Genomic DNA, 141,908 nt, shown 5'->3' with positions numbered 1-141,908 from the left:
TCATGATAGGTAGTAAATAAAGTTTTGGCGGCGCTCACTGTCGCGTAGTGATAAAAGCTAATTATTTTTCGAATATAATAAACGACGCTGGCGTCGCGCGCACTCTCCGGCTGCCATCATAACCTGCGCCTCCCGGCTCTTATGTAACCATTTCTATCGCACTTTTATGTGTGTGTGTTTTCTGCTTTAACACACCCAGTTCATGCAGACGGAACATATAGAGTTACCTTTTAGCTGCGAACACACAAACACACACACATACAGGTCCTGCAGCTAATTATAGCCCTGACTTAGCCGGTAATGGCGGGGTATTGTTTCATTGCTGACCCTGAAGTGTCTCCCGCTCAACTGACAAACAGGTATCATGCCGACCCGAAAAAAATCCCTTTGAAAATCACGAAAAGTGAATATGAAGTTATGCGCTATTAATGTTTTATTACGCTGTGATGACATAAAAAAAATCCGCAATCATGGTGGTAAATACGAAGTTGATCTTTTTAACTTATCACACTGAACCGAGCCTTACGTGCGTTCATGTGACCAATCGTCGCTAGGCTAACAACCCCAAGGGCCTCTTAATTAACATTAGCATCTTTTATTATTACTATTTATTATTTAAGCTTGCTGTTGCGATGCTAACAATCACGAGGGCTGTTTATTAACATTAACATCCTTCGTTGGCAAACTTGCTGTTGCGATTCTAAAAATTGCAAGGGGTGTTTATTAACATAAACATCTTTCGTTAGCAAACTTGCTGTCACGATGCTAACAATTGCGGGGCCGTTTATTAGCATTAACATCTTTTGTAAGCAAACTTGTTGTCGCAATGCTAACAATTGTTGCGACTGTTGTTTTTAAGTAGACAACTTGAGGTTGGTCAAGGCTTGTAAAGTTACCGATTTGCAAATTTTCATAAGGTTGTTTTATTTTTCGCATAATTGCTTTTATAAGCACAATTCAAACAATCTTCTGCTTATGGCTAACATCACTTGCTGGCTGATCTGACTTATTTCTTATTTGCTCCCCTCTCTGTCAACAACTTTGATGCCCCGCAGCCATGCTAGTTACGCTAACCCTTCTACCCAGCAGGAGGCGCTAGGTCAGGATCACAACCAAGGGATTGCAATTGCCGTAGGTTCCCCTCCGGCCTCAGCGATAATAATATTACATCTCATTTTTACCTCCCACAGGTGAGGATGTCGCCCAGTGGCGGATCGTTGGGGGGTACGCGCCGGTCCCATACTCCATCAAATACATCGTGTCCATACAGACGCTGCAGCATCAGCACTTCTGCGGGGGCACCCTGATCAACAAGTTCTGGGTGATAACGGCGGCACATTGCGACGTCGGGTGAGACGCCGCCGCTGTCGCCGCCATTCTTGTTTTTTCCGTGGGCTGTGAATGTCACGGGGTCATGCGGCCACATATGTGTGGTTCAATCCCGATAAGAAATCAGGCGGAAGTTATTTGCCTGCTGGGGTTTGAACTGATCACCTAACTTGAACTTCTATTTATTTATTAAGTTATTTTACAAATTTAGTTTGCTTTAGTTTACAAAAAACTTAATTTAATGAATGAAAACTTCTAACTGTTTGACTGAAATCCTGACTAGAAAAACAATAACATCTAACATTTTTGATGTGTTAATTACAAAATTTAAAAACAAAAATCAAGTTCCATTCGTGTGATTTTATTGTAGCAGAATTTCACGGGTCTCTTCCACATGGATTGTTGTGGTCATCGAAATGCAGCCAAGAGCAAACCCGAAGGGCCGTTTTACAGTAATGTTTTTTTTATAATTTCGATAATCTCCTGTTGGAACTAATACCAAGCCAACAACATCCCGTCATCTTGGTCTTCCTTTGACTCGTTGTTTTGACGTTCCTGTGATAAAAATGGCAGACCGTAGTATCGGTCTGGTCTTTGAATACTCCCAGAAACCTAAACCCCGTGTTGATAACGTAATTTTTCAGATCGATGAGCAAAGCCTGGTATGTATTAATGAGCTTTGAAAGGATGGACTCCGCTGAAGCGTCGCACTTCCTATCGCGTTTGGCGTGTTGGCATGACTCGCGATGGGAGACGCCCGACGGGCCCAAAGCATCATAACTAATGGATGTGACAGCTGCGTCTTTATGCATATGACACGTTTTTTTTTCCTATATATAATTTCCCCCACAAAAATGTGATTGTCAATGTCTTTTCAGTATTCAACAATACACGTATTTTTAAAATAATGTTTTTTTTTGTCGTGTTCCAAATGCACATGCAGCTTTTAGTAATAAAAGCGTGCAGTTTGTTTCCATAAGCCTCCAATATTTGTCTCGATGCCACTTTGCAACACCAAACACAATTGCCCTGATGTCACTCTTAATTTATTTAAATGCCTGTTACACGTTGTCTGTTTAACACTATTAACCAAAGCAAATTCCTTGTAGTTGTAAAATTACTCGCCGATTAAAGCAATTCTGAATTCTGAAACGTGTGTTCGAGCAGATCGTTCTAACCTGTGGGGTTCAACACGAGCTAACATGAGTGTATGATACTTAAGCGTTTTGTTCAGCAAGATAATCTTCACGTATGGACACCTTTTGAAGCTTTAAGTCAGAAGTGAAAATGTTAAGCTCTAATGGACCACAACACCGTCACATGACTTTTGACGTCAACACCCCTAAGCTTTCAACTGACTGTCTGATTTCGGCTGTTTCATTTTAAAAACATTGTATAATGGGGAAATTGGACTGTTTTACCCATTCATCCATCCTGCCACTTATCCTGCACTCAAGGTCGCGAGGGATGCTGGAGCCTATCCCAGCTGTCATCGGGCGAGACGCGGGGTATACCCTGGGCTGCTCGCCAGTCAATGGCAGGGCCGCATACAAAGACATTCAGTCACTTATTCACAATTTCCCATAGTATTTTGCAATAGTACCCCTGACACTCTCCACTGCTCTAGACTGTTGAAACCAAGTGCCTGAAATCCTCCAACTTCTATATCTCCACTCCCTGAAGCCTCACCGCTCCACCCAGGTTCCTCTGTCTTGCTGCAACTAACCTCCATTTCCTTAACCTGTTCTCTGCTCTCACTACAGACCACAATGTCATCTGGATCGACATCATTCCTAACTGATTCCTGTCTAACCTCATCTGTCAGCCTGTCCATCACTACTGCAAACAAGAAGGGGCTCAGAGCTAATCCCTGATGGAGTCCACCTCCACCTTGAACTTCTCTGTTACCCCTACAGCACACCGCACCACTGTCTCACAGCTAGCATACATGTCCTGCACCAGTCTAGCATACATGTCCTGCACCAGTGTAACATACTTCTCTGCCAGACTTCCTCATACAACACTCTCTTGGCATCCTGTCATATGCTTTTTCTAGGTCTACAAAAACACAATGCAGCACATCGGGCCTTCTCTGTACTTATCTATGAGCATTCTCAAAGCAAATATTGCATCTCTAGTGCTCGTCCTTGGCATAAAGCCATACTGATGTTCACAGATGTTGACTTCTGCTCCTCGTCTAGTTTCCACTACTCTTTCCCATAACTTCACTGTATGGCTCATCAACTTTATCCCTCTATAGTTGCTGCAATTCTGCACATCCCCTTTATTCTTAAAAATGGGCACCATCACACATTGTCTCCATTCTTCAGGCATCTTCTCACTCTCTAAGATCCTGTTGAATAATCAAGTCAGAAACTCCACCACTGCCTCTCCTAGACACTTCCACACCTCCACATGTATATTTCCACTCTTCATCCCCTCACTTCAATTCGTCTGATCTCTGCTACTTTGTGGTCTACAATAGTCACCTCATCTACCCTTGCCTCACTTTTATTATCATCATCAATCAGCTCTTCAGAGTACTCTTTCCATCTTCCCATTACCCTCTCTTTTCTTAATCACCTGGGCCTGCTGTACATCCTTTCCATCTTTATCTCTCTGTTTTGCCAACCAGTATAGATCATTCTCTCCCTCCGTACTATCCAACTGAGCATATAGGTCATCGTACGCCCTTTGTTTTGCCTTCGCTACCTCTATCGTTACCTTATGCTGTATCTTCCTGTACTCCTGTCTGTTCTCTTCAGTCCTCTCAGTGTCCCACTTCTTTGCTAACTGCTTTCTCTGTATATACTCCTGCACTTCCTCATTCCACCACCAAGTCTCCTTATCTACCTTCCTTCCAGATGATACACCAACTACTCTCCTACCTGTCTCCCTGATAACATTAGCTGTGGTTGTCCAATCGTCTGGAAGCTCTCCCTGACCACCCAGAGCCTTTCTCAACTCCTTCCTGAAAACCATATAACACTCTTCAGCTTCCAACACTTTGTCCTCTGCTCTGCCTTTGTCATCATATAAACCACCATCCTATGCTGTCTGGCTACACTCTCACCTACAAATACTTTGCAGTCACTGATCTCTTTCAGGTTACCTCGTCTATACAAGATGTGGTCTACCTGTGTGCTCCTACCGCCGCTCTTGTAAGTTACCCTATGTCTTTTCTGGAGTGTTCACTACAGCAATTTCCATCCTTTTTGCAAAATATACCACCATCTGTCCCTCTGTGTTCCTATCCTGCATACCAAATCTGCCCATCACTTCTTCATCCCCTCTATTGCCTGCAACAACATGCCCATTGAAGTCTGGACCAATTACCACTCTCTCATCTCTGGGAATATTTTGCATCACTTCATCTAACTCATTCCAGAACTTCTCCTTCTCTTCAGATTCACATCCCACCTGCGGGGCATAGCCACTAACAGCATTGAGCATCACACCTTCAATTTCCCGTTTCAGAGTCATAAATCTATCTGACATTCTTTTCACCTCCAGAACTTTCCTAACAAACTCCTCCTTCAAGATAACTCCTACTCCATTTCTCTTGTCAGTACCATAATAGTACAACTTAAACCTTGCTCCTAAGCTTCTAGCCTTACTACCTTTCCACCTGGTCTCCTGGACACACAGTATATCCACCTTCCTTCTCTGCATCATGTCAACCAACTCTACCTTTTCCTGTCATAGTCTTGATATTCAAAGTCCCTACTCTCATTCCCAGACTCTTGCCTTTCCTCTTCTCTGTCTGCTTCTGAACATGCCTTCTTCCTGTCCTGCTTTGACCCGCAGTAGCCTAATTTCCACTGGTACCTTGTAAGTCATGGATACCAATGGCGGGTGTTGTTAACCTGGACCCTTCCTGACGCAACCCTCTGCATTTGTCTGGGCTGTGGACCGACTCAGGGAGACAGTGCCTTTGCCCCCTTGAGGCTGGCTCAGGGAGACACTGGCTGTGACGCCCTGGGGTTGCATTTAGCAACTGCCTTTTTCTACAACATGAAAAAGCGACAAAATTCACAAGTAGGTTGTTTACTGGAGTGTTTAAGGTCATAGAACAAAACCTGTCAGGACACCAAAAGTGCTAAAAAGGACGTTCGGGGTTTATATGAGGCAGAAAACGTCATGTTACCTTATTTTTCACTTATTTAATGCCTGTTACATGTTATCTGTTTAGCACCGTCAACCAAAGCAAATTCCTTGTGGTTGTAAAATTACTTGGCAAATGAAGCAAATCGCCCCAGTGCTCTGCAGGGCATCCAGTCCAGACACTGACAGTGGAAATGTGTTGCCGAGAGATCTGGTTGGTCCAGGGCCCACTCATGTTTTTTTAGTTGGGAAAATCTTGGAAATTTTATCCCGCTGATAATTTCCCCAATTCACGCCTCATTTTTTTTGCCCCTCATCCCCGCAGGATAGAGAAGATGATCGTGGTGGCAGGCGACTACTCCCTCACCATCTACGAGGGCACGGAGCAGGAGATCCAACCCCAGCTTCTGCTGCCCCACCCAGACTACAACAGCTCCACCAACAACAACGACATCATGCTGATGAAGGTGCGGCATTCTGAGGGGGCCCGATCGGAAAATAACAATTTTTACGTGTATTCGTGTCCTTACTCATGCCCTCCCTCCCCCAGATTGTTACAAAACACTAAGAAATTACGTAAAAGAAAAAATGTGATGCGTTCACTGACTGTAGCTGTTCGCCCTCCAGATGAAGGCCCCGTTCCGCCTGAACAGCTACGTCTCCATCGCCCTGCTGCCCCGTTACGGAGCCTCTGTGGCAGAGGGCAAGGAGTGCAGGGTTTCCGGGTGGGGGTACACCGACCCCACAGGGGGGGAGATCCCCGCCACCCTCCGCACCGTGAAGCTCCCCATCGTCTCGGCCGAGCGGTGCAACGCCAGCGACTCCTTTAACGGGAAAATCACAGACAACATGCTCTGCGCTGGTTACACCATTGGCGGGAAAGATGCCTGTCAGGTACACACACACACACACGACTCAAATACCTCAGAATATATGCATAAACCTGGAAAAATAATTGTGAAAATTTACTTATAATTTTAAAAAGGTGATGATGTATATAATTACATTAGTAAATGGATTTTTTTTAATACGTAAAAATTTTTGTCGTAAAGTCGCAGCAATTTGGAATGATAGGAGAGGGTAAAAACGTTTAAAACCTCTTGAAATAACAATGATAATAATAATAATAATAATAATAATAATGGAAATTATAAGAATTGTGGGAATGATAAGAATGGAAATTATGATGATAATAACAGTAATAATAATAATAGGGGTTCCTTCTTTTCCCTCAGTCAGACTTTAGCAGCTTCTTCCGAATTCTCTCCCCCTTTTTCCCCCACTTTGCTTAAGAATTATTTCAGCCGAGTAATGAAATGCAGGCAAGTGCACTGAGAGGTTCCTGGTTCAATTCCCGGGATCCACCTGGTTATTCTATCGGCACTTTTTCCACGACACGTTACTTCATAGGTCCTCCTCAATGTGGGTAACTGACAGGGGAGTCTGTGATTGACAGGTTAAACCCTGCCTCCCACTCCCCTGAACTGTGCAGGATAAACAGTATTGTTATGGATGATTGAATAATTATGCAAACTCTGATATATTAGTTATTTTGGCTGCAGTTTTACCACCCACCAACTTGTGCGTTTGTGTGTGTGTGTGTGTGTGTGTGTGTATGTTCCAGGGGGACTCCGGGGGTCCGCTGGTGTGCGACGGCAGGGTCTTCGGCCTGGTGTCGTGGGGGGAAGGCTGCGCCAAACCCCAGTTCCCCGGGGTTTACACCGCCGTCTCCAAATACCGCAGGTGGATCGACGACACCATCCTCAACTTCTACAGCAGGTGTCGGAAGAACTAGGACGCTCCTGGGTCTCATGTTGTTATTCGCCTGTTATAACAATAGCATGATATTTTGGAAAAAAAAAAGGAAATGGGAATCACTTTTTATTATATTATCCATTATATTATATATATTTTTTGATATGGCAAAAAAGGCTACGGATCGGACTGTTTTCAGAACATCCGATTCTTCATTCCAGAGCCTTGACGGTTCGAACCATTAGGAAATAATGGATTAGCCCAAGAGACGGCGCCAGGACCGGCGTGCCATATCGTCTCACAGCAAGGATCCGTCCCTGTCCGAGCGTTTGGGGGATTTCAGAACGGCGAAGAACCAAAGCCCCTTCGGTCAGTCAGTGGCTGGTCAATTAAATTATGGGTTGAAGGATCAAAACCCATTCAAAGATAAAACATGCGGACGGGAATGGATGTCAGGGAACGGCGAGGTGGCAACTCCTTTTATACGCTCTGATTAAATGCTGGTCATCTATCCTTTGTTTCATCCGCTCTCTGATTGACAGGTATGGTTTTTCAGCCACGTCATCCAAACCCCCACGGAGATGATTGTTACTAGTTACGTAATGATTGTCAGTGTTTCCTATATAGATTACCTATATATTTTAGGCATTACTCAAATGTTGTTGTGATTACTAGTATTAAAATGACTAAATATTATTGTTATATTGTTACAATGCTATTACTATTGGTATCAGCGTAGAACTCAAGCAGCAATAGAAGTAGTTGTATTTCTTGAGCCTTTTTTTTGGTACTTGTTTCAAGTTTTACTCTCATTTCTTAATTTTTTTTTTTTTCAAAGTTTTCATTTTTGGACTTTCTAAATACTTTCCTGAACATGATCATGCTGATTTTTTTTATTTTTTTTATTGGTTATTCGTAAATCTTCATTGTTGCTTACAGTACATTCCCATGATTTGGGGGGAAAAAACATGCCAGGATGACACCAGGATTTTTTGTTCATGTTTGTCACCCCAAACAACAAATAAAAGAAAACAAGCTAAAAAATGACAAAATTAGCTAAAATTAAATTAAATTAAATTAAATTAAATTAAATTAAATTAAATTAAATTAAATTAAATTAAATTAAATTAAATTAAGTCTCCACACATTAAATAAAAAATAAATATGAGCTAGAAATAATCTAATTTAAGCTATAATTGAGATGATACATTGACTAAAAACCCGGATCACTTTTCTGGCCCTTTTCAACTCAGACTGAATGTAAAAGCCACTAACCAAGCTGACGTGTCTCGAGCTGCCCTCTTCCTCCTCCACGGCAGTGATTCAGGCGGGGATGAGTGGAGGCTAAACGGGGTGAAATCGCCACGACACACCTGATAGGTGCTGCGGCGTCACAGCAGAGGGAACAGTCGCTGGCCTACTTCAGCCAGATTGGGTTTCCCACGCCGCGGGATGTGGGCGTGTCCGCCGCCACGATGATTGACGGCTCTCGAGCTCTTTTCTCGGCCTCTGATTTCAAAGGATGAGTTACATAAAGGACACAGATTTTGTTCCAGGCCTGAGAAGAAGCCTCCTTCTCCGAGGGTGGAGGGGGCTACGCTGTATATCGGCTGACATACTTGATCCGGTGCTGCCTATACGCTGGGCTGGGTTCCCTCAGTTTCTCCCAGAAGCTTTGTGACGCACCAGAGGAAAATGCACGCTCTGCAGGGACAACAACAACAACAACAACAACGAAAAAGAGGCCAAACGTTTCCATTATAATCAAATGTGTGTTATCGGTTTTCTTTAATGTGAAACTCACAGTAAATAAGTAAATATCCCCCTCGTCCTTCCCCGCGCACTCATAGCCGGCCTTATAACTCGCTCCTCTATTTTCGGACGACTCAGCTCATTTTTAACCTCCTCAGTTTACTTTATTGGCTCTTATATCAAGTCCTTTTGGCTGCCCCTCACTCAGATCAGCCCCCCCTTCCACACACACACACACACACACACAATCACACACACACACTTGTTTTATCAATCTCACCATCCCATGCCAGCCACCCCCACCACCACCCTCTTCCTCTCATTAAAAAAACAACAATAACAAACAATGTGGTTTTAGTTACCGTGCACTTTCAGACAATGGTCTCGTGAAAACAGCTTTAGAGTCAAATGAAATAAAATTAGAAAATATATCTGTATGAATTGCCAAAATACAGAAGAGAAATAATTAAAAATCTTTAATACATATTCATACAAATAAGACTACATAAACACACGCGTTTCTGTCAAGATTACAAAATAGCAGTCTTGTAAGGCCATCACTTTTATTAAATAGAAAAAATATGCCTTCTACTTGTTTTTTAATCTATTTATTTTTAATCCTGCTGTTCATCCACAAACATTTACGCACGGACATGCTTATTTTCGGGGTATGACCATGTTCTAACACCCGGTGTTTAAATGGTGAACGTCCAATTTGTCATGTGAAAAGTCATGTGACTCACAGTCCAAAGCTCTGTCGCGAATCTGTTTTCATCATCTGCTCCTCGTGGGTTTAAAATTATTAATACTTCTCTCATTCATTCATTATCTCTACAGCTTGTTGGGGGGATGGGGGGGCTATCCCACATGTTTTTTTTTTTTTCCACGCTTCAAAAAATTACAAATAAATCCCCCCAAAATCTGACATACAATATTTATTGCATCAGTGTGAGCTTCTTTTTTTTTTCCTTTTTAAGAGTTAAAAGTAATGAGTAGTTTTAATAGAACTACACTGAAGGTGAATTTTTTAGCGATTTTGTGGCGCCCCCTTGAGGCCACGGCGACGTTAGCGTTGCCGGCCCTGCACACAGACATACAAACATTCACGCTCTTATTTACACATCCAATCATCCTCCCGCATGATTTTGGTTTGTGGGAGGAACCAGGAGAACCTGATGATCTAACTGCATTTCATGCAAAAAGCTAAAACATGAAACAAGCTATATAGAGGAACCTTGACTGTGCATCAATGTGCGAGTTTGCGCTCACCGCTGGGTAGTCCAATAAAAATCTTGGGAAAACATGCACGTTGTTGACTTGTCCACACAGGTACCACACATTTACAGGGATTTGGTGCAGCAGATGGCGGAAACGTCAACGGATGAAGCATCGGAAGAGTCACTCAAAGCCGGTCCAGGATGGTTTTATCATTTTAAAAAGATGCCTGGAATTCAGTGATAAAGTGTAGCATAGTGTGCTAGTTACATTTAGCAATACATTGTAGCATTAATTGTGTGGCGAATAACTGAAGTTACGCGATAGAGCACCAAATGAAAATCTCCCCCACCCTCTTCCACCGCCGCCGGCATTGGAGCCCAATCATCTGGGTAAATACACTTTATCAAACCAGTTTATTTCTTTACATTCTCTTTCATTTTGTATTATTATTTTTTGTAAATTATTTGTTATTTATAAAGTACATTAAAATTAATAATTGGAGGTATAACTGCATGTGATATATTCTTAAATTCGAAATTTAGCTATCCGGGACTTGGATGCAGTTATTTGTATTATTGTAGCTGCCCCCTTTTTAATTACAACTCCCTAAATCAATGGTTACAAGTTAAATAAATTAAAGATGAGAAATACAATAGGAACTGACTTCAGGCCTCCGCTCCGAAACGTGCGCGCAACCCCTCCGAGCCACCAGGGGGCGGTTGTTGTTGTTGTTGTCGGGTCTGCTTTCCTGCCCGAGGTGCCGGGTCTTGGAGGCCGGACAGCAGCTCCGGGAGCGGTGGCAGCGGATGGAAACGTGACAGGGTTGTTTGTTGCATGCCTTCCCTTGAAATAAAAAAAAAAAAAAACTGCAAATAGTCTCTTCCCTCTTCTCTGTAATTTTCTTTCCTGAACGTCCTCCACTCCCCGCCTCCCCCTTCTCTCCACCACCACCACCCCAGACCCGGCGGCAAGACGTGCACTTTGTTATTAATTTTGCTCCTTAATTCTTTGACTTGGAGGCCTTTTTTCTTTTTTCTTTTTTTTTTTTTTTCTTATGAAACTGGGACAGCAGGGCTGGAATGGGAGGGAGATGAAATGGCTTCGCTCTGGCCGTCGGTGTTCGAAGGGAGGATGAGGGAAAAAAGAAAAAAGAGAAATAAGACAAAGGAGCAAAAAGGAGAATCAAATGTAGGCTATGAAACCTGACTCAGCCCACGGGATAATGAGCCACGAATTTCGGGAGCATTTAAACAAAACACTTCATTGTAGATTCTTCGATCAGACACGGCTTCTATTATTGATATACACCTTCCTCTGCCCCCATCGACAAAAAAAATTAATGAGAAATAATGTTTTGTCTCCAAAACAGCAGCTGCTTTACTTATTCACTTTAGCGTCTGCATCAAAAAATGTTGATGCAATTAACGATTAAATTTAAAAAAAAGAAAAAGTGGGCTGTATGATTAAAAAGATCAGACGGGATGACTGAATCTATTTGAATTAATTTATTTATTTTATCTGATGATACGTTTGACGGCCTCGGCTTGGCAAATATTAAATTCGTTGTTGGCTAACTGATAAGAATTGCTGTGTTAGCCTGTTAGCTCGGCATGCTACATGGAGAGACGGCCAGTGTGGTTCTTGAACGCAACGCCACTGCTTTCAATGACAGAGCGAAGAGTGAAGACAAGGGCTGGGGATGCTAGCAGTGCTAGCCTCACCGCTAATCTTTGCTAACCTAGTCAGAATCCGAGGTCTCAGCAACCCCTGGCTTTATTTATCTTCAAGCTTGATCCAACCCTCGTTTATAACAGCTCAGATAAAAATAGAGAACAAATCCAATCGCTCCTTCCACGTGAGGAAGGCCATCCATTTTTCCTAGAAGGCTTTCTACCATGAAATTGTTTCCAAAAAAAAAAAATAACTATCAGCCCTGATCTCAGCTGTCAAATACAATCAGGATCTGGGATCACGTCTCCATTCACAGCAGTGCAGAGGCAGAAAGCCATTACTGGGTGGCGAAAATGGAGGCCGGGGGCTGTCCGAATCGAGATTCCTCCCATCGGGAAGACGCCGAGGGCGGCGAGTGATGAGGCTAAGTTTGCAAGCTGTGCGAACACAGCAGCGGTCAGCCGTTTAGGAAAGGAGGAAGAAAAATATCTTTGCAAATCGAGATCTGCTGCGTGGACGACCTGATCATCATCTGCACATGCAGCTGGAAGTTTACGCTGCCCAGTATTTTGTCGGATAAGGTCATCGCATCAACTGTTTGACTTACGATCCGGATGATGGCCGACGCTGATGTTATCTTTGTTTTTATTTTCTACGCCATGAATATCTGATGCTATACCTGATCTTACGCAAGACTGACAGCTGATACTGAGAGCTTATCGGCGCAGAAACCCGACCCGACTCGACCTCAGTCGCTGTCAATCAACCATGTTTGATCGGGTAGCGCATGCGACTGCAAATACGTCGCCGACAGCCGATGAAAAACAGGAGGCGGGACTCAGGAAGTAGAGTCAGTAGACAAAGAGACTATCAAAACAACGATGGCTAGCAGCGCAGGAGGGAGAGGGGCTGATAAAGCCAGAATGGACTACAATAATGGCGGAAAGAAAAGATAGCTGCGCTAGCGACGCCAGCCATTTGTCCTCCATGTTTGTTTACCATCTGAACTGCGGCTCTCATAGACATGCTGGCTTTGCCCAGATCGTGGTGCCTTCAGGCATCTCTTACCAATCATGTCGTCTGTTACCCCTCACGACGCGCTACGTGTCCAGTTAGTGAGAACTGGGCTGCTCAGCATCTGTAACCACGGTGACAGTCAACAAAAAAAAAAAACATTGGTCCCTGCTAAACGGTACATAAAGCTATTGTGAAGCCGTTGGTAATTCACCGGTCTTTAAATCCACTTGGCCATCTTGTCCGCAGATGACGTGCAGTCGTCAGGCGTTGCCGGGTGATGAAGACAACTCGACTGTATCACCCGTCGTAAGCGGATGCGGTGCAACGCATCTGACCTTAAGCTCGAGTGTATTTAAATCAATGAGACGCTTCATATCTACGTCCGCTGCCGCCGTCAGCTCCCGAAAGGAGGCAGAAACCGCGCGAAGGTGCAGAGCGGGACCCGACAACCTCACAAAATAAGAAGCAGCTCGTCGGTTTCCCAGTTTTCTTTGGGAAGGAAGAAAGAGCGCCTTGAAATGCGTGCATCGTCTCTCTTCGGAGACGAAGGAGTAAACTGAAAAAAACAACAAAAACCCTTCACCAAGTGCGTACCGAAAGCCAGGAAGGGATACAGGAACGTTTTGAGAACATTAGAAAGCTTTTCCCTTTAAATGTTTTTTTTTTTTTTTTTTTTTAATATATATTTTTTTAATCGCTCTGCTCTGGCAGATGTATGGAGTTAGCCTTTGGAGAATTAGCGGAAAGTGGAGCACTTTAATCATGTTTCCTCACATCCAGCTGCCATCAAAGGGAGGAGACGTGTTGTTCTGGTTAGGAGATATCGCTGATAAGACCCAACTTTATTCATCCGCTCCCCGGCCTCTCTGATGTTTATCTCGAAAGCTCGTCCGAGCTGGAGCCGGCCCAAGGTCATCGTGCCTCATCATACGGTGCTGACCGCAATTTTGAATTCTAACAAATATAAAACCGACATTCTGATCGGATATGAACTACGATATTCGGCTTCTTTGCTAATTACTGCGAGTGTCACCGCATGAGCTTCGCTACATTTCTACAGTAGGTATCCGATTGTGTTCATCCTATAAAATGAAAAACATGAAACTATTATTTATCTACAAGGTTGAATGCACACTTGAACACGCACACACGCAATTAAACACATAGCCCGAATGGATTAAAAGCCATGAAAGCACTGTTAGTTTTCGGAGTCGTCTTTTAAGCGTCTGCTTTTCGGACACAAACAAGCGAAGGCGAAGACATACGACTCTAGCGCCGTGCTAAGCTAGCCCCGAGGAACTTTTCCGACTACAACTGACTTAGCGAGTCTAATTAACACCCGCTGCTTCTGGTCTTCATGCAGATTACTGTAGTGTTTTTTTTTTTCAGCGCCAGGACCGAGCATCAGTGCTCGCAGATGGAGAAAATTATACTCAGGGCAGAAATCTAGATGCTAATTTATGCATTTCAGGGTTTAACAAACAGCGGAGACTGCGCCGGCTGCTTCGGTTCATCTCGAAGCCCGCTGGACGGCAGACGGCGGGGTGGCAAATGATCTGTGATCGTCCGAAATGCTGATCGGGTGAGGTCACGGCGCGAAGGTCGGGTCGAAACAGAAATGAGGAAATGGTGTGAGCGTTATAGAACACGAGCGTGCAACCTTTGGAAAAGATTATATTCATTTAGAAGGGCGTAATCAGGAAAGTCGGTGATTGAAAGACTGTGTGAGAGAGCGCCTCCTCTGGTGAGACATGGTCCTTGCAGGTTAGCAGAGATGGTTTCTTGTACCCTCCCACCCCTCCATACCCCCCTCAATTGTTTTTTTCTACCCCTCTCTGAAGCCTGACAGCAACATCTACACTGGAGTGTTGATTTTCATTCAAATTAAGCCGGGGATTTTCACACTGAATATGCTGCAGCCCTCGGAGGCATTTGAGATGTTTGTGTGTATGTGTGTGTGTGTGTGTGTGTGTGTGTTGTCTGTACACGATCCAGCCAAAAGAGTGTTTCTCTGTCATCATTAGAAAAAAATGTAAGAAATTTGATAAAAAGTGACTCCAGAAAGGCAGATGAGTTTTTGGCTAATGAGAATTTGAGGGTTTTGTTGTTGTAATACCCATTCTGTACTCAGGGAAGCACTAGTTCCACTTTCCTCTTCTTCTTTCAGCATTTCCTATTCTCTTTATCCTCCTCTCTCACACCAACTACCTTCATATCCTCTCTCACAACGTCCATAAATCTTCTCTTTGGTCTTCCTCAAGACCTCTTGCCTGGCAGCTCCAATTCCAGCATTCGTTTACCAATATATTCTCTATCCCGCCTCTGTACATGACCGAATCATCTCAGTCTGGCTTCTCTGACCTTCTCTCCAAAGCATCTAACATGTGCTGTTCCTCTGATAGACTCCCTCCTGATCCTATCCATCCAGGTCACTTTCAAAGAGAAGCTTAGCATCTTCATCTCTGCGACTTCTAGCTGTTCGTCATTGTTACAGTTTCTAGTTTCTTCATTGTTGCTGTCTTGTACACCTTTCCTTTCATTCTGGCCGATAGTCTTCTATCACATAGTACCCCTGACACTTTTCTCCATCCATTCCAACCTGCTTGAACCCGTCTCTTCACCACTTTTCCACACTCTCTGTTGCTCTGGACTGTTGACCCAAAGTACCTGAAATCCTCCAGCTTCTTGATCTCCACTCCCTGTAGCCTCACCGTTCCACCCAAGTTCCTCTCATTCACACACATATGTTCTGTCTTGCTGTGACTAACTTTCATTCCTCTCCTTTCCAGAGCATACCTCCACCTCTCTAGATTTTCCTCTACCTGTTTTCTGCTCTCACTACAGATCACAATGTCATCTGCAAACATCATGGTCCATTGAGATTCCCGTCTAACCTCATCTGTCAGCCTGTCCATCACCACTGAAGGGGCTCAGAGTTGATCCCTGATGGAGTCCCACCTCCACCTTGAACTTCTCTGTTACCCCGACAGCACACCACAGCGAGCATACATGTCCTGCACCGGTCTAACATAGTTCTCTGCCAGACTTCCTAATACATTACCAGAGCTCCTCTCTTGATACCCTGTCATATGCTTCTAGGTCTACACAAACCCAACGCAGCTCCCTCTGGCCTTCTCTATACTTCTCTATCAGCATTCCTAAAGCAAATACTGAATTTTTAGTACTCTTTCTAGGCATGAAGCCATACTGCTGTTCACAAACGCTTACTTCTGCTCTCAGCCTAGTTTCCACTCCTCTTTCCCATAATTTCATTGTATGACACATCAACTTTATCCCTCTATAGTTGCAACAATTCTGCACATCCCCATCATTCTCAAAAATGGGCACCATCACACTTTGTCTTCAGGCATCTTCTCACTCTCTAAGATCCTGTTGAATAATCAAATCAGAAACTCTACCGCTGCCTCTCCTAGACACTTCCACAACTTCACGAATCAAACCAGTTCCACCAATCAGCCTTAAAAACCATCCATTCCTCCATTTAATCTCTCTGTTAAATTAAATGTAACCAAAAAGGCAACTGATTCCTTTTTTTTAAGTTACATACAATTTTCATTATTTCTCTATTTTTAGAGGCGTTTTGCACGGTGGAATTTTTTGTTAGCATTAGCCACACATTTTTTTTCTTTTTTTTCACAACAGACAAAATAGTTTCTCCAACCTGCCATGGTGTTCCCTCTCAGGAGAAGTCGAACAAATTTGTCTCAAATAGCTCTCAAACTTATCATAGAAACCATAACCGGGCATGAAAATGATTTGACATTAACCTCGCTGGAAAACTAGTGTGAGAAAAATGAACCAGCGTGTCGTTTCCGGGCCGGATGGCTCCGGACACTCGGGGGGTGTTAATAACATTTTCCCACTAGTATTGACAAGATGTTTGTGTTTGGATGTGAGTTACAAAAATACGCCTGCCGTCTCCATGGAGACACGCTTCCGGTTTAGAAAGATAACAAAGCGTATTTCAGGAGTGGAGACGAAGGTGACAGCCAGGTTGTGCGACAAGAGTAGTTGAATAACACGCCATGGCTAAATGCCAAGAGAGCTTACATGTTCTAATCACGCGGCGGCAGTGCTCCGGGGGAGCGTTGAGGAAAAGTGACACGTTAACGCCGCTGGACGGCGGGCGCTCCGACGGGCCGTGAAGCCCGGCAGGGTTGAAACCAAGCCAGCTGAGAGGTAACGGGAGGTCAGGACGCGGTTATTAATCAAAAAATCCACTCCCGCCGCCAATCACAAGAGCTAATAATCACACTTCCATCAGAATCCGGGCGGCGGGCAGCGAGGAGATCTCCGGAGCTGTCAGGCGTGGAGGACTCTTGACAATGACGGGTGGCGGAGAGCCGCACTTTCACTTCGCACCCCTCAAACCCTTTTCTTTTCTTTTTTTTTTTTTTTTTTTTGAAGTCCAGGACCTCAGACAGAATCCGAGATGCGTCGGGGCAAAAACAGTCTGAATCTTCAATTCGGTCCCGGCGTGGCGAAGCCGAATTAATAAGCCGAACCAAGCCACGACCGTGAGGGAGGGATAGACGCCCAAATACACCCGAGAGCCGAAAACACATGGATGAGTATGAAGAAAAAACAATCGGGTGAAATATAGTGTTGGTTTCCCCTGAGGGCAGCTAACCGCTAACAGCTAAATGCTAATTCTTGCTGCAGTCAGCTCCCTCTCGGGGCTTTGTTATTTTCACTGTTCGGGGACGACGCAGCAAAATAGTACTCGTTTCACCGATATTTAGAATTAAATGATTTATTTTCAGTATCTAAAACATGTATTTCAAGCTGGGGATAATGCAGAATGCAATCCAAAGCAGAAAAAAGCAGAAAAAGGGCAAAAACAATTAAACCCCAGACTCGGACCGATCTTCTCTCCTAACCGTTTATTGACAAACCGATAATCGGTCAAATGTTAATTGGTGATCGTCGCAGTGGGGAATCATGCAACGTTCCCGCTTGGTAGAGGTTAATCTCCCGACCCGGCTAGACAGGGTCGCAGTGGGAATGGACGCTCGGCCCCCCGACGGACGCCAAGAGGTCAGCTGCCTTCAATCTCTTTCCTGACAATCATCCTCCAAATGTGTGTGTGTGTGTGTGTGTGTGTGCAGCGGAGTCTCACAACTCTTCATTCTATCCCGAGGAGAACAGTGATTGAACACAACAGAGTTATTTCCGCTCCTTTGCCTCCCGGCTGCCGGATAGCACTTCCAGCTGGAGACGGCAGACGGATTACATCTTATCTGTATGCAGAACCCCGAGAACCGCTGTCAACCCCTCGCCCCCCGCCGCCGCCGCCGCCGCCGCCACTGCCACCCGCTGATTAGTCGCGGTGAAGAAGAGAGGGCTGCGATCGATACGGGGAAAAAGCTCAGGGCGCAAAGTGCCTGGTCTAAGGAGACCCCGGTCGCCGCCTGGAGGATTCTAGAAGTGTCGGGGGGAACCAGGGGGTAGATACCAAAATTGCCGAATTCCGCCCCTTGGGAGCTGAGAATCCCGAGATGCGATGGGATTCGAGGGCGTGAGTGAACGAGCAGCTGGTCCCCGCGGGCCGGACTTTCACGGCCGTCTGAGGAAAGCGTGTGCAGAAAGATGACGAAAGGAAACGGAAAAAAAGAAGACACAGCTGGAAATCCTGACGGCACAAACGCGGGCGAACACGCTGTCGCCAGGCGACTTCTGAGTCAGCATTAGCATTCGGAGCTATTTTTCACGTTTCAGTCGACACCCTGGTTTTTTTGTGAAGGCTCAGTCAAACAGAGGTTTTTAAAATTGGGGTTTGGACCCCCAGGTGGATCAAAATGTCACTGATGCCAATATTGGATACTTGGAACAGAGTTCTGGGATTTTCTTTTTTTTTTTTTTTTTTTTTTTACAATTTTCTCATTATCCATCATGTATATAATGTATTTTGTGTATATACAGATATATATATATATATATACACATGCATACATATAGATACATAAATGTATGTATGTATTTATATAAGAATAAGAACAACTTTATCTATCCCGAAGGAAATTGTTGTGCCAGAGTTTCAAGTAAAACATAACAATAATAAATAATAGTAGGAAATTGTATAAACAGTAAAAAAAAAAAAAAGGCATGGGATAGGCTGTAGCTCCAACCACCCAGGGTTCTGGATAAGAGGTATAGATAATGAATATATATCTATATATATTATCTATATTACATTTCTATCTCTATCTATCAATATTATATTTGATATATATATATATATATATATATATATATACACACAGTGGGGCAAAAAAGTATTTAGTCAGCCACCAGTTGAGAGGCCTGTAATTTTCATCATAGGAAACTTCAACTATGACAGACAGAATTGAGGGAAAGAATCCAGGAAATCACATCGTAGGATTTATACTGAATTAATTGGGAAATTCCTCTGTAAAACAAGTACTTGGTCACCTACAAACGAGCAAGATTTACAGCGTTCACAGACCTGTAACCTCTTCTTTAAGAGGCTCCTCTGTCTTCCACACGTTACTTGTATTAATGGAACCTGCTTAAACTGGTTATCAGTATTAAAGACTTCAAACAGTCACAAAACTCCACTATGGCCAAGACCAACAAGCTGTCAAAGGACACCACAATTAAAACTGCAGACCTGCATCAGGCTGGGAATCTTCAATAGCAGCTTGGTGCGAAGAAATCAAATATGGGAGCAAATATTAGAAAAAGGAAGATATACAAGACCGCTGATAATCTCCTTCGATCTGGGGCTCCATGCAAGATCTCGACCCGTGGGGTCAAAATGATCACAAGAACGGTGGGTCAAAATCCCCCTGCTTAAGCCAGTATACGTCCAGGCCCGTCTGAAGCTTGCTAGAGAGCATTTGGATGATCCAGAAGAGGACTGGGAGAATGTCCTATGGTCAGATGAAACTGAAACAGAAGTTTTTGGTAAAAAACTCAACTTGTCTTGTTGGGAGGAGAAAGAATGCCGAGTTGCAGCCGAAGAACGCCATACTTACTGTGAAGCACGGGGGGGGAAATATCATGCTTTGGGGCTGTTTTTCTGCAAAGGGACCAGGAGGACTGATCCGTGCAAAGGAAAGAATGAACGGGGCCATGTATCGTGAGATTTTGAGTGAAAACCTCCTTCCATCAGCAAGGGCACTGAAGATGAAATGTGTCTGGGTCTTTCAGCATGACAATGATCCCAAACACAGCGCCCAAGGAGTGGCTCCGTAAGAAGCATTTCAAGGTCCTGGAGTGGCCGAGCCAGTCTCCAGATCTCAACCCCGTAGAAAATCTTTGGAGGGGGTCGAAAGTCTGTGTTGCCCCAAAACATCACTGCTCTAGAGGATATCTGCATGGAGGAACGGGCCAAAATACCAGCAACAGTATGTGAAAACCTTGTGACGACTTACAGAAAACATTTGACCTCTGTCATTGCCAACAAAGAGTATATAACAAAGTGTTGTAAGTAACCAGTGACCAAATACTTATTTTCTACCATAATTTGCAAATAAATTCTTTAAATATCAGACAACGTGATTTTTCTGGATTTTTTTTTCTCATACTTGAAGTGTACCTATGATGCATATTACAGGCCTCACTCATCTTAAGTGAGAGAACTTGCACAACTGATGGCTGACTAAATGCTTTTTTTGCCCCACTATATGTATATTTACAAACATGTCAGCGTAAAACCAGGATATAAACCCTTCATGTATGTAAAGAATTTGTCAGACGTTGATGTTGAGGTTAAAATCCCCCTCTAGACTGGAGGCTGAAGGCCACTGAGTTGGGGTTTGTTATTTTGTGAGCTTCGTTGTATCAGTTGACCACAGAACATACACACACACACACACACACACACAATGTCCAGATTTACACACCACAACCCACGGTCAACCAAAATTAAACATCTGAACAACGTACGTCCGCACCAGCTGAGCTACTTTCTGTTTCAGGACAAATATGGTCAGCATCTGATCACCAGTGGTAAACAAATGGCTGTAAATACACAAAGGAATGACCTCCAATGGGGGAAAGTTAGCCGACGGACCATCTGAATAAAATGTTATTTTCAAATGCTTCACAAAAATCTCTCGGGAGGTGAAAGTGGGAAAGCAGGGAGACGCGAGAGAACCCCGAGACTCCAGAGCCAGTGAATGAAATTAAACATTTAAAAAGGAAGCGGTGTGACCTCTGCTTTGCTTTTAGAGACAGTTTGAGGGACAGAGGTGAATAATTGAACAGATGACCCAGAGATCCGCCCGGGCACGGGAGAAAGACGGGACGAGGTCAGCGAAATAATGGGGCCATGAAAAGCCCTGGGAGGGAGCGCGACACAGAAACTACAAAGAAAGTTTCGGACAAAATAATCTTCTGACTCGATCTTAGTTAGCTTAATCCCACGAGGCGGGTAAAGTGATTTCCAACGGGTTCGGTCCTGTTTGGTTTGAGCTGCGGTAGCGATCCACACCCCAGTTGACGGAGATTGAAAGTCGGAACAGTACGGGACCCAGAATCGAACCTTGTGGGACACCGCGGCGAGGGCTTCACGTAAAAAAAGCACTGTCTTCCCACATGAATTTGTTAGCGTTACCATGTGGTTTTAATTCTCCTTGAGCACTTTCCTAAAATGCTGTTATGTAGGTGCACTTTTTCTTCTCCAGAATGCGAGAACGGAGTCGTCGATGTCTTTCTTTGAAGTGCAGATGGGCTGAAAGTGGATGAGTCATAAACATAAGCGCGCTTCTTTTATGGTTCAAAGTCTGGAGCTCATGGAAAACCTCAAAATGAAACTCATTTGAGTACTCGTGAAACACAAATAAGTGCGACCGTGGAACGTACATTACGCAGTCGGTTATATAAACAGACTTTGGTCACCGGCGGCCCGGTTGTTTTTCCTCTGTTGCTCCCTCTTTGCAACGACTTTTTTGTGCGTTAAAACACTATTTTGGTTTGTAGTCACATAACGTCAACTAAATGTAGACTCGACAAATTTCAGTGCTTTGGAATTCGGATATAAAAATCATCCGGACTAGCAAGACTTATATCGCCACTCCAAATGACTTTTGCTTAGAAACGGCAGATAAAAGCATGGAGTTGTACATTTGTCAAGAACACATTAGCATCTGAAATCCACTGTTGCAAAATTGATTTGAAAGACTTGAGACTCGCGAAGCGATGAATTAATCCGGCCTCTGGTTCATGCCGTCACAAATATTGGTTTTTAATTCGACAAATGACAGGACTTGAATAAAGTCACTCACTTTACTTCAACAGAGAGGAACAAGCTTTTGTGTCGTTGTTTTACAGAGAATTTATTTGTTTCAACAAAATTGAGTACTTTACCATTTTTAGAGTGCAGTTGCTGAAGTTCCCGTTTTATTACGCTCTCTAGTATCTAATACTGTCAGTGTGAGACCATTAAATAATTATTATGTGTACTGTAATAAGACAAGTACTGATAGATTATTTACCCCAGTGGTGCCGCTGGCCATAATGATCCTTGAATGCTGAGAGATTCACAATAAATCCTCCAACGGGGTTTCAGGCCACACACAGACCAGGCAACGCCGGGATATTAAAATTGAATTTCCAAACCGAGAAATAAGTATTTACCTACAGGCCAACTGAGCAAACAAATTTTATTGTTCAGAAGTATCAACTTACAAGGGAAAAGGCTACTTTGCTAATTAAAGGATTTGCTGGTTTAGAACGTCAGACGATATCACGGCACGGCGGCGCAGAGGTTAGCTGTGCATCTCTGACTCGACCAATGACAGCTTCCACATGACCCTGTGTGCAGGATGAGTGGTACAGATGATGAATGAATAGATAAATGACAAGATAATGTTATAACATGCTCATGGACATTTTGTACTAAAGTTTTCGTTAAAAAAAGGTACGGGCTGGACTGTTGTGCCTCGCCGAGGAGCATTCTGGACCACCAGCGGTAAAGGCTGACGATTCATTTTGTTCTCAAGCAGAGAAAAATTCTAGTAATCCAAAAACCTACCGCAGTTTCTAGTTCGTTCATGTTCGTTTATATGCAGACGATGCAGTCATTTTCCACACCTGACGTCTCAGCAAACTCAACATGACTGGACCAATGACACTTTTAGAAAGTATCTAAAAGCACATGGAGGGCCGCCAGGAAGATGTCAAGTCGCACAACAAACGGGAAATATCTGCACTCAAACCAAAGTTGTAAACAATTTCTGTCACTGGGTTCAGAACTTGTATGGCTTTGACTCAGGTATCAGATCGGTTTGTGTTCCGATATTCAAGATAGCGTCTAATTGAAGTCTCTCCATAAGCTACTCATGATGCATTTAATTTTGGTCCTACTCCGTTACCGAATCATCCGAGGAGGACTTGTACTCCCGTTAACCTTTGCACGTCGAATGATTTCAGAATACCGGGACGCCCCCGACCGGACGGCCAGGTGCATTTACATCATTTTACATGTACAAATCTCCTGCCGCTGTCGGGAGCGGAGGATTGGATGATTTCCTCCGCACCTGATCCCCAGGGGCTTGGATGCAAGTTTTCCCCTTGCAGGCAGGACGTACCACCTGCCAGTTAAGCAGACCGGCACCGCTTTGAACGCAGGTCTTGTTTAATGAGTGCCCTTTTGCCCATTCGACAGATGGACCGCAGCCTCGTCCGGCCCACAGCCAAGAGGAGTCTGACCAGTTTCCCGAGGCGCTGACTGAGATGCGCTTGAACGGCGCTGGAACAAAAAAAAAAAAAAGTACACAGCTACACTGATGTAATCTCCAAACTCCAGCGCTGCTTCACCGGACGACAAAGGGGGGAATGGCTGATTTCATTTCCATCGCAATGTGATGCAAGCCGTATCGGCCGTCTTCCTCACGCGCCCGCAGATGTTAGCGTCGCGGTTCCCGGCCTCCCTCTGAACCTCGACTGCAGTTTGGGGAAGAAAAAAAGGCGCACAACAGGCTTATCTGCAACAGCACCCTGGCTCAGTGGGGCTCGGGGGGGGGGGAGGCTACGCGCCGCGGCTAACGGTTTCACTATTAAAGGGCGCTAATTAGGATTAACTAGACTCCCCAACAACAAGCCGCACTCCATCGCTGCCGTGTTTACGCCGTTCGCTCTTTGAAGTGGACTTCTGACGGCGTCTTTATCGGAAGGAGCAGAGTTTGACGGCGGATTCGCCGGTTTGAGAGCCGAGACTCTTAGACGATGACAGAACAGAGCTTGTGCAAAATTAAATCAAATTCAATCGAAAGTCTTGGCGACAACGCAAGCTTACTTGTCAAAAACTGCGAACACCAGATCAAAAAATTGTGCATTTTAATATATATCATAACATAAAAGTCAATTTAAATTCGTCCGACATTCAAACCGATTAATATCGAATGAAGCTTAAATGTCAGTTTCATTAAAATCCATAAAAAACGTGACCCATATTCCTCTCCACCATGCTTTGATACAAAATGAACTTGAAAGTCACTATCATTTCCAGCACATTGTTCTGAAAGGAAGGTAATTTCTCAGCGGGTTTACTTGCTCGCCGTAAACCCTTCAAGTACTTGGTAACCACGGCAACAGCCATGTGGCAGGGGATTACTCGGCTGCAGGACAGAGTACCACAAGGAGGGAAATGATGGAGTAAGAATGTATTACGCTGCATTTCTGTCAAATCAAGACTTTACTGTCTGAGCAGCTCAAACTATATATCCTGCATACTTACCCTTCCCGGTGTGCATTTTGTGTTGAATCGAAAATGATGCCATATTGATTGCAGAGGTTTTCGAGATTAAATCCACGATTGGGGGAAGATTACATGGTCTAAGCGGGGAATAATGTGTGGTTTGGGTCAGCAAAGCCTGAAAGAGAGTTGTCTGCGCTGCTGTTCCATTTACCATATATATATATAATAATATATATAATATATACGCTGTTTGGTCCAATGGCCGAGTCACAACAACAAACATGGGCCATGCGGAGTCACATTGTAGACAGCCACTGAAATGCTAATTTTACGTAAAACAACAACACAAATCCCCATGGTAGAAACAATACTACACGTGGAACTCAACAAAAAAAAAAAAATGAATTCATTAGATGCTGTATGATTATTAACTAATCGCAATTTTTTTTCTCATATTAACAAGAGAAAAAAATTAACTGAAGTTTGATGGATAAATGCATCGATGTACACAAGATTAAACTTGAAAAATCTTGTATTTTTCCTCATCAGCCTTCGACGAAGAGAGTATTCTACATTGCCCAATGACCCATCGGTCCATTTATTCAAACCCCGACGCCGCCTGCTCTTGTTAGCAACGCTGTTATCGTCTGCAGAAATGTAACGTTCTCGACCTGTGCGAAAGCCCCAACTTGTTTTGCACTGAGGTGCTCGTAGAGGGTGCAGTTGTTCATGGGATGCTAAAAATTCTTCACCATAAAGTCCCTGTTTCTACTTCCATCTGGAAGTTTCTTAAATTTAAATTTCCCTTCAACCACCTTCGTCCCTCTACCATCACAACATCGCACAGTGTGTCGGTGAAATCGGTCCCCATCGAGATCGAGCACTGAGAAACATTATACCGTGCAAACAAAAGTACGTTTAAAATGTGCTCTTTTTCCCCGTTTTTTTTTCCGGAATTAATTAATTGATTGAAATTGATGTGTTAAAGTCCCAGCCATGCTAATAGCACACAATAATTAATGCATTTATAATTAGGATGACGCCTACTCACTATTTCCCACCAAACTAAGACAGATGGGAAACCATTAGTCTAGCTAGCTACTCTTGTTGAAATTAATAAATCACCCATGTCTCCTGAGATGTTGTGTAACGATCAGCTTGTGCTGAAATGATGCCGCTGTTCCAAATTTTAATTTGTTCCAACTTTAATTTTACCAAACGGTGTCCATATTTATGAATAAAACATAGCATCTGCTAGGTGAGGGTGAAGAAGCTACTGGTTTTCCCCTCAAAAAAGGGGTTATTTTGGTGTTATTTGCTATATTGTGAACCAGCTCTCCCCGAGTTGAGCCAATCCTTAATCATGGACACACGAAATACAATAACCGCGTCCCATCCCTCCAGATATTAGACGCTCTCTCGCTGCTTCTCGTTTCTCCGGAGCCAACGTGAGTGGCTACCAGCTGTTGGACACCATTAGCATAATCAGATTAGCCGTTGCAGTCACACAAGATTGTTTTTCCAGATATATAAAATCTACACGCGCAAACACACAATATTCCAAAATGTGTTAACCAGAGTCGTACTGACTCACTTCAACGCGCACTTTCACACGGCGACGGTTCAACCTGTCCGTCATAGCGCCGGCGGACTGAAGCCTTCCTCCTCCCGAATTTCCGACCGGGCGATTTTTCAAAAAAACCTCCCGGCTGCAGTCTGACCCCAGCGTCCTCCGTTATGTAATCATCCGGTCTCCTTCCTCGCGCTCATTATAATTGACGGCGCCGCTGGAGGGCTTCTGTCGCCTCGCTGTAACTTTTGGCGAGGGATCCTTAATGACGGCCCTCACCGCCAAGTGTATACGCCTTCATTAAAAAAAAAAAAACCCGGCTCCGGCATATACGTTATATAATGTTTCTGTTTTATCCGGAGCTGGATACTGTAACTCACGCCAAACCTTTACCGCCTGCTGCTCTAATAACATCATTAAGAAGAAAACAGCGGCGCCCTCGGGGGGGGGGGGAGCATCCGAGCATCCATCACGCCTTTTCATCGAGCGGCCCCGCGTTTACTCCGAGGTATCCTTTTCGCACGCCCGGAGACCGCCGAGATTCCCGAGAGAGAGCAAGAGGAAGAAAGAAAGAAAGAAAGAAAGAAAGGTGGGCGTCGGCGAGGGCAGACAAACAGACGGCGATCCCGTGAATCACGCGAAGTGGCCACCGACTTTCGGGGATTATCCGGAACCGGAGCGACCGATTCGCCGGAAACAACCATCCTCACAGACGGGAGCTTCTGTTTTTAATTTAATTTTTAGAAATTGCTTGGCGCCGTGTATAAGAAAGTATATTGCTGCTTCAGCTGGAAGGGCCTTGACGCCGGCTTAATCTGCTGCAAAGTAGAAGAGAAGAAAAAGGGACGGATTGGGTGTAAATTAAATGAAACGCTCGCCGCGACAGGAAATATCTTCTTTTGTCAAGACGGACGTTGATCCCTCTTGGCAGCGAGAAACTTTTTTTTTTTTCTTCTACTTCGTCTTCAGAGCCTGCGCTCGGTATAGACGTTGATTTTTATTCATGGGAAAAAGGGGATTTTAGTGCCGAGCTCAAAATTAGTTAGCGTCTTTTGTCGGAATATAAAAAAATAAAAGAAAGGAAAGAATCCCGGGCCCGCCGTGTTCCATCAGTCAAATTGATGTTTCCTGGCAGGAGCCGAGACTCGTATCGCCGACGTCTAACGCGAACGAGGATCTGTTTTCCGCCGTGTTAACCCGCTCTTCTGCGACTTTTCCGTTTCTTATTGTCTGCTCGACCTTTCTTGCACTTCAGAGAATGAAATATGAAAAAAATAAATTGAAAAAAAGACCGCATTACCCTGGTCGAGATGAAGCCAGGAATCTCTCTTTGGCCGCGTTCCACTACGCGACTATAATTAGCCTTTAACATTTGGGGTTTAGAGACTTCGCATAATCGCATTTTACAGGAGCCGTGGCGGGAAACGTGAGGTCGCTCGACGGACCTGGGCGCCACCGCTGCTGAAAAAAATTAGAAAGTTTTGTTTCTAAAGTCTCAACACGTCTCATATTAATTGCGCTCTGGGAAATGTAGTAATAAACAGCTAATAATGTCAATTTGAGTTTTTTTTTTTTTTTTTTTTTTTCCTTCCCCGCTAGTTTAATGGTTTAACAACACAAACACCTTGATGATTCTATTGCACAGAATTACACGTGTGTGTGCATAAGTGTGTGTGTGTGCGTGCGCGTGTTCCAGGATACGTACTGTCGTAATCATAACCGAAATCAACTGAGCGATTTCACGATAGGATAAAAAAACTCCCACCGGATCCTTCCAAAAACCCATTTTCTTACAGAAAACATTGAAAACCTCCCTTCTGATCATATTTTTTATTTTCTACATTCTCACAAAAATAGAAATAAAAGCAAGCATGTGTGCAAAGCAGCTATTTTAATTTTATTTTATTTTTTACCGGGCATCCATAAACGCAATCGTGATTGTTTACGTCCCCGCGGTCCGACTCCAATAGGACGACGTGAAAGGTTTTATGGGCTTGTTTACGGATCGAGCCATGTGATTTAGACGTGTGTGTGTGTGTGTGTGCGTGCATGTGTGTGTGCACGCTGCAGGTGGGAGAGGGAAATTACAAGCCGTTTCTCTTCCTCGGTGCTAATATCCCACTCGGGCTCCCTCGCGCGCGATTGCTCATTTTCCAGTCGCTGCCTTTCGATAGGAAGTCTATCCCGCGAAAACGGACAATTGGCGGGAATCCCTCAGAGGGCCATCGAGAGGCCGGCTCGCCGCTCTATTCGCGTTCGTACATCCTGAAAGTGAAAGGCAAGTGCAGGTATTTCATCTGCTTCTACGTTCCTCTGAATCCCTCTGTTGGACGTTCATCGTCACATGCAACATGGCGTACGGGTGGTGCGGATGAGAGGTTCACGTTAAAAGCACGGGGCCTTTTTATTTTCACGATTTTGCCGCCTGATGAGCTGTGCCGGATCTCTGCTAACGGACAGCAACGTAGAACCCGTGTGGAACCGTCTCTCAAGTAGGGAACGCCGTCGGGGTTTTCAAACAAGGCGATGCAACACCTTGCTAACATTAGCGACTGTGAGAAACCTGCAAATAAAACAATATTTCCACAGCGCCTGCGATATCTAGCAGGAAGTGGTGTTGAACTCTCCCCCAATCTCTCACTCCCTCTGCTCTTCCCACAAAACACTGGGCTCTGACAACATATCACACTATTTTGCACTTTGCACTTTTGCCATTTTTGCACGGTTACAGTAAAATCCATCATGCTGCTACTGTAATTATACACTATACCCTATACTAGGGGGTCAGGAGCTTACGAGCCGTATATGGCTCTTCTGGTGATGCCATATGGCTCCCAGACAATTTTGAGTTAAAAAAGAAAAAATCAGTTTGGAACTGATTTTAAAATACTCGTGATATTTCATCATAATAATTTTAGGGTTAGATGGAGAAAGTTGATTCGCTGTGGCGACCCCTGAAGGGAAAAGCCAAAAGAAGAAGATTTCTTCATAATACTGTGTCATTTTAAAGTAAACAGAAATTAGTTTTGAAGATAAATTTCATGGGTCACCTGTCGGTCGGGTTGGGAACCGTTGGCTTTCTAGCACGTCTGGGTCATTGTAAAGGTATAGAAATTAATTTTATCAAATAGCCCACTACTTTATCCGCATCAAGCCTCGTAACGGAAAAGATGGCGACAAAGAAAAAAAAGACGATGATTACCGTGCATTCCAGACTGCGTGGACAGAGGAATTTGCATTTGGATCTGCGGCATGTCTAATATGCTATGATAAAATTGCATGGATGAAACGGTCAAATATAAAGCAGCACTTCGAGCAAATCCATGCAGCACCAGCGGTCGCATTAAAAGCGAGACGTATTTCATTTTTTGTGCGTACTACATGGCTCTCGATTAAATATATCAAGAAATATTTGGCTGTTGTGGCTCTCCCAGTCAAAAAGGTTCCCGACCCCTGCACTATTCACTGACTCTTCTCTATGCCTTCAAATCCACTTGAATTTCTCATCTTCTATACAGGACTGTCTCAGAAAATTAGAATATTGTGATAAAGTTCTTTATCTTCTGTAATGCAATTAAAAAAACTAAAATTACTCTTTCATGATATTCTAATATTTTGAGATAGGATTTTTGAGTTTTCTTAAGATGTAAGCCATAATCAGCAATATTAAGATAATAAAAGGCTTGCAATATTTCAGTTGATTTGTGATGAATCCAGAATGTATGACATTTTTGTTTTTGGAATTGTATTACAGAAGATAAAGAACTTTATCACAATATTCTAATTTTCTGAGACTTTTCTGGTGTTACTGACTGACTGGTTTTTGTACTAGACTGTATGGATAACTCTGCTGCTGCGCTCTATATTCAAATTCAAATGACACATTTTTATAAATTTCAGGTTGTTATGCTTTTAAATCTCTGTCATCCAGTACCGGTAGATTGTATCTGCGTGCACCTATTTTGCACTACTGCTACTTTGCACTGTCACAGAGAAAACCGTCATGCTGCTATTGTACCACGTACCATAATGGAATTACTAACTGACCTTTGCACAAAACTTTACGAACAAAAAAAAAACAAAACACTGCTACTCTCTCATCCCGTCTGTCTGTTTTTACCTTTCCAGCAGTTCTATCTGTGTGCACTTTATACTTCATACCTCATAGTTTAATGTTCACTGTTTCATTTAACAGTGCACTTTGCTGTTGATTTGCACCCCATAATTATTCTTATTTTGTTAATTTCATGTCACCGTGGGATTGTGAGAAACATCTTATTGATTCATCTATATGTCCAGTTCATGCGGAGAAATTTACAATAAAGCTGACTTATACGCTATAGTTTAGTGTTTGTTTTGTATGCACTTTACTGTTAATGTGTTATTATTTTCTGAATTTCATGTCACTGTGGGAAAATGACAAATGTCTTCTCAATTCTTCTGTAAAGTTAGCTATGAAGCTCTAAAGTTTTTTTTTTTTTTGGCTTTCATGCCATGTATAAACTAAATACATGTTTTTTTTTGCATCAATGAACAACTGAGAAAACAAAATTGCATTTCTGTATGCAACAACACATTTTGAACAAAAAAAAAAGACGTTGGGTTGAAGGTTACTTTTAAGCAAAATACTCAATGTCTATTTGAGTCCTTATATTTATCAAAAAAAAAAAAAATCTAAATTAATTATCCACCTGCAGCAAATCAAAAATGCCGTCCTCTCTCTGTGTGCTGTCATCCAAATATTTTAACACATTTTATTTAGATGTTACAAAATGGCCATAATCTTCACATTTAAAATCACATTTTAAAAATGAATGAACTAAAATAAAATACAAAATACACACTCCCTTTTCTAGCGCCATGGCAAAAGCAAACCCAGATATATTCTTTAATTTACCGCACCGGGAGATGAAACCAAGGATTTATCCATTCGTTCGCTCATTCTGTCAGATAAATACAACCATTCGCCTTCTCCTTCACATTTCAGAAACCCACCGTGCTTTTTTCGGATGAAACCGGAGAACATGCAAACCTCTGCCGATATTGGAATCAAACCAGGAATCAAACCTTCTAGCTGTGAGGCGGAAACACTCGCCATCCTGGATTTAAAATGCTTTTTATTTGGTCTTTTCTATACTCTGTTTTGCACGCTTGCTCACCTCCAATGACTGGGAAAATACACATCGAACATACGCATTTCAAAGGTGTACGTCACCTGTAAACCTTAATGGACCGAATTAGGCAAGAAATCAGTTTAAATAAAAAAAAACTCAACCCAGATCTAAAACTTTTGCATTTTTGGATTGTCTCCTGGTTGCATCAGCCTCTCCGGGAAACATCGGAGATGTCGCAATCAAGCTGGTTTTTCGCCCGAGTTGGGACGGGATCCTCCTCCAGGAGTGTCTGGAGATCTGAAACCCTCCCAACCCTCCTCCACCCCCTGGCCTGGCAGGTGTCAGCTGAGATACAAGATGGTAAATCTATCATCCCATCTGATTTTGTGCTTTTTTTTTTTTTTTTCCCTTCCCCCACAATCCATTTCCTGTGTGTGTCTGACAATGCTGATGTTGCTAGGTTGAAAAATGGAAACACACAATAAGGGCGGCAGACAACGACGAGGTGGCGTTGTTTTTGTGCTGCGTTCAGGCGGCTTGGGAAAACAAAACAAAAAAAAAACATTAATATTTAAACGCGCCACTTTGATTCATCAAAAGATCCACAAGGTGCATGAATATATCATTTTGCTCTCTGTCTTGATATTTTTATAGCCAACTCCAGATTACCTGACCCAGTTTCTTCTTAAATAACATAAGACGCTCCCCCTTTTTTTTTTACCCCCCTCTCAAAATCAGCTCTTGCATTTTTGTTTTTCGCTTGTCTCCCTCCTGTCCTTCTGAAGATCGGTTAAATTTAGAGGCCAATGAGAGGAAGAGGAGGGAGGCTTCTCCCCAGGCTCTCTCATCAGTCGCCCTTCGCTAACTTGCGTAAATATACGCCCCGTTGGGTTTTAATAAAAAGGAAGAGTCAGCGGGGGTTTTAGATTAAAAAAAAATGGGGGGTTGGGAGGCATCTGAAGTCTGAAGGGTTCACTTATTGGTGTCGTTTTCAGAGAGGCCTTTATCGGGCGCTGGATTTGCTGCTGCACGCCAAAATCAATCCCCTTTCATCAACTGAGTTTTGGATCCTGTGTGTGTGTGTGTGTGTGTGTGTGTGTGTGTGTGTCCTCACGTCGACAGCCTTTTATTTTCACCAGTTAACCGCTGTTTACGACGTGCTAAAAGGAGGCGTTTAACTCTGAGGCGGCAGGTGTGATGCGGAGAAATGGCTCTTTTGGCATCAGGGCCGCGACATCCAAGCGTCCAAGCAGCAGCAGAGGTCACTGAACGCATCGTGGGAGTAGTCGGATTACTGTTCTGCCACGTAGCATCGTGCTATTTCTTAGTGTTCACACATGTGACGTTGCCACGGTGATGCACCAGCATCATGCTAAGGATTTTGAGGTAGGAATTTTAAATTGCGTTCATCTATCGTCTTCTTGGGCTGGAGCCAATCAGTGTGAGAGGCGGGGCTTAATCCAGATGTCAATCATATGGAGACAACCAACCAACCAACCAACCAACCAACCAACCAACCAACCAACCAGACACGCACGCACTCATTCAAACCAGCGGCCGTCTGGCTGTGAGGCAGAAGTGACTGAATGCATGATTTTGTTGTTTTTTTTTTTTTGCAGACCTTGAATGCATAGCTGCAATATTAAATTAAAAAATGGTTTTAACCCCAATGAAGGCGAGAGTAAGTAAATAAATTAACAAGAGTAATGACTTTCCGGGCTCTGGGATAAACTGAGTGACAGCGCCCTCCTCTCCCCTCAAACCCCCACCCTTCTTCTTTTGAAGAGGAAACACAAAAAGTAATGTAAATATGTAAAATACAGAAATTCATACATGGAGCTGGGAGCGTTGGGGGAATGCAAACGGGAAATAACCCATAAATAAATACATTTAAAACAGAATAAATTAGACGGGGATGTAGACAAAGGGGAATTCACACACTAACAAGATAGTAAATAAGCACGTCAACACGGATGCATCCATTTATGTTTTTACATAAGGACCACCAGACCCTTAGGGCCGCCCAGAGGGAGCTGCAGGGGAAACTGAGTGAGGCAAAAACCCAACTATAAGGAGAAGGTCGGGTCCAAGATGGAGCAGAGCAAAACCAAAGAAGTTTGGAAGGAGGTGAGGAAGATGACGCGCTGTGGGAAAACCACACCTGGTGCTAAAGGTGGCCTTGAATTTGTTGCGAAGCTAAAGCTTTTCTTCAGAGTTCAGAGGTCTGATCTGAGTTTTGTTGAGTGGAGCGACCAGAACCACCTCCAAGACCAAGGAGGTGGTTGTGGACTTCTGGAAGAATCAGAGAAGACGGGTACCAATCACCATCCAGGGTGAGGAGGTGAATATAGTGGACCACTACAAGTACCTCGGGGTCCACATTAACAATAAACTGGACTAGTCACAAAAGAGCAGGATGTTCTTCCTGAGGAGACTGAGGTCTTTTGAGATCTTCTACCGGTCTGTGGTAGCCAGCGTATTCTTCTTCGCTTTCGTGTGCTGGTTGGGCGCTGCCGGGACTGGTGAGGTCAACAGGCTCAACAAGGAAGTGAGGAAAGCTCGCTCGGTGGCGGGACCGAACCCGGACCATCTCCAATCGGTGGCAGCGGGGAGCTGGTCTTTCAGCCAACGGTTCATCCCATCCCAGTGCAGAACTAAACGCTTCAGACGCTCTTTTGTGCAGTTTGGACGACACACGACTCTGATCGGCTGAAGGTGCATCTGCACAACCACTACCTCACCCATCCATTCATGCGTCACACCCTGACTCTGTTGTGTTTTTTTTTATCCTTGTTGGTCTCAGCCCACTCGCTCTCTGGCTATTTTTGTTCATTTATTTGATTCTTGTCATTCCCACTGTCTCTCTGTTTATGTTTTGTTTAGTTTTGGTTGTCTATTTTCACCCCTGCTGTCTTTTTTTCCCCCATTCTGTTGTCCGTTCTTATCCTCGACGTTGTTGTTATTGATGATCTCCCTGTTTTCTTTTTATTTGTGGATGTGTTTTGGTTTTTTTTGTTGTCTCTCTATATTTATATTCATATTCATTTGACACTTATAAGAATAAGAATAAAAACAACTTTATTTATCCCAAAAGAAATTGTTGTGCCAGAGTTTCAAGTAAAACATAACAATAATAAATAACAGTAGGAAATTGAATAAACAGTGAAAAAAAAAAACAACTTATAACTGTTACGCTGCTGTGACAAAAGAATTTTCCCCGTTGGAGCCAATAAGGTTTATCTTATCTTATCTTTAACCGCATCCACACGCACATCACCTTTGTTACTGACTGATTTTTGCATTTAATTTTTTATAATTTTCTCTATTACTATTGAATTATGTACTGTATAATCACAAACTATGCTATAATAATGTACTAAATTAAATCCAAAGATTACTTGCATTTGATGCTGCGGCTGCAAAACAGCTCATCTGACAGAGAGTAAATGGTTATTAAACATTTAGAATTGTTGTTGTTACATGTTTTAGAACAGAATGCAAATACAGGGTAAATATGTCACTCACCTACGCTAACACAGTGGTAAAATCATAATTTATGACATAAAAGCAATGTAGAGTAAAAATGGAGAATAAATAACATAAGACTCGTGCCATAGACCCATAATAATGGGCGAAAAGTTTCCAAAAAACAATATAATGGAAAGAAAGCGAATGTAGCACAATCCCATATGGTGTATAACTGATGAATGTAAACAAAGCCATGATCAGATATTTTTCCGCGTTCGAATCGAAACTAGCTCTCGAAATCCTTTTTCGCACAATCGCTGTACAGCAGAACAATGGAAGAATACTTTCCAAGTAAATTTCAACGGAATGGTGATGTAACCATGAAACCCCATAGGCCGAGGACGTCGTGAACCGAAGACTGTCTGTACTCGCGTTTTAACTAGTTTTTAACTATTTTTCCACCGACGGGCATCCGACATCAACAACAACAGCCTCAAACGCTAAAATCAAAACAAACAGCACATCGAGGGAGCGTGCATCTGGTTAATGCATCCCTCAGAAACACTTCCTTCAGTTTTAGATTTGTGTTGAAGTTTTTGCAGCGTTTTCCATGGAGGTGTTGAACTTTTATCCAAGTCATGTCGCCCAATTATTCAATTTTGTTTTTTTTCCTCGCCCTTCAGTTTATTTCCTCCCTTATTGCTTCAGCGAAGCGGGATTCGGACCCCCGTCTGGGGCGCGTGTGTGGGCGCGACTGGCGAGTCTTCCGTGCGTCTGGCTCTGAACGGCGAGGCGGCGTGAACCTGCCTGGTGCGAAGCTATTTATGGATGTCGTTTGAGAGCCTGGTGATTAACTGTGTCAAGTGTGGGAGGTGATGCTTTCACACAGCGGGAGAATTTACAGCCTCCTCCCCCCCCCAGCTGATTTATCTCCGGGGGTCTAATCAGCAGCTGGCCTCCCTGGTGGCTTTCGCCGCGTGTTAATGTGACACGCAGCAACATATGCGTCGAAACACGTGAATTTTAAAGCGTGGCCCTGAACGCACCACCACCGAGAACAACAACAACAAGTGTTTCTCTGCCAGAAAGTCTTGCTTGCCTTTGTAAAACCTGATTATTGGCTGAATCTTGGGTTTCTGGATTTCTTCTTCAACAGCCACAAATATGACTGTGTCATTTTTTTTCTCAAAGAAAATAGTTTCACCCTCACTTTTTCTAAATCATACCTTACCAGAGACCCAAGGTAAAGGGAAAGTGTGTCAAATATCCGAAACTTGGAACATTTCAGTTGGATATTCATTCATTCTTGTGTATTATGCTAACACTGGGGCAGGAGGAGGGGATAAACCTTAACTGCTCACCTGTCAATCACAGGAGGTCACATATAGAGACGTACAAATGACTTGTTTTTGGACTTTGAGAGGAAGAAGGGAGAACCTGGACAGAACCCAGCAAACTTCTACGAGCACTGTTTCAAGAACTGCCCCTTCGGTTCTAGAGATTCCCCGGAGTTACCCAAACATCTGTGACGTGCACCTTTACCTCCACACCCGAAGAACAAACCGTAAGAGGGAAGAAACGGAGGATGGCATGGATGACATGGAGAGCAAAGTTGCCATAGCGTTCGTGTTCTGCACGGCAGGAAAGAAAACCAGATGGATTGAGATGTTTCTATCTTCTCCCTTCACTGTTTCACCGTGTGAGGAACCTCAACATCAGCCAACTGTGTACAGTAGAACATCAGGTTACCAACAGGATGAACCGAATCAATGTTTCCCGGCCGAATCAATGAAAACCCCATTGATCCGTTCTCCAGCCCAAAAAAAACATACTTTTGAAACCCTTTTGAAACTTTTTATGTCTTTCTGGCAAAAAAACATAATAATAATAATAATAACAATAAGATAATCTTAATTATTACTCAGTTCCTGGTCTTCTTTTTCTTGCCAGCAGTGTACTGTTTCAGTCACAAAACCAGCAAAAGTAAAGCTTTTTCACATGAGGCCCTTGCTAATGCTATCTCAAGCAAGCCGTCATTCATTAATTCAAACTAACAATCACTTTTCTACTTCCTTTAAGACTTGAGACGTTTGCTTCGTTAACCTAGTCGCCCCTTTGATCTTTGTTCTCCAGGATTATACAGACGGGTGATTTACAGATGTCACGGTGCTTGGCGAGATCTGTAACACGAACACCGCTCTCACGTTTAGCTATTATCACCTTCTTCAGATGGACTGCAATTTTCAGTTTCTTTTAACACCACTAGCACTAGCACTCCTAACTTCTTAAGGAGCCATAATGAGAGCTTGCTCACTGAAAAACAGGAGAAAAAAGCGTTATCACAGGAGGACACGACAACGAAGGAATATAAACAACGCAGAGTAGCACAGGCTACTGCCTCTACGCTACAACGGCACAACACGTAAAGCCTGTGAGTTTGGTCTGTTTGTGCGTGTGCGCAATGAGGCTCGTTCGTGGGTCGATCCGGAATTCAAAAACTCTGTTCTTAGGCCGAATAGTTTGTTTTTAGGGGGTTTCGTAAGCCAAGGTTCTACTGTACTAATTTTGGCTAAAAACCCCGGAACCTCCCTCTATGGCGAAGCAGGCCAACAAGAATTTGGACCTCCTAGTCTGTCTGTTTCTTCTGTCCATTTTTGTCCATTAGCGCAAAATATTTCAGAAAGGGCTTGGCTTACGAGTTATAGCACTCACCAACCATATAAGTCACATATGGTCTTGTGAAACCATAAAAAAAGATCTTGCCGCAGTAGAGTAGGAGCTAAAATGGTTCGAGGAACTGGGGTCCTTGGTCTATGGTTCCTCTGCGGTCCCAATGCACCCAACGCAAAATGTTCCTGCAGTGCCCACGGGGCTTTGGAGAACCTGCAGGGAACCAAGGCAGGCACGTGGAGAACACTGACACAGAAAGAACCCACTGGAATAGAACCAGAAAGGAGGGCGAACCACTGCTCCTTCGCATCTCTTACAATGTATTCCCATTTCTAAAGTACAAAAAAAAAAAAGTATGTTCTGTATAGAATATGGTAATTGGGCACATCATTGCAAGTGCATGCATAAATACAACGAAGTAACTCGTGCAGTGGCTTGGCACGCAAAAAATGACTAATTATCTGGGTTGCATCAATTATGCAAGGGTGGAGTAAAAAAAATTTAGAGTAAAGGAGATACTGATATCGAGGGCATAAACAATTCTATACTGCGCGGACACTATTATTACATTATGTCAAAGTATGGATTATTTATTAAGTCCAAATACGTTTCATATGAATGTAAATGAAGGCTTCAGAGATATGCGCAACCTATCCCTCCAACCGACGGCGGTTACATAATTGACCCTGCCATTCCATTTGAAATCATTAGCGGTGATAAATAACCATAAAGCTCCCGGTGTGTTTTCCACACGGGTGAATGTGCTGCGCGCGGATACGGCAGCTTTGCTGCGGATCAAACGCCGGCGGAAGGGCTCGGCAGGAAACCAGATAGGAAAACGAACGCCTTCTCAATGGAACAAGCCGTGTTTTCCCGCCACCTTTTCTCCGTCTTCTCAATCACCCCCCCAACAAACGACAACAACAACACCTCCTCATTCAACGCTGAATTTAGAAAACGGTACTCTGAAGCGTTTAATATACAGTATACCTTTGTTTTTAGCGGGGGTTACGTTCCAAAAAGAACCCGTGATAGGCAAAATCCATGAAGTAGAAACCTTTTTTTTTTTTTTAAATTATTATACAATTACTCTATTATACATTGCTGCTGTCATCCTTATGTTTTTTTTCTTCCTTCTTTATGGAACGAACGGAAGATTCATTGATTCCGTAATGCCGACCTACAACCACATAGCTTTTACCTTCCCTTAGCATGTCCAGAAGTTTAACTTTAGCTGCGATAGATAGCATCTTCCGCTGCCTTTTGGGCCCTGCCGCAGGCGCTTTTGTCGGTCCAGAGCGTTTTGTCAACATTATGGGTTTTAGAGAAACTCGAAATTGCAAGAGAATTTGCACGTACGTAATGTAAATTTGGCAAGCTGTTTTACGTACGTGTACATATTAAACTGCAACGTTATTGACGCACAGGTAGAGAAGAAACGGAGTGACTTTTTAGCCAATCAGAACGCAGAACACAATGCACGATGGAAATCCGTGAAGTGGCGAAACCGTGAAAAGTAAACCGCGTTATAGCGAGGGATCACTGTATTACGAAGTTACAAGCCAGGGTAATCACATTACAATTGTAGTCGACATGTTTCTTGTATAACATATGCCGATATGTTCAATGTCACAATGTGGATCTTTTGTTTTAAAACTGTTTGTTTTTCACCGCCGCGTACCGCCTCGCACCCACTGAGACAAAGCATCTCTCAGCCTCGCCCACGATAGGGAAGGAAAACACACGGCTCTCCAGTGACTCGGCATTGTCTGCAGGTCTCTTCATTGTACATTTTATCCGCCAGCGAAAACAATGGAGGACGTCTTAAAGCCGCTGTGTGATTAGATGAGATGAACAACCGGCGGGGGGAAACAACCCTGTAGTCTGATTTTATGGGCTGTCAAATTGAAAAATCTGAGCGGCACAGAGGTATTGTTGTGAAAAAGGAGGGTGGGCGAATCGAAACTCCTGCATCAAGCCATTGGTTCAGGACGAAACCGTGGTCCAAATTAAGTTTTTAGAGATTTTAGTCCCGGCCTCGTCTCAGACTTAAATTTTACAAAGACTGTGAATCTTACAGGGTCTATTTAATCGTCTTCAACTTGATTCTTTGAGCAATTTTTTTTTTCCCATCATACGTTTTCAGTGGGTATTTTCCCAAGTCTCTACTATTTCACTTCATCACCTTTCCTTCTCTGCTCAGTTGGAGAGTTGACATCGTCCAAGCCAGGCTGTTCTGCCCACAGCTCCGCCATTCACTCCTCTTTTTGGACGCTCTACACTGATCAGGACATTTTTCGACCTTCGTCCTTTGTCCTTCCCGTTTGCTCATTGTGCAAAAAAAAAAAATACCATCTCTCCCGCCAAAACCACTCTGCCGATTGTTTGTCTACCAGGTTTCCTGTTTTGTTAAGAGCTAATCTATCAATTGTTGATTGTGCGATGTCATCGTGAAGACTGAAAGACTTGTGATCATAGCAAACACATTTGATATCTTCGTTAACCAACGAATCGATCTAAAACAGCTCATCACCTTATGCTCAACCACTGAGATGACATGAGCACATTGCGATTCAAGGGAGACTCCTAAAATTTCCTTCCAACTTTAAGTTTTAAGTCTGCGACGGTGAAAATTGTTTGGTGTAACTCAAGCATAGCTTTGTAGAAATGCGAAACACAGGCGGAGCCCGACATCTTTGCATGATGACGTCAGCTAAAAGCAAACTGCTAGGCTAACAGCAACATGCTCATTGTGGCCACACTTCGCCATGTTTCTTAGTTAAGGTTGGTAACTTTATTGCTGTCTGTTTGTAAATAGAAAGTAAAGACTGTGTTTTGAACGCCAAACTCTTTGGAGGAACTCTTTGCGAACCTTTTCAGAAACCAGGCTGTTTTTTGGTGCAGTTGGACAGCATGGGAACCGGGGATCATGGAATTCAATTCCTAGAACCATTTTAGCTCCCACACAGAGACCTGTCTTTTTACAATTCCGTATGAACTCATGTGATGCAAACGTTTGGCGATTGGTAGAACTCGCAAGCCGTGCCCATTGCAAGATATCCTATTTGGTGTGCAGTTTTTTTAAAATCAATCGCTGCTCATCACCGGTCGACTGGTTTCTTGCGACGAAATGGATGTAACTCATGAGAAATGGTGTGGAACGCAAAACCAGAAGGTTCCCCCGGAGGACGGTATTTCCTGGAACAGAGTTTTAGTTCTTGGAACTTTCAGTCTGAAAGAGACGGGAGTTAACTCAAACATTTTTAGTTTTTGCCCACCGCTCATACTCGTAAATTCCTTTTCACCAACTTTGCGGTCACTTTTGGGTTAGTGTTTTATTCCAGAGCATCTTCCGCATTGCCATCTTATTAGGTTTTGAGACAATTTGGCACCAATCCTGCACAGCAATGCAAAATGTAACACAAGACTACTTAGTTTCCAAAATTAATGAATTATATGAATAAATACTTTATGTTTTGAAAGAGTAATGAGTGATTCGTGTGACCCTTACCCTACGGTGAGCTTCAATTATCCATCTGTCAGCAGACGAGTCTAGACACCATTTATAATGGAGAAGTAACCCGCGCATCGATTTTGAAAAGAGAGGAGCCGTGGATCGTCGGGGAAGACAAATCGGCTTCCATCACGTTATCATTTTTCACGTCAGTCCCGGCGTTTTAATACGGCGGAACCATTCTTGGCGCGTCCCGCTCCGAGACGGAGCACTCCGGCATTTAGCTCACCTCGGGAAAAGGGCCGCGATCGCTCACCAAAAATGTCAAATGCATTTCCAGGTGAGTGTCGCCGGGACTTCAGCCCGTCAGGCGTCATCAGACACTTCGCCGAAGGTTAAGATTTAAACACGCCGGGCATTACGTCACACGGATGCTTTGTTGGGCAAAGTCTTTGAGCGAGTCTGTTAAATGGACCGGGTTTCCATTCATTCAGCTCACACACACACACACACACAAACACACACACACATGTTCTCACATGGACTGAAATGTCCTTGTGAATGTTTTGGCAGATATCTCTTCATCGCAGCGTGACACGCCAGATCTGGAGCTGTTGACAAGAACTGGAGGGGAATACTGATGTGATTCCCAAAAGCAAAACACACACACACACACACACACACACACACACACACACACACACTGTTATGCCAATTAATATAGACAGTCATCAACCTCTCTGTCTGCATGATAAAAACAGATCACTTGAAGAAATGGTTTATATACACACAAACACACACACACATACACACACACGCTGAGCTTTATTACGTTCATCAAGCAGCTTAATCATCGTTCGCAGGTAGAGAGGCGGCCCCTGACTGCTCCCACAAACATTGGCCATCTGAGTGTCTGAAAACGTTGGTAAAACACACCAAACACACTCCTGTGTGAGTTTAGGAGAATGGGACCGCGTCGGTTTCTTTGGTTGCTTGTTCCTCCTTGGGGTTCACGCGATTAGAATCGTGTTTTTAAATTTAAAAAAAAAATGGCTGCAGCATATTCAGCCTGAAATGTGGGTCAACCAATCGGAGGGGGAATGGGCTCAAACAGGGGTCTTTGTGTCCCCTGCGATTCATTCGTTCTTTCATTGCCGAAGCCTCTCACCCTGCGCTCGGTGGTGGCCGAGCCGGGCTGCCAAGGAAAGGTCGAGATTTAACCTGGGCTGAGCACCTGTCAATCACAAGCACGGGGTTGTAGATTCCATCCCATGGAAACTTAAGGTCTGTAGCCCTAAAACCGATAAGCTAGCTACTGATGCCACGTGCTATTCGGCGGTTGTATACGGAGAACCATATGGATCTCAATTCAAGAAACAACATTTGATTCCATCAAGACCGTGTTATCCAGACTTTTGAGCGCACCTGAATATAAACCACACCGGCAAAGAATAAAAATATGTGTACATATATAGGCAAAACTTGTCTATAACCCTCATAACATGAGATATTTACACAGAAACTTTTTTTGAACTTTTAATTAAATAGATACCGGTAACATCCACAAATATGCACTGGAAATGCTTTCTACTAAACAGTCTGTAATATGCGTGGTGAAAAAGATTTATAATAAATAACACAAGGAAAAGTCCATCCATCCATCTGTTTTCTATCCCCGCTTTGTCCTACTCCAGCTGATCGCTATCTTCGTCTTCCTCCATTAATGTCGTCTTCTCCTGTGTCGGAATTGAACGGCCTCAGAATTTCACGGTAATTTCATCGGACCGCTGTGACGAGGCTAAATGTTTTGTCGGAGTGAAGCTCGTCTGGCCAAAAAAAAAAAATCAATAATTCAGACACATCGTCGTTTAAGCCGCAAAAAAGTAACGGCTTATAGTCCAGGTATTACAGTACTTGGTTGGTGATAAGGTTTTTAAATATATTGTTGAGATTGTTGTGACGCATCACACAATCTGGTGGAATATTATCATTTTCTGGGTTGATGTGCGGAATAAAAGTACGTGATTTTATACCGTCGCAGCAGCAGAAACAAATGTTTCCTTGACACTCGCTTCCAACGGAGCATTTGCGTCTTCTCGCTTCTTCGCGGTTGATATTCAGTGGGGACGTTTCCTCATATGTCGTATGTTGTGTCCTACCTGCTTCAAAAGTCAGTACTCAAAGCAAAGTCGATGGAAGTAACAATCGACGTTCACCTTAAAAATATGCATGGAAGATTAAAGATATGAAAGATATAGATAGATTAAAAAAATGAAAATCGTTGTGGCGTCCCGCAGGGTTCACTTTATAGCCCTCAATTTTTTATCATGCATGCGGTTCCAGAGTTATGCTGATGACGTGCAGATTTCCATTGGTGTTTCCCAATGCAACTGGGTTCTCATAACTATCTTTTATCAAAAGCGAATAAAAACATGAAGTCAAACTGCTCGACTGATAATCCCACGTGAAAAAACAAGTATGAATCACATTATAACAGCAATCCTAACACAATATCATCTCGTCAGATATTATTAACAGCCGTGAAATAACACGTCGTCATGAAAGTGACATTAAAATGTCCCGTCGCCGCACGTGGACGGCACTGTTTGTTCTCCCATCCGTGTTTATTCATTGGACGGCGGCCGTGGCTCGGGTCCACTCGCCGCCGCCGCCTCTTCCTCATGCGCCGCATGTGCCAACCAGCTCACATGCCGGCCGAGTCCGACCCGCCCCGCTGCCCCCTTTTCATCCCCCCGCCGCTCTTTGTAGCTCCACAAACGGAGACGAAAGCCTCGAACACTATCAACCGAAAATGAAACGCCCCCGGCCCTGCGCATGTGTGTGTGTGTCTCGTCCCAGTTTTTCTTCCATAACCGAGCGTGTCTAAGTGATTACTCCCTCGTACCTTGTTCCTCTGTTCACCAGGTAATAGCGAGGCAGACGGATGTTGTTCAGACCGACTCTCCGCTGTCCGACAAACACGCCTCGAGGTTCCCCCCTCTTTGTTTTCCTCGTCTTTGTCCGACTCCATCCAACCTCATTCCGTCCGCTCTCCTTTACTTTGCCATTAGACGTTCCGGATTACGAGCCGGTTGTTATTTACTCCCGTTTTTTTTAAGGAGAAAAATAGGTATTGAGCTGAGGAGCGCTTGTCCGGAATGATCCACAGGCCCTAAAAAGCCCTGCCGCGAGAATCGAACAGGCGCGTTGCCCGCTATCCCGTCCTCGCTCCGAGGCTCAGACGGGCTTACCGTTTTGTTTTTTTTCTTGTTTTTTTTTTTTTTTCTCCTCCTCGCAAATAATGCAAAAACAAAAAAAAAAAAAAAAAGCACAAGCAGGGTTTTGAAATCTTATTTTCCTTGCCAGCGGCTCGGGAGGGGGGGTGGAGGGAGAACTCCTGTTTTGACAGTGTTGCTGAGCTGCGGAAACACAAAAGGCATCGCAAATTGCCAGGTGTGCGGCGCCGCTCTCACAACACGGCTATAAGATATGGATGACGCGCTTGTTAGCTTTGATAGTTGTATCGCTTCTCTTGTAAGGTAGGCTCTTTCCTTCAACAGTAATAGGATGATCAAAATACCCAACTAAAGTTTAAAAAAAAAAAAAAAGTGCGTGTGTGTTTGGGCTGAGAGTGCAGCAGCCTTATCCCACGTAGTATGATATAAAGAGTGTGTGGGATAATGCTTCTGTACAGTAAGCTGCATAAACACTTTTCACAAGGTCTGATTGAATCACAGTTTTTTTCCCAACCCACCGCCCTCACACACACACACACACACACACACACACTGATGTAATGATGTGAAAATGTTGGTAATCAGTGAGGTAATTAATTTTAAATGCAATATGTGCACAATTTTCAGCTCTGACCATCAGTGCAGGATCTAGATCCTGTGAACACCCTCATAGACGTGCAGGCTAATCTGCTAGCAGCGGCGGTAATGGCTGTCTTTTTAATACGAGGGAAAACCAGACCCATATTTGTTTTCAGTGAAGGTGCAGAGCAGGGCGTTTCCTATGCCCCCACCACCACCACCGCCGCCGCCACTCAGGAAGATGGAGGGAGGAGAAAATGGAAACGGGTTGATTGAGCGCGGGAATTGTGATTTACTAAGCATGACGCTAATTAAAAGGTGATTGTGACCGACTCGCCGCTGCTCAAACAGATGACAGATTGAGGGGTCGTGCCAAAAGGCCCTGCTGCTGTCACGGCTAAAAGACCCTGAAATCCTTTTTCTTTTTTTTCCCCCCCATTCCTCAACATTTTTCATTTTGTCAGGTTTAATTATAAGGGCATTGTTCTTCGGGTTTCTGCACAGGAATACAAGAAACATCTTGTACCGGAGTGTTTTTGACTTTCTCATCGCTATGCATTTTCTTGTTTATTTGAGAGATGGGATTAGCATTAGCTTGGTGATTCTGCGGCTTCGGTTTGAACGAAAAAGAGAAAAAAAAAAACAGCTCAATGCCAAGTGGCAGCCGAGGTTTCCGGCACTCACAACCTGTCATATACAGACATAAACAACCATACAGACGTGCAACCATTCAGTCATTCATTCATATATCGTATAAAGACATTCGACTATTCGCTCTCTCATTCACACTTCTGGCCAATTTAGGGCAATTTGTCTGCAATGAGTCTTTGGACGGATTGAATCCAACCAGGGACCTTCTCGCTGTGAGTTTCTCGTACTTCTTGTACATGTAACTCCTTTGGAAAAAATCATTTTTGGCACAACATCCTTGGAATTATTCCATTTGCAAGGATGCCCGGCTCTCCGGCGTATCCAGGTTTCTTAAAAAACATCCCGCTATTTACACAATCTCTCCCAGCCGGCCGCTTGCGAAACGCACAGCCGCCCGTCACTGATCCGTTAGAATAAACACACGCCGGTCCTTTCTCCGTGTCGCGCTCATTACGTGCAAATCAGGCCATCAGTGTTTGCAATCTAACTTCTGATTACACGCAATCTGTTAGCGGCGGTTCCTGCTGCCTGACAACGCTGCTCTAACTGGAGCAAAATGGATGACCGCCCGCTGCCGCCGACTTGCTCTTTTCCTTTTCTTTACTCGCCTTGGCAGTGCCAGAGCGGAGAGGGAGGCCCCGGGGCACCGTCGCTCAGCCTTTTCAGCGTCCCCAGAACGGGGCGCTCGTCTCCGAGACGCCCCGCTGCCAAACATCCTGCAACGTCTGACAGGCACCGTCTGTGTTCTTTGAGAACCCCCCCCCCCCCCTCGCGTGGAAAAACAAAACAAAAACCCAGATCAGGAAGGCTTTGGAGCTTGGAAGACGACGACAACGTAGCCCGGCGTGAACCTTCCTGCCGCCATCTGTTCTTCTTATCTGCCTGTTTGACAAGCGTCATGTTTGCAGGGGCCTCCCACGTTAGCGCTGCGCCGCCGGCGGCGCGTCAGATGCGACACGTAGCCGAGGGCGAACGGTCGACTCCGGACCCCTCGTCCGCTTCGCGTTTCGCCTCGGAGGGGAAAGGAAATCGTTTCATCACGTGAAGCCTCAGAGGGGGCCTCGGGTTGAGGAAAGTCACTGATCTTCCAAGATTTAATAAAACTTATCTCAAAAATAAAAAAAAAAAAAATAGCGCTGTGAAATTCATCACCCATGATTTTATGAATTATTGAACACGCCGGACCCTCGGGCGGTCATCTCGTTCGGCGCGGATCATCGTCACGTTGCACGGGAACCTCCGGTCTTAGGACTCCACGCTGTCTAATAAAGGCCATGTCCTTTTCTTTAGCCTTTCAACGTCCTCGCAGGAAGTTTGTTTGAGTAATGCGCTCACGCCGGGATGCAGCCACGAGTGACGACCCGTGAGTCGTAGCCTGGCAACCGGGCAAATATGCCAATCACGGTTTTTTTACCCCTCACACCCCCCCATTTTAATATGATAGCACAACGCCTCTGGGCACGGCCGGTGTGAGCACACCAACAAGAGCCTGAACAGTTTGTCTACTGAAGACATGATGAGCTTGATTTAATACGGGATTCCAATTTCATTTGCAAAATTATCTGTTCATTTCCATTTCCTGATTTTTAACCTGATAGAGCACTTTCACAATGTTAGCTGGGGAGTGGCCTTGCTTTTCATAACCGGCACCTAGCTAGATAGTAGCTGGAGTGTTTCAAGGTGCGTATCTGATTGAAATGCAGGTTTTGTTTTTTTAAAATGATAAATTACAACTTCAACACTGAAACCACACTAGTTTTGGAATTATTGACAAATGTTTTTTTTTCTTTTTTCTTTAAATCGGGCTAAAAGTAACGCTATCGGTGGAACCATCTTAGCACGTTTGGTTTTCTTTAAATGATACATTACAACTTCAACACTGAAACCACACTAGTTTTGGAATAATTGACAAATGCATTTTTTTTTTTTTTTTTTTTTTTTAAATTGAGCTAAAAGTAACGCTACGGGTCGAACCACCACGCCAAGGGGTTTTGGGGCTCGATGAAATTCAGGTCTGGCCGGGTTGGGAGTGAGGACGCGAAATGCTGTTCATAAATCATCCCGCTTCGCTGATCCAAGTTCACCCGGGAAGAGACCTCGGCCATGGAGGAGGGTAAACAGAGAGCTTTCCTTGGCCGGCGAGCGGCTCTGCTGTATATTAGGGCTCGCTCAAAATTGGCCGAGCAACCTTGTGCAGGAGCGGAAGACAACGGAGGCCTTGATTTGTGTCTGCACGGAGTTTAGCCTGGAGGAGAGCCGTAAACACGCCGCTTTATGACCTTGACGCTCATGCTACCCCGCTCCGCCATCTGTCTGTTTTCCCGAATCCCTGAAACGACAAAAGCCCGAGCAAAAAAAAAAAAAAAAAAAAAAAAATTGCTATTTGTTCAGCAGCGTGTCTCCACCACGCTTTATCCCCTGCCGTCCCGGTAAACATCTCTCGGGGCTCCGTCATCACTAAAAACAGCTGACGGGCCCGGCTTCTTCACGCCCGGTCTTCCCTTACAGTTCAATCTGCTGATTAATGGCACCCATCAGAGCGCCAGGCCAGGAAGTCAGAGAGCAGCAGGGAAAATGACCGGGCCGCACTAACATTCAATGGAGTTCTGATTGGACACTGACGTCGCCCGTCATTTCACAAAAACGATTACGCCTTTTTCGTTTGAAGCCCGCCGCACTTTTTAATAACCGTTTTTCCCCTTTTTTTTTTTTTTTTTTTAACCTCTGAAAAACATGCAAATGTGCACCAGCGGGAATTTTTTCAGAGCGCACGGGTTCATTTGAATAATCCCCTCGGAGAGACTCAAGGAGGAAACCCAGGTGATGAGGACTTTTATTCACCAACGTTTTTTTGTTTTTTTTTTTTAAATAAATAGCTCCATGTCATGAGAAATCACAGCAGCACGGATACGATCAACCGGGGAGGAGCGGGAGGGAATTCGCTGCCACCAAACGAAGAATCGGGGGGGAGGGGGGTCCGTCTGCATTTTTTTTTTTTCGCTGATGATGGGAAAACTCTGGAAACTATGAGGGTGACTTAAGAAAAAAAAAATGTTTGAGATGGGCGGCTGTGGACTGTCGCCGGTCGCACATCGATCACAGTGTTCGTCTCCCGACGCCGGAGGATGAAAGATGACACACGGGGAAAAGAAATAATAAAAAAACGACAAGCGTGAGAGGTTACCGCTGGCACGCCATGCATAAATGATAAGGACGGTAACAAACGGCAGCAATAAACACGTCCGCCCGATGGCTTGCCTCCTAAATTGTAGCCTTGCTTGTTAGCCGGCGGTGGTCATTAGTAAACAGGATTAAAAAAAATTAAAAAAACAACAAACAAAAAAAAAAACAAAACATGTCCAACGCCGGTGAGGATTGTCGCCGTAGAAAAAGGGTTACACAATTTTTACAAAGAGCCTCGCCTTTTAAAAAGAAAAAAAAAAAAAACCGTATCACAAGTCGGTCCTAAAAATGTCCCTGCAGGCAAACACTGTACTCACAAACACACACACACACACACACACACAGAAATAGACACAAAGTGGACGCGCGTCTGTCCTTGCTCGCCGTTGTGCTATCGATAGTCTGTGCATCAGCAGCCCTCTTAGTAAACACACACCCCCTGGAAAAAAAAAAAAAAAGAAATGCTACAGCTGTCCAGCCGTTGAAAAAGGAGAAGTTTCTGGTTAAACGCTTCACATCTCTTAGACCGGAGGTGGTGGAGGAGGGAAGGGGGGGGGGGAGGAAGGACTGAGCCTGAGTGGGCGGAGAGAGGAATGTGTCGCCGGAGAAAACTAAAAGAAAAACAAAAAACAACAAAAGAAGAAGAAGAAAAAGGTCACACCAGAGAGGTGATGAAGGTAAAGGTGTTGTTGTTGGCGTCGCTGATGAAGTTGATCTGGCACTGCTCGATGTCCCCGAGGTCCAGCTCCGACAGCAGCTGAGTCGGGTCGGCGTTGGTCGTGAAAACCTTCTGTTTCTCTTGGCGCTCGTCCTTCCTCTCCTCCTCCTCCTCCTCTTCCTCCTCGGTGATGGAGCAGAGGCGCGTGGCGCTCCCGGGGTTGTCGGCGGGCGGCCGGTAGTGGCACTGCCCGTTCAGCAGCCTCCTCAGCGGCATCAGCGGCACGGCGTCCTCCCCCAGCAGCTGCTGCTGGCAGTGCCGGAAGTCGCTCTGGCGCTTGAGCCGCTTGAACTCGCTGAAGGCGGAGGTGGCGTGCTGGTAGAGGCTCAGCGCGATGGCCTGCGCCTTCTCCGACTTGCTCACCAGCACGGCGTGGCAGCGGAGCACCACCGCCATGTTCTTGACCTGGTGCCGGTAGATCCAGGCCAGGATCTTGGGGCGGCACGGGTCGGCGGCGCAGCAGGTGATCCTGTTCAGGGAGTAAAGGTGGACCGGCTTCTTCTTTCCGGATTTGTCGGCGCTCATGCGGATCCCCTGCGGCCCGACCGTCAGCCTCATCTTCACGCTCTGGTCGCCGTAGTTGCTCCGGGTCCAGATCTTGGCCACCGCCTCCTGGGTGCAGCCGTCCCCTTTGGCCGTGATGGTGACCACGCTGCCCAGGTAGCGCACGTTGTACACCGGCTGCTCCTTGTTCAGCTCCACTTTCTGCCGCTTGGTATGGAAGATGCCGCCCACCCAGTCCAGGGGGCAGTTGGGCAGCAGGTCGGGGCAGGAGCGCAACAGCGAGGAGAGGATGGAGTGGTAGGTCAGCCCCGCGCCCAGGCTCTTGGGCTTGGCCTTGGCCTCCTCCTCCACCAGGACAAACTTGTTCCTCCTCCAGGGCAGCATGGCGCGGGGGTGGGGGGGGGACGGGGCGGGGGAGGCGGGGGAGAGCGAGAGCGCCGGCTGTTCTTCTCAGCTCAGGCGGGAAGGGAGGAGGCGGAGAGAAGCTGCCTCGCCGAGCGGAGACGAGAGACTGGGAGCTGCGAGGCTAAGCCGCTCCGCTCTGCGCTCGCTCCTCCTTCCTCTCCTCCTCCTCCTCCTCTTCCTCCTCCTCCTCCTCCTGCATCATGCAGCGCTGAGCCGTGGTTTGACGTTTAGGGACCCTGAACCCCCTCCCGCCTGCTGGTTCTGTTTCCAAATGGCACCGGACCATGGAGTTATTTATCTGGGGTGGAGGATTTATCGACACCGGTACCTCACTGGGGGTTGGGGGGGAGGTGGATGTGTGTGTGTGTGTGTGTGTGTGTGTGTGTGTGTTTGTGTGTTAATTCCACCGCAGATAAAGTACTCAGCTCCTTCACCTAAGTAAACGTGCAAACCCCGATGTGCAGACATTCAACTCCACATAAAAGCCCTGATTTGTAAAATACGTAACAGCACTCTCACCTTCATTTATTTCCTTTTTTTTTTTTACTTCAACCACTTTTCTTGCTTTTATTTTCTCGCTTTTTTTAAATCTGTACTTTGTTCATGTCTGTACAGTATCGCTGACTTCTTAAATCTACTGCAAGTACTCAAAATGGAGATATTATAGGATCGTTCCAGTTTCATTTTAACGATTTGCATGCCTCATATCAGATCGTTTATACATTAATTACTTTGTCTGGTAATATTAACTTTTATATATAATATTATAATCAAAAATAATAATAATATAATATTATCTTTAATGAAAAAATAAGAAAAATCGCAAATTGTCAGAGAGGTGAAATACTTCAATCCGGAAGCTCAAATCCAGAAAAGTACGATATTTCCTCCCTGTTGAGCAGCATCGAGTGTAAATACTCAAGGAAAGTACAAGTACCCCGGTGGGGCGCATAAGTGTGTACATTTGGTTTTGTGCCACCGGTGAATGCTGTAGGAGCGCAGTATTATTGTCGGTGGTTAAATGTCTGTTTGAATATTCATTGAAAACCTGGTGCGCTGTTTAGCACGCATTTAGAAAATTCAGCCTGTTTTATTGTCCTCCCGATTTGAGACGACGCTTCTCGCGTGATTCAAACCGGACCCCCAAAATCCCCACCACCACCACCTCCAATCCTTCTCCTCATTATAGCGAAATTATTTAATAATTCAAGCTCGGCTCCAATGAGGAGTTTCTGAGGATTGGTAAATTATGCATGAGGAATAAGTCCCACTCTCATTTGGAACTGAAAATATGTACTTCTGCACTTTTTTCCCTCCCCCCCTTTTTTTTTTTTTTTGTTTTCCTGATCTAGTCCTGCGGTACGGTGCCAGAGAGCCTCCTCATCCTCCTCTGCATCCGCACACCTACGACCCGACGGAGTCCGAGCGAAGCGGGGGCCAGATAAGGGCCAGCTGGAGGGGAGCCAGGGGAAGCCGCGGTAAATCTGACACCCTGCCACCTCACCCCGATGTGGCGGAACAGGCCGTCCTGTCAGGTAGCCGGGCCGACGGATGAGCTTTTCCGCCGAGAGAAACACGGCTGCCGCCGCGGGAACGTTACCATAGCAACGGCAGAAAAGGGAAAAAAATGAAATAAACAACGCGGACAGAGACCGAGACGGAGCGGCCGTCTCTCTCGCTTCCGAACTTCCTTTACTTGGAATCCCACGTGGATCCGATCGCGCACGTATTCTCGCCTCTTCTGACGGGAAAATGTGGCATAAATCCGAAATCAGGAGATGGAGGAAAGCGGGACGCTTCCGGAGAGGGGATTTCACAATGCGTTGCAGGGAAGAATCTGCAATAATGAATCACGTAAAAGGTCAAATGGGTCGTAAAAGATGCCGAAATATCGGAGGAAATACCCGGCAAATGAGCAAAGGATAGATAAAACGGGCTTGGAGTTCGCTCTTACGCGCCGCTTTCAGGAGATTTCTTTTACGACGACTGAAAGACTCTGCGTCATTAATTTAGTGCCTGATGAGGGATCACAGACCAGATGATTGGTCGAAGCGACTGAAAACGCTTGAACGCGTCACAATCTGTCCACAAACATGGAGGACGAACAGCTAGCTGTCTCTGTTGTTAGCGCGGCTATACGCTCTTTCCTCCGCTGTTGTAGTCCAGTCTGGCTTCGTCGGGCCTTCCCGTTGTTTCACTGTCCCCGTTTGTTTTCGTCTTCAAACACCACTACCCGTTTCCCGCCTCCTTCTTTTTCATTGGCTGCCGGCGACATGCGTTTGCAGTCGGGTCAATAATCAAACTCAAATACGTGATAGAAAACGCCTGGAGTCGATTTCCCTCACACACTAACGTGTTTCTGCCCCGCCAGCTCTAAAATCCTCGACAAGACTTTAAGGTGAGCTTTAACTTGCAGAAAAAATTTTATTTTTTTACATTTTTTAACCAAAAGACACTTTAAGATTTGAAATAATTCATGAATACATTTGTGTGTGTTTGACGCCCCCCCAACCCGGGAGGTTTAACACTCACCCTGATGTGCTGAGCTGAAAAAAAAAAAAGGAAAACCCATTGTTCTTCCGCTGTTTCCAATATGGAAACGCAGGTTCAGTATTGATTCAACTGCTGTCAGGCTGATTGTCATGGAGATACCGTCCGATGTCACGGCTACCGGGGACACTATTCATAATTTAGCCTTAACAAAAATTACCATAAATGAAAAAAAAAAATTGAATTGAAATAAATCAGCTTAAAACCCAAACATAAAATATTGAAGAAAATCTATAATGTCTGCAAACTTTCTTCAAAAGACAAACAAACCTGGAGAAAATATTTAATCTTACTTTGTCTAATTAATTTCACTCGAGCAAATGAAGAAATCTAAAAATAAATAAGCCATACATTTCTGAAAACATTAAATCATTCATTTTCTGACTGTAATTTGGTAATATTAAGTTTTGAAAAGGTAGGAAATTTGGAATTCAAATCCAATTTTTTTTTAAGATATTTAAGATTAAAAGCCAAACAATCATCAACACCAGTTTCTGACTGGATCAAAATAATGAGACAAAGTTTACGACCTCCAAAAAGACGTTCACCCAAAAGCCCATTCCCACCTGATCCGACCCGGACGACATTCGCACCGAAGCTCGGAATTAACCCCCGAAACTCCGGCGGCAGGATCTCTCCCAAGAAATAATATCACCTCCGAGGTGCATCTTTTCTTTCTTTCTTTTCGCTCGGCAGAGTTGGAGACATATTTCTCTCTGGCGAAATGAAGCCTAATTGAATTGGGCTCCTTCTTCTTCCTCGCTGCCTTCCCGGGTGGGGTGTAATCAATGAGAGGGGCTCGGCACTCACACTGCTAATTTATGGCGGTGGGCAGGCAGCGAAGGCGGGAGGGGAGGGGAGGGGAAGAGAGGGCAGGGGGGTAGTGCACGTGCCGTGCGTGCGCAAATACGACGGCGGCGTTCTGTGATCTCCACATCCGACAAAAGAAAAAGTCGTAGGTCTTAAAAAAAGCAACGGAGTCCATTAGCCTTCCAAGTGGAGGTTGATCTTGTGACAAGACACAAAGAGGCCGATCGTGAACAGGACCCCCCCCTTCTCGCTAAGATGCATGGACAAATAAAAATGGCATCATGGCGGCACACGTTGAAAATGAATTGAAATGCTATTAATCCATTCCAGCCCCCCAAAAACGACAGTTTTTTTTTTTTCAACTTGCTGCGTGTTTTCGGACTGTGGGAGGAAAACGGAAGAAACCCACGCAGACACGGGAAGAACGTGGGTCGAAGCGCTAACCGCCGCGCCACCGAACCACCTATTAGTTATGTTAAAAGTACGTTACTGAATAAAAAAATAAATAAAAAAATAAATGGGAATGTAATGGAATAATCTGATTTTATTAAGTGTATTTACCTTGAAGATCTGAAAAGATGTAGGCGGAGGAGGAGGTTGCGGGGGTCTTCGTTTGGCGCTCAGTTCCTTAACTTACTCAAGAGACACTTAATGCTATTATGTGTTGCTAAATGTAACGCTCCTTTGTGCCCACGGCCATCAGACTGTGCAACAGCTGTCTGGACGGCACACAACTCCGACCGGCCAGAGGTGCATTCCACAATCTCACTACTTCACCATATTTTATTCTTGTCATTGCTATTGTCACACTATTTTTCACCCTTACTGTTCCTTTATGTTGTCCATTACTATCCCTATAATGTTGCTGTTGTTGCTGCTGTCTATTTATTCGTGGATGTCTTGGTCTATTCTGTCTTCTGTCTCTTTATTTATATTTATTTTACTTTTTATTTTTTGACATCATAACTTTTACGCTGACAAAGGAATTTCCCCTTTGGGAATCAATAAAGTTTATCTTATCTTGTCTTACTTGCACACTATGCTACATTTTATTGCTAAACTTCATATATCAACAGAGTGAATGCCATTCCTTTTTTATAAAATGATCAAACTGTCCCCGCCCGGCTTTGAATGACTCTTCCGATACTTCGATGTTCCCGAACCCCCTTAAATGTGCGATGCCTTCTCACAGATGATGCTCTCGTTGGCGATAAACAACAACAACAGCGACTTCTCCATTCCTTCATGGACGAGTCGACAACACTCACACCTCGTTCATGTTTTACCATGAATTTTGTGGCGCGTTTCACTGTTTTTAAACGTCACTTCACAGACAGCGGCGGACACATCGGTTAAAAACGCTTGTCTCCCTGGCTATTAACTCGGATCTCGGCTCATATCACAATAAAAAAGTGAGCTGAGCGGCGACTCGTATCTCAGATAACTCATAAGTAGATGCGCTCTTCAGTCAAGGTTGCACTGTACGCGGCATAAAACTACTGAAATGTAATTGTTTTTTTGAAAGAGGCGTGTGTGCGTGTCTGTCTCGTACACCCACGTCACGCCTCTGCGTCTCGTCCTCCTCCAACGAAGCCGCCGCTTCCATCTCCCCTCGCTATTTCTGTCTGCCTGAACTGCGCTTTGACGTGCGTGACAGGAAGTCATTAGGCAACGCGTACAAACGGAAGCATGAAGGTGGGCGTTTGATTCACAGCCGGCCAGGTACAAATCTGTCCCCGAAAACAAAGTGACTAATGCTTCATGGAAATGGCCCCAAGGTACGCACTTGGGTTTAAAAAAAAAAAAAAAAAAAAAGCTGGTTTGTTTTTTTTTCGCTTCCTCACTTCCTGTTAGAAGCCGTAAAATACTCCGAGGCCTATCCCTTACACGTCGGGTTGATTACATCACCGGCTTGGCCAGCGGAGACTTCTCCGACGATCATTCCCGTCGTTATTGATTTACGTCGACTGATCTCACGCGTTGCTCTCTGATTAGACGCATGGGCTTTTAGAATTTATTAACAAACTTGAAAAAAAAAAAAACATTTGAAGTAAAAACACACGGCCTTGCTTGACGCCCCTCTCTCAGCCCTTCATCTGCCTGTCAGTCTGCATTTCCGTCCATCCAGCTGTCTCCGCATGCGCATTTATTTAATAAATGAATAAAAAAGGAAATTAGCGGATGACTCAGGCGCCGGCCTCCATGAAGACGCACGTTGCTCATCTACGGATGGTTTTATTTGACGTTATTATTTGTGAGCCGACCCACAAAACTCTGCTATCCACAAATATCTCCTAAAATGCACGTCTCGACCCGTGCATTCCTGAAAATATTCGCATCACTTGCACCATGAAGCTATTATTTAATAAAAAATCAATTTCAGCTTCAGAAAGACATAAAAGCGTGAGCGAAGTGTTTCATTTTCGCCATTTCTATTTGCACATCTTTGTCGTCACTTCTCGCAGAGCTGATCAGAGCTGCAGTGCCGAGCTCTACCAGCAGGGGTCTCTATGGTTACCAAACAAATAAGAATCTGCTAAAAAAATAAAAATAATAAGTGAAAGGTTCTCCGAAGGTGGATCCTCAATAACGGGAATGAGTCATGAGGTCTTTTTACGCACTTTCACTGCCTTGGACGAGCAGCAACACTCATCCTGATTAGCTCTTAGATTTTAAGTGATTCGTGCAAATGACACATTTGGACGTCTCTAAAACGCTGCTTCTTGTTGTTGCGGGGTCAAGGTCGTTATTTTCAAAGCTTTTTAGCTACATTTTGGCTAATTTAGGGTTGATTTCTTGCTTATTTTAGGAAATTTTCTGAGTTTACACTAAAACACTACTACTTCTACTCACATCGTACGACATATATCGCAGAGAAGTGCATTTTTCACAACAAGTTTTAAAATAAATGGCTAAACCTTAAAACCCCAGGATATAAAGAAATATTATTTCTTAACAAATCCACATGGGACAAGTCAGCGCAGCTGAAAGAACAATAAATATTCCCTCCGAAAAGCGATAAAGCAGAAGCGGTACCAGATGCAAATACACACCTGATGGACCTCGAAGGCATATTTCAGTTGGCCGCGCAAGTAAATTTACTTTGCTAACCCGCGTCTCCAGAGGGAATATCAGCACTGCATCTGCGCAAGGAGACCAAAGCTAACCCAAGGTTGCGGTCAAGGTCAACGTCTGTCAATACTGTTAATGAAGAGAGGGCGGTTTGTATTCATCTGGTGGGGGTGTGGTTGGGGGGGAAAGCGAGTGAACAGACCAGGATTTTTTTACCGTACAGCTTTGTGTTCTTTCCTCTGCAGGGGAAGGAGAAGGATTTATGGTTTGTTGCGGCAGCAGAGGAATTAAAAGCTAGAGCCGGCCCATGTCCGCACCAGGCGTGATTCGACAGTGTACGATCCCGTCAACCCCATCCCCCTCAGGTCCCGTCGACTCATTTGGAAATACCAGGGAAATAAGTACAATATTTGTGGTTATTTAACTTAAAAAAAAAAAAAAAAAAAAGCTTCAGGATGAGGTTGTGATGACGTGGCCAGAGCCTCAGCTGCTCCCCGCTTAAGAAAAAAAAAAAGGGTACATATTTCAGGTAATTCCGATTCCATTCCGGTAACTTTGCTTTCGTTGACACCCCCTCCTTAAAATATGTGTTTACTTTTGTCCAGCTGCTTCTAGATCTCGGTTTATTCCGAGCACTTCAATGCCGTAAATTTAAATTCCTCACGCATGAGAGTCTGGATCCCTCTAATTTTTTTTTTCCCACAGTGTCGGCCAAAGAGCTGGATTCTAAACATGCCTGAGATTGTTATCGCTCCCCTCATCTCGATCCGGACATCAAAAAAAGCTTTGAGTCAGATATTTTTTTGAACTAGCTTAGTGACGTTGAGGGATTGAAGAGGAGTCTGGAGGTCTGAACCAGTAAAAATCTCTGTCGACATCAGGTTCTATTCAAGTTCCATAGAATATTATCATTATGTGAAAGGTGTCACACCTCTATATGAATTTGTTTGCATAAACTACACAGTAAATAAACAAAGTGCCAAAAACCCCTCATATGTATCAAGTAACCTTCATAAGTTCTTTCAGTAGCAGTTTTTTTTTAGCAGCACAGACAAACAAGCACCACAACAAACTTGATTATAAGCAATTGTTGTGAAGACGAGCGATAAGCGGCATCCGACCGGGACACAGCAAATTAGTCCCGTCCTTACATCTCATTGGGAAGCAGCCAAGTGGAACGGCAGGCGCCTGCGGTCACATGGAGACGGGGGGAACATGTGGTTCCTTGTCGCTTTGCAAACGGCAGACGGTCATGAAAAGAATTAATGATACGGTTCCCCGAAAACAGTCTCTGCAAATCTTCTCGACAAAAGTCTGTCCGGAAACTCGTCTTGAGCCTCTTGCAACAGAAGTTGCTCTGCCGCCCGCCAGTGGTAGCTAGAACGCGTGACACTCGTCTCTTTTAAAACGACGTGGAGTCTACAACAGCAGATCCGAAAACACAGCAATAAGGAACTACCTGTGTGAGGACTTTGAGAACACACACACCTACACTCACGACCCAGCAGACCAAATGTGATAACTAGACACCCTTCCAGAGAGAGGTGGGGATAAACAATAACGTCTTGGTAGTTCTTGGGAACCTTGACTTACGAGTGCGTCAACTTGTTAGTTTTCCGACGCATAAGTTAAGTTAATTTTTAGCTTTGTGATATGAGCCAAGACCTGAGTTACGAGCAAACGGGATGCCTCAGAAGAGTCATTCAAAGAGAGTCAGGAATGGTTTGATTATTTTAAAAAGAGCATTTACTGTCGATAAATTAATTCTAGTGATAAAGTGTAGCATAATGTGCAAGTTACATTTAGCATTAAGCGTGTTGTGAGTAAGTTAAGTAATTGAGGACCAAATAAACTTCCAACATCCCCCGCCAACCCTGGCATAGTCTTCTAATCTTTAAGGGGAGTATACTGAATAAAACCTGTTTATTCATTTACATGCACTTTTATTATATAATATTACTTATATACGTTATATCTTATTTGCAAAATATATATATATATATATATCTGTGTGTATGTATATATTTATGCGTATATATATATATATACACACACTTTTTTTTTAATTAATTCATTAATTGATTTCTTTTTCCGCCCTCAGCCAAATGCTACTATTCAGCCTACGCAGCAAGCTAAAGCACAAAGTAAGTGGCTTAAGTAAGCACTTAGGAGACTATGTTGCATTTTCAAGCTTCTATTTATTTGCCATTTCTAATTATCCTGAAAACTCTGATAACCAAAACAGAGTAGAGAATATTCAGGGAGAGTATAAATGTCTAACTGACACAGCCTCATGTCTAACTTTGTACAGCACTTTGACGAAAAGCAAGGTAATAGTGTGTATGATTTCATGAAAAATGCTCCTTCTTACTGTTTCTAATCAATCTTCATTTGTAAAGAGAACTGAACTGAAAATACCTGATAAAGAGGTTTATGAGATACTGAAGAATTATTGTTTACAAACAATACAAGGCGCTTATCGTGTTTACACCAGCGGCCGCTAGGTGGCGGTAGCGAGCTTTCTCCTTTTTTTTTTTAGATCGTCAACCGCGAATAAACACCACCGAAGAAGAGACATCACAGTAAACCGATGAAGTACAATAGGAAATTGAGTCAGACTGCATTTAAAATAAAAGTAGCAGTTATTTTTTGTAAAACGGATGGTATTTCTCAAATTAGGCCATTTCCGATCAAAAACAGAGCCAGCCCTGCGCAGGCATAATTGATTGTACAGCGACCCCTGCCGACACAGAAGCCAAAGCACACTTTTTTTAGCCGTATTGCTAGTCGTGAGTTGCCGCTGTTGTTGTTGACGTCCCTGCCGGCGGAGCAACGGGGAATACAGGTGAGACACACCCGCGCTGCCCCCCACTTGCCCTCCGACTTCTTGTTCACGGACAACCCCGGCTGGTATCTTTACATAAAACCCCCCTCGAATCGCGTTGCGTCCCGGTTTAGCCGGAATGTAGCTAGCGGAGGGCTAGCTTAGCCGCGTAGCACGTAAACAGAGAAGTGCTTCAGCCTGCGCGCGTGTATATGTAGGAGAAACAAAGTACACATCTCTTAGCCCGTTAGCAAACAACAATAATCAGGTTTACGTCTTTAATAACGCAGAAACGCTACTAATGAGATCACCGTGGTTAAAAAAACTACAAGCCAATATGTCGTATTTTCTTCTTCTACGGTCAATAATCTTAGACTGCTCACCTCCCGACAAGGTCGCGACCGCCGTTTTAACTTGACGCTGCTGTTTGCGAGCGAATAAACACGTCGTTCTTCTGTCCTTATATCCTTTTTTTTAAATATATGTAAAACAAACCACTGTTATATTTTACCGTCGAGCTCAAGAGTTTCCAGCTTCATCTTTGGGATGAATTCCAAGTGCACTGTCAAACGAATTAGGTAATTAAAATAAAGCTGAAGATGGGACCTAGTAGGGATGTAGAAACTTGCTTTTAAAAGATCAACAGTGAATTGAAATAAATGCTTTCCACCATAAGCGAAATATGATAAATATAGACACCTAAAGAATGACTTGAGAAAAACATCGACTCTACCAGTAGCAACAAACTGTAAAATCTAAAGAAGTTACCAAAAAGTGGACTGTGTAAAAGCAATGCTATTTACCTTTAAATTTCCCAGAAATTAATATTTGAAAAAAATGCTTTTTACTCTGTAGACCAAAAACAAACAAGTTTGAAATAATGGATCTAGATGTTATAAAAGTTTACTATGAAGTCATAAAAAAAATTCTGAAGTCATAAATCAGAGGCTGTAAAAGAAGTGGCATGGGGACTGAGGCGCGGATCCAATTCTGTGTTATTAATCACATAACCCAATGGATATTAAGATACATTTTTTGAAATAATTAAAACAAGGAAAGGATATCCAAAACAGTGTTCAGGTTTGATACTTTTAAAGATGCTTTAAAAAAATAATCAATGAATGGTAAGGAAGTATTCCACAGCTGAAAGCTGGGCTTTGGACAGTCAAAATAGCTATCATAATAATTCCCAGATCTCGCCTACGGCCCCCCCTGCCAGCTGGATGCCGCAGGCCAGAAGATGGATCCCAGCGGGAAACCCTCCACCGCGCAGATCGTGGTCCTCGCCACCAGCTCGGCCCTGACCGCCATCTTCTACTCCATCTACAGGAACAGGGCGACCACAGTGGCGAGGTTAAAGGTAAGCTGCAGCACACGGAGGGGCGACTGAACGCTTGGATGTTGTTTTCTTGCTATTAATCAGTTTGTACACCTCCCCCGCAGGAAGCCAAGAAATTATCAATTGATCAGGATCTGAAGACTATCTTGTCTGAAACTCCCGGAAGATGCGTCCCGTACGCCGTCATCGAAGGTGTGTGCGTCGTAGGGAAATTATGCAATTGAGGACTGAGGAAAACACGCAGTCCATGCCAGTTTATCAATACCAGCGAGACTTCGCAGGATCTTAAGTCTTTCAAGGATAAGATTAAAAAAAAAAAAACGAGCAAGGAATTAAGTGACTAATACCTGAGTGACAGCAGAAACAATGTACCAAGATGAATCAAGGACAGCGTTAAAAAGAAATGTCAAAAATGTATTCGATAGAAAGAAAATGCAATGAAATTGTCAGACTATTGGAGAAAAGTACATCAATCATGGTGGAAAAAAGAATCCAGAAGCCTCTTTTCCAAGTGTTAAAAGTCCAAAGTCAGAGTTCCAGCTATTAAACAATGCTTTTCAACAAATCCTGAATTCATCGGGGAACAGGAGCTTTCCGACCAATGTTTGTTTTTAAGCTATCCTGCTCCCTCGCAGGCGTGGTGAGGTCGGTGAAGGAGACCCTCAATAGCCAGTTCATCGACAACTGCAGGGGCGTCATCGAGCGGCTGACGCTGAAGGAGGAGAAGATGGTGTGGAACCGCACCACCCATCTCTGGTAAGGACGTGCCGACCGCCAGAAACATGGATTTATTGGTTGTTTTTTTATGTTTTGGTGACTTTTAATTGTTTTTTTAAAGAATTAAAATAAGTAAGTACATTGGCTCCATCAGCAAGGAGCAGGTAGAAATTCACAGCGTTCACAAGATATCGACTTCAAAACATCTGGAGTTTTTAGTGTCACTGGTAAATCCAGAAACATAGCAGCGCACACATGCACACACACACACACGAAGGGGAGAAGCTGTCATGTCCATCAACTGTCAAATCTCAAAACACCAGGGAGGAGAGGCTGCAGTGATTTCACAAAGTGGACTGTGATGGTAGAAAAGGGCGGAGGGGGGCTGTGAAAAAGAGCATAGAACATGGAGGGAGATGCCTTCATGAGGCACGCTGTGCTATTAGGTAAAAAAAAATTAAAAAATGAATTTAAAAAGTGGGGGTGTTCCTGGGATTCAAAAAAGCCTGCATCCTGAAAACCCTCTGCTCTCCGTGCTGCAGGAACAACACGGAGAAGGTGATCCACCAGAGGACCAACACGGTCCCGTTCGCCCTGGGCCCGCATGACCAGGACATCAGCGCCTCCGTCAGGGTCGTCCGGCCGCTCGACGCCGCCGAGCTCAACCTGGAGACCACCTACGAGAACTTCCACCCCTCCGTCCAGTCGCTATCAAGCGTCATCGGCCACTTCATCAGCGGCGAGCGGCCCAAGGGGATCCAGGAGACGGAGGAGATGCTGCGGGTGGGAGAGAGCGTCACCGGCGTGGGCGAGCTGGTCCTGGACAACAACCTCATCAAACTGCAACCCCCCAAGCAGGGTTTCTGCTACTTCCTTACCCGCATGGACTACGACTCCCTACTGAAGAAGCAGGCCAACAGCGTCCGCATGTGGCGCGTGCTCGCCATCGTCTTCGGCGTGGCCGCCTGCTCCACGCTTCTCCTCATCCTGTGGCGGCGCTACATGCACCACAGGCGGAGGAAGAAGGAGCGGAGCCTGCTGGAGGAGTTCAAGGAGCACCAGAAGAGGCGCCTGCGCGAGCTGAACGTGGATGAGGGCAGCGTGTCGCCCACCAGCTGCACAGTCTGCCTGAGCCAGGAGCGCTCCTGCGTCTTCCTGGAGTGCGGTCACGTGTGCGCGTGCACGCAGTGCTACGAGGCGCTGCCGCCGCCTAAGAAATGCCCCATCTGCCGGGCCACCATCGACCGCGTGGTGCTTCTTTATAACAGCTAAGCGTTCCGGGGGTTTAAAATTTAAAAAAAAAAACATCACCAAATGCCAATCACCTCTCGAGGGGACTCAATGTGTACACGCTCAGATTGGAGATCTATTACTTTCAGGATAAAACCGCGGACTTCTACAGACCGGTCGTCCTGTCGGAGACGGCTCGGATTATTGGTGGAAGCTAATCACCAGTTTCAGAGCACTTAAAAAAAAATCCATCAGTGACCAGGTATTCTCCCATGTCCTGCAGATTCTAGATTGTGGCACCATCCAGAATCCCCCCTCCCTGGCTGGCTCGGGCCCAGACAGCCCCGCCGCCTCCCTCCTCCCCCTATCAGCCGCGTAGAGAAGCTGCAAACCCTCCTTCCACCCTGGAGCAGCCATGTTTGCCCACCCTCGTCACCCCAATCATAGCGAAGCCTGATTACGTCACTGCTTGTCACACTTCTATTTTCCCAGGTATGGAAGTTTTTCAATCCCTCCTCCTCATTCCCTGCCCAGAACTGGTGAATCGAGCAATTTCAGCAGCCTCCTCTGCAAGTTTCCCCTCAAATAAGAGTTAACCCATGATGGTCACTTGAAAAGTTACAGGTCTATCAACCAATCGCGTGTCAGAATCGAGTTCTGCGAAAGAGACGTGCACGAGGACCGCTGAAACCCATCAAACCAATTTATCTGCCAAAAAAAAAAAAAACTAACTGAAATGCAGAGAAAATAGTTCCCAATTAAACTGCTGTGAATAAAGTTCAGTGAAAAGCCTTGTTATAGTTATTTATACCAAGATCTTTTTATTTTCACATCTGTGACTCAGGTTCTCGGCCAACTCACGGAAATGTCAGTATTTGTCACAGCCGCTTGCGGTTGCCAAGGTGACGCAAAGACTTATCGAGATTGCTTATTGCCACATGTTTCTATGAGTACAACATTTATCATTTGTTTGTTTTTTTTAAAAAATAGGATGAAATATGACATAAAACAAGGTAGCAGACCAAAGGTGGTGAACACAAAGAACATATTAACTGTGATATAGGAGCAGCAAGAAGTAAAAAGATGTTCCCATACCTGATGCAAATAAAAAATTACCTGAAAGGAGACGCTGAGTTGGGAGGACAGTCAGATGAAGAAGATGGAACGATGAAATCTGAAGTCGGAATGGAAAGTAAAGCACACGGCAGGAAGTCAGATGATCCACAATGACAGATCTACCAAAATCGAATCAAGGGTATACAAACATCAACATTTTTATATAAATCCTGCATTGCAGCGACTTTTGAAAAGTCGAATTAAATCAGCCAAGTCAAACTTGGGGATGAAAAAAAAGAAGAAAAAATATTAAAAACAGACAGGAAACTGGGGTAAAATCAGGGGAGACTTGAATTGATGTGAGACGTAAATGTCAGCGGCTACTCCCGCGCACAAAGCACATAATGCACATTTGTACATTAAAATACTGAAAATAAATTTCAAAAGCCATGGCAACCGGCTTGAGTGAAGTAACTAAGAATTCAAACAGAGTCTGGAAGCAAACAGGAAGTGGAACTTACCAGTGTTTTTTTCCCTTGTTTCTTCTCCAGATTATTCTTTTAAAGCATTTTCTAAACTTATCAGAAAAGACTGAAATCTCCAGATGCCGTCTAGGATTTATTTTACATTAATCACTTTCTTGTTCCTAAAAGCATTGCAGCCAAAACTTCCCACATTGTACAATGAGTGTTATCAGTCATTAAATCACACCTGGTGAGTTTGAAACAAAGGGGCGGTTTTTGCGCCGGTTCAGACGACTCAACTGGCCCACTGGCTGTGTGCAGAATTTAATCTGAAAAATCTTTATTTTAAGACTTGACAAAAAAAACTAAAACCAACATTTTCATTATTGAATATGTTAATACACAATTAACATAAGAAACTTGGGTAAAAAAAAAAAAGATTTGAATTATTTAAAGGAAAATTTACCTTTTGTTTTAAGATCTCTGGTCCTGCAAACCATATATATTTATTGACTTAATCTACTGATATGAATGATATACTAATTTTTGATTGTTTCATTGCAAATTTCTCATGTTCTGATGCTATTTCTCACAAGTTTAGTTGCTTAAAGAGGATGTGCTGCTGGTTGTGAGGTGTTGTTTTCAAAAAAGCAGAGGTTACCGTGCCCTGGATGCGGCTCTGCAGGACTGTGTACTCTGGTCTGATTAAATATCCTCCATCATAATTCTGTGGGTGTAAATGTGTGTAGCTGTGTTAACTTTTTGTTTTTAATGAGCCTCATTCACCTGGCAGCTTGACTTCCTTTTTGTCCAATTTCTTTTAGTTTATTTGTTTGTTTTTTTTCTTCTTTTTTTCGGAGCTGCAGCTTTAAAATCAAGCGAGCCCCCCGGATTATGTTCCGCCGTGTAAACATCATTTGCCGGGTCTCTTCGCGCATTGACGAACCGCCCTGCCATCATTGTGCTGCAGACATGAAAGCGGCAGTTCCGATCCGACGCCATGGAAACCCCTTCTGTCTGCTCCGATGGTGCTTTTAGCAGCGGCGGCTGTTACCGCGCCGACGGCGATTGAACCGTCCAAGACATTCCCCTCCATTATTCACCACTTAGAGAGTTTTGAATTTCAATGGGCCCTGGAGAGAGCCCAATAATAAGAGCAAAGGATGGAGGTGAGACGTTCGCCGGACAAACTCTGACTGCGACGGCGAGGAGTTTTGGGTATGACCCGATTGTGGATGCAGAGTTTATTTATCGGTTTTAATATGCAAATGACCAAAAAAGAAAACTCTTTCATCAATTTATGACATTTACCTGGAGTTCTTTGAGCGCGCCAGCGGGGGGCGACGTCAAGGGCCGGATGCATTCCTTCCTGGTGTTTTCCCGTGGATGGACGTCCCACGGGTGGGTTTTTGTCTCGGGTGGCGCCCGTGATCCGAGGGGCCGTTGTCACTTCCTGACGACATCCATCGTGCGGGCGAACAAGGTTTGACAGATCTCAGGTTTGGACCTTCAGACTTTCGGGCCCAGGCGGCCCCCCTTAACTACAAATCCGTTTACTTTCCCAATGACTTCCTTCGTCTCATTTGTTTTTCTCGATGAGGTCATTCTACATCCGTGGCATCCTGCCGGCTGTTTCCGCAACATTCGTAATCAGGCTCGCCGCTCCCGCCGTCCGCCAATCCCCATGTAGAATTAGAGGCCGGCGCGCCTTTATCAGATTGCGGGCTAATATAATTTAATTCTCAAATCTGATCCCACCTCCCCCCCATGTTGTTATATGCAAGTGGTCAGATCAGATTTGTTGTTCTCTGGACATTAGTGACCATCTGCGCTGGTAGCCGTGGCAACAGCGCAGGTGTCAGTCAAACAGCCAAAAGAGCAGGGAAAGCCCGAAAGGCACTGTCACCGTCCAAGCCGTTATCAACTTTGCGGCTCCTGTGGCGTTTGGCTAACTTAGCTTCTCGGTTGGCCCGTCGCTCATACGGCCTTCTGAATTTCCTGACGGTGACCTGTCATACCTGGATGGAGTTTTTCAGGGATTAAACAACCGAACTGAAACGCCGCGATGCTTTGTCGGTAGGGTGTCAGCTCGATGACAAACATTTATCTCGGGTCTCGAGAGAAAAATAGATCCAGTCACTTGAAACATTGATTACGGTTTCGAGGACGACGCGTCAGTAATCATTTAGTCAAACGACTCCGGGGGAACGGGGATGACAGCGGGTGTTGCGGGATGGACGGACAGCTTGTAGTTAAATACGTCTGAAAACTACGCCACCAGAAAGCGTCTGCTGTTTGTTTTTCAGCCGTGACAGCCCTTGACCTGATGGTGACGGAGTATGCGGCGCCCTCGCTTCCGCAGCGTCTTAATGGAGCTGTCCCGGAGGAAAGCATTTCCACGGAGGTTCAGTGTCGAGTGACAGCCCGGACCGACGCGTGATAAATTCGATTGCCGTCCGAGGAATGACCGAGAACCGGGAAGACGTACCCCGACATTTTCTCAGAGACCTAAAAGCTACACGCCTTCCTCAAATCAGCTGTTGCTTGAGCTCCTTTGCGACGCTAATGGCGACCGTTGGTGTTAATGAGCTATCATCTCTAGCCACACCGCAGGCCACTCTTTCCCCTCTTCCTCCCTTTGATAATCTGTCTTTCCAGCAGCACGCGTTTTACCTCCCGGTAGGACGGATGGAGTAGATTAGATCCCTGCATCCTAATTAGGAGTTTCTGAATGGCTTCAAGGGGCCGTAATGTGGCTGCTTTGCTGTTAATGAAGCATGTCTTGTGTCACGCGGCGGTAGGAGGCGCAATGATCTAGCCGGCCTTCACCTCGACCCGGCACCACCGGCGGACGCGGGCGTTGGAAAGACTTAATCACCTGCGGTCCAGTCGCGGTTTTCGTCCGCAGCAAACAATGCATCCTGGAGCAACAGTATGCATCAGCACCGTCCAAGGGACCTGTTGTCTCATTATAATCAGACGGACTAAGGTCACCACTAAATCTATTTCACACTGATACGATGTGAAAATGCAGAAAATTTCCGCCAAACAGAGCTGAGATTCATGGGGAAATTGACATCTTTGAATCAAAACTAGTCATTAGCATTTCTTTAGCTACGAACAGAGAGAGAGAGAGAGAGAGAAACATAACTGTCAAACACCGTGGTCATTTTTTTTCTTATCGCATGCCTTTTTAATACATTTAACAATCACAAAACCATTTTCCTGTCACCTGTACGCAGATGATACACTGATATTCACAGCTAATATGCAAACGTACGGCGTCGCTGCGCTGAAGAAAAAAAGCAGCTGGATGCTCTTTGTTTCTCCTTTTGTTTATGACTTCAGTACAAAAAAAAAATCCTCGAACGATAACTCTCTGTACAGTGTAAGATCCAGACCCTGTCGTCCGTGTCGACGGCATCATCTGCAATTTTTTTTTCTTTTTTTTTCTGAATAATTTTATCACATGCACCTGCAAAACTGCTCATTAGCGTCAACAGTCATAGAGACACCACAGAAGCTTCCAACAGCCTCAAACAGTCAACGATCATTTGTAAAGGCACACACAGCAAGTGGAAAGGTACCGCACTACACGTCTGACCCCCAGAAAAAACATAATACGACTTCTTACAAAACGGCTGCACGTACGACGGTAACCACAGCACGGAAAGTAATACCAGGTGTGACATCCACTGTGTTTCTCTTTTTCCGAGAGCAAAAAGTACAACGCTGCTGCCTCCGGATGCGGCGATTCATTCATTGAACATGTTAACGTAGCTACCCACGTTCATGCAGACGAATCAATACAACTCAGCCTGAGTCAAACACAAATAAAGATATATAATACCTGAGTGAAGCAACATTGTAACGGAATGAGATGGGAGGCGAGGGATGGGGCAGGGAATGAAAAGAGACGGGCATATTTTGGGTATATACAAGGAAAACGATCGGTCATTTTCCGCAGACTTTTTTCAAACCTCGGTTAGGCACTTGCGGTAAGTGAGCTGTGAGCGAATCAGGACGAGCGACGTGGAGGGAGGCACTGCTGTTCGCTTTGGATATTCCACAGGAACCAGCCACAGCAGCGGCGCAAGTCTCCTGGCCTGGTTGTAACCGTTGGCGACAGTCGGTCTACTGATCGGGGTTGCACCAAAACTACTCGTGACTACAGGACATCACCTTCCTAGCTGACATGTTTATATGTTTATTTTCTTTTCATGATTAATTCACGGGATACGTTTTTTTGACCGATCCAGGTCAGCGGAAAATGAAAGCAGTTCCGCAATGGTGCCATCGAGCATACCGAAAAAGTACATCAAACCATGAAGTCAGTTCTTGGTCTTGTAGCTGTTTCCTCTTAGCTGTTTGCTAACTACCCGGATGGATCGCCAGTTCTTTGTCAACTATCTGTTTCCTGGTAGCTGTTTGCTAGCTATCTGGATGGACCATCAGTTCTTGGTCGACTATCTGTTTCCTGTTAGCTGTTTGCTAGATACCTGGATGGATCGCCAGTTCTTGGTCAACTATCTGTTTCCTGTTAGCTGTTTGCTAGCTACCTCAATGATTCACCAATTCTTAGATGACTAGTTGTTTCCTGTTAGCTGTTTGCTAGATACCTGGATGGATCAAGCTAGAAGGTCCGGGTGGGTTCAGATTGGAAATTAAGTTCCTGTTAATTTGGCAGTACATCCAACACATTAGCCCACTCAATCTAATGTTGAAGGCAAACGCAAAAGGGAACTACCTGGCAAGGTTTGCATTTTTATCCAAAAAGGAGGGGAATCTACGTTGTGATCGTGGTCATGTTGCAGTCTCCATGGACCAGACAGGGAAGCAGCATGCAGTTAATCCACAGGCGCACCTAACAGTCCATTAAAACTGTTCTTAAGTGTTTCCGTTTTGTTTTTCTTTTCAGACCACACCTGTGTTTGGCTGAAGCAGCTTTCCACACAACAGCTGATCCAACAAAACCAGCAGGGTTTAGATCATTTACTCTGTCGCCGTGTTGATTTATCCCGCTATTTGACTGTAAAATTGATATGAAAAGGCTCTGAGTTTGAATGTCGATTTCAGTCTGAGAAGCTAATATCAAGGAACAAACTAATTAACCATTCCATTACCAGGCTGTTTTTTTTTTATCGTTCTTTTTTTCATTTTGCAATTCAGCAGTTGATGCAACCAGAAATCTCAAACTCACTTAAAAGCTCTTTTCTGTGACAGATCAATGAAAATAATAGGCTGCGTATAAATCATTCAATAAATGGGGATTTAAACACCTTTGGGGGAACAAGAAATAAAAAAAAACAACAACCATGCTTTTCTAAGGCGGGAACAAAGTGGTCCAGCATGCTACAAATTTTAAACACTGATTTTTTTTTTCTCGACAACGCAAAAACGTGGCGCGACTTCTCTGGGATCCTTGGCTGACGGGGATCCAGCTACATTATATGGCACCAGCGAGGTAATAACTTGAGCGTCATGCCTCTGATATGTCTGGAGGAGGAGGGGAAGGAGGAGCGCAGGACGATTGGAAAACACACACTGTTCACGACGGCAACAGCGAACGGACTTCCAAGGACATACTGCAGAATAGGGACAAGTACGGCCTCGGTTAGCATAGTATGATAGAAGTAGTCTGGTTGGCGTGGATCTCTGCGGGACCCCCGGGCCTCAGACGCTGTTTGGGTTGTAGCACAGCATGTTCAGTTGCAGGTTTTCATCCCAGTGCCTGAGGATGATGAAGAGCTGGTTGGCAGCGGCCTTGACCGAGGCCAAGTCCCGGCCCTCTGGGATGTCCTGCGCGCTCAGCCACATACTGGCCTTGGCGGCCACCAGCTCCCACTCGATGAAATAACTGGCAGAGCTGTGCTCCAGCCAGGCCAGGGCCACTGCCGTGGCCCACACCATGCTTTCCGGATCAAGCGTTTTTCTCGAGGCGCCGCAGGGCGACGCTGATTCCGGGCCTCCGGACCCGGAGCTCCGCCCGCTGTCCACCTGGGGGTTCGGCGAGTGCGGTAGCTCGGCGGTGCTGGACGGGCTGCCCGGGGAGGGCGAGCCGCCGTTGGCGCAGATGCTCTTGGAGAGAGGAGAGGAGCTGCGGATGCCGGCGGTTTGCTCCGCAGGGGGGTGGCCGGCTTCCACCTCGCCGGCTCTGCCGCCATCGTCGGCGCTCTCAGCCCGGCGGCCGGAGGAGTGGGACAAGTGGCCCAGGCTTGTGCGGTGGCTCGTGAAAGGGGACGTCCACTTCAGCTTGTCCATAGGCACGTTGATGGCTTCGCAAAGGGCCACGTCCAGCGGAAATGCGCCGCAAGCTAACTGTAGCACTACCTGCACGGGGAAAAAGAAAAGTCATTTTATGTGATAAACCACAAACAGGGACTGGTATGTTACTGTTGATTGAAACAAATGACTTGTCAGGCTGAGCAAACAAATGATGTGGTTCCTCGTCACCTGATGGACATTGAGGTTGTGAAAAGCCCAGGAGGAGACCAGCATGTAGGTCTTATTAAACAACCTATGACAAATAACTCGAGTCAAGACGGCCGTCCATAGTTTTTTAGTTATTTCTAGGCAGGAAACAGGAATAAACGAGTAGAGTAGCAAATTGCCGCCGCAACAGCCGGGTCGCTCCTGCCAAACAAGAGAATGGGCTAAATAAACCTTTGTGCCCAAACAGAAGCTAGTATTGTTTTAAGTATCAAGTATTTTGTTTTCAGAAAATTAACATCATTTTAAATACACAGCAGCACCTGTAACCCGTTGGGTGAATTTTGTGCATCTTCTCGCTGACATTCCACTTCCTGTCCTCACTGTTTCCGTGGCGATAGCGGGTTATGCGGCGTGAGTCTTTTTTTTAAGGGCAGTTATTAAAAGAAAAAGGCTACAATTGTCACGATGGGTTAGGTTTGTTTTGTTTGTTTTTGTAATTCGACTTGGACACTCAACTCAGTAATACCTTCGTGAGACAGATGTTTTGGGACGCCGCGGTCAAAGCCCTGCCTGGCATATTCAGGCGAGGTGCTCAGCCGGGCTCGTCCTGAATACATTTTGAAGGGGGCTGTCAAAACACCGAATCCCCGGAGAGCTGACGGATGCTCCCGCTCTGCCACAATTGTAACGCCCGGGGTAGAAAATGAATGTGATACCAGGAGGGGTGAAAAGAAATGCAGTTGAGGTCAGTAAAGGGTCTTGGGGCCATCTGAAGCAACACGATGAATAATTCATCGCTCCCGTACCTGCATCGCTACCCTCTGGTCTTTTACCATTGCACCTGTTAGCATCTACGGCGGCTAGTGTGGAATGTTACCGGGACACCAAGTGTTAAGGCCTCCCTAGAGATGCTACCCAGGCCTGGAGCTTGCAGGTTGATTGCGCGTCCACCCACGGGTGTGTTTCCGCTACGCACCAGAGGAATGTAGTCTTTGTTTTCGTTGTCGCTCTCCCCGATGGAGTCGCCGGATTTGCTGTGGGACCGGCTCATGAATCCCTTGGCGGCCCGGGTCAGGAGGCGGGTCCTGCTCAGGGCCAACCTTTGCGGAGGATGAGAGGAGACGCAAAGGTAAGCGACGACATTTGGCACAACAACCCAAAAGTTAGCAAGCACAAGCAGGCGAGGATGGACATCGGGAATAACACAGAAACAAAGATGACCCTTCACCTAGCGGAGCAACTTGGAATTAGCATGCTAACAATTGTAGCGGCATTAATCCTGAGGCTGGAGGGAAGTGACCTCTGGCTGGATCAACCCTTGATGCGTACAAGTCTCCACCCAAGAGCCAGTTCCCATTAATCGATTGTTCTTTTACAGAAGCTACATGCTAACGCCACCCCCTGCTGCGTCGTCATGTCCATCACGCAGTTTTCCTTTCATCAAATGCCCCCTCGCAATGCTCCCTGCCCCTACACACCGCACATCGCTATAGCAACGGGTACGCACGCGTCTTATTCCACCCTTGTAGCCGATCAGATAGAGGAAACAGAAACCCCACAGGCAATCGCACAATGGTCGCCATCTCCGCTTCCCCCCAGGCAGTAATTTGTGGGTACACAAGACTGGACGCGATCAATGCGTTAGCGGAGACAGTGACAGGAAACCAAGATTTAGAGAAAAGAATTACGGGTTATTTTTTCTTTTTCTGTGAGAGAAACGGCAGAGGGATGCAATTTTGCAATCTATTGAAAAATAACAATAATAATAATAATAATAATACTAACAGCCCGGCGTATGTGCAAATGGAGTGGAAGCCCGGGCTGAGCTTGACGGGAACTTTCAACAAAACCTAGCACCGCGGCATTGTCTAGAATTAGAGGGGGGCAAAGATGCCTGGACGAAAAATAAAAGTTGGAGCACAAGTGATCCAAGAGCAGTAGGTGCTGTCAGTCCTCTGGCGTGACAGCATTCACCCACCTGGCAGAGAAAAGGGACTCCACTGATTTCTGCGACTGATCCGAGGTCACCGACGGGCTCCGCTGGGTGACTTGGAGATGGACAGAGAGACAAAGAAAGCAGCTGCAATACTTTGTGTGAACTCAAATTACTTTTCTGACATCAGCTTCTCAGATAGTGAACAAACCCACACAGTGCCGGGTAACAAGGACACTGTGGAAATACTTGGAGCTCTTTGTCTTCTTGGAGTGACACGTGTCCTCATGTGTGTGTTTGTGTGTGTGTGCGCACATCTTCACATCTCATTTTTTTAAATTCTTGAAACAAAAGGCCCGAGGAAAAAAAAAAGGTTGCATTCTTGTGACGCCCGACTGATGCTTGTGCAGAAAACACACCTTCTGTGAAGCTGCACCTCTCCCAGCCGGAGGACGACGGGGTGCTGCAGGGGGAGACTCGGTCCTCGCCACCTGAGACATGGACGGAAAACGCATTTTTATTTTACCCCGACTGTGACGGCGCCATCAAACCGGTGACTCCCATGTGAATTTAAACCCAAGCGGACAGTCTCTGCTGCTGCTGCTGCCGCTGTTGCTTGGCCACCATTTCTGCCATTTTTGCAAAAGTTGTGTATTTTTTGCTGTCCAGCTCGCCTCCGCCTTTATTTTCTTAACATACATCGAAGACCTGTTTCTATTGGCTCGGTGAGATAAACATGGAATCCGCCTCACTGTTTGGCAGCATCGTGTCTTCGGCCTCCTCCGACACGCCTCCGGACTGGGAGCGCCCCAGCCCGATGGAGTAACCTCGGTTCTTCCGGCTCCCCGAGCGAGAGCTCGAGTGTGAGCCCCTTTTCAGGACGTCCCCTAAAAAAAGAAACAGGAAATTGAAGAAGGACGGATGAGTGGAAATGCACTCCAGCGGCAGACGTTCCCGTTGTCTCCTGGGGGAAATCAGCTCGGCAGCAACCCGAAGCCATCAGACCAAAAAAAAAAAATGACGTGACTGTGTCTATGCTAAGCTAACTGCTTGTTATTTAGCGTGGTGACTCACTCTGTGTCACTGCTCCCTTTTACGACCGAGGCAGTGATAAACGGTCTGAAGCACTTGTTTGATGACAGACATTTATAAAAGTCATTCATTCATCGATTTATGCCGGTGTTAACATTCACTCTCGGCCGTCCAGGTCAGGCGTAATCGTCAATTCTTATCATTCCTGCAGGCACGGGCGCCCTCAGGACACGACACCCAGACAAGAGATGGAACGTGGCGTCTGCTGTCAAGTGCAAATAAGGTTGTGAAGACCTCCGTACCGGAGATGCGAAAGAACCTCTGCACAAATAGATGGCCCCCAACATGCTGAACACCCCCCACTCCCTCCACTCTGCACTGGACTCTTAACAACATATTGCACTATTTTGCACTTTGCACTTTTGCCATTTTTTTCACAGTTACAGTAAAATCCATCATGCAGCTACTGTATTATAAACTGACTCTTTTATCTCTTTAAATCCACTTCATTTCTCACCTGCTATTCTATGGTGTTACTGACTGGTTTTTGCACAAAATTGTACAGATAATTGCCACTCTCTATATTCAAATTTACTTTTTTATCCGGCCCGCCAAACTATTTTCTTTGAATATTTTAATATTTCAATAGATATTGAATTCAGAAACTCCTTGTTTTTTTCTTTCGTTTAATTTTGCATGGATGATTACACACAAAATAATGTCGGTACATATACATGATCATTAATGATTTTAAAGTTGAAATAAAATGCTAAAAAATGTAAATATTTAAATTGCAATCTTCATTTTGTTCAATTTACATGACACCTAGTTGGTCCTCACATAAAAATGAGAACTGTGGCCCGCCAGCCAAAATAACTGCCCACCCCTGCCATACAGCTTAATGTTTACTGTTTAATGACATAGTGCTTAATTTGCACCCTTATTATTTTGTTAACCTCATGTCACCATGGGATTGTGACAGATGTCTTCTTGATTCCTCTGTATGTCAAGTATATGAGGAGAAATTGACAATAAAGCTGACTTTGACTTTGAAAGCCACCTCCTCAGGTCAGGACTCCATTGTCCACTGACACCAAAAGGACAAGGGCCACTCCCTTGAAGACAGCAATATCCCCATTCTGGCCAAAGAAGACAGATGGTTTAAGAGAGTCCAAGAAGCCATCTTTGTCATAAGAGAAAGAGCGTCACTGAATAGGAGCAAAAAGTGCTCGTTCTTGAAGTACTGAGCTCCTTGAATTGTGAAACCCTCAAGGTAAAATAGGTATACAGACAGAGTCTTCTGTCTTTTTTGGGGCCTGCGGGTGCGTAGCCAAACAGAGTAGTACCATCGGACGTCACGGCAGTATGCTCAAGTATGACTAGAGAAAGGACCAAAGAAGAAGACAATAAGGTCCATCCACATGCCGCCATGTGTTAGAGGGCCGTACATTCTGTCAACTGAATTGCAACGCGGAACATGGAAGTGAACACTCAACCATGCACGGCAACATCATGCCATCTGCCACAGCAACGTAAGGCAAGCATGGGAAGGATGTGGGTTGTGATGTTTGATATGGACTTACTGATTTATATACGTAGTGTCAGCATGAAAGAGCCCTGAGACAATCTGATGATGTGTTGAGATCCGTCCCGAAACGGGACCAGTTTTGAGCCGGTTCTGATTCAAACATTCATCTGAGTAAAATCAAGCCCCTATTAGCTAGGGGTTGCATCAATAATGACCAAGTTTATGTCTTTTTAAGCATTTCGATCCTGGAGTGGACCCCAGATGAAGATTAAGGGCGGGGGGGGGGGATCCCCGGGGACTGTAAATTGAAAATGACGGGCTTCCGGGCCATTAGGAGTAAATATAACCCGCCTCCGCTCCGACGTGTGGGACCCAACACTCTTTACATCTTTTAATGGCTCCCTGGCAAACCAGAGAGCAGAGCACACATTCAGCGGTGGATTTTATCGATTTTTTCACTGTATATCATTAACACCTCCCCTTGGCTGACGTGCTGACAGCAAGGGGAGAGAGAGCATATAAATACGCCTCCGGTTTCGACAACGTGACGAGGTAACAAGGTCATTCTCGTAGGCAACAACCCCCGAGTCACCATTTCCTGTTTTCTTTTGGCATCTCAACCACATCCACGGTTTCTTTTTTTCTAAATTCTCGGCATCACTTCCCAAACTCGCCCCTACAATACCCATCGTACTGAGCTTGCCCCTACGACCGCACAATACCCATCACACTGAGCTTGCCCCTGTGACCCCGCAATAGCCATTGTACCGAACTTGCCCCTACGACCGCACAATACCCATCATAGCAAACTTGCCCCTACTACCGCACAATAGCCATCGTTCCAAATTTGCCCCTTCGACCGGGCAATACCCATTGCACTGAGCTTGCGCCAACGACCGCACAATACCCATCGTACCAAACTGGCCCCTACAACCGCACAATACCAGTCGTACTGAACTTACCCATATGACCGCACAACATCCATCGTACCAAGCTTGCCCCTGCGACCGCGCAATACCCATTGAGCCTTACAGGATCAGAACAATCTGTCTTCTCAAAGTTGTCCCTTTGACTGTGTGTGTGTGTGTGTGTGTGTGTGTGTGTGTGTGTGTGTGTGTGTGTGTGTGTGTGTGTGTGTGTCTCTGAGAGAGAGAGATTCTTACCTTGGTTGATGTATTCAATACACGTTGGCAAATATTCATTAGTGTCCAAGTCGATGGGAACGAAGGCTGTGTATTTGCTCAGGATATTGCAAGCCTTGCTGGTGTGGATGGCGTATATCTGGTACTTTCTGCCCGAGCCTGCCAATCAAAGCGAGCACACGCACATGTGATATATCGTTCTGGTGCAGCAAGTTAAAGGGTCACCTAAAGTTAGAGGAGGATTATGTCAAAATCGATTGTCCAATGACATAAAGGGAAAGCGGCTTGAAAGGATTGGTCTGATATATTTTGGGGAAATGGGCTGATTCACTTGTGGGGGGGTATTTTAAAATGTTTTCAGTGTTCAATGCAAGCTAATGTGCCTGACGCTGTTTCGGGCGTCGGCGGTTTTATTTTCTCCCTCTAAGGACGGCGGCGTCTCTGTCTATTCCACAGATCAATTTCGCCTTTTAGCACCAAAGCTCCTTTATTGACCATGCGTCTGTCACCTTCGCCAACCCCCCTCCAAAACATTTTTGAAGTTTGAGTTACGCAAACCTTTCAGCCGTGGAGCGGGAAAATCAATCAATCAAAATCCCGCGCATCGATTAGCGAAAACGTCTCTCGCCGTTCAGTGACCCGTATGTGTGAAGATGAGGCAAACAACTGCTTAAAGCTTCTCAAAGTAGCTCTGGCAACTCTTTACGGTGGGTCGTCCTCGGCTGAGGACAGTGTGATTTCAGGCTGACAACTGTTCAGACAGAAACCCTGGTTTTAGCCTGTTAGCTTAGCATTAAATATTCAAAATTAATTGAGTTTTGCTCCTGAAGATCGCAGCAAATGCTCCATCACCAAATTTGTTAGATGGATCAAGAGGCTAGCTGCTCCTTCTCTGCTCCTCCTCTTGATGCTAAGCTAACTGCTTTCTACTTGTCCCCATCAAAGTTATTTAGAAATGTGAAAAGTTTCCAATACTAACCTTGTTTTATTTGTTTTCACAGAAACAAACATCAACATCACTTAGCTTTACACTAGCCACCCATCCATCCACTATCCACTGCTTTTCCTCCATATGAAATTAATTGTATCTTGATAATGTATTGTTAAATATTATATAAATAAAAATGTATATTTTAATATTGATAACTCAAATATTGATAAACTCATATCAAAATTAATAATTTCATTATCAATAATAGTAATGTACTATAACATGATAATAACATTGTTATCATAATATAATAGAATCAATATCATACAAGCATATATTATATTATTTTATAATATACATAAAATGTTATGTCATTGTTATTTAATAATTAATATTAGTTATGTATTATTATTCATAATAATAATAAAAATAAAATAACACAAATAATGATAATGATGATGATGATGATGATGACGATCTTTTAAAAACATGCCTATATTTTCAATTTGATTTTATTTTTAATGATAGTGTATGTTGGATCTCCAGAATCCCCTTCTAGGATAGACTCACCATGCTCAATTTCACACTCCTTCTCCGCCATGTGCTCGAAGTCATGGATGATGGAGCGGCCTGCCAGGTGGTGGAAGGTCTCGTTCCACAGCTCCTCGTGGACCTTCTCCTCACGTTCCCGCCCGTTGAGGAAGGGTTCGATGTCGAAGGCCACCTCCCACTTCACCGGTTTTCCGCGGAGCAGCCCAGACACCACCGCCTTGCAGTCCCCCCTCTGCTGGCTGGGGGCCCCGAGCTCTGGAGCCCGGCTGTCCTGCGGGGTCTCCGCCTGGCACAGCTGGTGGCCGTAACCCTCTGAAACACCAGGTCGGGTTCTGAGCGAGGCTTACCCAGAGACAAGGCATTCCTGCCTACGATTTGGGATTGTTGGCAATATCTATCGCCCATTTTTGTTAAATAATATTTTAATGTTACATTATTATTATTATTATCTTTATTATCACCATCTTCTTATTATCACTGTGTTATACTATCATTGTAATAATTCTAATAATAATTGTTGTTGTTTTTATCAGCATGTAATAATTATCGAAGTATTATATTCGTATTATTCTAATTATAATAATGATAATAATAACAATGTATTTACAGAATTACAGAGTTTTGAAACAAAACAAAAACCACTGTGAATAATCAAATTTACTTGTCAATCTCGATTTAACCCTACAACACCGCATTTAATACAAACAGACCTACTTTTTCATAACAATTGAATGCATGTAGCATGACGACATTTAATCTATAATACAATGTAATATAATATAATATAATACAATATAATATGATATGAACTCAATAGAAAATATGTGGTAACCAAGATATGATTGAGAAATCTATTTAAAGTGCAGTATAGAAATAGTGAATATATTCTGAGCGCCTTCACTGAGATCAGAAAGGTCTCACCTGTTTCTCCGATGCTGCCGACAGACGGGCTGTCGGTGGACGACCTTGACCCCTCGTCCCCGCCCATGTTGCGCCCGGGCGGCGGCGGCGGCAGCACAGAGCTGTCCTGGGGCTGGGGTGGCAGGAAATGAGACTCAGGGATGCCTTCCTGCTGAGGGAGGGGACTCTGCTGGGCCGGTGGCCGGTGGCTTCCGGCAAGCTGCCCTCTAGAAGAGGTGGCGCACAGACTCGCCAGCTGGGGCTGAAAATAAGCGGTTGCAGTTTGTTTGTTTTTTTTTTTATCTAAAATTCTCACATCGCCTCAGGCTCGATACCAAAAAAATCAAATGTTACAAAAACACACAAAGGGTTTACAACTGGCACATTAACCTTTATTTTATAAGGGGTTATTTGCTTCTTCTTCTTCTTCTTCTTTCGGCTTTTCCCGTTAGGGGTCGCCACAGCGAGTCAACTTTCTCCATCTAACCCTATTCTCTGTATCTTCCTCTCTCACACCAACTACCTTCATATCCTCTCTCACTACATCCATAAATCTTCTCTTTGGTCTTCCTCGAGACCTCTTGCCTGGCAGCTCCAATTCCAGCATCCGTCTACCAATATATTCACTATCTCTTCTCTGTACATGACCGAACCATCTCAGTCTGGCTTCTCTGACCTTCTCTCCAAAACATCGAACATGTGCCGTCCCTCTGATAGACTCATTCCTGATCCTATCCATCCTGGTCACTCCCAAAGAGAACCTCAACATCTTCATTTCTGCAACCTCTAGTTCTGCCTGCTGTCTTTTGGTCATTGTAACAGTTTCTAGTCCATACATCATCGCTGGTCTCACCACTGTCTTGTACACCTTTCCTTTTATTCTGGCTGATAGTCTTCTATCACATAGTACCCCTGACACTTTTCTCCATCCATTCTAACCTGCTTGGACCTGTCTCTTCACCTCTTTTCCGCATTCTCCGTTGCTCTGGACTGTTGACCCTAAGTACCTGAAATCCTCCAGCTTCTTGATCTCCACTCCCTGTAGCCTCACCGCTCCACCCGAGTTCCTCTCGTTCACACACATATATTCTGTCTTGCTGCGACTAACTTTCATTCCTCTCCTTTCCAGAGCATACCTCCACCTCTCTAGATTTTCCTCTACCTGTTGTCTGCTCTCACTACAGATCACAATGTCATCTGCAAACATCATGGTCCATGGGGATTCCTGTCTAACCTCATCTGTCAGCCTTTCCATCACCATTGCGAACAAGAAGGGGCTCAGAGCTGATCCCTGATGGAGTCCCACCTCCACCTTGAACTTCTCTGTTACCCCTACAGCACACCGTACCAGTGTCTCACAGCTAGCATACATGTCCTGCACCAGTCTAACATACTTCTCTGCCACTCCAGACTTCCTCATACAATACCAGAGCTCCTCTCTTGGCACCCTGTCATATGCTTTTTCTAGGTCTACAAAAACGCAATGTAACTCCCTCTGGCCTTCTCTGTACTTTTCTATTAGCATTCTCAACGCAAATACTGCATCTGTAGTACTCTTCCTAGGCATGAAGCCATACTGCTGTTCACAAATGCTGACTTCTGCTCTCAGTCTAGTTTCCACTACTCTTTCCCATAACTTCATTGTATGGCTCATCAACTTTATCCCTCTGTAGTTGCCACAATTCTGCACATCCCCTTTATTCTTAAAAATAGGCACCATCACACTTTGTCTCCATTCTTCAGGCATCTTCTCACTCTCTAAGGTCCTGTTGAATAATCTAGTCAGAAAATCTACCGCTGCCTCTCCTAGACACTTCCACACCTCCACAGGTATATCATCGGGACCAACTGCTTTTCCACTCTTCATCCTCTTCAATGCCTTCCTCACTTCACTTTTACTAATTTTTGCTACTTTGTGGTCTACGATAATCACCTCTTCTACCCTTGCCTCTCTTTCATTTTCCACATTCATCAATTCTTCAAAGTACCCTTTCCATCTTCCCATCACTCTTCTAGCATCTGTCAATACATTTCCCTCTCTGTCCTTTATCACCCGGACCTGTTGTACATCCTTTTCATCTTTATCTCTCTGTTTCGCCAACCTGTATAGATCATTCTCACCCTCCTTACTATCCAACCGAGCATACAAGTCATCATAAGCCCTTTGTTTTGCCTTTGCTACCTCTATCTTTACCTTTCACCGCACCTCCCTGAACTCCTGTCTGTTCTCTTCAGTCCTCTCAGTATCCCACTTCTTTTTCGCTAACCGCTTTCTCTGTATACACTCCTGCACTTCCTCATTCCACCACCAAGTCTCCTTATCTACTTTCCTTCCAGATGACACACCAAGTACTCTTCTACCTGTCTCCCTGATAACACTAGCTGTTGTTGTCCAATCATCTGGAAGCTCACCCTGACCACCCAGACCCTTTCTCAATTCCTCCCTGAAAACCATGCAACACTCCTCCCTTTTCAGCTTCCACCATTTTGTCCTCTGCTCTGCCTTTGTCCTCTTCATCTTCCTTGTCACCAGAGTCATCCTACAAACCACCATCCTATGCTGTCTGGCTACACTCTCACCTACAACTACTTTGCAGTCACTGATCTCTTTCAGGTTACCTCGTCTATACAAGATGTAGTCTACCTGCGTGCTCCTACCTCCGCTCTTATAAGTTACCCTATGTTCCTGTTTTTTCTGGAAAAAGGTGTTCACTACAGCCATTTCCATCCTTTTTGCAAAATCTACCACCATCTGTCCCTCGGCATTCCTATCCTGGATACCAAATCTGCCCATCACTTCTTCATCCCCTCTATTGCCTTCACCGACATGTCCATTGAAGTCTGCACCAATGACCACTCTCTCATTTCTGGGAATATTCTGCATCACTTCATCTAACTCATTCCAGAACTTCTCCTTCTCTTCAGATTTCACATCCCACCTGCGGGGCATAGCCACTAACAACATTGAGCATCACACCTTCGATTTCCAGTTTCAGATAAGGGGTTATTTGCTGATTTATTATATTTTGTTATATTATATTATATTATATTATAGTATAACAATGGTAATTATTAATATTAGCTCATACAAGCACGCACCCACATACACGCATATATGTATACTGTAGATAGATAGATAGATAGATAGATAGATAGATAGATAGATAGATAGATAGATAGATAGATAGATAGATAGATAGATAGATAGATAGATAGATAGATAGATAGATAGATAGATAGATAGATAGATAGATAGATAGATAGATAGATAGATAGATAGACTTATATTTAAGAACAAACAAAAAGAGAGAAAAACAATTTTTTTAATCCAATAAGATCAAAATGAAGGGAATAAAAAGTGGAATGCTTCGCACAAAAACAGATTTATTTTGGAATTTTGATGAGGCATCGAGCTACCAATCCTGCAAGATCACTGATGCGGGAAACCAAAGCGATGGAGTCGTGGGCCGATCAACTCGACGCAGAGCTAATAATAAAAACACAGATTAATTAATTTCCGGTTCAGGGGACCGACCGCACCGGCACCAAGTCCACGACATCTGACACTCGGAGGCTTTGGGAGAGTCGGGGTGAGGTTTGGCTTCGACTTCCAGGAGGGGGTCGAATGCCGCAGAGGAGACAGGAGATCTGCGGTGAACGCAACCTGGCGGAGCGAAGACGCTCCCGGAGCAATTTTCAAACCTAATTACCAGCCATAAATTCCGCCCCTCATTACCTCCGAGCCCCTGTTAGCCTCCTCCTGATAAAACCTCGCTGCAGACGGCGTTCGGCTCATGGTCCTGCATGCAAATGGGAGCGATGACAGTCAATAACCTTGCATTTTGATATATAAAGGTCTATACAGTAGAGCCTCGGCTTAAAAATTGAATTCCGTCTTTGTTTCTGTTTATCAAATCGTTCACAATCAATGTTTCCCGATGAAACCAATGTAAATCCCACTGATGCGTTCTACACCGTCCAAAAAACTTACTGTTCCCTCTTGAAACTTTTTTGTGGGTTTATTTGTGGCAAAAATATGAAAAGGATGAAAGATGACCTAAATTATTACATGGTTTCGGGTGTTCTTTCTCTTCTTGTACTTGTACCCGGCGTTTCTTTCATTAAATCAACAAAAGTAAAGCCTTCTCGCATATGAGACCCTCGCTAATGCCAACCCTATCTATAGAAAGTTGTCTTTCATTCATCCCAACTAACAATAACTTTTCTATTTCCTATAAGACTTGAGAGCTTTGCTTCATAAACGTAGTCGCCCATTTAGCCACATCAGCCGTTTTTAGCGCATCTTTAGCAACACCTTAGCAACACTTTAGCAACATCTGTAGCAACACCACTCTCACATTTAGCTATTATTTCCCTCTTCAGATCTACTGCGATTCTTAACTTTTTCTTAACTTTCTCGCTAGCACTCTTAGCTTTTTTGGGAGCCAAAATGAGGGCTAGCTTACTGCAAAAAAGAATTATAGCAGAAGAAACAAAACGATAAACTATGTAAACAACGTGGAGTAGCACGCATGACAACGCTCCATGGCGGAAAGCCCATGAGTTTGTTCGTTTGTGTGTTCGTGCACCCAGGCTTGTTAGCAGTTTGATTCAAAATTTGATCGAAAACTCGGTTCATAGTCTGATTTGTTCACGATTAGGGGTTTTTGTAAGCCGGGGTTCTACCGCATATTCTTTTATATATGACTCAAACAGGGCAGAGATGGAACGAGGAAGTCACGGCGTTTTAAAGGCCTGTTCGATTTTGCCTAAGAGACAGGATTCAAATACACAACGACTTGATTTCACTTTTTATTCTCCTGAAATGCTGCCTGCAAATACAAGACACTCCCATGCAGCATCACTCCTCAGACCTTTTGAACATACCATAATAATCCTGTCATGTCTTTGTCTTAATCACTTTCTTTGTCTGAGAATTGTCTTTTTGATAAAGTTCGGCGTAAGCGTTAGGCTAGTCCCTAGTTAGCCTGCTATATGCTAACTCCTTGAAGGAATATCCTACAATGTGCAACACAGGAGACGACTGTGTTGAGATTTGGCGTCGTAGAAATAAAATCTGACGCTTTGCTTGAAGTACCTGCTCATTATCAATTTATTTAATATTTTTGGGTGGAAACATCCTCAATGATATTTTAAAAACAGACTACAGGGAGTCACTGTTTGCGCAATTGTGCACCGCTCCAGCGTTCTCTGCGCACAACAAAGCTGAACTGTAAATAAATGAAACACATTTATTCTATTTGCAGTTCAGCTTGGATTTTATTTTGTACGCAGCATATATTTGCTGTGCGCGGTGAACGCTGGAGCAGTGAGCGATTACGCAAACGCGGGGCTTAGAGGGAACAGTGCGAGGAGTCAACCTATGGGGTTTCATGGTTACATCACCATAACCGGTAAGTTTATTATGAATGTCTTGTTCGATTGTTCCAATGTACAGCATTTTCTACTTTAAAACAAATATTATGCAGGAACTCACTGGCTAGCAGTGCTATACGAGGAAGACAGCTTTGTTTAGATTTGTTAGTGATAGGCCAAATTTGATTGCTGTACATTTGCTCAAGTTTTTGCACCCATGCACAAAACCTTTTCATTTATTTTTTGTTTTTACTCGACAATGTTTTTATGTCCTACATTTATGATTTGACCACTGTGTTAGCACAGGTGAGTGACATACACTTATGTGCAGTATGTGAGTTCCAACTGAGGGAGAAAATTGCATTACATCACACCGCAGGAACGGCATTCCGACGCAAATCGAGAACCAAGTGCAGAAGATTATTGTTTGAATGAAGTGCAAGAACAAACTCAAGGTGTGTGCGTGTCGTGTGTTTGTTGCGGTGTGTGTCCACACCTGGAAGTCCGTCTTCCACTGCGCCTCGTGCTCGGGGCTCATTTGGCCGATGAGCTCCTGGACCTTGGCTCTCCTCAGGGGATTTTTGGCTGCCAGAGAGCTGGGGTCGCTGGGGGTGTACGCCTTCTTCGCCGGGTTGTATTCCACGATCTGGTTGGTGCTGTAGGCCCGCCTCCTCGGCGATGTCTTTCCATCCAATTCTGAAATTGATATTTGACAGGAAAAAAAAAAGGAATCCATTTATATTGCCGTCAAAACAGAAGTCCGCAACCACCTGCCCATAGATCATTTGGTGCTGGGCCACAAAGAAAGAATAAACTTGTATTTTATCTTCATTCGTTTTCCAGGTATTTCATTTTGAAACATTCCTACTTTTGCCTGCGCTTCAATCCTGCACTCGGCACAGTCAAAGGGTTTTTCAGCAAGTAAAGCAAACCGAATGAATGGGGAATGTTTGTGTTTTCATTCATAGCATCATAGCACTGATTGAAATTGCCAGCGGTAACTGAGGGGATTTGGTCTGAATGTGATCCATCGCCCATCGCAGTTTCTGAGTGACCGGTTTGACCCACCTGTGGTGTCCTGGTCCGTGGGAACCGGGCTGCCGTCGGTTACGGAATCCGGGTTCGAGTCATGGGCGGCCTCTCTGTCCAGCGACGTCTTCAGCAGGTCCTCCTCCTGCGAGTGGTAGAAGACGGAGCTGGCCGACTCCACGGAGTGCATCATGCTGTATCGCCGCCTTTTGTCCTGCGGGGATTCGAGACACCCGAGACGTCAGCGGCCCGACTTTAGAGATGCCTCGACTCCGGTTTTGCTCCTTTGCTTTCGTATTTCTCCTTCTTTTCATCCCTTGGTCGGATCCAGATGAGACTGGATGTGACCAAGGAGCATTCATCATTCTAAAACTGAGCCTTCGCATCGAAGGGACACGACGGAAGAACCCGTAGGTCGTTTCCATAGCAACAACACACACCTATCATGACAATAAAAATGGATATTCGCGTCACAAACCCCTGGATGAAAATTACAGCCAGCGATGGGAGGTTGCTTCTGACGCTCTGCAACCTGACTTCCCCCTGCATTGAGTGTGTGTGTGTGTGTGTGTGTGTGTGTGTGTGTGCACGCTTGGACGTTGGCAACAACAAAGTGGCGTGACCAGGATTCGGGGTAAAGCCGTCTGCTCTGGTCTCATTGGTCTCAAAATGGCCATTAGAACTCAAATCAAACAGATGTGTGTGTTAACCCTTTCCAGGCCAGCGAAGTAAAGACTCATCTGGCGCCCCAAAAAATTGACTATAGTCACTAAAATCATTTTATTTGCCTGTAAGATAAAACTACGTTCACGGAACCAGAGGTTATAAATGATGTATTACCAGTGTTGAAAATTGTTATCTTTCAAACTAGCATCAAACTGGTTTCTGCACTTCTGGTTTTAAAAAACAATAACAAAACACCTGATGTGGATATTGATTAGCATCTTAGTAACCATTGAGATGAATGCCAGTAAACCCTCTCACAAGCCGTTTCCCACCCCTCCCTCCATAGTTGTTTGGACCACGTGGGTGCAGACGAAGCTAAATGTAACACGTGGCGGCGAAAGTGAACGTAGAACGCAAAGCTTTCAACTCGCTCTTACAGATTTGGGGTTGGCATGGTAACGGGTGGTGTCACAAACTACGCTGTAGCCGATGAGGCTGTCGCCGGGAAACAGGAAGGTGTTGCCGCCGGGGGAGAGCAGGACTTCCTTGGTCTCGGGAAAGAGCCACTCTATGGAGATGTCGCTGAGGACGGGAGACATGGTTTTCTTCAGGGACTTGATCATCTGCGGGACGGAGAATAAAAACAGATGACACTCGCTGGTGTGGAGAAACAGGAGATGGACGCTGGGCACCGTCATGGTCGCCCATTGGGCAATCTAGGCAGAAGGCGCTTTTCTAAAAAAACTATATCAGTATAATTGTGTTAAAACTAGATATTACTACTAAAATGGAAAAGCCCACATCCTCATCCAGGTTATGGTGAATTATTGTCAAAATCTTCAGTTCTTAACTGAAGAAGCCTCTCGGAAGTGGGGGGGTGGGGCAATTCAAGTCCAGTTGCCGCGACAAGATTTCAATTATTATCTATTCATTTATTTACAAAAATTTTATTTTGCACTATTTATGTTTTTATTTGTATTATCATATACATATATATATATATTATATATAGTATCACATAATATTAATAATATCATATTATATAATATGATATATAATATCTTTTATTTATTTGTAATTTGTTAAGCATGTAAATTGGGTGATTTCTATCATTAACAAATAATATAAGAATAAGAATAAGAATAAGAATAAGAATAAGAATAAGAATAAGAATAAGAACAACTTTATTTATCCCAAAGGAAATTGTTGTCCCAGAGTTTCAAGTAAAACATAACAATAATAAATAATAGTAGGAAATTGTATAAACAGTAAAAAAAAGGGGGGAGACTAAGAAATACAAATAAAACTATAAAGTGTCAAAAGTCCAGGCTATGAAGTGTTTTAAGGTCTTAAGAACAAAGATTTTGAGATGCCCTGCGGCTGAAGGAAGAGGAATTAAAAAGTCTGATAGCCTCAGGTGGGTATAATAAATTAAAGACAATAGTATCGAAAATAACATTCGGTTTCTTTTGTAAGCAGATGTAAATCATCGATGGAAGGGGAGGGTGCCGAAAAAATACAGCCTAGGACACCGTATTGGGTCGGACGCACAGCAGCGAGAGGTCGTACCTTGGGCTGCAACCTCTCGCCGTCCACCAGGAACTCCGCTGTTCCTTTAGAGACGGCTGCCAGTCCGTGCACCAGTCTCCTGCAGGCGTTCTGCCCGATGCCGAACGTGAAGCACCTACACGAGCACGCCAGAAACACACAGCTCCGTGGGCAGAATGGAAACCAGACCCCCTCCAACCCCCCCCTAACCACCGCCCATATTCGTCTGCACCAGCTCCCGCCACGTGACTCTTAATTGCTTTTATTCAAATGCTCGTTCGTGGATGAGGCCTCCCATTTCGTCGCGGCGGCTACATTTTCAAACGGGAGAAGGGATGAGAAAAAATAGAACGGCGGCTTTCGTCATTGTTCCGAAAAAAAAAAAAAAAAAAAAAAAGAAGGGTCTGACAGCTGCTTCCGTCCAGCGGCTCTGATTGGAAGGCGCGTCGTGGTAATGACCCTTGAAATGTCAATCAATCGGCCGAGGTCTGTTTACCTAATGCAATCGTCTCAGGCCGGTCATTCAATTAAGGGAAAGGGGAGGGCGACAAAAGTCAATTATTCGCGGGTTGACGCAGGAGACAGATCCACGGTGCGAGACCGGGACGGATGCTTGCAGCCGGATGATCTCCCCGCGTGCCGCCGAACCACGGCGTCCCACCGGGAGCTCAATCTCTCTCTCTCTCTATCGTTCACTTTTTTCCCAAAGATGAATTTGAAATCACGCCAAGCTTCACCCGCGGCGCCGCCTCCTGTTTCAGTTTGATGCGTAATCCCCGCATTCATTTTGACAGGATTAGAGCTCCATATCCAGGTGTTGCTCTTAATCCCCCGGCAATCCTTCCGTGTGATTTTATCGACCCGCTGAGCCTCTGCGGTTGCCGTTGGCGGACCAAGCGTCAACAATGGCTGTCTTAACATTAACAGACGGCGCGTCGTTCGGCACAAAAAATGCCTGTTTCTTATTGGTCGAAGTCAGCTTTTTATTCCACAAGTCTAGACCCTGACCCTTAACCTTTAACCGTCGATCTTTAACTGGTGCTAATAGGCCTAAAATTTGATGGCGATGTGACCGACGCTCTCCGTGAAGTCGGACGTGCCGCCCGCTGTAAAAGCACCGTAAAAAAGCATGAGCGAGGTGTGCATGTGGTGAGCTCGTCCATGAAGAGATGGAGAAGTTGTTGTCCGTGATGGAGAGCCTCATCTGTGACAAGGCATGAAACATTCATGGGGATTTGTTGCCGCAGACGGCAGGAACGTCAACGTACGAGGTCGAGGTCATTCAAAGCCGGTCAGGGAACATTTGATCATTTTAAAAAAAGGGGAACCTGCATTCACTCTGTTGCTAAATTAAATTTAGCGATAAGAGTTGCAAAGTGTGCACATTTACATTTAGCAGTACATTGGAGCATTAAATGTATAGTGAGTGAAAATGAAATCTCTTCACTTTGTCCAATCTACGCTTAATAAAGCCAGTTTATTTCTATACATTCTCTTTCGTTTTGTCATTTTTATACATTATTTGTTATTTAAAACATACATAACAAAACAGGGGGAGGAGGCTGCTGGAATGCATTACTAGCAATCAAATTAATTTCAGTTAGGGGAAATAAAATTTGATATATGAGCAAATTGAGTTACGATTTCTGTCACGGAACAAATACAACTCGCGCATAAAGGCATTATTGCACTTAGAAAACCAGGAAAGATCAAGATAGTGGGGCGTCTGCAGTGGCGATGGACATCAATGGTATATTTGATGAGTGAAGCTTTGTTTTTTTTTCGTCATCCATGACCGATCCATGGCGGCAGCACCTACCTGACGTAACGCGCGTGGCTGCGGACCAGCTCGATCACCCTGCCGGTGTTGCTGACGGCGCCGTCGGTGAGCAGGAAGAGCAGGCGTGGGTGCCCGCAGGACACGGGCTGCCGCAGGATCCAGTTGAGCGGCGATAGGATGTTGGTGCCGCCCATGTCGGCTCGGATCTTGCGGACGTAGTCGCAGGCCAGGGCCAGGGCGTCCTGCGGCGTGGAGGACAGGGGAAAAAAGAAAAAGCTAAAGTTCGCTTATTTGGTGTTGAAGTGCAAAAATGAACGGATTGAAACAATGCTATCCTTTGAATCAGGGGCTATTACGTGATAATTATAATAATGAATTAATAATGATAATTAAAACTGGTATCAATTAAAAGCCAAATTAAATAAACTCAGTCAAAACTGCCATTTAATAAATCTTCACCCTTGTCCCTCATAAATGCCAATATATTCCATAATGAAATGTATCATTTTGACTTTTGACCAAACCCAGCAACCATGAATTACATCATGGCACCTTCCACAATATAAGTCAATCCTCAACCATGAAAAGCTCAAAAAAAGAATAAACAAATACATGAATACGTTGCGACATTGCTCTTTTTAAATGCATAAGTTTATTCCAAGCATGTATTCGTCAGTTTCCTACCACACAGCCAGGTGTACTTTTACTGTCACGAGATGTATTGTAAAGTTTTCCCAGCTTGAAAATAAACATAACCAATGATTTAATGAGATGAGAATGAGAGAATGAGAACAACTTTATTTATCCCGAAGGAAAATGTTGTGCCAGAGTTTCAAGCAAAAACATAACAGTAATAGATAATAGTAGGAAGGAGGAAGAATAAGAAATACAATGAAATATAAATTGTCTTAACTGTTTTAAGGTCTTAACTACAAAAATTTGAAGATTCCCTGCAAAAAAAGTAAATTCAATTTATTTAAAGTCAGCGTTCGACTGTGGGGGGAATTTGTGAATTATAAAATAAAATAAAATAAAATAAAATAAAATAAAATCCCATGCAAGCTGACGGGAGTGGGGTGAAAACACTGCAAAATGAGCTAAAAGAAGAATATATGGCGGACTGGTCGTATCTTAGCAACAGAGGAGGACACGGCCTCCTTTTTATTTATAAGGCAAGTTACCCTCCTGTCTCACCGCTCCCTTCAAACTAAAAGCCATAAGTCATCAAACAAGCTCCCAGGGATTTATTTCCCTGGGATCAATACGGGGTTCTGTGAATTAGCATTTAGCATTTTCCTAGCAGGTGAGTGGAATAAATTGCCAATTGGACGAGCCGGTGACGCTTGATCCCTTCTGAGCACCCGCGAGACAATGGGGATCTCAGTCATTGGTTTTTGCCGTTTCTTTTCATGTTTTGACAAAGATGCAGATCTTTTCATTCGGACTTTTTATGATCTTTTTACGGCTTGTACGGCGGTAAATCACTCCGCCAGACGGGTCCGCCATCACGACTCCCGCGCGTTTTATTGTTGTTTCGTCTTTGTCGTTCTCATCGCGTCCTTTTTTTTAGATTCATCGTAGCTGAGTCACATTGCTAATTTTCCCAGAATAAAAATAAAGCGGATAAACAAAATATACGGCGAGATCTTAAAATGTAATATGTGGGTGTATTATTATTATTATTCAAATGCAAAGTAAACTGAAATAAAATGAGCCGGATGAACAGAAGTGTACAAAGAAGGGCAGCAAATATTAAAAACGGATTAATAGTAAATATTTTTTCACAAATTCAGAGAAAAATAAAAAGAAGTGTAATTTGCGGACTACAATTTTTCCTTTTATCATATTATTGTGCACTCCTTACCTCACTTGTTACTAAGACACTTATAGTTTTATCACTTGTTTACTAAGACACTTTACAGTTTCACTGAGACACTTTATAGTTTACTGTTTATTTTATTTCTAATTCTGCCTTTTTCTTTTTATTATTTATTACTGTTATATTTTCTGTAACTCTGGCACAACAATTTCCTTCGGGATTAATAAAGTTGTTCTTATCTTATCTTATCTTATCTATAAGCTGCTGCTTTTTTCACACACTTTAAACATTGTGGCTTAAACAATGGTTTGGCTAATTTGAGGATTTCTTTTTTGAGCACACGAGCTTCATGCCACCAAAACATTTAGCCTCATCACATCGGACCAATGGAATTATGGTGAAATTCTGATGCTGTTCAGTTCCTCGACTAAAATAGACGATTTTAATGGTTTTAGTTTGCAAGAGGAAAACCAAAATAGCGATCAGCTGGAGTAAGACAAAGTGGGGATAGAAAATGGATGGACTTTTCCTTGTGTTATTTATCATTAATCTTTTTCATCAGCTGTCTTACAGGCACTGTTTGGAAAAAAGTATTTCCAGTACGTATTTGTGGATGTTACCGGTATGTATTTAATTAAAAATTAAAAAAAATGTTTCCGTGTAACATCTGTCTGTGTAAATATCTCATCTTACAACATGGACACCTGCGGCTTATATAGACAAGTGCGGCCTGTATATGTACACATATATTTATTTAGTTATTTTTAGGCGGTGCGGGTCCAGAAATGACTGCATACAAATTATTATCAAGGGGTTGAACTTTGGTGCAACGGCAGCTTCCGCCTCACGGCAGGAAGATTAATGGTTTAATTCCAGAAACCCAGATTCCAATGACGTTGCGTAAGACATAAATAAAAACAGAATGCAACGATCTGCAAATCATTTCCAACCTATATTCAGTTGAGTACACTCCAAAGACAAGATATTCAAAGTTCAAATTGATAAACTTTAATGCAGTTCTGCAAATATTCACTCATTTTGAATTTGATGGGGGTAACACATTCCAAAAAAGCAGGGACAGAGGCATTTTTACCACTGTGTTACATCACCTTTCCTTTTTAACAACCCTCAGCCAGGCTTTTGGAACTCAGGATTGTTTAAGCTTTGGAAGTGGAATTCTTTACGCACAACTCCAGTTCTTTACGCACAACTCAAGAGTCACTGTTGTCGTATTTTGCGCTTCATAATACGCCGCACATTTTCAATAGGAGACAAGTCTGAACTGCAGGCGGGCCACTCTAGTATCGCAATCTTTCACAACGAAGCTAAAGTTCGCAACAACATCGCTATGTTGTTGCGATGGGAAAGACGGCAGCATATGTTCCTCCGAAACCTGGCTGTATCATTTAGCATTAATGGTGCTTTCAAAGATGTGCAGTTCCCCTTGCCACTGGCATTAACACAACCCCCCATACCGTCACATACGCACACTTTTGAAATTTGCTGTGATAATAATCTGGACGGTCCTTTTCCTCTTTGGCCCAGAGGACATGACGTCCATTATTTCTCAGAATAATTTGACATGTAGGCTCATGAGACTAATAACGGTTTTTAATACAGAACATTCAATAGAGTTTTTTTTGGCCGAAAGATTTCGAGAAGATTCCCATAGATGACGTAATCCCTAAATTCCTTGCAACTGCATTTTGAGAAATGTTGTTCTTAAACGGTTGGACTACAAAGTGGTGAACCTCGCGGTGAACCTCGCCCCGTCCTCGCTTGTCAACATCTATGCTTTCAGGGCTGACGCTCATCTGTTTTCCAGTTCACCAACAACTGTTTTTTGAGCATTCCTCAACTTCCCCTGCAACATAAGTCTTTTGATACAGGCATGAAACTCAAAATGAGTGAATATTTGCAAAAAAAACAAGAAAAAACACTAACTTTTATCAGTTTGAACATTAAATATATTTTCTTTGGAGTCTATTCAACTGAATATAGGTTGAAAGTGATTTGAAAATCATTATATTATTGTTTTTACCTCTTGCCCGATGACAGCAAGGATAGGCTCCAGCACCCCTGAGTGCAGGATAAGCGACACAGATAATTAAAGAATACATGAATAAATTAATGAATGAATTATTATTAGTTTCCAAACTCCATGAGACATTTATATGGAAACCAGTTCTCTTATGTTAGTGCCTCATTACAGTATGAGGCATGCAATAATTCAAAAAATATACCATAACGGGAAATTTTAAACACAGATAAAATGTATACAGAAACAGAAAACATGACAAATATTTCCTCTTGAAATTTGGGTCTGCGTTTTGCTGCAGAAGCGGGCGGCTGACCACCAGGGGCGGACCCGATCAAATCAGTTTGGCGAGGGATCGTCGGGATTGATTCGAGGACTAAATCTGGCGCGGCGGTTTCCCGGGCGATACTTCAATGGATCTGCCCGCTGACTACCTGAGCGCAGAGCCGAGGGGGTGGGGAACCAACACACAGCGAATTCCCCTATAGAAATACTTATCCTCCATAGGTGACATTGATGTCTAAATATATATTCACATATGCACACATATACAGTATATATAAATCCATATGAAATGAGATGTATTTTAATGATCCCATGACTGGGAAATTGTTCATCAGCAGCAGCAGCAGCAAGATATACAAGGAAAAGACAGTGACAAGTTAAAAGTAAAAGTAAAAAATAAATAAACTGTGAATGTATAAAGTATAATCTAAATGCCTCTCCATATTTACCAATACACTGATTTAAATAAATACATATGCAATGTAAAGTAGCGCAGTAACTGATTCCAGTGAGCTTTCGTACAGGGTTATGGCAGGAGGTAGGAAAGATATCCTGTATTTTTCCGTTTGACAGCAGGGCTGTAAGAGTCTGCTGGAGAAGCCGCTCCGCCGAGGTGGAGGAGGAGGTCTAGGTTGTGCATGATGACATTTTCTTAAGCATCCTCCTTTTCACATGCGGCGTCCGTGGCGATGCGGACTCTCAGCCAGAAGGCGAAGCTCTCAATTTACCAGTTTATCTACATTCCAACCCACGAGATGGCGGATACAGGCGGCCGCAGGGTGGCCGGACACTCCCTTAGAGATAGGCTGAGAAGGTCGGTAGTAGTATATATATATATATATATTTATATATTCTCCTTAAGGCCTCTGATAATAAGTCTTCTAAGCAGGAGTGTGTTACAAGCCTCCGCAGACAAGAAGCAGCTGTAATCATTGAAATAAGCGTCCTCATCCACCCCTTTCCCCCCCGCTAAACAGACGTCCTCATACGGGGACAATGTGTTTAGCACGTTCGCTTCAGTGTTTAAAGGTCCTGCGTTCGGTTTGGAGAGGGGGTGGGGGGTTCTGTTGCGTGTCCTCCCTTATATGGATTTCATCCTCTGTTTTATCTCCCGCAGTCCAAAAATGGACGGGAGGTTGACTGGAGACCAAAAATCACCCAGATGTGCATGTGACTTGTTCCTATATGATGTGTCAATGAAAGAGCGAATGGTTGTCTGTCTCTAGAAAACATGTGAATGAGTGAGTGTGTGTATGGACTTGGTGTGTGAATGAGCGGTAAAATGGTTTTACGCCTCGATATAACGTGCACGAAGGAGTGAATGGTTGTTTGTCTCCATTTGTGGCCCCACCACCGCCACCCTGAGTGCAGGATAAGCAGTATAGATAATGTATGAATAAATGAATGAATGAGTGGTTTATGCAATTTCCCCTCATGTGGATGTATCAACAGGCAAAGATGCAGCAGGGGAGCGGCGAGGAGCCGAGCGGAGGAGAAACTGCCACTGAGGCGGATCGGAGAGGGGAGGAGGATTTCAAAATAAAGGCAGAGGAGAGGTGGAACGCTGCCGCTCTGAAGAGAGACGAGAATCAGCGGGCGCTCACATCTTCTCCGTGTCGGCGCCGGGCGCCATCGGACACCCGCGGCAAATCCGGCGGCATTTAAATATCGGGCCCTGATCCGCTGGCACCGAGGAGCTTCTCCGGGAGAAGGGAATTTTTGTATTTGACTTTTTTTTTTCCCCATACAGGTTCAACAGCTTTGCACCGCCGGCATTAAAATAAAGAAAATTGAGGAAATCTGTTCTTTTATACTTTGAATAAAAAGAAATCCACATCCAACACCAGTGATCTTGCATCAGAGCCCACACCTCTAAGACGGTAACCTCCTGCACTAACTACCTTTAGCACGCAAAGGCAAATTTTCATTATCATCCCTCCGTCAAACAAATACAGTCATTTCAGTGGAGTGTCTGAGGAGAAACCAGTAAAGACAAGGGAGCCGCCTCACCTCTTCGTAGCTCTGGCTGGTGGCGAAAAGGGACTTGAAGGTGGAGCCGAAGCCGACGAGATTGAAGAGGCAGCCCGGCACCAGGCTCTTGAGGATGACCACCATGGCGTCCTGGAGAAGAGACGCAGGGTTACCGCAGTCGGGCAACGTGGTAAGGCGTCTCGCACTTTGGCAGCATATGGCATCATGTTGCTAATATGAACCTCTTAACTTATCTAATTTTATTTTCATTTCATTTTCATTTTATTTTATTTTACTTTATTTTGTTTTGTTTTATTTTATTTTATTTTATTTTATTTTATTTTATTTTATTTTATTTTATTTTATTTTATTTTGTTTTATTTTATTTTTCTTGTATTGAATTCAATTCAATTTGATTTTAATTCATTTTATTTCGTTTTTTCCCAAATAATAACGATTAAAAAAAGAAAATAAAAACAAATAAATTACATTGCAGTACTGTATTTTCTTTTCTTTTATTTTATTGTATTTTTCTCTTATTGAATTCAATTCAATTTGATTTTAATTTATTTTATTTTGTTTTTTTCCCAAAATAATAATAATAATAAAAAAAAAAGCGCATTCCACTTTCTCATTGCAGTGAAAATTTAATCTCTCCAATTTCCGGATTAAAGTGTCAACTCATATCTGGACATATCACTTGCTCTGGAAAAACACGCTTGTTCACATGAGCGGAACAGGAAAAACTGCTCCGAGTTGGACTGGAGACGTCGCAGACAATTTATCTAAAAGTAATTACACGGTAATACACATGGCAAGCCAATAATATGCATCTAGGAAAGAAATCATCAATCCTGTTTATTTAGGAATACACTCCTGGGGGCCACACAATCAGCAACCTCACCTCTGACATCTTCATCACGTTCAGCGTCTTCCTCAAAAAACATCACGCAAGACCTGTATTTTCTTTTTTTCTGAATTTATTTTTTTGGTGACCAAAAAAAATCTCTTTTTAAAGCTTGCTTTGATACGGGGAAACTCTGTGTGTGTATGTGTGTGTGTGTGTCTGTGTGTGTGTTTGGCACCAATGTGTAGGATTCATTTACAATTGCATTTTTATTTTATTTTACAAAGCACGTTTCAGTTCATCCGAAAGCAAAAGAGCCTTATCAGTTAAAAAAAAAAAAAAATACTGATTTAAAGTTGGATACACCGACTGGGCGTTTAAAAAATGATAGCGTGTGTGTGTTTTATATTCCACATGATATTCCGTTGATATACCTTCACGCAGTTGATGTTGGTCCCACTCATGCTGCCGCTGCGGTCGATGAGGAAGACGAACTCGCCGTGCACCTTCCTCAGGTCGGAGCTGATGGGCTTGAGGTCGGGGCAGAAGTTCAGCATCACCACCGGATTGTGCAGGACGTCCTTGTGGAGCCGCCGGTGGATTATCTCCACCTGCACGGAGGAGGAGGAAGGAGGCGTCGAAAAAAAGGGGGGTGACGGGAGGGAGGGGGGACAGGCCGCTGAAATTCCAGGCAGAGTGTGCCGAGCCTTTGGGGTGTTTCCATAGTAACCCTTTGGTCTCGCTCTGACGTTTCGGGCTGCCGGTCACTTAACAACCTCGCCGCAGCTGACACGAGGACGCACACATGACCACACCGCTCTCACCAGGCGAATAAATAGATAAATAAGTAAAGCCCTCCACCCAGGCAGGTTTGAATCACCTCGGTTAAAATTCATTATTATTTTATCATATATTCTAACTGTAAATTCCGGATTACAAGCCGCTACTTTTTTCACACGCTTTGAAAACTGCAGCTGATTTTTACAGATTTTTTTTGGAGGGGGGATGGGCTAACAAGCCACATGCAATCAATTAGACTTCTCACATCGGCCGATGAAATTACCATGAAATTCTGATTCTGTTGAATTCCGACACTGAAGAAGAAGATTTTATTGGGTTTTAGTGCACAGAAGACCAAGATAGCGATCAGATGGAGGAAAAAGCGGGGAGAGAAGATGGACTTGCATGGACTTTTAATTAATCTTTTTCATCAGCCCTGTTACAGGCGCTGTTTGGAAAAAAAAAAAGCTTTTCCAGTATGTATTTGTGGACGTTAGCGGTTTTTAATCAAAAGTTAAAAAAGGTTTCTGTGTAAATATCTCATGTAACAATGTAGACACGCAGCCTATATATGTACACATTTATTCATCTAGTTATTCTTAGCCGGTGTGGCTTATATTCGGGCGCGCTCAATCGTTCGGAAATTACGATATATTGATTCTTTGTTTGTTCATTGTTGTTTTGAACCCAAAAGACCGCCAAAAACCAGGCCGCCGAGACTCTATCGGTGTCATTTCGCAGTCGCGAGCACTCACTTTCCTCTCGTTGCTGGAGTCCTTCTTGGTAGCCTTGATGAAGCCGCTGCGGCCGTGGAGGTACTCGTCGTAGTCCTCGCGCGTCATGTCGCCGTTCTCGATGAGCACGTGCGGCAGATGTGGCTCTGGGGGAGGGAAGAGGACGTGAACGTTGCACTGATAGGGCTGAAATTCTCCCGTTTCAAGAAATCGGGCCATAATTACACGCCGAGAAGAACAAGCAGAGAGGACGCCGTAAGGTTGACGGCTGCTTTTTTATCATTTCTACTTGGTTGATTGAAAACAAACATCTACTACGCATGTGTGTTTGTTTTTTTTTGTCTGCGGCTGATTAAAATGCCCGGCGCCGCCAGCGACTGGCCTGCAGGTCTGCCTCGCTGCAGGTTGAGACGGTGACCAGGGTGCGGAGGCAGCAAAAGAGTCCACCGCTGAAAACACTCACACACACACACACACACACACTGGGGTCTTGTACAGCGATGACAACACATTTGCAATTTACACGGTGTGTCAGCCCTCAACCGGGATTGTAAAATCTACAGGATAAAAAGAGCCAAGAGGAGTTTAAATCATTCATTTGATCCCTTTTCAATATTCTTATTTATCTTGTACATTTAAATCCATTCATAGTTAGAAATCCTTTAACCTTATTCATTTTTCATTCATTTATTATCGAGCAGGGATGCCATGCAGGCTGTCATTGGGCGAGAGTCGGTTTTCAGTCCATCACAGTCCATCGCTCTGGTTTTTAAAGAAATGCAAGCGTTCGTTCGCTCGCTCATTCACACATCTGGCCGACTTCAGGGCTCCGATCAACCTCCTGCTTTTCTTTTGTGAACTCCGGAAAAAAGCAAACATGTAAGGAATTTAATGAATCCGTTTTTATATTCCGCTGCCCCTATTTGGACGCCTTCATTCAATCAGCTGATTTTATTTCGCTTTACTTCGTGTCTAAATAATGAATCATCCTACAAGATCCCGCTGTATATTCTGTTTTTTTTTCTGCGAAAATGTGACTCCGCCGCAAATTTTCAATATCTGATTCTAAATCAACGATCCCCGCAATCTCTTCTTTTCAATTGAAATTGAAATGAACTTTTTTTCAGTTCGATTCCCGGCTCGTAGCGCCCTTGAGCAAGACCCCAAAAGCACGGTAGAAGAGGATACCATTTACCGCTTCATTAAAAAAAAAGATCATTATCACCACATGTAGATTTAATTCATCCCTAGCTGATGAGCTCAAATTGAAAATAAAGAATTTAAAATAAGTTTGAGAATCACGATTACGCAGAGCGATGGTGTGAACGTACCGCTGGGGTAAATGAAGATCTGGACCGGGCAGTCGTAGGTGTACTTGTCAGCCAGTGTGATGACCACGCTGGTGGCCGAGCGGGCGAAGGGGTCGGCGTCAGCCCGGATGGCGTGGGAGGGGCTTTCCACACCTGCAACCACACACACACACACACACACACACACACACACACACACACACATACACATACACACATATACATCGCATAAGCAGCACACATTAAAGTGGCACAATTGCTAAAAACACATTCGGGGGATTCCATTGCTCGCCATAACACACACACACACACACACACACACACATGCACACACACATGCACACACACATTTCCCAATCAGTAACCACGCCTTCCAACATTTTCCATGACTGTGTAACAACACACACCTGCCATCAGATGACTGGTAATAACATATTTTTTGATGAGTAATAACACACAGATCACGTGATGGGTAATAACAAACCACTCAAATAGCAAATAATAATAACACACATACGTCGAGAACATGTTTAGTAGTAACACATACGGTTTACATAATCAGAAATAACATATTCAGTAAGTATAACATATAAATAACATATTCCATTACCAGTAATAACACACACCGCCCAAAAATCATGTGATCAGTGAGAACACACACTAGCCGATCAAGTAAAGAATAAACACGGGCCAAAATCGAGTGACCGGTAATAACACACACACGGCACTTCAGAGGACCTGAAATAATACACTGCAGCCAAACAAGTGGCCTCTAATAACACAGGAACGAGTCACAGGAAGTTATTTCTGTTCAGATCTGAAAGGCCCTGTTGTGACGATCCTTCAACACAACCAACCAATCAGAGGGCAGCTCTTATGTCCAATAGGAGGTTGGCGTTGAATAACACATGTTGAATAAACATGTTGGTATTGGATTGTGTGGCAAAAGACAAGATTCTGTAATAACTATGTAATAACTACTTAATAATAGGTAGTAACTATGTAATAATGTGTTACAATGTCATGTTTGGTCTGACTGTTGACCGTTTGGACATCAGCAAGCCTCACTGTCAACCACAAGGACTATTTGTTTGTCGATTTTTGTTTGAATTTTGGATCTACCACTGTTAGCCACAGAAAGCATCTAAATCTTGCCAATTTTGAATTTTCAGGCACAATGTGGCTATGAGCCTAAACTCTCCAAGCGAAAAGTATGAAAACGTCCGACATCGGCTTTCCAAGGGTTTCCGGTGACAAGGCTCTGCAAAAACAAAAGTAACCGCACCTTTTCTGCTTTTATTATTCCGTGAATTAAGTATTCTCTCACGCAACTTTGGGTTGGCTGATATGGGTCAAAAAAATGGGTCAAATAATGGGTCACACACCTGCCAGCAGATAAGGCGCCCGGATCTCCAGCTGGAAGTTGAACTCGTAGTCCATGGAGTTGATGACCTCCTCTTCCAGCAGCGATGACAAACACATCTGAGCCGAGCCGGGGGTTTGATCGTGAGGACTGGACGCGCAGGGCTGTCGCTCCCGCCTGGGGGTGGAGACGCAAAAAAGGGCGCTTTTCTTTTCACTATTTTTTTATATAGTGCCTAAAAAGGATCTTTGCAGACAGACACTATTGCATTCATGAAAAAAAAAAATGGAAAATAATTTTGCATGACAAGTTCCATGCATGAATGTGGCATGTCTTGTTAGCTTAGTGCTATGAATCATAGTCCCTAATCATAGGGATGCTAGCATAATGGTAAATGATCAACTCTGATTGTCCAATAAGAAAGCTGGCGATTTCGGCTATATCATAATAGTGCAAATTTAACATTAGCTTGTACATGGTGCTATGCTAACTTGGAAATAATAATCAGAATAATCCCGGGAATAATTGTAGCCTTACGCCCTCGAGAAGTTTGGGGACAGTCCCTGCTCCTCGTTGATGGTCCTCTGGACCCGCGGCGTGCACACCGGAGGGGAGGAGACCCTGATGCCCCCGCTGGGCAGCGTGGAGAGCTCAGAGGAGGTGCTGACCAGGACGTGCACCGTCTCCAACGGAGGAATGATGCCCAGGTTGACCACTAACACCGTCCTCTCCAGATCCTCGTCCATCACCACATGACCTGCGACACAATTAGCTTAGCTCAGGGACATTGGGAAAAGTCGCCGATTGAATTTTGGCAGATTTTTTTCGTCAACATAATGTCTGAAAATGACTATAAAAGAGCATTGCATTCGCATAAAAAAGGCAGGAAACATAGCATTGCATTAGGAATGTATGATAGCCTTTAAACGCGCATTTAAAAGAACATCTCCAAAGGGGTGAATAAAATTCTCGAGTGTTAACGTTAACCTTTCATCCGGTAAAGTATTTACAAAAATGTACAAAGATCAGAGTTACTGACAAACGGATCACCCAATGCATCCTGGAAAATATGAGGCACTTCAGATACAAAGTGGTGAGTAAGTGCATTTCCTTTGAACGGCTGCCGAGATCTTGGACGACCGAACGTCCCCTCCGCTCCCCTCGTTCCAGCGAGTGGGCGGCCGATTCCATCTCGCTCGCCGGCATTTGTCTTTTTTTGGGGGGCTGAATTCTATTCCAAAATATCGCCCAACAATATTTGAGCTTTTGGATAAAAAAAAAAAAAAAACATCTCTTCGCTTTGGAGTCCACGAGTCCTTCAAAATAAAAGTGCGGCTCGGTGTTTGTCACGCCGTAAACTATCCAAGCGGCACGAATGCCAGAGAGAAATCCAGACCCGTGTCCTTTGGATATATTGGATCATTAATCTGGGTCTGTCGGGATCTTCATTCCTCCATGGCTATCCTGAGACTTGAACAGACGTCCTGCCAAACTAATCTTAGTTTTATGAGAACTATTAAAGGTTTAAAGGTTATCTATAAATATTCACTACTTCATCGTTCCTAAACAAAACAATCTATGGGATCTAGATTTTCAACTGAAGCCCATAATCTTTTTTTCTTTTTTTTTTTTCGTTTTACAGAGCTACACAGCTGTCACCATGGATGCAGATATCGGAAAGACTTTGCGCTAAATCGGCAGATTTCTTTTAAAAGGGCCGGAACTTTGTGGATCATGACATGTAAGAGACAATGTGATTGGTCGAAACCTGAACGCATCGCAATATGCGGCCCTCGGAATTATATTTTGTGGCCCCCTGCCCGAAATCAAACTTTGTGTTCGAGCACCCCGCTTGTTTTTTCTCGCATGCCTCTGTGGGTTTTTATACACTGGATTACAAAAAAACATGGGCAAGGAAAAAATGAAAAAGTAACTTTGCAATGTATTTTTCGCTTCAAAATTTGAAAAACAAAACGATTTTATTTGATGAATAAAACGTCTAGCGACATTGTTAAAATGATCTTTTCTTGTCTTATTTCTATAAAAAAACACCAAAACGATAGCAAAAAAAAAACGGGCAAAATTAAAAAAATTGATTTAATAACCAGAATAGCCACCATTAGCCTTGTAAACATTATACCTCCTCTTATACATGCGACCAATTAATTTTGCGGCAAATTTTCCCACAGTAACAAGATTTCCTCTTTTAACTCAACAATTTTTTTAGGGTGTAATTTCATCATTAATTTTCAAATATTAATTTCTAAATATTAATTTTTAATATCAATTTGTCATGTATTTTTTAGAAGAACAGCTCATTACACATAAAGACTTTTATAATTTACCTGTGTAACTCCTTTACACTAAAAAAAACAAGGAAAAATTTGGACTCAGTGTTACATCTCGGTAATGATGTTACCTTTGACATCAAATTAGGCCGTATGTGGCCCCGGACCAAAATGAGTTTGACACCCCTGGTTTAGAAGGTAAACAAAGATGGAGGACAAACAGCTGGCTCCCTACTCTTTCCGCCATTTTTGTAGTCCGGTTTGACTTTGTTGGCCTTCTCCCTCCTTCCCGCCACTTCCTGTTGTCATTGTCTCGTGACACTACTTCCTGTGTCCTGCCTCCTCTTTTTCATCGTCCGTTGGCAACACCTATTCGCAGTCAGGTCGGATGTCAGCGCATACCGGATTGAGTTAGCTCACAAACTCAAACGTGATTGATCGACAGCGGGGGTCGGGTCAGATGAGCCACTGGGATCTACACCTTTTTCAGCCAATGGGTCTTTTTGAGAAAATTCGATTTTTATTCTTGAATGAGGCAACAGGGTGGGAGGAAATGATCAGAAATGGCGGCCGCAAAGCCTCGACAAAGAGTTGAATAAACCAGACCGGCTGAGTGTCAGTGAAGAACACGATGGAGCGATGGCACAGTTCAACCCAACAATTGGCTCTCCGGTTTATGGATTTATTATTATTATTTTGTTTTTATCTTACCGATGGCGCTCTGGGGGGCCCCGTTGGGCGTGCTGCAGCATTCCAGATGACATTCGTCAATTTTGGCCTTGTCCTTGATTTGCAGCGTGATTATCTGACTGGATATCATGGCCTCGAACCCGACCACGATGGAGTTCTCCTCCAGCGGGTAGATGAAGATCCCTTTCGGGGGAGAAACATTTATTTTTTTTAAAAGCGCCTCGTTTCGGAGATCGGAGGGGTTCTACGGCGAAAGCCGCCTTACCTTCGATGGCGTGGTCCTCGATGTTCTCGTAGGTCATGGACGCCGTCATGGCCAGGGTGTAACCCCTGACACAGGAAGTGATGTCAGAGACGCTGAGGGGCAGGGCGCTTCGGCTCTCCTTGTTTATGAGTCCCGGCATGGTGCTGTCTTTTTTTTTTTTTTAAGATTCTGCTTTCAGAACAAAAAATAAAAAAAAACAAAAAAAAACAGGCGGCGCCCGTCGATCATACCGTCCGTCCACCCTTCCACCGAACGGCGTCAGACTCCGGGGGGTCAACGCGCCGAGCGGAAGGGGGATGAGAGACGGCGCGTCGGGATTTTAAAGGTCACCTTGCCCCGATCATTTTTCGGGGGGGAAAAGAGATTTCTTTCTTTTTAAATCCTTTTAAAAAGGAGAAAAGCCGGAGGCAGGTTCTCCCATAGAGATGTGAGGGCTCGATGCCGTTTCAGTAATTGGAAGGGAATAAAAATACAGGAACGTGAAAGTTAATTGAATTAAATATGTGAGAAAAGGCCTCCCGGACACATTTAAAGTCAATTAAATCGTCTGAAACAATAATATGTCGATGTATTGAGCGCAGCTTGAAGTTCTGTGAAATATGCTTGGATCTTACTGGGATAAATTGGTCCCATCACTGAGCGAGCAAACCGACCGATGAATATTTCATTGCATCGATTTGTATTTTGATTGTTTTCTTAAATCGGTTAATTGCTGTTGGTTTTTTGAAATAAAGAGAGGTCAAGACGACATCCGTGAATCTTCTCGTGTCGTCAAGGACAAAAGACGGCGTCGTCTGTTCACTGACGGCGCTGACAGTTTTATTAAAAAACAGCTTCAGCGTGGAAATAAAAAGGTGTTTTTTTTTTCCCCTCCGCCTCGTTCTGTTTTTCTCCATCAGAAACCGAGACATTGCACAGCACTTCAAACTTGCACTCACGCTCATAAGATCTTAATAAAAACAACAGCGTTCATTGGCAACAACCTTGTTTTTGTTCAACAGTCAAACATTTTCATTTTTGTTTTACGCCTTGATCCCTGACATCATTTAGGTGTTTTTAAAATCCAATTCCCATCATTAGTTTCACTCACCTCTCTGTAATTCATAATTGCCGCGAATGCATTTTAGTCCTCTGAAAAATAAATTTAACCTGTTTTTTTCTCGCGAGCATCTATTCTAGAAAGGTTTCCCAGGACCCCACGCCGGCTCCAAGCCTTTTGACTAAAAGGTCAAAGCACGAGAAGTCGTTTATGTCGATTCGAGGCGATACGAGGCCGCGAATCGATGCGCCACGCGGGGTGGGGGGGGTTGGAGGGGGGCGGCAACGTCCCTAATTATGTAAATGACAGAGGAAATGATCTCTTCCTTCATTGTGAATTCCTCCTCCTGCAATCTTGGCTCTACGCTGTCAAGGGGTCTGAGTCTGCCGCGCGACCGGAGCCCCGACAGGAAGTGTTATGACGGAAGCGATTTCCATAGAGACGGCCTCCCCGAGCGACCCCGCCCGCCTGCAGGCTGACCCGCGGCGTCTCGGAGCCCGCCGGGGGGGGGGGGATGGGAGGGCCATCACTTGAGACGCATTGATTGGACCGATGACACTCCGGCGGGAACATTGGTGAAAAGAAAGAAACACCATTCTCGGAAGGAGCGACTTCTGAGGGGTTCTGCTGAAAGCCCCAAAACACACACACACACACACACACACACACATTCACCATTACATCAATCACGGGGTCTTTAGGAGCCATATGGTTATTTATGAATGGTAAAGAAAAGGTCACATGCAGCCGCAGTCACTGGCTCGGCTGTTAGAGCAGCGTCATCGTGTGTCCGCTCAAGAAAATGCAGCTATAAAAAAAAAATAAAAAATAAAAAAAAAACAATTAAGAAATACCTCCCCTCACACTTTATTACCAGTTTTAAATAATAGAGCAGGTAAATTAATTAAGAAATAATTAAAATGTGTTTTTTTTTAATTCACCGGTGTGTCAGAGGAGGATGAAGAAACGGTGCTAAAATTTAAAATAAAAAATAAATTCAAAATAAAAAAAAAAGATTAAAAAAAAAAAGTTATTTTATCGAGGAGTGTCTGCGCCACATAACTCGGAAGGAATAATAGTAATTATGGTTCTTAAATTATCACAATGGTTTGTTTTTTTCTTTCCAAAGTGGCAGTCCCGATGGGCTCGGTGCGATGAATCACCAGCACCGGGGTGCGACCCGGGAGCTGCCGAAATACAATAATAAATAAAGAAACACAAATAAAAATTCAAAAAAGAAAGAAAAATTATGATCAATTTGAAGAAAAAAAACTCATGACTCTTTCAGTTGGCGCTCAGTGATGTCGAAACGGTAAGGAGACGCCGCTGTTAGAAAAACCCACCTGTTGGAACACACACACACTCACACACACACGCAGTCTACCGTTCAATAAAACACACCGGACGAACCCCACGACGCATGACTGGCAGATTTTCCTTAATTTTTCTTTCTTTCTTTGCTCCCCCCCCTTTTTTTTTAAATAATCACCATCTCACCTTCTTCTTCTCCCCTTCCTCCTCCTCCTCGATCCGCGCGAACGACAGGGATGACGAGTCTGCGCATAATCACGGCGTCCACGGCCAAATCTTACCTCTCAGCCGCATCCACGGGGTCCGCAGCGTGGATCTCTCTCTCTCTCCACGAGAAGTCCTCTTATCATGAAAGATATCCTCCTCTTCCTCCTCCTCCGCTCCACTCAGCTCCTCTTTCCTTTTTTTGTTTTTTCTCTCTCTCCGTGGAAAGAGAGATGGTGGGGTGGGGTGGGGTGGGGTGGAGGGTGGGAGGGCGCTGCTGCCACAGGTGGCAGAAACTAGGGATCCACGCTCACGGGCGAGACGTTGGAGGAAGTGTGTGTGTGTTTGTGTGTGTGTTTGTGCATGAGGGGACAAGGAGGTGAAGGGGGTAAAGGTGTGCAACAGTTGTTCCCCCTTCCTTATTTTCCTCTTACCGCCTCCGGGAGTGTGTGTGTGTGTGTGTGTGTGTGTGTGGGGGGGGGGGGGGGGGGGGGGGGGGGGCGCAAATGAAAAAAAACAACCTTTGTCAATCACACATCCCGCAGAGAACTCGCACCACCCACGCAGGTGCACTGTCTCACGACACGCGCAGGCGCCTGTGGTTGTGTGTATGTGTGTGTGCGTGTGTGTGTGTGTGTGTGTGTGTTCGTGGGGCGGGGGGTTGGGGGGGGGGCATCTCCTCTCCACGGTAGCTCTGGAAAGCCCTTAATGTCTCAGAGCCTCCGTGGGCGTCTTGGCGGTGTCCGTGTTTTGCAATCACTTGGTTTGATCCATCTGTTTTTTTTTCTTGCGAAGGTTACCATGGCGATTAATATCTGTTTAAATAGTCATTTGGATGAAAACGTGTCTGGAGCTTTTGTGTGTGTGTGTGTGTGTGTGTGTGTGTGTGTGTGTGTGTGTGTGTGTGTGTGTGTGTGTGTGTGTGAGCATCCGCCTCCAAATTGAATTAACCTGCAGCCAATAAAACTGACTGTACACCTCCCTCCTCCTCTTCTCCCTCAGAGCCTTTTAACTCAACTCTCTCTCTCTCACACACACACAGACACACACACACACACACACATACACACACAGAGAGACATACACACACACACAATCCACTCACTCACTTTCCTCTTGTTCTCACCCACCTGCAGGGGTGAGGGTGGGAGGGTGGCAGGGGGGAGTTAAAGGTTAATTCTGGCGTGTTTTCACCGACAAAAGGCGGCATATAATCGCCAGGGCCTCTGGAAAAAAGTCAGCTATTTCTTTCGTCAAAATGAGAAGAAATTTTAGAGCTACAAAACAATTCCATATACAAGATGTATTCATGTGTGTGTGTGTGAGAAGAAAATGTATATCTTTGGTTAATCTTGCTTAATATCTTCTCGTGGCAACTTGATTTTCCTCAAGTTCAGTCGCCACTAGATGACAAGAATTAACTATGACCTGAATGACTGAGAATCTCCACAGCCTGCATCTTTAGTTATTTTAGAGAAAATAACCTCAAAAAATATCCATCCATTATCTACCTTTCTGCACTTCAGCTTCCAGAGGGATGCTGAAGCCTATCCCAGCTGTCAATTTTCCATTTGTTTTTTTCTAATTAACCTTCTGCATGTTTTTGGACACAGGGAGAACATGCAGGCTCCACACAGTAAGGCTCCCTTTACTATACATACATATATACATATATATATACCGCTTATCCTGCACATAAAATCATGGTCGTTGGGGGAAAGGCGGGTTCACCTTAGACCGGCTTCAAGTGGATCACATGCAGAGACATACAACCATCCGCTCTGTCATTCACACATCTGGGCAATTTTTCGGATTTTTCCAGTTAATCATCTGCAGCCCAGAGAACCCAGAGGGAAAAAAACGATATTAATATCTATACATACACACACACACACACACACACACATGTATATATATGGATATGAATATCTTAAAAATATCTCAATTATCTTTTCATATTAATTAATCTCTATTATTTTTTTATTAATTTTATATCTTCAATTTTTTGGATGGTTACATCAAAATCAATCATGCTGCTACTGTATTACATACTATATACTGGCTTTTTTTCTGTGCCTTAATATCCACTTAGTTTCGCACCTTCTATTACCTGGTATTACTTAACGACTTCACGTTTTTTGTGCTAAACTGTATGGATAACTCTTCTGTTACTCTCTATATTCAAATACAATTGACACATATTTTTACATTTCAGGCTTTTATGCTGTTAAACCTCTGTTATCCTTTCACCTCAGTACAAGTATATTGTATCTGCGTTAACTTTATACTGTATAGTTTAATTTTTGTTTGTTTATTGTGCACTTTACTGTGAATGTGCACTCAGTTATAATTTTGTTAATCTCATTTCAACGTGGGAAAATGAGAAACATCTTCCTGATTCCTATGTATGTCTAGTCCATGTGGAGAAATTGGCAATAAAGCTGACTTTGACTATAAATTTCTTTTCAATGACTGATCTAAAGAGAGACTGAAAACCCGAGGACGTAAAATTTCGTGTCATGATGCCAATTTAAAAAAATCTTCCAGAGGGAAAATAAACATCATTGATTTTGTTTTTATCGAGTGTATTCACGGTGGGTAACTTACGATTTCTACGGGATCAGAAACGCAGGATTTCGGCCTGCTGCTTTTTAAGCGTGCAGATTCCTTCCCCCGTTGGATGTTTTCTAAAATCTGTGTAGAAGTATGCTGAGGTTAGAGCTGCCAGGCAGGATATTCTGTCTTACACCGAAGATGAGATTTATGGAAGTATTGAAAGAGAAAGCTGAGAAAACGATGCTGAGGAAAGGGACGGATAGTAGCGGATGATGTGCAGGAAGAAGAGTGCACAATGGAGATTCCGCGTGTGCGCTACTGATTGATTTGTTGTATTTCCACTGAAAGTGCATTGAAAAGTGCAGTGATTGCTTTGCATTTGTGAGAGTGAGTGGTTGAGACGACAACAGAGTGCTAGCTTCGGCTGGACCCATGATGGAGTGTGTGCAGACTGATGGGTGTGTCACAGGGTCACCCTGCAACAGCACTCGGTGCCTTCATGTACACCCCCAAAACCACGGAAATATCTAACCTGCCGTTCGAACGACCGGTTTCAGACAAACGATTGAGGACCAGCGCTGGGGAAATGTATCGAAATACTTGTAAATGACTTACATGATGAGAATAAAATGGAGATTAGCAGAAAAAATAGCTAGGGGGGCTAATATGTTTGGCTAAGTGTCAAAATAGCAACCACTTACGGAGTTTCGCACTTCGACCTTGAGATGAAAGAAACACACTATTTTTATGATTTCGTGTTGAAAAGGGGAAGCGATAAGTGTCAGTTTGTAGTTTAAATACGCATTTTATATACGGTCTCTACCTAGGAACTGTAGGCTTTCCGATGCTAGTGAAGGCAGCATGAGTGGTGCGGTCCAGCGGGCTGCGGGCGGTTCGTATCAGGCCGACGGCACGTCCAGCCACGCTGACACCAAACTTTTGGTGAAGCCGTGGCCCTGAAAACCACGCCGTAAAATGTCCAAAGATTCTTGGGCGAATGCGGTTGACGTCCAGGAGGCCACGGCACCGACCGCACAGGTGAGTTTTTTTAACGAATTCCCGGTTGGCCGACTGTTATCTCTTTATTTCATTTTATCTTGGAAATGAAATGGTGGCGTTGGGGAGTGGGGGGCTAAACTAGCTAAACTTGCTACCTCTCGATATGAGTTGGCACATACGTCTACGCATTTTTGTCAAAACGAAAAAATATGTTATTTATTTATTTGTTCGTTTTATTTTACACGAAAGTGTATTTTTCTCCCTCAGTTCGACTCGAAAAAGAAAATGGAGAAAATTCGCGGCAACGCCAACGGGGACATAAATGGTATATTCCATTTAATTAAGTTGTTTTAGGGGGGGAACTCAACATGGCAGCTCACCTGTTAGCGTGCCGTGCGCAGGGAACGTGTTGCCGGGCATGGGGGACGATGGAGGCCGGTGGAGCGACGAGGACAAGGTGGACCTGGCCGAGCAATCCCTCCTCAACAAGATGATCCGCAGGTCCCTGGTGAAAAACAGGAACCAGGTGGAGGTCCTGCAGAGAGACCCCAGTTCCCCCCTCTACTCTGTCAAGACTTTCGAGGAGCTGAGGCTGTGAGTCTGCGGGTGGAGGGGTGGGAGGAATGGGTTGTTTAGAAAAGTTTGGGGAGAAAAACAAACAAACAAACACATTGGAGAAAAACAACTCTTCTGTGTTCCACCTGCATGATGTCTCAGCCGGGGAAAAGTTGAAATGTTTTGCAGATTTTTTGTCTTATCCTAGATAGAGCTCTGACAGCTAGAAGAAGTTATGGGGAAGCTTAATTGTGCTTCACCTGAAATCTGGGAGGAAAACACAAGAGTAGTTTACATTCCAGGATTAAAATTAAACGAGACACAACATAACAGCCACCTGGATGTTTGGGCAGTGGATGGCAGCAAGAAGGTACCTGTTTTGACTTAAATTGGCCTTTCTGTTATAGGTTTGCCTGTTCTTCCTGTGTCCGTATGTTCTCTCCAGATTCTCATGGTTCCATCCTCTGTGCGAAAATTGCCAAGGCGTGTGAATGTCAGAGTCAATGGTTGTATGTCTCTTTGATCTTGTGATTGACAGGTGAAGGTTCAGGCTAAACCCCGCCTCTCGCCCAGTGGCAGCAGGGATTGGCTTCAGCCCCACTGCAACTCTGAGTGCTCTTAGAATGGTGTTTCCAGGCAGTGCTGGAAAATCAGGAAGAAAAATTTGCAAGATTACAGTCATGGAAACAATCCAAAAGTACCTGAAAATGAGTAAACAGAAGACATTAAAGTAAAACTAAATGTAAATGGGGGTGGTGGGGGGATCTTGCAAAGTGACAGTAAAATATCTGAAAATTAATTAATGGCCACATTAGTTTTTGGGTGCGGGTGGGTGGTTGCAAAATAGTAAGAAATCAGCGGAAAATGAAGAAGAGATGGCCCTGAAATCATTCTGCAAAATTACAACAATCTCTATAGGAAATTGGCTAAACAGAGCTGAACATATGAGCAGAAGGCAGGGAGCATAATTGATGATTTCCTGGAAAAGGGAAGCAGGACAAGGAGCATGAACCCGGCGACAGTGAGGGTGTCCAGGGGCAGGCGATTTATTTCTAGATTGGTTTGGGTCCGTGCATTCCCTCAGAGTGAAAGATTGCTTCAAATCCACTCAGAGATGTTCTAATTATCTGTGATGGAACATTTCTGCCCTGCTGGAGTGTTCTCCTCCCACAAAGGCCATCAGGGTTCACTGGATAGGCTGAGTGTGAAATTATGTTTCATCTGTCCTGGCCTCTGGATTTATCACATCTCAACAGTTTTACCATCTGTGGGAGATTTGGGAAATTAGGATTTGACACCTTTACAGCTCCCATCAAAACAACTAATCTGTATCGGTATTCCCATTTTGCTCGCCATGCATCTTGGGGTTTTTTTTTTTGTCATTCTTTGATTTTTTTTTTCCACCCCACAAAGTCACTTGCGTCTTGCTTTCTCATTACTGTCTCCAGGAAACCAGAGCTGCTGAAAGGAGTCTACAGTATGGGCTTCAACAGACCATCCCGGATCCAGGAGAACGCTCTGCCCATGATGGTGGCACAACCGTGAGTCCACCTTTGACAGCCCTCCTGTCAATTAATACCCTGATGGAAATGCACCAATTGAGACTGATTAGAACTTCAAAATCTCAATTTGTTTGATAATTAGCAGTTGAATAATAGTAGGTTTTTTTTTTTCAACAATATCTTGCAATGTAGACCAGACTACTAGTTCATAAATGCTGAGAAAATCAAGAAAAATGAAGCTCATATCAATAGTAATCTGCATGTTTCCTCTCCTAACCATTTAAAGAATACTGGTATATGTGTTTTAGGCCTCAGAATCTGATCGCCCAGTCACAGTCGGGCACAGGAAAAACTGCAGCATTCTCCTTGGCCATGCTCAGCCATGTGAACCACGCTAACAAGTGGACTCAGGTAAGAGTGTTATCTCCCTTCTCCTCTCAAAGTTGCGACTCTCTAACACACCCAGGATTGACATCACCAACGCGGTGTTTGTGTCCCTCCCCTCACTCAGGCTCTTTGCATCTCCCCGACCTACGAGCTCGCTTTGCAGATTGGACAAGTGATTGAGCAGATGGGCAAATTTTGTCCTGAGGTGAAGCTGGCGTACGCTGTCAGGGGCAACCGAAGTAAGGCTGTCATCGCAATAAGAAAGACCTTAGATAGATTTTGCTGTCCATTTTGGACTTTCACGCCTGGGAATAAACCAGAACCTAGGATTACACTCAAACATGTGATTTATTGTCAGGATCAGTCAAATTCAACAGCCAGCCCTCGGTCAAATATATTGCACACAATGAGCACAGTTTTTTTTTGTTTTGTTTTTTTACCAGAGGCTTAAAATCATCATATTTAGTAGTTCAGAGGGAAGAAACACATTTTATTGAGGTGAGAGGTTTTGTCATCAGAAATAAATCCAGCCACATTGTTAAAACGCTGATTCATCGAACAGATGGGGTTTGGCTCTGTGGACTCTTCTCGGTTCAAAAATATCCCAACGCTGAAAATGAAAGAAACTTCCAGTACAGACCCAGCCCAGTCCTGGTCCACTGTTCAATCATAGTTACAGAGACATGAATACTTATTGGTGAACTAATTTACATGATTAAAAACATTTGTAACCCTTTATCCAGAAGCCAGATTTTCCCAACCCCCTTTGTCTCCATAATGAGTTATTTAATTCATTTTTGGTCTAATAAAAATGCAAATTCAGTTCTTACATCTAAAAGCAGATTCTTGCAGATATTGTGGGACTTTGTCTGTGACTGTGAAGTAGTCAAGCCACATTTTTCAAAAATTTATTAGTAATTTCACCTCAATATGTATGATGTCTGGCTCACTTCCTGATTTTGATTCAGTTTTAATGATAAGTTTAAGTAACTTCCAAGTTGTAACTTGATGATTGATGACTCTTTCGTATGGTTTTGCATATTTTTAAGGCTCCCATTTGCTGTTTTTTGGTTGTTTTTTTTTTAAATAGTGCAAAATAATCTGCCTCTGAACGCAAAGTATCACTGTTGTTAATTTTGTTGAAGAAATCCTCCTTGGATGCAATTTCAATGAGATTTAATCGCTCCCCAGTTGCAAAGGGTACAAAGCTGCAGGAGCAGATTGTCATCGGAACGCCAGGCACCGTCCTGGACTGGTGTGTCAAGTACAAGCTGATAGACCTGAAGAAGATCACTCTGTTTGTGTTGGATGAGGCCGACGTGATGATCGCTACGCAGGGGCACCGTGACCAGAGCATTCGTATCCACAGGTAGCTTTAAATGAGCAGGAATTACCGTCCATAACCACTCCCCTCCGCGTGTCCCATCCCTTAGATTCTCTCCCATTTCCCCCTCGTCCTGATGCAGGCAGCTGACACAGCAGTGCCAGATGCTGCTTTTCTCCGCCACCTTCGAGGACTCTGTGTGGAAGTTTGCAGAGCAGGTGGTTTCAAATCCAAACATCATCAGGCTGAAGCGCGAAGAGGAAACGCTGGACACCATCAAGCAGTTTTACATAATCTGCAAGGAGAAAGAGGACAAGTTTACAGCTCTGTGCAATCTGTACGCCAGCCTCACCATCGCCCAGGCCATCATCTTCTGCCACGTGAGAAGCTGCTTCAATGGTTACCGCCATGGTTTTTTTTGTTGTTTTTTTTTTTTGTTTGTTTTGTTTTTCAAAATGACGTTGCAGCAAGCAGCTGTCAGGCTGGTCAAAAACCATTCAGTATTTTTTTTGCTCATGGCTCACAGAAAATTAACTGCATTCACTGCGATGTTAGAGTGAATTAATTGGGATGATAGAATAGGAACAAAAAATGAAATTGAACAACAGAGCACATTAAATTGCAAATCTGATTCATCTTTTTTATGTGATATGTGACCCATCAGTGGAGGGTCTTCATCTAAAGAATGAATTTGTCAACCTGGTTCAATAACATAATGTCACGCAAGGCCATTAAATGTGGCTTGGTGAAATTTGAAATTTTGCCAACATTTTTAATTTATAATTTTAGAATTCCTCATCGTTAACTCGACAATGCTTTCCTTTGTCACTGAGACAGGCTCCTGTTTGCACTATTTCCTTTCTAATTTTGTACATACAAGCATCTGTTCGAGAGACAAACCTCTCAATAGCCAGATTCCTTCATGAAAACCACCATTGCATTGGACGGCATTCATGATACTTGCTATACAGACTTGTAACTGTCAGAATGTAGTCTAGAAAAGGCCTTTAGAGTGTATTCTCAATAAATTTGCATTCTGTAAATATCCAGCCCCTGTCCGATAACCTGAAATCTGTTAGGACAAAGTGAAGGCAAGGTAGAAACTTTGGATGTGTGCTCTCCACAGACTCGCAGGATGGCCTCTTGGCTGACCGTGAGCCTGACCAAGGAGGGTCACCAGGTGGCGCTGCTGAGCGGCGAGCTGACCGTGGAGCAACGAGCTGCTGTCATTGAACGCTTCAGGAATGGCAAAGAGAAAGTGCTGGTGACCACAAACGTGTGTTCCCGAGGTAGGACAGACAAGGCTTCTGGACAGAGACATCTCAGCAGGCTGGATATGACGTCTGCAGACATTTCATCATTGAGATGTGAAAACATGATTAAATTGCTGCTGGGCCAAAATAGAACAAATAACGTGCGTGTGTGTCCAGCATAGCGAAAAATTAATTCCATTACACTGAAAGCTATAAACCTTTTAAAGGCAATTAAATATGATAAATATGACACAGCATGTCTGAGTTGAGTCATTAAATACATCACTTAAATGATGAGGATGCTTTTAAGAAAAATGTCCCAGATGATATTCCCTGGTCAGTGACTTCACAGTTCCCATTTTCTTACAGGTTTTTATTTCAATTATTTTTCACATTTAAAATTTTGATTTTTCAAAAGATGTGTAAATACTTCGAATATGATTCCTTAATTGTGACCGATAACCTATTACTGTTATTTTCCAATTGAATTATTGAAATTCACTAATATTGATTGATGATCCATCTTAGGCATTGATGTGGAGCAGGTTTCACTTGTGGTGAACTTTGACCTCCCCGTGGACCTGGATGGAAACGCTGACCACGACACATATCTGCACCGAATTGGCCGCAGCGGGCGTTTTGGCAAAAAAGGATTTGCTGTCAATATGGTGGACAGCGAGCACACCATGAACATCATCAGGCAGATTGAGATGCACTTCAGTATGTTTCGCTTTCCTTTAGTTTCCAGATGGTGAATGTCAACGCAAGATAATGATCTTGTGTGTTTCCCTCCCACAGACAGGAAAATCTCCAAACTGGACCCCAGCAACACGGATGACATGGATCTCCTTGCTGGTTAAACCTTGTGCTGCCAACAGCTGATGGCACAAACAAGCTTGTTTCATGCTACTAGCCATGTCTCACCGGTTCCTCCTGGGGTTCATCGTTTGCATTTTTTCTTTTGGTTCATAAAAGGGACATGCATGCCAAAGCCGCTGTAACCATGTAGATTTTTTTAGGTATATTTTATTTCATTTATTTATTTTCCATTTTGAGTGTTGCTGACAATTTGGCGTGTTGCATTTGATTTCCTTCTGACGTGTGCAGTGAAAAGTCTAGCTGTGAACATTGGTGTGGTGTGATTTGAAGTTTGAATAAATAACCTTGAGTGACACAAGGCATTTAAACATCTACATGGGCCTGCTGGTTGTTCATGATTTGTTTCCTGATCATTTAATTAATCGCTTTGTCACACTTGTGCCTTGTTTTTGTGGGAGGAGGAAATAACAAAATCAGAGCCATCGCCTTTCAGGCTCACTTGGACTATTTGGACTTGAAGTGCTGAATTTGACTATTAAAAGAGCAGGTTATTCACCCTCAGCTATTTCTTATCCTACAGAATTTATTTGGTTTATCAAACAGTCACCTTAAAGGACTCACTGCAAGGATGTGACAAACACTTTCTCTAGTTCACATGCACTGTCTTTAAGTCAAAGTGTAACAGTATTCTCTGCACTTTTGCTTGAATGTTCTGGGATCAGCAGGTGTATGTCCTGGGAGCTGCCCATCAGTCTTGCCAGGGTCTCCTCATGCTCGACTGCCAAAAAGTAAGTTTGAATTCTTTATTGAACGACAGGTTCCAGAACTGTGAGTTTGGTGCTGCCGTGGAGTTTGATGAAATTCAGGAATCCATAAAGTTTAGAGAGGACTAATGTGTTCAGTCAGACCCATAATGATGTGCAAAATACAGCAAAAAATTGAAAAAGAACCTGGCCATTATTGTCAGTGGCATTTTTAATTTGTGCCATTTTGCAAATTCAAAATAGTACCAAGAGAATTCCATGTTAAATTGGTATTAATCAAAATGGAATGGACTCAGTCAACAGACAATATAACTAAATGCAAATAAATTGATTAAACAATTATTTCAAAAGATTTATATAAAAGATTCTAAAAATACAACAGTTGGTGGTTCTCTCGTTTCATGGTGCACAGTGACATTTTGTCCTTTGACACATTTCTATAAGAACGCAGCCGTGCAGGTTTGCAAGAGCATGAGACATCGCACCGCTAATGTTAATTAAAGTGATTAGTTTTGACACATTAGAACAGCAGGGCAGCAGCCCCTGGTGTTTCAGGTAGGAAGGATTATTCTGGGGAAAAAGAAGATAAAAATTGCAATTTTGAGAGGAGCTTGTTAAGCATAGATGCACATCCCTGCTTCTGAATCGGTCTAAAACTGATCAATTCAAAGGTGCGTATTAGCTTACATATTGATTATTGGCGTATTAGAAGTTCAAACCGATAATGGGTGGCTACATGTATTTCAACCCCGAAATAAAGAGGAGCTGAACTGTGAATATATCTATGGTAAATCTGTTTATTCACATAGTCCGATATTTCGATTGATATTGATGTGGAGAAACAGCTGATGAATGTTCCCCAATTTAAGGCCGCTTTTGTTTTTGTTGTTATTCCGTGGTATTCTGACAGATACACAGCACCGATCTGTTCCGGATGCCGCACTGGGCCAGAGTCAGGTCCAGGTCCGTGAAGATCCGGCGAGGAACCTCCACGGCCTCGATGCAGACCTCCCCGTACCAGGCTCCGTACCGGGCTTCCGCGCTCGACCTCACCGTCCGGAGGGCGTCCGTGGGCTGGAAGCGCTGCTCGAACCTCCGGCCGCACGGAGCCCGGACAGCCAGCAGCAGGCTCCCCGGGGGGCAGGAGGGCGCGCACCCCGGAAACTCGCTCGGTTCCGGGCCCGGTTCTGGAACCTCCCCGCTGAGATCCGGCGTCGCGTCGGAGTCGGACGTTTGTCCGCGCAGGTCCCGGGCGTAACCCCGCCTCCTACCGATGGACGGCAGGACCCTGTACTTGTTCAGGGACGGCGGCGGCGGAAGCGGAGCTCCTGGACCAGGCAGCACCTCGACCCGGCTGTCGGGCCACATGCTGGGCTGGGACCGAGAACGGAGGGTCTCTTCCGGCCTGGCGGTCATATGTCCCCGCTGGGCCCCGGCTGAGTCACCGGTACGGTCGGCGCTAATAACCGGTCTTGTTCGCCCCTTGGAGGACTTCGGCCTCGCCCGATCCATGACGGGACCCGGCTAGCTCGAAGCGGCGCCACTTGTGATCGAAGCTAGGCTAATTAGCTTAACTCGTAACATCGTCCTTTGTGTTTTACTCCTCAAGTAAAATTACGCGTGTTTTAAAGAAACCGCTGAAGTTAAAAAAAAAGAATATAACGCTTTAAAACAAACAAACAAAATTGAAATAAACTTCGACACGCTTCCCATCCCGTCTCAGCAGGCAGGACTGCCCCCGCGGCGTCTCTCAAGTTGCTAGGGCCGCTGGGTTGCCATGGCGACGAAGGCGAAACCGCAGCGCCCCCTGCCGGTCGAAGTGAGTCGTGGCCGAGGGTGACCCCAGCGGAGGAGCGCCTCCTCTGCCTCCACATCTTTTCATCCATCCAGTAGGTTCTTGGCTTTTTCCCCACTCCCTTTATCCGACTTTGATGTGGACTATTTTATTTCTCATTTCCACCCCCACCTCTCCTGTATTTTTTAAATATTCTGCCTGTAATTGTGAAAGAAAAAAACTGGAAATAGATGGATTTATTTTTTGACAGAAATGATGGGAGAAACGGGATGAAAGAAACTCTTTCTTTTCAAAAATCAAACAAACACTGGCTCAAAATCAGGAAACTCTCATAATGAGGCTGGCGGATTCTTCCTCGGCAAGCCGACGATGATTTCTAGAGGGACGCTTTACCGTTGGTTTCTTTTTTGTTTGAAATTGTAATATTTGATGCGTTGAGCTGCAAAAGATAAATGAATCCCTCACAATTTTTCTTTCAGAGAAAGCTGACACTCAGAACACTCTGTAAAATTGATCCAGATGATTAAATATGTTCCCCAGACAATTTGTGGGCTGACAGTTTTAAAACTGTCGTATTTTATTCCTTGTAAAAGTGCAAGCATTTGGAAATGGAAGCCTCCATATGTCAAATACTGAGGTCATAATTTTAGTCAAGTGCCTGAATGCCTCCACTAATAATAATAATTTTTATAATTTTAAGGCAAAACTGTATATATATATATATGAAATGATCTGTTATGTACTCCTTTAAAAGGATTTTATTTGTAAAATCACAGAATGAGCAGCTGTGCCTTCACATATAACGAAAACAGTTAAACTTGCGGCAAAGCAACAGGATTTGTAATGGCATGAGTCCAACTTCAAGGCAAACTCCGCCTTGATGCTGAGAAACAATGAAATTTAAACTCCGTAGACACATGCTGCGCACTGAAGCCTCTTGACGAAAGGAACACAAAAAAAAAACATGCACATTGTTGGAATGGAAGGAGACTTTAATGGTTGAAATCCCAAACATTGTTTAACCATCAACACTTTGAGCTTTAGAATAAAGATTTCATCTAAAGCTGATGAGACTTGTTTCCACCACAGACGTTGGCAACATTGAACCCGTTTTTGACAGACAAAACTATCACAACATGAAACATCATTTTACCATCTACATCCGGAAACGGGAAGATATCAGGGATAAATCTTATTTTTTGGGTTCATCTCATTTTAAGTAAATTCTTTGGAGCGGCTTTACTGTACGTTTCATTCACTTTGCTTTGCTTCTTCCCCTCAGCAAGTTTACTATGAGATGAACAAAAAGTACAGCTTACAAAATAACAAACAAAAAGTCAATCATGTATTACGGTACCTAAAAACAACAAATCACCTAAAACAAAGGCAAGATAATATAAAAAATAAATCAGATTATGGCAAACAATCTGAAAGAAATTCCTAAAAAAGAAAAGACAGTCGTAGTCACAAGGAAATGATGCAAAAAGGATTTTTTTTTAATTATTTAGAATATTAGCAGGAAATTACCTATTTTAAAAACTCAACAAATGTCACCAGAGATACATATTCCATTAAAAAAACTTTTAGATCAACAAGTTATTGGAGGATATTTGTAAACCTTTTCTACGTGTTATGATTGAAACTGTGCAGCCGCAGTTCATGGCTCTGTGTCAAATCTGCTTGGTTCAGTTGCTCCTGAGAAGCCTCTGAAGGCAGTGTTACTTTCATTGACATCTAGATACAAGTGGATTTTAAAATACTCGTTACACACAATGTACTTGGTTTTAGTATCTGACGCGTGATTATTCATACTTAAGATGTCATGGAATTTCTAGATGGGGGTGCGACTAAATATTTGGGTGTTTATCCTCCTCCATACTGCCAAGCTAAGGCTGCTCTATTACATTCAATGGATGGAACAATAGTGTTACATTCTTTGTGCACAACAGTGGACGGATAAAACCGAGGGTTTAATTTAACAACGAGTGGTAGCAGCTTGTTGGGAGATGTTGGAGTATCTCCTGGAGCATTCAAACCCAGCTCCGTCAGCCCTCTATGGCAAGTTGTGCAGGTTGTGTTGGGAGTAAAGGTCCTCTGTGATTTGATAAACCTCTGAGATGAGGGGCAGGGCCTCCCCCAACATGGCCACCACCTTCTCCGGAGGCCCTACATTCATCACCTCGAAGAAGGCGGGGCGACCGGGGAGCATGCAGAAGGCCATGCCAGCCGCCTTGCGCACCACCCACGGATGGTGTTGGGAGAGCGACTCGTTGTAAGCCTCGGCGCACATGACGGACGTCTTGCTCTCCTCCTCGCTGGTGCGGAGACGCTCCAGGAAGAGCTCCAGCCATCGCAGGGCGCGGTGGAGCCTAAGCAGGGTCCGGCAGCCGGATTCAGGGTGGCCCCCCCTCTTGGTCAGGTCCACCAGGCCTGCCTGCAGCTCATATGAAACCATCGACTGGACGGTGACGTACTTGGAGCCATTTTCCCCATTCAGATGGTTGACCAGGATCTGGATCTTGCTCACAGCGTCCTTAGAGATGAAGCTGAAGACGCTTCCCAAGCAGTTCAGGAACCTTTGAGAGATAATTATTTTTATTTATTGCAATTTATCAAAGGATCTTTCACTGATGCAGAAAAAATATAATGCAATCCTAATTCAACAGTTTTCTTGACACATCTGATTTAAATTCCTTTTCTAGATTAAATGTTGAGAAATGCCTAGAAATGCAGCAGATGTTGGACTTCTTCCCAAAGTCTTGTATAAAACAAAAACCTGACAAAACATTATTGATCTGGTCTTTACATTTGGATTTTAAAGATTCTTTTATCTGACCTATTTTCTTTGTCTTGAGATGAGATGAGACTTTATTTATCCCGAAAGAAATTGTTGAGCCAGAGTTTCAAGTAAAAAACATAACAGTAGTAGATAATAGTAGAAAGGAGGAAGAATAAGAAATACAATGAAATATAAATTGTCTTAACTGTTAACAAAGATTTGAAGATTCCCTACAGCTGAGGGAAGAGGAGGTCTTATATTCTGCTTTTAATTTCTTGCTTTCAATTCAAATGTGCAATTACAGATTTTGAAAAGATTCCTATTGTTTCATGACTAGTGTTTGGATGTCCTGACTCATTTCTGTATTATTTGTCGACAGTATGGAGCATTTGTATTTACTTTATTGCACACACTTGGGTTCATTTAACGTCAACCACTTTGATGTAGCTTCATCAATTATTGCTGTATATTTTTCAGTACTTTAGCCTCTTTCTCCTGAACTATTCCACCTTACTTCTAATTTAATACATTTCTCATGACTTCCTCATTTATACTATTGATCGATTCAATATCCACATTTTAAAAAAAAAACATTTCCTGTTTTCCATCGTCCTACACTTGTTCTGGCGTCTGATTGGTCGGGCGATCATGTGACGAACCCTTCGAATTTCACCTTCTAAGAGAAGCCCTGTCAGTAAAGTTCGGTTGAATTCTATAGACAAAAACAAAACACAAATCCAAAAACCGGTGAGGGAAGAGCCGACATTCCGTGACTTACTTCACAAGACCCCGCCAACCAGCCACGTAGTGTTCGAGATAAACTTCTTTATTTTCCGACAGACACAGCCTGAAAGTGTCCAGCACCTCCTGGAAGCAGAATTTTTGATCTTCTGAAGCTACAGTTCCAGCCATGTCTCTCTCACTCTCTCCTCTTTTGATTGTCTTGAACGAGGAAAAAGGCGACGCAAGAGGCAGAAAAAATGTATTTCCGTGAAGCTCGACAAGACACGCTAACCGTGAAACGCAGCGAATGACCGGCTGCTAAACGTGAAAGCGAAATTCAACATTTCTGTGTGACAGGGGAACGAACCGGTCTTTCTTGGCTGTAATCCGGTTCTACTGCGCAGGCGCCGGTCGGGAAACGGAAAGGGAAATCGAGTCTGCCTTCAAAATAACAGCTTGAAATTTGGATCGAAACTTGCTCTTGTATGCATTTGCGTGTGTTAGTATTAATAGGAGTCGTATTTGAGGATGTCTTTGGGGTTTGCTGTTTGCCCTGTCCATTAACAATCCGCCCCAATGTGTTTCCTCTGCAGATTTTGCGATCATGTTGCTGTAGTTAACATTACTGATTGGTATAGCATTGACAATCACACGAAGCCAAATATCAAATCTGTCCCATAAACGGGTAAAGCGTGTTAATTGTGCATTTATCTGTCGCCGGGATATATTCGAATTAATGAACAATTTCTTCTATTTGACTGAAAAATTAAGGTAAAACGTTTTTCGCCCGCGTAGTTGTAAACTGGCTTTTATTTTGATAGCTACCCGGAAGTACTTTAAAGAGTTTGACACCGGTGGGAGAAGCGGATCTGCATTCATGTCATGATTTAAACAAAACAAACTTGGTTGCTAACGAATACTACTACGTTTGACGACTTAATTTGGATTACCGGAGTGGTTAATCTCCTACAACCCATGAAGAAAACATGCCTGAAATAAAAGTAACACCGCTAGGTGCGTAGTAGGCTTTAGCTAGTTAGCATCCACATAGCTAAATCAGTCAACATTCGCCACTCGCCGTGTTGTTATTGTCGGTTTTCGTTGTGTGCGCTCTGCACAGGGGGTCAGAACTAGCCGAAAAGTTCAGCCCTTCTACGGTTTCACGTATTTTTTCTCTTTTTCCAAGGTGCCGGCCAGGATGTGGGGCGCAGCTGCATCCTCGTTTCCATCGGAGGCAAAAACATCATGCTGGACTGCGGGATGCACATGGGATACAACGACGATGTAGGTCTCTTTGGACTCGTCAGAAAACAATATTCTTATATAATATTGGAGATAATAGTCTTTTAAGCACCTTTTCAGTTTTAGGAACTGCGATCTAGACCTGGATTAGTCGATGTTGTAGGGTTTAGAGGCAGTAGCACTGAGGAAAAGACAGGAAACCGAGCTGGAAGCAGTAGATATGAAGATATTTAGGGGGCTCTTTGGGAGTAAAGAAGATGGATAGGATCAGGTCATCATTTTTGAGTTAAAGTCATACTGAGATGTTTTGGAGGAGGGATAGTGAAGATCTGGGTTGAAGGATGCTGAGCAAGCAAGCAGAAGTCCTGGAGAAAGGCATAGAGTAGATTTAGCGATAAAGTGGAAGAGGACATGATGTTAGTTGGTGCGAGAGGAGAGCAATCAGCTACACCTAAAAGGGAACAGCCCAAAAGAACAAGACAAGATAAACTTTGCTGATCTCCATAGGCGAAATTCATTTCTCACAGCAGCAGCAGTAAGAGTGTTAATAAATATAAATATAAATATAAATATAAATATAATATAAATAGAGAGACAATTAGAAAATACCAAAGATGTCCATAGATAAATAGACAGATGAGAGAAGTTTAACTCCAGCTGAAAGGAACTCAAACCAAAAACATCATGTTATTTCGGGATGAACCAAAAATATTGTGAGTTGGCGACACATAGTTTTTTTCTCCAGGAAAATTTAACTGTAGATAGTTAACTAGTGTTAACTATTCAAGTAGTCAAAGCATTGGAACCTTTCCCTTGTCAGTCGGAGCAATCTTTTGTGAAAACTGGACCAAAGCAAAGATGTAGATGAGGAAAAGTAACTAAGTATGACAGAGAAGAACCTTGTTTGTTTTCGTTGTCGAAAATCACATTCAGCATCACCGCAAATTAATTATCTATCATTTCAGAGACGGTTCCCGGACTTTTCTTATATAATCCAGAATGGCCGCCTGACAGACTTCCTGGACTGCGTGATCATCAGGTTTGAACGCTTTCCATGGCAGTTGTACCCGTTAAGGAAGCAGTATCGAAACGGCCTGGCCAGTCACCGCTCTTGTTTTCTCAGCCATTTCCACCTGGACCATTGCGGCGCTCTGCCCTACATGAGTGAGATGGTCGGCTACGACGGGCCCATCTACATGACCCACCCCACCAAAGCCATCTGCCCCATTTTGTTGGAAGACTTCCGCAAGATCACCGTGGACAAAAAGGGAGAAACCAACTTTTTCACATCGCAAATGATCAAGGACTGCATGAAGAAAGTGATACCCCTGAACCTCCACCAAACCGTTCAGGTCTGTAATATTATTATTATTGTTTATTATTATTATATTGTTTTTTTTATTTTGCCATCAATTTTCTTCTTTTTTGATTGCATCACTTTTTAAACAATAAGAAAATGTTGTGAGTCCTCTTTTTAAGACAAAAATGGCCCAAATAGAAAATCTGTAATAAATGGTGATAAAAAATGACATGAATATACACCAAAAAGTTTTAAAACAAACAATTAATTATTGAAAATTAGCACGAAATTTTTGCTGTTACAAGAAATTGAGCATGAGAGTAATAAACAAAACACTTGTTTGTTTTATAGGTAGAGGTATTTTACAGATACTGCTAATGCACATTTTCTGTTCAGTATAGGGACGCGCTGTACATCCGCACAGCAAATTATGATTACTTTGATTCTTGCGTTTTCCATGTCACAAAGCTCTGGTGCATCTTCACATGTCCGAAACCCGTGCGATGTTGAAGCCATTCTGTTCCGGTGTGAATCCCCCACCCGTCTCGATACTCCTTTTGCTGGCAGGTGGACGACGAGCTGGAGATCAAGGCGTACTACGCGGGCCACGTGCTGGGCGCCGCCATGGTGCACATCAAAGTGGGCTCCGAGTCCGTCGTCTACACAGTGAGTGCTGGCATATCTGGGTGATTTTGGCAGCTGCGGTCACAGAACAATGGCTAAACATCCTCCCCCTTTTTTTTTTTTTTTTTATTCTGCAGGGAGACTACAACATGACGCCTGACAGGCATCTAGGGTGAGTAGCTCTCGCCGGTTCTGTATGGATCTCAGACACCACTAAACATCCACCGAAAGGATGTAAAACACGTCGTCGTCTGTCAGAGACGTTCAATCTAGCTGCGCGGATAGGACTCGCATGTCACACGCTGCTGCCGGCGCGCTACAGACACCTGCCGAGCCCCGAGGCGCTGATTATAACCACGGTTCCCCGTGTCGGTAGACATCCTACATTTTCTGTCACCCGTTAATTACGAGGCTCCGCCAGATGGATCCATTCTGCGGGGAAAGAGGTGGATTGAATCTGATTAATAGCCTCTGGTAATGAGAAGGACTGACCTTGTTAACTGATGGCTTTGTCCAGCGTGTTCTCCAAGGAACATGAACATCTGACACCCCTCTTCCCCCCTGACTTTGACCAACATGGCCGTCGCTGCTGAGATTTGATTCAGGGGCAGCAGATCTTTCCCTGTTCTGAAATTGGATGCATAATTGTGCTATGAGACATGTCATGATGACATGATGTCATCATGACTGTCATCATCTTTGTTCTTGTTTTTTTTTTTTTTTTTTTTTTCTTATTTAGTTAAGGAATTTTTTGCCAAGAAATGGCCTAAAATGAGCAAGAGGTTGTTTGACAAGTAAAAAAAAAAGAAAGTAAGAAATCACTCCCTAATCCACAAATTAAAATGACTCTAAGAAAAGGAAGCAATTGGATGTTGTTCGCGCTGTTTCAAAAATCGAGCGTCGCACCCCCCTCCCAGCCTCTCTCACCCTTCGTCTCGTCACCGTGCAGCGCTGCGTGGATCGACAAGTGCCGGCCCGACATCCTCATCTCTGAGTCCACGTACGCCACCACTATTCGCGACTCCAAGAGGTGCAGGGAGAGGGACTTCCTGAAGAAAGTGCACGAATCCATAGAGAGAGGAGGAAAGGTATCGCTGGAAAGGAAAGACGTGTTGGGGATTCCCTCTTAAACAGTGTTGGAAAAAAAAAATGAAAAGAAAATCAAATTCACTAATGGATCATGTTTGCGGTTTCAGGTTCTAATTCCAGTTTTTGCCCTCGGAAGAGCACAAGAACTCTGTATCCTGCTGGAGACCTTCTGGTAGGATCTGATCACAAAAGTGTTTACCTTAAAACACAGACAGCATGACGAGTCATAGGAAATGCGCTTTTAAAGTTTTATAGACGGGATATAGCAGGAATCGGTACCGTGATTTTGCTATATCAGTATCATTTTGATTGTCCTATTTTTTTGACATGAAGTCTCTCCTGAGAGAAAGTATCTCCAGCTGTGTCTCTTTTTATGTCTTTTTTTTTCGGCAGATGTAGGTTAACACTTACAGTTGACTTCCGTTCACTGAGCTAAGATAATTAGCACGAGTCTTGTTCCCTGCCACAGCAAAAAGTGGAAGGAGGCGCTCCGTTCGCGTTCCTTAAGCAAAGCGATTACGCTTTTTTTTTTCATGGCAGTGAGTGACAGAAAAGAGAGCTCCACTCAAAAAACATCTAAAAGTTCACTCCATGCCACCAAGCCTAAGCTTTGGACGGACTGGGAGAAATGTATGTTTTTATCGGTTAGATGAAGAAGTACAAGAGCCTCACTGACCTTTTCTGTGTGCGGTGTGCTAATAATGTAATTATCACGGAGAACATGGTTGACCTTCAGCCAGCCCACTGCTGTCTTCTTAAGAGCAAAGTGTAGATCAGACTGCCGTGTCTTTCCGCCGCTCCAACCTCCCTCCCCCACTTTCCGCCCCGCAGGGAGAGGATGAACCTCAAGGCGCCAATCTACTTCTCCACGGGGCTGACGGAGAAGGCCAACCATTACTACAAGCTCTTTATCACATGGACCAACCAGAAGATCAGGAAGACGTTCGTGCAGAGAAACATGTTCGAGTTCAAGCACATCAAGGCCTTCGACCGCTCCTACGCCGATAATCCCGGGCCCATGGTAGGGGTTCAAACTCCAAACTAGGATTAGAGTTAGCGCTTCTACTTCCCAATGAAGCGTCGAGCGACAAAACTAGCGGCTTTCAGATGAAGAGTGTTGCCGCGCGAGTGACATGTTAGTCATTATTTTTAAGAATTTAACAGAATTTCTAATGTGGACTGCGCATCTTTAGAACAAGACCTCCAAGGACGCAGGAGGAATAAATCTGGAGATATGTATATATATATTTATTTATTTTTTAAAGGACTGTTTTAAATGTAAACAACCTCAAAGTGTCCTGTATTTGATAAACTTGTTTTATAGTACTTCCTGTTTAGGCGTAAGTTTATTTTGAATGGATTTGAATATGTTCAAACTCAGGATAGTAACAATAATAATAATAATAATAATACAGATTAATCAAGGTGCCTTACGTGAAACTCAAGGACACTCTACAGACAGAAAATGAAAACAAAAGCAATAAAAAATAAATCTAAATTAAATATATATCCAGATTTTTAAAAAAGAAGAAAAAAACAAGTTGACAAAATCAACAATCCAACCCCCCAATAGGGATATTTTTCTGCATAAATAAATAACTGGATTTGTTTTCAGGTTCTCACTGTCTCAAATCGTTACATTTGGAGTAATATGTCAACAGGATCAACCAATGTATTGATTTTATCCCCAATGGTCACATGAGGATGCTGTCACCCCGCTCAGGTGGTCTTCGCCACGCCGGGGATGCTGCACGCTGGCCAGTCACTGCAGATCTTCAAGAAGTGGGCCGGGAACGAGAAGAACATGGTGAGCGTGCCAAGGGAAACCAAGAAGCGAGTGTTTCAAAAAAGAAAACAAGCAAAGAGTTTGACTCCCTGCCTCCTACTCCTCGGCCAACAGGTCATCATGCCGGGTTACTGCGTGCAAGGAACCATCGGACACAAGATCCTGAACGGCCAGAGGAAGCTGGAGATGGAGGGCAGAGCCACGGTGAGATGAACCTTCTTTTCATTTATCCAGTCATTCATTCAATTTGAATCCAGTCTTTGAGGACCCACCGGGCTGAGAATTAGTAAATAAATATAGAACATGAGCCAAGTGTGCATGTTGTGGGTTTGTCCATGAAGAGATGGAGAAGTTGTTGTCGGTGAGATACTGTGACCGAGAGCATCATCTGTGAGAAGATGTGATACATTTATGGTGATTTTGGGCAGCCGACGGCAGGAATATCACCGGACAAGGAATCGGAAGAGTCACTCAAAGCCAGTCGGCAACGGTTTGATCATTTCAGGACCGGCATTCTTTCCGTCACAAAATTTAGTTTTGCGATAAAGTGTAGCATAGTGTACTTCAAAGTAAATACACTTAATAAAACCAGTTTATTTCTTTACACTCTTTCATTACGTATATTTCAGGTATTATTAAACTTATAAAGTACCTTTTTTATTATTTTTAAAAAGAAAAATCAGGGGGGCAGGAACGGGTGAATAGCATTTTCAATTAATTTCAACTGGGAATATACGAACAAATTCAGTTACAAGCCTGGTCACGGAAAAAAGATATTTCTCTATTTGTAATATCTTCGCAAGAGCGCGATCAGACCTTGACGGTGCTCTGGAGGCAAAGCAAGGAGAGCAGCGTCCGCGAAACGCACCCCGAAGCCCTGTGATTAACCGGGTCTGTTAATGGCCAGTTTCTCGGCCTTGCTCCTTAACCACGGTGTTGCCAGGCAACCCCCCACTCGGGGGGGGAATACATATACGCCCACGCACACATTGTTTTGATGCTTGTTTCCTGTGCGGATGAAGCGATTGGCTGGTCCGGTGCCAAGAGCGATGTTCGTCCGCTCGCCGCCTCTGACCGTCCTGCCTTTCTTCCAGCTGGAGGTGAAGCTGCAGGTGGAGTACATGTCCTTCAGCGCCCACGCCGACGCCAAGGGCATCATGCAGCTGGTACGGATGGCGGAGCCCCGGAACATGCTGCTGGTGCACGGCGAGGCGGCCAAAATGGAGTTCCTCAAGGGCAAGATCGAGCAGGAGTTCAGTGAGTCCAGCGTCGCCCCCCCGCAGAGGCCGCCTGTCATCTCCCCGGGTCTTAACAATCTCGTCCACCCACTCCCACGCAGGCATCGACTGCTACATGCCGGCCAACGGCGAGACGGCGACCGTGACCACAAACCCCAGCGTACCAGTCGACATCTCTCTCAACCTGCTGAAGAGGGAGATGGCTCTCGGAGGTTCGTCCGCGAGGATCCCCACGCTTTGATATCTTCTGACTGAGTTAACTTTTATTTCTGTTTTTTTTTTCCAAGCTCTCCTCTTGTAGTTAACACAGAAATCTTTGGATTGAAGTATTTTTCAGAATTGGGTCATTTCAAAATGAACTACTAGTGGTCAAGAAATCAGCTAAAGAATCACAGGGGAATCAGTCAAGAGATAAACAGAGATTATAATAGTAATTCTATTAACCTTATCTAATATTGTAGAATTAAGGACAATCATTTGTTATTCTTCAGATAAGATATTTGATACTGAGGTACTGGGAGGTGAGTTTGGTGTTCTGTTTTTTCCTCAGAAATTTTACCGATTGTGTCCGTTTCAGGGCCTCTGCCTGATCCCAAGAAGCCACGGGCCATGCACGGAACCCTGATCATGAAGGAGAACGTAGGTTATATCCCTCTTCCAAAGTGGGATATCCCAACGCCGTTCTAAAGCGTTCCCTCTCTGTCGCGAGCGCAGAGCCTGAAGCTGGTGTCGTCGGAGCAGGCCTTGAAGGAGCTGGGCCTCAATGAGCATCAGCTGCGCTTCACCTGCCGGGTGCAGCTGCAGGATCCCCACGGTGACGCCGACACACTGCACCGCATCTACACACACCTCAAGAGGTGAGCGGCAAAAAAAAATCCGCCGTTGTCTCGGAAACCAAAATTAGTACCAAAACATTTGAAGGGAATAGTGTAAATCAGTTGATCATTTGATTAGTGATGCCACAGTAAAGAACCCCCCCACCCCCTCCTCTGACATCACTTCCTGTCCTGCAGCGTGCTGAAGGGCTACTCCATCCAGCACCTCCCCGACGGCACCGTCATGGTGGAGTCCATCGTCATCAAGGTCTCCTCCTCCGACGACCCCAACACCAAGATCATCCTGCTGTCCTGGAGCTATCAGGTGACGATACATGTGTTTGTGTGTGTGTGTGTGTGTGTGTGTGTGGGGGGGGGGGGGGGGGGGGGGTTGTCTCTTTTGTTTTCTGGTTTGGACATTTTTTTTTACTCAATTTATTGATATTCCAGACTATAGAGCGCTCCAGAATGTAAGCCGCACCCACTAAATTTTAAAAGAAAATTTTTTTTTACATAGATTAGTCGCACTGAACTATACACCGCAGATATCCATGTTGTGAAATTAGATATTTACACAGAAAGTAGCAATCCAGCCTTTCAAAACCCACTGGTGACTGTGGATTCTTTCACACTGCTCCACCTGCAGACCTCAGGAAAGGACGCTCTTTGCATCCGGACAGTTTTTGTGAATGATTTCTCACCGCTGTTCATCCAAGCCTCCCACTCCTCAGCGTGCAGAGTGTAAAATCCAGTTTTTAGTGTGTTTTGCATGACGAGGGTGTGAAAATATTTTGGGTATCGCGCTGCGTTTTGCGTTGTGCACCCAAAAAACTAGCATCGTCGTCTTCTTTGTATCGATCTCGTGCGCCTCTCGTTTTTGCACTTCCTGCTAGAGCGCCCCCCGATGGCCGTTAGCAAAGACAAATCCATAGATTAGCTGCATCGTAGCAACTGCAGGGTTTAAAGCGTGGGAAAAAAATAGCGGCTTATAGTCCGGAAAATATGGTATATTAGACCAAATCATAAAACCGCATCAATTTGTTATATTAATAACTATAAATATAATAACTATAACTATGTATGATAACTCATTCCGGGCTTTGAGATGTTCCATACACACACTCACACACAGACACAGACTCAGACACGGAGATAAAGAAATTTAATTTCTTCTTTTGCTCTTTACTTCTTATGTGAGTCAGACAGTAGCATCTGCAGCTGCAGATCCCCCCCCCCCCTGCACAGACACACACACATACACATACTATACACATGCATGCACCCACGCAGGAAGTTACACCTGCCACCGAGGACGGTTCCATTACGGGCTCGTTGTGTGTGTGTGTGTGTGTGAGAGAAAAAAAGAGAAAAAGGTTCATTAGTATGCGTGAGAGAGGGAACAGTTGCACGTGTCTGTGATTGACAGGCAATGTTGAAACACACCTGAGGAGGAAGAAGACGGGCCCTGACGGAATAAGGAAGTCCTGATTCTTTACCTTTTTAGAAATATAATGTCTATCCCGATACCAAAGTCTATATTGATGTGATTTCTGTCTGGTTCTACGGCGATCAAACCAATGTGGCAGGGGGTGTGGGAAGGAACGCTAGAGAAGGCAACTTTCAAGATGACAGCACAGACGAGCGTGGTTGCGGATATCACCACATGCGTTTCCGATTGGCTCGCGCCAACGCCGTTTCCCCCGGGGGCGGATTCATTCACTGAAGTCTAAATGCTAACTGTACTTTTAGCAAGGTAACCGGGGGGGTGGGAGGGGGGATTCTGGTGCAAGAGGAGCGTATTTCCACCTCTCTACTGTCTCTGGCAGTCCCGAGCCAGATGCTGTCTGAATCAGGCTGTTCAATTGTATTTTTATTGTTCTTACGAAATAATAACAGACGCGTTCAGTCAGATTTATTAAAAATTTTAGTCGAAGTTGCGATGAAGGGTTCTTTCCCTCTCCTGCAGGACGAAGATCTGGGAAGCTTCCTCTCCTCGCTGCTGAAGAAGGGGATCCCCTCTGGAATTTGCTGAAACCCCAGGTGGAGGCGGTGAGGCCGAAGCGTTCCTTGGACTTTTTTTTTTTTACCCTCTTTGGACTCAATTCGACTGAGCGAAAAGCAGTTCTTGGGAATTCCGATTTATTTTGATGTACAAAGTCAACAGTAATAAACGCTTTATTACAAAACCAGGTCGGGGCGAGAAAAAGGAAACGTCTGCGTCACGTCAGGGTGATGTTGTACACCTGTCTGCTCCGCCTCGTTCTCCGCCACAGCCACGCCACCCTCAGGCGCCTCCAGCCGCAGCGGCCGGTGGTGGCCAGGTAGACCAGCGGGTCCAGGCAGGTGTTGAGGGTGACGAGCGCCATGGTGACGTGGCGGGCGGTGTAGATGGCCCGCACAGAGGGGCAGCTGGTGATGAGGCCCAGCCGCCGCAGCAAGTGCAGCAGGTACACCAGGTGATACGGCAGGAAGCAGAGCACGGTAATGGTCAGGATGGCGTAGATAATCCGCACCGCCCGCTGCGCCGTCCTGGTGCCGATCTTGGAAATGCGCCCGGCGGCCAGCGGGTAGCACACAAGCATGACCACGGAGGGCAGCAGGGAGCCGAACACCAGGCCCAGCACGCTGTACGCCGCCAGCCGCGTCGTCCACTCGCTCTCGGCGAAGTTCTCGAAGCAGCTGCCGCCCACGGAACCCCTGTCGTTGGTCCTCAGGGGACCCAGGAGCACGAAGACCAACCCCGCCACCCCGGCGAGGCACCACAACAGCAGGCTCACCACCAGCGACCTGCGGAGGCTGCGCATCCTCAGGTATTTGTGCGGGTGCACCGCCGCCAGGTAGCGATCCACGCAGATGCACGTCATGAAGCAGACGCTCATGTAGATGTTGATGAAAAAGAGGATCCCCGTCAGGCAGCAGGCCACCTCCCCGAACGCCCACTTGTTGCCGTTGAGGTGGTAGTGGAGGCGGAAGGGCAGCGTGCACAGGATGAGCATGTTGGCCAGGGCCAGGCAGCTGATGTAGACACTGAAGGCGGTGCGGGGCTTGGTCCTGCGGCTGAAGACATAGAGGGCCACCAGGTTGCCGGGCAACCCCAGGACCAACGCGCAGATGTACACGGTCGGAAACAGGTAGTACTGGTACTCGGCCGGCGGGGAGGCGCAGGCGGTCCCCGTGTTGTTGGCCATATTCTGGTGATGGAGGGCTTCCGAAGGGCGCCGAGTCACATGGCAGCCATCGCCAGATGTTCCCTGTGTGGTTCATGTGTGGCAAAACCAAGACTCAATGATTTTAAAAATTACATTTCTTTTTTTTTGGGGGGGGGGTTGTTTTTAAATTTAATCTTCAGCTATTTTAAGGCCCGGTTCACACTTCAGAACTTGCCATTTCTGATTTTGCAACATCACACTGTTATAACCACATCGTAACTCCTTAACTCACGGCATTACAAACGACACAAGAAAAAAGCTGTGGCCCTGGAACATTTCCTGTAGTCACAGAAGAAAAAGAAAAAAAACAATCCTCTGAGTGGAAACATGAAGCTCATGTTTCCACTCACAGGGTTTTTATTTGTGGACCTCACTGATTAAGCTTGCAGGTGGCCGGCTGGAGAAATAGAAAAAAAAAAAAAAAAAGTAATATTTTCTTGAATAACTTTTCAGCAAATATATAATGACTTTTTAAAAGTAATATCCTATTTTTTTGTCTAATGTTTTAATTTTCACAGCTATATTGATTTTTCTTTTCTCTTTCCAGAATCAGAATCAGAATTACTTTATTGATTCCAGAGGACATTGAATAGTCTCAGATGCTCCATACAGAAAGAGGAAAAATTAATAAATTGGAAGAGATTAGCAGGAATAAAACAAGATAAAGAATATATTAATGATAATTTTTTTTGACTGCCTCATATATATGCATAATTCGGCCCAAGTGACTGAAATCATCTGCGTGGGATGCACACTTTTTTAGGAGAATAATCTGAAATAGCAATTAGAGAATTTCAAATATTGTAACTGATATAATAAGAATAATATTTGTATCTCCTTGGACTTTAATCGATGTAAGCAACGACCTTGAGAGTTTTTCAGTTTTAATCCCAGCGCCTCTGTGCTGAGATGATGTGTGCTCACCTTTCTCCCGTCTCGAGCCGATCTCCCCCCTGACCCGGGCAGCTCCAAGCGTTTGTTGAAAATCCCGAGGTCGAGAGGTGGGGATGATGTCTTGATGCTGCAGCTCGGGGGACTCTTTATATTTCCTGCCTGAGAGGGATTAATATGCAGACAGGAAACCAGAGTGTTCTAATCCCGCCTACTGCGAGGAGATGCTGTGGGCGTCGCCCGCCTGAAACGCGTTGTTGCTTTTGAAAACATGAACGGGACTGAAGACAAAGTCCAACGCTAGACTTCCCCTTTCCAAGACAAAGACAAACAAAACGAGATGTTCGCAGATCCTAAACAGGCTTCTAGAAATATCTATGAAGCTGCATTCACTGTCTACTGTGCAAGAAGGTGAGAAGTCAATTGAGGCCTGCAAGGTGAGATATGGAGCTTAGCCAGGATGGCCACCTGTCAATCACATACAGAGACATCCATCCATTCACACCTGTGGACACTTTACTGTGCGGTGAACCTGCTGACTTTCTGGACTGTTGGAGGAACCTGGAGAAAACCAAGGCTTGGGAACCTGCAGGTAACCCGGGCAGGAGACCCTAGAAAGAACCAAAGAGAGAAAACCCAGGCAGGAGAACATGGAGGAACTGGAGAGAACCCCAAAACCAAATCTGTGGTCCTTCAGAACGTATCTTCGACCCTTACGAAGGCTTAGAAATGTAATAACAAAACATTGAAATGTTTTCAATGACAGTTAAATAGCCAAAACTACAGGCTCGGAGCAGACTGACATTAATTACAGCGGTCCAAACGGCAGCTCAATAAGGTAATGACAGCGTCTGACAGGATTCCATTAGCGGTCTAGGGACAATGACTTTATTGACATCAAATAAATCTGCAACCGCTCCAACTGCCTCAGCTAAGAATTTAAATATAATAAATATGGCGCTCCCATCAAAGTCAGTGTACTTTTGCAAAAGATTAGATCAGATTCAACCTTATTGTCATTATACAAATGCAATTTGGCACTTAAACCAGAAGAGCAATAAAGAGTAAGTGCAGGATATAGTGTCTTCATTTTACACAGTGCACACATGGTGATGCCATGCGCGGCGCTGAACCAGGCCAGCAGGAGCAACTTGGCGCCTTGCCGAAACTAATTGCTGCAAGGGAGTAAATATTACACACTATAACACACGAGGGCTGTATATGTTCTTCATTTTGTTTTTCTGCACTCTTTTGTTGTACTGCTGCTACACAACAAGACGGCAAACTGATTTCCATTGTTTCTTAAGAAGTTACAACAATGATACTGTGACATATTGTTAGGGCACTTGCAGGAAAGCGTCTTAGCAGCGACCTTTGCTTTGGCAGTCAGAACTTTCTGGCCTCCTGTAACGTGAAACCCGAAAGCCCAGGGTTTTATATTGGTGCACAGGAGCACATGTGATGCACTAACCCGCGCTTTACTTTCGCACAACGGGAGGGCAGAATGTGGACGCTTTGTGTATGCTTTGCTAAGTATCAAGTCATAAGAATATTTTGGATTAAATGATTTCTCTTATTGCCCGAATGAGTCAACCTGATGTAATACCAGTAGCGACCGCCAGGGGGCGGTAGTGCACCTTCACTTCCTCAAATCTACCGGTAATTTTCAACTGAAGAAGAGCTAGCTGAGCTAGCCGGCTAGCGTCGGCTTTTGTTAGAGCTTTATGTCAACAAAGTGGGAGGGAAAAGAAAACGACATATTCTATAATGTTAACGATGGTTTAGCTCCGTGTTACTTGTATGTATACGAAATTATATTTATCTGAGTTAGTAGGGACAGAAGCGGCGTAAACAGCCGTCTTAAAGTCCGGGAGACGCGGAGGAGGCGGGCGTGTGTTTCCACCGGAGCCGCGGGGATGGAGGACGCCGGCGCGGAGAAGTGCTACATCTGCCTGAGTCCCTTCGGGGAGGAAACGGTGGCGTCTCTTGACGCCTGTCAGCACGTCTTCTGTCTTCAGTGCATCTTGCAATGGTCAAAGGTTAGCGGCAGGGTCGATTATATTATATCGAAAAGTTCTATATTTAAAATCAGCAGCCAAAGGAGACTGTGGATCTGATTCAGTGCATGGAAGACTGTCCTTTCATCACCACAGCATAGAAGTCAAATCAACCAAAAATTCCCTTTTTATGTAAAATAAATAATGTATATAATTAAAAAAAAGTTTTAAGATAAATTAATATTTTAGAGTATTACAGGGTAGTAAAGTGGGTAAATAGTAATAATAGAAATAATATGCAAATAAAGTCTATAGGTACCAAACTGTGTATAATGTATATAATAGAATACAAAATATAAGAGGAAATGCCTTGTGCAGGGAACGGTAATAGAACAATAGGTGTACAGTTGGAGATGTGGTTGTAAAAATGGAATGATAATAAGTAAGGTGTCCTGGAGAAAGTATAAACATTGCACTATTATAAAGAAAAAAATTACTTTACTACCCAGTGAGTGTTTTTTTTGTGTGTGTGTGTGTGTGTGTATGGATACATTGCGTTTGATGCTAAGGTTGTTCTCCATGCTATTGACCTTAGTCTTGGTGTTCCTTGCAGTCTGACGCCTTACTCTCCCCTCTGATTTATTTATATGAATGTAATATCAATATGAATAAATATCTAAAATAAAAGTGTCAGACATCATCCTATCTTCCCTCTGCGAAGGGCCCCCTGGTGGTGTAGAAAGCCCATTGCATTTCCACAGCCTGCACATGGGAAGAAAAGGCCATGGTATCATCTCAGTTTAATCCTAGTAAAAATGCAGTTTCTTTCCCCCCAGACGGCCAACACCTGCCCTGTGGACAGAATCTCTTTCACCTTCATCCACCCTGGAGGCGACGCAGAGAAGAAGGTGAGTAGCAGCTTGTCTGAAGGACCCTGGAAAAACCGGGAGGAGTCCGAATGGCCTGTTTGCGTCGCTGCAGATCAAAGTGGAGGCACCTAAACCTGCTGATGAAGATGAGGACGGGGCGAGGGAGGCCGTGAACTGCGAGGAATGCGGCCGAAGCGACCGAAGACACCGGCTGCTCGTTTGCGTCCATTGTGATTCAGGGTACAAACTTAAACATTATCTTTTATCAGCGCCGGTCTGTATTATCTGCAATAATATTAGATAGATATATTACATACTTGTCCGTTCTTTATTTCAGAATTGTGTTTTACTGAGTGTATTCTCATGTTCAGAACGCACACATAGTGAATGTTGTGTGTGTGGTCCGTTCTGATTCCGCTTCATTTCAGGTTTCACATGAACTGTCTGCCTCCCTCGTCGTCCACGAGCACCAGCGAGGGCGACTGGATCTGTCCCGACTGCGTGGTCACGCCTCATCAGGCAGGTCCGTCATCAGTACACGTGGTTATATGTGCACTATGACAGCTGAGAAATATAGGGGTATGTAGTATACGCCACTTTGTGCACCAAGAAATGGGTCATTGTCTGACAGATATCTAGTTTTCTGTTATTTTTTTTAAATGTTTTTGACGGTTCTCAAAATCTTGGAAAAGGCATAAGAGCTCAATTTCAGTGAATCCCATCTAAATTCCTCAAGAAAGGGAAAACAAAGTGATTCATTTTGTCTTTTTGGGTTTAGCTGGGATTTAGTTTGTCTTTCTTTACTGAGCCAATCAGCCAGCGCTCTTTAATTTTTTTTTCCAAACCTTTAAAAAGGTCTTTAAACATGAAATATGTATTTAATTTTATCTGGAGTTTATGACTTTCTCCTGGAAACCTGCAGGAGAGGAGATCAGCGACGGGGAACTGACAGACCTCCTGGCCGAAGCCGATGAAGTACCTTCGACCAGCAGCCGCCTCCGGCCTTCCACGTTGAACCAGCCTGGCAGCCGCGTCAGACGACGTCACAGCTTGAGGCTCCGCAGGGGAACTGCCATCGATGCCGACACTCCGCCGCAGACCTCTTGGGTCAGTGCGACCACTGAGTTTATTTCAGAGATGTTGCCGAGTCCGGCAGCTAAACCTCAGACCGTCAGGAGGGAGAGAAATCTGTTGTGACTGCCCTCATTTCACTGCCTACGTGGGGAAAATGTCAGGTCTTCGAAGTGTAACCTCACTTCCTGCCGCAGTTCACAGTTTTTTTTAATATTTTCCAACAGATCAGACACATTAGCAGTGTTTCTTGCCACACATTGCGCGGATGAGAAGAGTCTCGAGTGTTTTCGGAAACTTAACAGTTATTTTACCTCCACATTTCACCTGCATGTCTGAGGATGTTTATCAAGCTAAAATGCTGCTTTTACAACATTTTCCACAAGTATTAACATTTAAGAGATCTGACACATACCTTTGATGTGACAAGAAAGATATATTACTTTTAACTTGGTTTTGAAAGTGATTCATTTACCAGAGTATTTAGACAGAACAATAACAAATGATTTACATAGATGACACTTTTCAAAAATGAATGTTTTTTTCCCTAACAGTGAACTTATAAATAGAGACAGACTTCATTTCCAAACAAACACACACACACACACACACACACATAAATCACAACCGTTTTTTTGTTTGTTTTCTGTTCTCTTTTCTCAGCATGTCCCTAAATATTTGATCCGGGCATCAAAGCCTACAGGAGCAGCAGAAGCTCCAGCTGCCCTTCATCATCAGAGAGATGCAGCAGAAACTCCAGCCAGTAAGTCCTCAAACATAAAGAGCCCGATAGATTCATTGAATCTGTTAATCTTTTTTCCAATTCACTCATTCAACTCCCTGTGTCTTTCAGGAATAAAGACGAGGAAAAGAAAGAAATGAGCCGTCTGAGCTGCTGTTGCAGTTGTTGACCACCGAGAGCAGCATTGTGTTGAAGCCATCTATGAGGTCGCTGATCCACTTCCAGATGATGTTTTTGTTTTTGAACTGTTTTGCTGTCATTTGGAACAAAAAAAAAACTTGTTAAAATGTTTATTTTGATTTCTCTTCAGTGGTGACACGATGTTCTTATTTTTGTTTGTGAACCACTCACGATGCCAAAGCAAATAAGTGAGACTCCATGTTGGCCTTAGAGAAATAGATGAAGACTGGCACAGCTTGTTTTCATATGAAAGAATGTAAGATATTTAATGTAACGTCTCAGAGAGATCTGAACCCCACTCACTGTTCTGCAGATTCTTTCAAAAATCTAAAAGAGGGAGATTTTCCCCCTTGTTTTCTCCTAGTCTTGAGAAGTGTGGGTTGTTGGATCATGTTGTGGTCCGATAACTCATGAGGAAATGTCTCTGTTTGACCAAATCAGAAATGCCATCTCTTGTCACATCCTTGTTTTAACTGGAATGTGTCAAATGTCTCCATGGTCTATAAGAAAAAAAATGCAATAAAAAAAAAATCCATAAGACCATAAAAAACAAATTTTGATATTGTACACTTTTACAATGACACATCCAGTGCAGGCCTCCTTTTATATTTGTTTGGTTTACCATGTATACAAATTATGTATTACAGAATCACCATGTCTTCTGTGCAATTTAATTGTCCTTTTTTTAAGATAACATAAACAAAACCCGCCGCTAAATAAATGATGATCGTTTATGTTGTCATTTTATTATTAATGTTATTAGCAGCACCTGTGATTTACTTGCAAAAAGCGTCGCCTCTTTCGTGTGACCAATAGGAGGGACGCTCGCGCGACTCCTAACCAATGAAAGACGCGCTCCCGTTTTCCCGCAGAAAACGAACTTTAATTGCTTCCAGCTGAGCGGTTAGCATTAGCAGTTTCGACACAAGTCTTGTTACAACCGGTGGGGGGCACCTCTTTCAGACACAGTTGCGAGGAAAACATGGTAAGAAGTGGAATAACCGTCGATATAATTCACCTGAAAACGTAGCTTCTGTTTTACCAATCAATTTTAGGATGTGTTTATCACTCAATCAGCCGTTGACGTTAGCCTAGCATTGTAATGAGACAGTCACCTTTTTACCCGCATTTCAAAGTAAACGCACTTCCGGCTTTCAAAACATCGATTTAACTTGACTTACTCCTCAAAACATTGGGATACAATATGTTTCTTCAGCGAAATTTCGAGGCCGATTTGATTATATTGTCAATACAATGAATTGCAGGTATACTGCCCATCCGCCCCTCTCATCGACTAGCCGAAGCTATCATAAGTAGGATATGAAGGTGTTGTTAGCATTCAAGTATTTTCCACTTATTGTTGAATGTCTTAGAAAGTCTGCTCTATTTCTACTGAAGATTAAGCAAGTGTTTAAGGTGTATTACTTGTCTTAATCACTGAACCACAGTTATATTTGGATTGTTCTGCCAAGTTGAAGATAAAATGCATGGATTTGATGTTTGTTATTGCATATGTAAAGTCATACTTGAATAATCAACCAGAGACTCTTAAGCAATGTTTTCCTTTTAACGTAATGGTTGATAATCATTCGCTGTGTAGAGTATTTAAGGTTAATACTTAAATCTCTTTCATGGAATTTAGCTTTCAAAGCTGCTGTCACTATGCTGTGAATTTATATAATCTGATTATTTACCAAAGTCTCATGTGAAAACATTATGAGCTCAGTTTAATGCGCAACTTATGTACCGGTAGTCATGGAGACTCATTTTATGATACTCTTATGTGTCAGGTGATTTTTATACTGATACAAATGTTTAAAAAGGTATATTTTTCTTTGAGTAACCCCCAAAAAATCAGTCGCATACCTTTTGCACATTCTTAAATTAGTGACATTCAAGAGGTTTTATTCTAATATTACCTCCAGCGTGAGTGCCTCTCTGTGCACGTGGGTCAGGCCGGTGTCCAGATCGGCAACGCCTGCTGGGAACTCTACTGCCTGGAACACGGGATCCAGCCAGATGGACAGATGCCCAGCGACAAGGCCAAGGGAGGAGGGGACGACTCCTTCAACACTTTTTTCAGTGAGACCAGTGCAGGAAAGCATGTCCCGAGGGCTGTGTTCGTGGACCTTGAGCCTGCTGTCGTGGGTAAAGTCACATTGTGTGTTTGTGAAACTGTCACAGTATTTCCCACTTTGTTCAGAGAAAAACCAAGCAATTTTAGCCTCCAGCCTACCGTAGGCAGTGACCCTCACAATATGGCACCCGAGTCTCAACGTGTTCATATGCCTTCACAGGTTTACTGAATGGGTACTGTGGGGACAATTCTGGTGGCGACTGATATCTACTCAGTCCTTTAACTTTTAAAATATCATTAATCTAGACACAGACTTGGGTATCAGAATCAGGCCAGTCTTGAGTTGTGTATATTTTCCACAGATGAGGTTCGAAGTGGGAGATACCGCCAGCTATTCCACCCCGAGCAGCTGATCACTGGGAAGGAGGATGCTGCTAATAATTATGCCCGTGGGCACTACACGGTTGGGAAAGAGATCATTGATCTGGTGCTGGACAGGATCCGTAAGCTTGTGCGTTGTTTTCTTTTCTTTGTTTTTCCCCTCCCCCTAAACAGACTGGGAGACCTAGGGAGGGCGTTGGAAATTTCAATCTGCACAAGAAACATCCAGGAGGAATTATTGTACGGAGTTGTGTCTATAAATACAATCAATGATTATTTAATCCAGCAGTCCCCTGTTTAAATGTGGGTGTTTTTCCAAGACCAGCTGCCACTTCACAAAAAGCTATTCCTGAAACTGCTGGTCACAAGTGGGTCATGTTTAAGTTTGGGAAGACAACCTGTCCAATTCCAGCAGGTGACAAATGTTATAGAAAGTGACACTGAACGGTTTTCATAGATTTTTTTTTTTTTTTTTTTCCTTTAAATCTTTTGCCGTAACTTAGTTCTGTTTTTTGAATAACTGCTCCTCTCCTCAGGCGGATCAGTGCACTGGCCTCCAGGGTTTCCTGGTGTTCCACAGCTTTGGAGGAGGCACCGGCTCTGGTTTCACCTCCCTGCTGATGGAGCGTCTGTCTGTCGACTACGGCAAGAAGTCCAAACTAGAGTTCTCAGTGTACCCGGCGCCCCAAGTCTCCACTGCTGTGGTGGAGCCCTACAACTCCATCCTGACCACCCACACCACCCTGGAGCACTCAGACTGCTCATTCATGGTTGACAACGAGGCCATCTACGATATCTGCCGCAGGAACCTGGACATTGATCGTCCTTCTTATACCAACCTTAACAGGCTGATCAGTCAGATCGTTTCCTCAATCACGGCTTCCCTTCGTTTTGACGGCGCCCTCAATGTCGATCTGACAGAGTTCCAGACCAACTTGGTGCCCTATCCCCGCATCCACTTCCCCCTGGCCACCTATGCCCCTGTCATCTCTGCAGAGAAAG

The 141,908-nt window shown here is 44.1% G+C and overlaps 11 protein-coding genes across 13 annotated transcripts in view; 6 read left to right on the top strand and 5 right to left on the bottom strand.

Moving 5' to 3' along the window:
* Nucleotides 1-7,228, top strand: part of LOC147227119 (trypsin) — an 8,335-nt gene extending 1,107 nt beyond the window's left edge. Inside the window, exons 2-5 of the mRNA XM_086159990.1 lie at nucleotides 1,191-1,350; nucleotides 5,759-5,900; nucleotides 6,061-6,327; nucleotides 7,058-7,228. Of these exons, the coding sequence (XP_086016116.1) occupies nucleotides 1,191-1,350; nucleotides 5,759-5,900; nucleotides 6,061-6,327; nucleotides 7,058-7,228 (740 nt within the window). The remainder of the gene's footprint in view (nucleotides 1-1,190; nucleotides 1,351-5,758; nucleotides 5,901-6,060; nucleotides 6,328-7,057) is intronic.
* A 37,843-nt stretch (nucleotides 7,229-45,071) lies between these two features.
* fam43b (family with sequence similarity 43 member B) lies at nucleotides 45,072-50,072 on the bottom strand. Its single transcript, XM_086158970.1, has one exon. It carries the CDS (start codon nucleotides 50,061-50,063, stop codon nucleotides 49,113-49,115), a length of 951 nt encoding a protein of 316 aa, XP_086015096.1. The 5' UTR covers nucleotides 50,064-50,072; the 3' UTR covers nucleotides 45,072-49,112.
* A 9,158-nt stretch (nucleotides 50,073-59,230) lies between these two features.
* mul1 (mitochondrial E3 ubiquitin protein ligase 1) lies at nucleotides 59,231-64,829 on the top strand. Its single transcript, XM_086159792.1, has 5 exons — nucleotides 59,231-59,361; nucleotides 60,534-60,700; nucleotides 60,784-60,871; nucleotides 61,315-61,435; nucleotides 61,939-64,829. The coding sequence occupies exons 2-5, from the start codon at nucleotides 60,581-60,583 to the stop codon at nucleotides 62,666-62,668; spliced, it is 1,059 nt and encodes a 352-aa protein (XP_086015918.1). The 5' UTR covers nucleotides 59,231-59,361; nucleotides 60,534-60,580; the 3' UTR covers nucleotides 62,669-64,829.
* A 2,500-nt stretch (nucleotides 64,830-67,329) lies between these two features.
* vwa5b1 (von Willebrand factor A domain containing 5B1) lies at nucleotides 67,330-103,265 on the bottom strand. The gene is made up of 20 exons (XM_086159875.1): nucleotides 103,142-103,265; nucleotides 100,680-100,899; nucleotides 100,165-100,319; nucleotides 98,801-98,932; nucleotides 97,491-97,615; nucleotides 96,390-96,566; nucleotides 95,148-95,258; nucleotides 89,035-89,237; nucleotides 87,237-87,351; nucleotides 86,105-86,290; nucleotides 85,041-85,215; nucleotides 84,469-84,668; nucleotides 78,618-78,858; nucleotides 77,715-78,008; nucleotides 76,235-76,372; nucleotides 73,264-73,398; nucleotides 72,931-73,002; nucleotides 72,557-72,626; nucleotides 71,555-71,678; nucleotides 67,330-70,476 (listed from the first exon to the last, which is right to left on the bottom strand). The coding sequence occupies exons 1-20, from the start codon at nucleotides 103,248-103,250 to the stop codon at nucleotides 69,820-69,822; spliced, it is 3,639 nt and encodes a 1,212-aa protein (XP_086016001.1). The 5' UTR covers nucleotides 103,251-103,265; the 3' UTR covers nucleotides 67,330-69,819.
* A 6,139-nt stretch (nucleotides 103,266-109,404) lies between these two features.
* On the top strand, nucleotides 109,405-115,689 carry ddx19a (DEAD-box helicase 19a). Of its 2 annotated transcripts, none has more exons than XM_086159366.1 (11): nucleotides 109,405-109,533; nucleotides 109,762-109,819; nucleotides 109,896-110,088; nucleotides 111,498-111,590; nucleotides 111,860-111,962; nucleotides 112,063-112,177; nucleotides 113,130-113,307; nucleotides 113,405-113,642; nucleotides 114,389-114,551; nucleotides 115,044-115,235; nucleotides 115,314-115,689. In XM_086159366.1, exons 1-11 carry the CDS (start codon nucleotides 109,471-109,473, stop codon nucleotides 115,373-115,375), a joined length of 1,458 nt encoding a protein of 485 aa, XP_086015492.1. In that variant the 5' UTR covers nucleotides 109,405-109,470; the 3' UTR covers nucleotides 115,376-115,689. The 2 variants fall into 2 exon arrangements, with proteins under 2 accessions (XP_086015492.1, XP_086015490.1); XM_086159364.1 differs by having other exon boundaries at nucleotides 109,412-109,533; nucleotides 109,744-109,819.
* Nucleotides 115,690-116,324: 635 nt separating this feature from the next.
* ubxn10 (UBX domain protein 10) lies at nucleotides 116,325-118,004 on the bottom strand. Its single transcript, XM_086159683.1, has one exon. It carries the CDS (start codon nucleotides 117,608-117,610, stop codon nucleotides 116,987-116,989), a length of 624 nt encoding a protein of 207 aa, XP_086015809.1. The 5' UTR covers nucleotides 117,611-118,004; the 3' UTR covers nucleotides 116,325-116,986.
* An 865-nt stretch (nucleotides 118,005-118,869) lies between these two features.
* Nucleotides 118,870-121,793, bottom strand: cptp (ceramide-1-phosphate transfer protein). Its single transcript, XM_086158839.1, has 2 exons — nucleotides 121,451-121,793; nucleotides 118,870-120,469 (listed from the first exon to the last, which is right to left on the bottom strand). The coding sequence occupies exons 1-2, from the start codon at nucleotides 121,582-121,584 to the stop codon at nucleotides 119,947-119,949; spliced, it is 657 nt and encodes a 218-aa protein (XP_086014965.1). The 5' UTR covers nucleotides 121,585-121,793; the 3' UTR covers nucleotides 118,870-119,946.
* A 408-nt stretch (nucleotides 121,794-122,201) lies between these two features.
* On the top strand, nucleotides 122,202-131,676 carry ints11 (integrator complex subunit 11). The gene is made up of 17 exons (XM_086158838.1): nucleotides 122,202-122,409; nucleotides 122,582-122,679; nucleotides 123,603-123,676; nucleotides 123,761-123,989; nucleotides 124,505-124,603; nucleotides 124,699-124,733; nucleotides 125,511-125,649; nucleotides 125,758-125,822; nucleotides 126,482-126,671; nucleotides 127,374-127,457; nucleotides 127,551-127,640; nucleotides 128,531-128,693; nucleotides 128,776-128,886; nucleotides 129,252-129,313; nucleotides 129,389-129,531; nucleotides 129,688-129,814; nucleotides 131,456-131,676. Exons 1-17 carry the CDS (start codon nucleotides 122,382-122,384, stop codon nucleotides 131,519-131,521), a joined length of 1,803 nt encoding a protein of 600 aa, XP_086014964.1. The 5' UTR covers nucleotides 122,202-122,381; the 3' UTR covers nucleotides 131,522-131,676.
* A 32-nt stretch (nucleotides 131,677-131,708) lies between these two features.
* On the bottom strand, nucleotides 131,709-134,164 carry LOC147227111 (lysophosphatidic acid receptor 6). Its single transcript, XM_086158840.1, has 3 exons — nucleotides 134,095-134,164; nucleotides 133,623-133,751; nucleotides 131,709-132,740 (listed from the first exon to the last, which is right to left on the bottom strand). The coding sequence occupies exon 3, from the start codon at nucleotides 132,675-132,677 to the stop codon at nucleotides 131,709-131,711; it is 969 nt and encodes a 322-aa protein (XP_086014966.1). The 5' UTR covers nucleotides 132,678-132,740; nucleotides 133,623-133,751; nucleotides 134,095-134,164.
* A 1,207-nt stretch (nucleotides 134,165-135,371) lies between these two features.
* Nucleotides 135,372-138,550, top strand: LOC147227110 (PHD and RING finger domain-containing protein 1-like). The gene is made up of 7 exons (XM_086159467.1): nucleotides 135,372-135,628; nucleotides 136,423-136,494; nucleotides 136,568-136,695; nucleotides 136,884-136,978; nucleotides 137,378-137,562; nucleotides 138,190-138,289; nucleotides 138,380-138,550. The coding sequence occupies exons 1-7, from the start codon at nucleotides 135,506-135,508 to the stop codon at nucleotides 138,406-138,408; spliced, it is 732 nt and encodes a 243-aa protein (XP_086015593.1). The 5' UTR covers nucleotides 135,372-135,505; the 3' UTR covers nucleotides 138,409-138,550.
* A 1,910-nt stretch (nucleotides 138,551-140,460) lies between these two features.
* Nucleotides 140,461-141,908, top strand: part of LOC147227109 (tubulin alpha-1C chain-like) — a 2,833-nt gene continuing 1,385 nt past the window's right edge. Inside the window, exons 1-3 of one of the 2 annotated variants that reach the window (XM_086159005.1) lie at nucleotides 140,461-140,596; nucleotides 140,888-141,036; nucleotides 141,443-141,908. The exon at nucleotides 141,443-141,908 is cut by the window's right edge and continues 638 nt beyond it. In XM_086159005.1, the coding sequence (XP_086015131.1) occupies nucleotides 140,476-140,596; nucleotides 140,888-141,036; nucleotides 141,443-141,908 (736 nt within the window). In that variant the 5' untranslated portion in view covers nucleotides 140,461-140,475. The remainder of the gene's footprint in view (nucleotides 140,597-140,887; nucleotides 141,037-141,442) is intronic. The other variant, XM_086159004.1, reaches the window with a different exon arrangement.

Source organism: Fistularia commersonii, chromosome 14 (assembly GCF_037954325.1).
Source record: "Fistularia commersonii isolate RoL2024-O1a breed Wild chromosome 14, RoL_Fcom_v1.0, whole genome shotgun sequence".
Classification (NCBI taxonomy): domain Eukaryota; kingdom Metazoa; phylum Chordata; class Actinopteri; order Syngnathiformes; family Fistulariidae; genus Fistularia; species Fistularia commersonii.
This window is presented reverse-complemented; position numbering and strand designations above follow the sequence as displayed.

Coding starts and splice junctions, on each gene's coding strand:
- vwa5b1 (XM_086159875.1), bottom strand. CDS start 103,250: ATGATATCCAGTCAGATAATCACGCTGCAAATCAAGGACAAGGCCAAA. Junction 76,373..77,714: donor GGAGTGTGAAATTGAGCATG/GTGAGTCTATCC, acceptor TTTGATTGGCAG/GCTCGGGCAGAAAGTACCAG. Junction 73,003..73,263: donor AGACACGATGCTGCCAAACA/GTGAGGCGGATT, acceptor TCCATGTCTCAG/GTGGCGAGGACCGAGTCTCC.
- ubxn10 (XM_086159683.1), bottom strand. CDS start 117,610: ATGGATCGGGCGAGGCCGAAGTCCTCCAAGGGGCGAACAAGACCGGTT.
- LOC147227111 (XM_086158840.1), bottom strand. CDS start 132,677: ATGGCCAACAACACGGGGACCGCCTGCGCCTCCCCGCCGGCCGAGTAC.
- fam43b (XM_086158970.1), bottom strand. CDS start 50,063: ATGCTGCCCTGGAGGAGGAACAAGTTTGTCCTGGTGGAGGAGGAGGCC.
- LOC147227110 (XM_086159467.1), top strand. CDS start 135,506: ATGGAGGACGCCGGCGCGGAGAAGTGCTACATCTGCCTGAGTCCCTTC. Junction 135,629..136,422: donor GCATCTTGCAATGGTCAAAG/GTTAGCGGCAGG, acceptor CTTTCCCCCCAG/ACGGCCAACACCTGCCCTGT. Junction 136,696..136,883: donor TGCGTCCATTGTGATTCAGG/GTACAAACTTAA, acceptor GCTTCATTTCAG/GTTTCACATGAACTGTCTGC.
- ddx19a (XM_086159364.1), top strand. CDS start 109,471: ATGTCCAAAGATTCTTGGGCGAATGCGGTTGACGTCCAGGAGGCCACG. Junction 109,534..109,743: donor CCACGGCACCGACCGCACAG/GTGAGTTTTTTT, acceptor TTTACACGAAAG/TGTATTTTTCTCCCTCAGTT. Junction 113,643..114,388: donor AGGCCATCATCTTCTGCCAC/GTGAGAAGCTGC, acceptor TGCTCTCCACAG/ACTCGCAGGATGGCCTCTTG.
- mul1 (XM_086159792.1), top strand. CDS start 60,581: ATGGATCCCAGCGGGAAACCCTCCACCGCGCAGATCGTGGTCCTCGCC. Junction 60,701..60,783: donor CCACAGTGGCGAGGTTAAAG/GTAAGCTGCAGC, acceptor CCTCCCCCGCAG/GAAGCCAAGAAATTATCAAT. Junction 60,872..61,314: donor CCCGTACGCCGTCATCGAAG/GTGTGTGCGTCG, acceptor GCTCCCTCGCAG/GCGTGGTGAGGTCGGTGAAG.
- cptp (XM_086158839.1), bottom strand. CDS start 121,584: ATGGCTGGAACTGTAGCTTCAGAAGATCAAAAATTCTGCTTCCAGGAG. Junction 120,470..121,450: donor GGTTGGCGGGGTCTTGTGAA/GTAAGTCACGGA, acceptor TATCTCTCAAAG/GTTCCTGAACTGCTTGGGAA.
- ints11 (XM_086158838.1), top strand. CDS start 122,382: ATGCCTGAAATAAAAGTAACACCGCTAG. Junction 125,823..126,481: donor ATCCTGCTGGAGACCTTCTG/GTAGGATCTGAT, acceptor TCCGCCCCGCAG/GGAGAGGATGAACCTCAAGG. Junction 129,815..131,455: donor TGCTGTCCTGGAGCTATCAG/GTGACGATACAT, acceptor CCTCTCCTGCAG/GACGAAGATCTGGGAAGCTT.